The 132,949-nt window shown below is 32.6% G+C and overlaps 2 protein-coding genes across 2 annotated transcripts; both read left to right on the top strand.

Annotated features, from left to right (window-relative positions):
- The first annotated feature begins 72,277 nt into the window (after nt 1-72,277).
- On the top strand, nt 72,278-105,224 carry LOC143229368 (uncharacterized). The gene is made up of 6 exons (XM_076461602.1): nt 72,278-72,696; nt 90,062-90,131; nt 97,532-97,572; nt 98,314-98,341; nt 103,515-103,613; nt 105,090-105,224. The coding sequence occupies exons 1-6, from the start codon at nt 72,360-72,362 to the stop codon at nt 105,103-105,105; spliced, it is 591 nt and encodes a 196-aa protein (XP_076317717.1). The 5' UTR covers nt 72,278-72,359; the 3' UTR covers nt 105,106-105,224.
- LOC143229367 (uncharacterized) lies at nt 105,110-132,260 on the top strand. The gene is made up of 9 exons (XM_076461601.1): nt 105,110-105,297; nt 110,548-111,366; nt 112,157-112,288; nt 115,259-115,318; nt 116,379-116,522; nt 117,181-117,279; nt 123,003-123,145; nt 125,592-125,773; nt 131,645-132,260. The coding sequence occupies exons 2-9, from the start codon at nt 110,576-110,578 to the stop codon at nt 131,840-131,842; spliced, it is 1,749 nt and encodes a 582-aa protein (XP_076317716.1). The 5' UTR covers nt 105,110-105,297; nt 110,548-110,575; the 3' UTR covers nt 131,843-132,260.
- The last annotated feature ends 689 nt before the right edge of the window (nt 132,261-132,949 follow it).

Raw genomic sequence — 132,949 nt, 5'->3', positions numbered from 1 at the left:
TTCCTACAATTTTTATACATCACAACTATATTATCAAAAACACGAAACTATACTAAGGTTTAAAAGTGGCCCGGCATGGCCAAGCGTGTTAAGGCGTGCAACTTGTAATCTGAGGGTCGCGGGTTCGCTCGCCCTTTCAGCCGTGGGGGCGTTATAATGTGACGGTCAATCCAACTATTCGTTGGTAAAAGAGTAGCCCAAGAGTTGGCGGTGGGTGGTGATGACTAGCTGCCTTCCCTCTAGTCTTACACTGCTAAATTAGGGACGACTAGCACAGATAGCCCTCGAGTAGCTTTGTGCGAAATTCAAAAACAACGACAAACTGTTGGCTTACAATTATCAGATCGAATAGTGGAACTTGACCATAAGTCTCATCAATCATCTATGCCCCCTCGTTGGACTCAGAAGATAGATCGATGTGGCTTTGCTATAAGAGAAAAAAAACAAACACACTTCTCTAAGCTTCTAAAGTGCAGGACTTTGCATGGATTGTTGATCAAGCGCTCGACTCGCAATCTGTGGGTCGTGAGTTCGAATACCTGTCACACAGAACATGCTCGCTATTTCAGCTGTAGGGAGCGTTATAATGTTACGACTAATTTTACTGTTTGCTGATAAAAAAGTAACTCAAGTATAGTTGCCTTCAGTTTAGTCTGTCATTGCGTTATGGGCTGCCAGTGCAATTAACCTTCATGCAGTCTTGCGCTAAATTCCAACGAAACTAAAAGTGCAATGCACGTTTATATAGTAATGGGACGCTCATCACTGTGATTCACGTGACCCAAGAGTTTAAGGAATTGTCTGAATGACCTTAAGAATATTATGTACATTTTAAGAATTTTTTTAAATTTGTGATTTTTCTGTTGCTTTAAACTTAACAGCTTTACAGTGTTATTGTTATGTCATTATTTTAAATGTTCATAGTTTTTTAAACTGGATTTTCACACATTTAACAAACTGTAATTGAAAGCTTTGTTTTTACTAAGTATCAAATTTCAGGAGTACAACGTAACTTGTAATGTAATTGCCATTTTAGGTCACCTAGTCAGAATATACTCTCGCAAATGTGCAGAGAATAAATGGATCTCACTGTGTTAGAAAAGGCTGGATTTTGGAATATTTTCCTCGCTTGCTTTCCCAAGCAATTTCACTCCGAAAAGCAGCTGTCTTTCCAACTCTCGTTGGTAAGTTAGTTTTCGAGCTATTTATTTACCTACAAAGGTTTAGAATAAGATTGCACAGAAAGTATAAATTTTGTATTTTTGAATTTAAGACATGTTTCTTTATTTCGTTCTTGAAACGTTCTTTGTATGTTGGGTATGAAGCACTAGAACTGACGTTAAATGTATTACAATTATATTTGCAATTTTCACAACTACAAGATTCGTAGATACCGCTGATAATAAAAATAGCAAGTAGTTTTTGAATAATCTGTTGTAAGAATGGAAGCATTAAGCGTGCGATGTAGTGATTCTGGTATTTTAGTGGGCGAAATGGAATTTCATAGTGTAATTTGGATATTAAACGATAAATGGCTGTAAAATTACGTAATGCAACGTCTTAACCCCAAAATTTAGTAACATAAATTAATCTAATTATTTTTCTTTCTTTTTATCATATCCTAGCAAAGTGAGATGTATATATTTTCTTTATATCGGCCATATAAGTATATAGTAAATTAGATATTTTGAATCTAGAAATTACTTTGACCTGACTGGCAAAATTCTTCACAGACGTAAAGCTTTGTTTTTATTTTGCTTTTAAACAAATATATTTTATTTCTGTGAAGGAACTTACGGTTATTAATCAAACCTTGGTTATTCAAATAATTTTATTTCAATTTTAGATATACAGAAGTATGGAATGTCCTGTTTCCTTGAATAAATAATAGATTTAATGTTCCTGAGACTTGTTTCAAGTCTCCGTCAGGATAAACACCATAGACATATTTAAAATGATGGTGTGTACCACCCTCTGCATTGATCTTTCCAGTTTTATGCCGAGTACTTTTGTATAATTTTTCTGTTGTTGTTTACGTATTTTATCTAGGTGGCAAGTTTGCTGAGTGAGAATTCATTGTTGTTTGATCTGTAAACCAGTGGAATGAAACTTAAACATTGGGAATGTTACGGGATCTCACTTGTTTACCTTTTAAAATAACACATCCAAATTTTGCAGTTTAGTTCCTCGTGATTATTTATCTCTGATATCAATAAAAATTCATTATCACTCAACTGAGGCATGTTCTATTTAAAAGGAGATTGTTTGTTCTAAAGCAACTCTACATTGGGCTAACTGCTAGGTTCACTGCGAATAATCAAATCTTGGGCTTTAGCGTTGTAAATCCGTAGATTTATCCGCTGTTCTACTAGAGGACAAACGATCGTTAGTTTCGTTTATGAAGCGAGTTCTATAAATGTGTCAGAACCAGTGTATGTTTCAGAAAATTTAAAATTAACATTGTGTAAACAATAACAAAAATTACATGGGAAATAATTATGAAACTCCGATATGTTTAAATATGCATAAACTTTTTCACTTTTTCCGCAATAACTTATTAAGACCATAATTTTTATTAAAAGTTCTCATATTACTCTGGACTATGCAAGGATAATTAAATTTATTTAAGTTGTAGCAATGTCCCGAAACTTTAATAAACATATTTCCTTGCTGTTGTTTTTTAATCTGATTAAGAATGTACTTACAGTAATAGTTAAAGTAGAACTATGTATTACCTCACTCTGGTATGTCAAATGTTTTTTGCTGGTTTTTTGTTACTGATATGAAATCTTATGAAAGAATCCTAACACTGACACCTGACCGAATAGTTACTTTCATAAAATGAGTTATACGCTTGAACTTATTGCAGTACATGTTTATTGATTAATTTACGCGTGTTTTAATGACTTGATTTTTTTATTATTATACGTAGTTGTTTTGAAGCTGGCTACAAGTTTTCTTGATGATGGTGAAATTGAAGTCAAAACCAGAAAAAATAAGTCGTTGCAAAATTCATTTTTCCTTGACTATAGCTTCATTTTTTTAGTATAAATAGTTGTTATAGGTTATATTGATTTAACTGCTTATTTCTTTCATTTGGAATATTTAACTTTTGCACTACACCCTCCATGGTCGTTTCGAAATCCAAATATCAGTTGTGGAAAACGAGATCTAAAAATAATCTTTGATTGAAGTTAAGCACAAAACTATACAAGAAGCTATCTGTGCTCTGCCCATCACGGATATCGAAACTCGTTTTTTAGCACTGTAAGTCCGCAGACATACCGCTGTGCCGCCTGGGGGGCTAAAATTAACCTACCCTAAATATATATAAAGCTTGTAAGGTCTATATTAGTGTGTAATCAAAGTTTGACTCTTGTTATTTATTGACTTAGATATATTAAGTAGAACTTGTATCTTCTATTTAATAGAATATTCAACTCAGCATTCGGTAATTTACAAAGCTTTTTACTTAACTCGTTTGTTTTTTAATTTCGCACAAAGCTACTCGAGGGCTATCTGTGCTAGCCGTCCCTAATTTAGCAGTGTAAGACTAGAGGGAAGGCAGCTAGTCATCACTACCCACCGCCAACTCTTGGGCTACTCTTTTATCAACGAATTGTGGGATTGACCGTCACATTATAACGCCCCCACGGCTGAAAGGGCGAGCATGTTTGGTTCGACCGGGATTTGAACCCGCGACCCTCGGATTACGAGTTGAACGCCTTAACTTATCTGGCCATGCTGGGCGAGAACTTGACTCAGTTGTAAAAAATAATTTAATAATTTTCAAGTTGTGTTCAAGTTCGTTTGCACATGAAGATACTGAATTGTATCAATAATATATACGTGCTAATCAAGCTTATTTAAAGGCAAACCTTCAAAACACTCTAAGTGTATTTCACTGTCCTGCGAAGTCTTGTATGTTGATTTTTACAATTTCAAACCTTTATCAACTTCCCTTTTTCGCAAGAAAGACAAATAAGTTTAATTATGTTTTGTTTTATCAAACAGACTCTGTTTTGCCCCCCTCTTTACAGCGCATTTTGAACTTCTTAATCATTTCTGTATATGCACGTAGTATCGGTAGTTATTGTTGCTTGAACAATAATGTTTTCATTGCTTTTGGACTACGTTTTATTTTCTATAAAGAATTTAAAACCACAGTATGATTTATATCTGTTGATTTTCAGTAACAAATGTTATAACTAATAGATATTGTTATATGTTAAAACACTCACATTCATTAAGAGTATTACGTATGTGTCACATAATTCCATTTTGGACATATTTCCCAAAAAGGGGACCGAAGGCTGCCTAGAGAGGTTACCTGTTTGAACCACTTGCACTACAGATGTCTGAAAGTCACTCAGTATACATTAAAATGTCGTCACATAAAGGATGCTTAATTGTTGAAAATTGTATTGTCGTGGATTCAGTTAAACATGCGCATGCCATGAATCACAAGAAGAATTATCCACTCTGTAGACTACAATTTATATGGTAGAATTATTAGTTATTACAGTTTCAAGACAATAAAACTATAAAATTTAGTGTAACCAGATACATAGTGCTATTAGTTATAGTATGGAAACTCTGCTGATTATTTTGTGGTTACGAACTCAGTTACACTGACCGAATCTGTACCAAGAGGGTTCATTCGGCCTACCTCTATATTATTATTTTCTTTCATGTTTCACTCTTACTCGACACTTTTAATATTTTGATAAAGTTTTAATATTTGATTGCCTAACTAAAAGTTGAAAATGTGTAATCGTTTCTACTTTGAAGTAATTTTGAATTGATAGACTAGAGAGGTGGCCAGTAGTCAACAACACATCTACCGCCAACTCTTGAACAAATATTAATTTTTTAAATGACAGTATAATTAATTCAAATACAATAATAATAATAAATATTTATGTTAACAATAAGTAACAATACTGTGTTATTAATCCTTACCATAAGAATCTGATTTATAAATAACTTTCACAAAAATTGAAAATTATTACGATTTACTTAATTAATTCATATAATTCATACCATAACAGAACAGTGCATGAAAATTACTAATATAAATAGCACATAAACCACAACTGCTATCTCTATCATAATCGAGCCGGCATGATGAACCTTGGTATTAAAGGAAGGGCTGTGTTGGTACTGGAAATGAGAGACGTAACGAGGTTGACATATGTAACATATTCTTTTAATTTTTACTCATACATTTCTAGAATTTACAGTGGATTATAGATCCATGAAGGCATGAAATACTCATATGTTGCATGCCACCTAGTGATGTAAATCAGCAGTTGTTAGCTCTGATGGAAATTCTTAATGGATTTCACATTTGTTGTTTTCCATCGACTTTTTTCAGTGTCTGAAATAGAAATCTAAGAAGAGATGGAATTAGTACAATTTTTCTATTGCTATTTCACAATCAAATTTTTTTTTGATAAATAAAGATCTGATTATTATTAAAAATGCAAACTCGTATTGTTTAAAAAATTTGAAGGTGTTTATTTTTATAACTTGTACAGCACGTTAACTACAGACAGATACAAACATTTTATCAGATAATACAAACCTAATATTATCTGAATACCGTCATATGACGGTCAACGCTAAATAATATTTCTTCTGAAAATTAAATAAATGTTTTATTACGTATTTTCTAAACATTATTATACAATAACAGTTTGTATATGGATATTGCTTATTCTTTTCTCATATTTTAGGAAAACAACTTTTCGATTATATCCTCTTTGGTTACAATTTTGACTTCTGTACATATTTATATTATGTTCAAATTTTCTTGTAGGTAAAGGGTTAAAAATTGTTAATGTTTTAAAATCTCTTTTACCTGAGTTGGAAAACGTGAATAATAATGTATTGTGGTTCCATCTATTGGGTTGAAAAGATATTTAAGCTTGCTGTAAATATGATAGTAAATATAATATTAAAAAATTGACATAAAATCCTGAGTCGACTGGAATTTGAACACCACATTTCCATACAATAGTGAAGGTCTATAACCACTGCAACACTCAATTTTAGCAATTAATTAAAATCTCTTATTTAAACCATTATACTAGTCTGGTTTTCTTCATGATATTGTATGGTCTTGTTTTAAATCTATTGAGTTAATAAGTTAAAAAAAGTTTAAAAGAAATTACACTCTACTTCCGCTTGAGACTAGTCACTGAGACAATTTGAACGTTACTAGCAAAACGAGCATGACTAAGTGGTTAGGGCGATCGACTCGTAATCTGAGGATTACGGTTCGAATCCCCGTCACACCGAACATGCTCGCCCTTTCAGCCACTGGGGCGTTATAAATGAGACGTTCAATTCCGCTTTTCGTTTGTAAAAGAGTATTCCAAGAATTGACGGTCTGTGGTAATGGCCATCTGCTTTTTCCCTCAAGTCTTACACTGCTAAATTAGGGACAGTTAGCGCAAATAACTCTCGTGTAGCTTTGCGCGAAATTAAAAAAAACACAACAAAAACGATCAGAGAATGGCTTTTATATAGATAGCTATTCATTCATTTCTTGTTATTTTATAATGAAAGTGCAGTAATATTATTTTGAAAACAAATAAAAATTGAACACAAACCAGTAAACCTGCTGATTATGCTTTAAAGAAATTATAGTGTCAGCATGATAGTTATTACATATTTATGTCGAATTGTCAGTCTGAAGATCCATAACTCATCACCATCCTGTTGCTGCTCATTTACGTAAGTCCTGCAGTTTACGATCGATGGTCAAATCCTACTATTTGATTAGAATAGCCTAATAGATGTCAGTTATTCATGTATACCGTCCCTCTAGTTTATGAACTCAAAATTAGGGATAACCTTTGTGTAACTTTGTCCGAATATCCGAAACAAACAAAAAGATGTTTGCAATAGCATCTGCATTACAAACGGATACAGCATGTCATTACCAGTTTATTCTTTATACAAATATAAAGGCTATGAAAGTCAAATAAAATGAAGTATTTTAATGTAGATATTTGACACGCATAGTATTCATTTACATATCTGTACCCATACTGCTCCTTCCACAAATTCAAGAATTTGATCGAGAGTTACGTATGATACTGAAATTTTATAATAAAGCCAATCTCCGCTCTTTCAGCATTCAGCTGGATTTTGAAACTGTCAGATAAAGGTTGGTAGTAACTACTTTTCAGATTGTATTAAATGTCAGGTTCTTTCAGAAAAAGTCACAAATAGGAGACTTTTTCAATTTCAGTCGTGTTTTAAAGGTCTGCTAGAGAAAGGTGGATAATACAGACTGTATATTTGATATTCCTTTTTTATTTATTTTATCTAAGTGTTTAATCAGTAGGTATGTAGGCTGTCTTGAGTTAACTGATTGTAAATATTGCTGGAAACGTTTGTAACATATTTGAATATTAAGTCAGTTCTGTGTCTGATACGAAGACCCGCGTTTTCACAAACCTGTGATGAGATCGAGAAACCATTATTTGTTTGTTGTTGTTTTATTTTGTATGCGTAATAAATATACCTTCTAAATCAAAACATATAACATTCTGTATTATATACGTTTTTTACGTGCTAGGTGTCGCAGTTTTACTTGGTTTACTCTTTTTGGACATACCAGAATAAAATAATGTTGCTGTGAGTTGATGTCGGATACATGAAAAAACTGCCATAAAAGACAAAGTTACTTTCAGTCTATTACATGAAATATCTAGTAAAGCTTTTTTGCGTCGAAATATTCATACCTGAGAGAACTTAAATATTGAATATTATATTATATATCATGTCATAAGTTCCCAAAGGTTGATTATTCTTGTTCTTTCTTAAGTACTGAAGTTTGTGAGGATCAAACCGAGAACAAACGCACCTTACACTACTCATGCTTTGTTACTTAAACCACCAGGAACTGGGAAGCAGACACAGGCTTCACTTCTTAATGCAAAGTATAATTTTGTAAAAGGTTAGCGCTTAACTAAGCCACATCACAGTAAATAAGACGTTGCATTGCATCTTGTGTCTCCTATAAAAGAGTTAATAAATATTCATCATGTAATTAGAATTTTGAAAAATATTTTTCCAAGAAAGCCATTTAGGGAATGCTTATAGTGTGCTCGCATTAGAATATTTTAAAATCAGCGATCACAATTAAATACTGGTTTATAATAAGAAATATAAATTGTGTTAAAAACTAAAAGGTTCAGGAAAATTCAGAATGTGGTCACAATTTCAAATAAATTGAATGGGCTTAGAAACACCCAGGATTTTACTAAAATTAAAAATTATTTTAAAACTAAGAGATAATTCAGAAACATTCTAAATATCATTACGACTAAACATAAGTTTAATGTTGGTACAGCTCGAGAACAATAATAGTACGGTCACATAGAAATACTGTATAAATATTATAAAATTTGGCTATGTTCCAAAGGTGACTTGTCTGTTTGTTTCAGATCTGTACACAAAACATAACTAAGATTATCTGTGCTAGCCTCTCTAATTTTGAACTTATAGACTAGAAAAAAAAAAGGGTGGCTAGTTTATGGCACTTATTGTAAAATATTGGACCATAACTGAATAATGATTTGACGATCACTATTATAATGCATCCCAGTTTCAAAAGTACAATGCATGATTTTGCAGCAACGAGAAGCAAACCACTGCCCATCGAATTTACAGTTCCACGCACTAACCACTTTACATATTCAGACGAAATAGGCTGAATTGTGAATTTTAATGGTAATGGTTTGCTTGAGATCTAAGAATTTCTGGTAATTACACCCGGAAACTATTTTCTATTCATGTAGTTACTGTAGAAGCTAAATTTATGTTTGTAAGTGTCACCAACATTTGATAAATGCAGATGTGTGACACATCCATATGTTGAATAATTAGTGCATAGGAGGATCCGTGTTTAAACTAGGACATATATAAGTGATCAATGATTTTACAACTGCGTCCCGCAAACTTTCAAGTTCTGCTTTATCAAGAATAACAAGTTTTAAACGGCAGGTATTGACAAAATGGATACAGAATTTTTTCACGCATTATATTGCTTAAGAAAAGGAATATTTAAAAAAAATATAATCAACCATTCACGTTTGAATAAATCTAAGGATAGAACAAAGTTTGTGTTACGTCATGGTGTATAAAAAATTAGTAGGCTATTTACATATATATGTATGTAAAATTCTTTAGTATTACAAACAAAAAATATTAAAGGAAGACACTCACGATATTTATCTTGCTACCATATTCGTACAATAAGAAAATCCTAAACTTGTATGATTCAGTGTAATGGGGAATTCTGAGACAATCAAATAAAATTCATCCACTTCTTTGCAACATCCTTAGTTATTTGAACAACTATATAAAACCTGTAGCTAAATGTTTCAATAAATATTCGCATATTTCTTTCACGAGATAGATATATGGAAACCTTCCACATGGTAAACCCTGAATAATATTTCAATGTCATACGAATATACAACACTCATTAGAACTGGCCTTAAGTGAAACCCGATTTACCTCACCCCTTGTATCCCAGGTTGTGTGAAATGAGATAATTTATTCTTAGTTTGATCAATTTTATACCAAAAGTGCAGTAGACTGAAGGAAGATATATAGAATCCTAATTCCACATAAATGAAAATTGACTAAGCTTGAGAGAGTCAAACATAGTAGAATGTTACCAATGAGCTAATGTTCTTGTCATTGAAGGGCATCACAATTAAAAAGTATAAATCCCTAGTAATTCATATTTCATCAGGACTACATGCAGAGCATTTGGCGCAATGAAATAGTTATTAAAAAGCAAAGCTTTATATTTTTATGTGCATACTGCTATATTCGTACAGTGAAAGCCCAGAAACCTTGTCCATAAAATTCGAGTTTCGGCCACCAAAATATACTGCGAATTATTTCAAAATATAGGGCTTGGTTTTGTTAAATAAAATAACTTAGATTTCAACAAAAATGATAAAAGTGAAGTCACTTTAGAAGAACCTATTTATTAAATATTTTATAATTTGGAGAAATTTGAATAACGATGTTACAATAAATGTTCAAACAATTTTCTAGAACTTCTGCATTTATTTATATATGTATAAAAATTATTAAGTATTCGTATAATACATACGAATAAAAATAATATGATTAAATTAAATTCAAAGTAAAAACACTCGGATCAAACAGTTTTTAAATAATAGTAAACTTGTAGTATTTATAGCATAATTATTAAAGCTCACATTGTGTGAATACTTGTAATTTAGTTTTATACAGCCTTAACAAATGATACCATTTATTTTATATTTGAATATAAGTTATCAAAACGTTACAAAGAAAGAATATTTTTGCAGTAACTAATTGCACTTTGCACAGAATCATAACTTTAAAGTATTTAGAGAAGCCATAGTACGTATTTAAACTCAAATAAACACAAAAATGTTTAACTTTACATTAAACTCTGTGGTGTTTACTAATTATTCATACAACAAACACTAGTTAGAAAAACATTTTATATCTTTCAGCCTTTTTTTTATTTACAAGAGTTGACGTGGCTTGTTGTTTAAGGCAATCTAATATTAACGGGTTTGAAACTCATCACTCAAAATGCTCGCCTTTTCAGCCCGATTAGTCTCACTATTTATTGGTAAAGAATAGCTCAGAAGGTGGCGGCGGGCGGTGTTGACTAGCTACCTTTCCTTTAGCCTATTGCTTAAAAATGTGTGAGGGCTAGTGCAGATAGTTCTTTAGTAGCTCTGCGCAAAATTTAAGAAAACAAAAAAATATATTTATAATTGTTTATTTGTTAAACTTTCCAGTTTATGCCAAAGAAGTGTTAAAAAAAGCAATCCTCAGAAAATCCACCGTAGGCAATGCTTGCAAACTGACATTGGATGCAGAGATGACAAGTAAGATATCAAACTGATGATAGATATAACAATTTGTTTGAGATAAGCGTCACCTGGCCACAAAATACTTTTGTAATAGAAATTTATCTATGTATGATGACACTCAAACTAGATCATTGCTATGTAATAATTACGTTCTTATACCGACTGGTCTCTTTATTAAGAATCTTCCCACCCAATCCGTGATGACATATATAAGAAAACCCACTTGTAGAGAAAAATATACATATAAAAACGGCTGGTGTGGATAGAAAAAGATCTATGTAGAGAAGCGAACAACGTTTCGACCTTCTTCCATCATTGCCAGGTTCACAAAGAAAGAAAGAGGTAACTGACCGATAGCTGACCACATGTTTGAAGGCGGTTGTGTAATTCAGTGTAGGAATGTAGAGGGCGTGCTTAGATGTTTGATTATGTTTATTAATATAAGTATAAAGGTGTTCCTTTGTATTGGTTTATTTTGGGCTTGAGTTGTTGTATAAGTAAGGCTTCTTTAATTTTGTGTTTGTTTATGTTTGTTTCTTTATTTAGTATTTGGGTGTTTTCTATGGCTATCTTGTGTTTATTTGACTTTCAGTGTTCGAAAACGTTTGAAGGTGACTTTTTATGTTCTTTGAATCTGGTTTCCATTTTTATAATTGTTTCTCCAATATAGAAGCCGTGGCAGTTACCACATTGTATTTTATAAATAATGTTGGTATTGTATTTGTCAGTGTAGTTTTTACATAGTATAGACCTTAGTTTTGTGCCTGGTTTTTGAATAAATTTGGTATTAAGTGGAATGTCGTATTTTGTTACTAGTTTTTGCCAAATGTTGGTTATTCTTTCTGCTGATGTCGGGAATATATGGTATGCAGCAGTATATGGTTTCGTGATTTTTTAATTCGTGGGATATATTTACTTTTGTTGGTTGATTTTACTTTCTGTCTAGGTGTGTGTGTATAATGTTTTGTACGATTTGTGGAGGAAACTTGTTAATGTTGATGAAGTATTGTTTTTTGTCTAATTCATCGTTAGTTTTATCTGGTGAGTGTAGTTTTATGGTTGTGTTTATTTGGTTTCTTAGTATGTTGAGTTTTTGTTTTGTTTCATGTGCTGAGTCCCAAGGAATGTATAGTCCAGTATGGGTGATTTTTCGGTGGATTTATCTTTTAAATTGTGTGTCAGTTCTTGTAATTTTGAGGTTAAGAAATGATATTTGATTGCTTTCTTCCTGTTCACATGTGAAGTTAATGTTGGGATGTATAGAGTTAATTTGATTGAAAAAATTAAGCGTGTGTTCTGTATATATTGGCTAAAAATGGCTGCAGAGGATTATTGTAGTGAATGCAAAGTTAAAGTGTAATATTACCGAAGCTGTGACTTGAGCCAAAGTATTCGAATTACCAAAATAAAAATAAATTTTACTCTTTTAAAAGCATCCAGAGTACACCTGAACGTTGCTGGCTAGGTGTACTCTGGATGCTTTTAAGAGAGTAAAATAACTGAGTAATCTACAACAAGAATGTTTCTTCCTCAATTCACCACTTAACACCTTACAGTGTTAGACACTGTAAATATAGTCATGCACATCGTGTTATTATTTTAAGTGTATGATTAGCATAAAGTAGGTTAAACACAACTAACTAGATCCGTAACACGCTTCATCGTCAGTTTTTTTATTGTTTGTTTTCTAGAAACGGCTAAAAGTTTTGCTTTTCTGTTGTCATTTGAAATAAACAGTTTGTGGACTGGTGTTGAGCAACTATATGACTTTTTGAAATCTTTTTTTGTTTATATAATGTTACTAAAAATCTCAAACACTACCACTGTAAAGTGAATATCTTGGAACAACTTCTGACGATTCACTTACAAAACCATTTAATCATATTTCCCCCTTTAGTTTGTTGAATCAGGTTTACTAGTGGCAGAGGTCTTCTCTTTCAAATATCAAAGTTTATTGACTTTAATATAAAAGATATTTTTGAACAGCAGTCAAAAAAATTGTGTATAAAGACGATTCTTCTGTCATTTGGTAGGTTTAGAGAAAAGCCACATTAGCTTATTTGCTATGACTACTGCGGAGAATCGAACTCAAGATTATAGTGTTGTAAGTTCGTAAACTTACTATTGTGTCATCGGGATACTCTGCTATTTCTTCACTTACGACCATGCTTTTAAAAGTCGGAGAGATGTTTGCTTCTGTTATCGTCATTTCAGACTAACTACGATACACAAGCATCTCAAAATTTATGAAAATCAAAGTTTTTTTTGTAACATCACATGGTTAGATCCTCTTATACTTGTTCTAGTAAAGTCTAAAAGTGTTCACATTTCACTGGATTTGATTTGATGCACTACATGAAAGGGTTTATTGTTTTTATTGCAGCCTTTTTTTCTTTTATGTCGATTAATTCCTTCCATGTATTAAACATATAGCATTTCCTTTTACAGTTTCTAGCTCTTTGGCAACCAAGATTTTGTTGGAAAGGTTGAAGGAACAAGATAATAATTGAATAGGTTGGGTTATTTTTGGTTTTCCCGACTGGATCCAACAAGCTAGAGCACTTACCCTAATACTTAAAGGCACATCGCCACCAAACAGATGAAAAGTTTGTTAAAGATAATCTTATAAAATGCAGTTAAATTGTAACAAGTATGTTTTAAAAATTGAAAATTTTATGTTAGTAATAGTTGTTTTACTACATTTTGTACAGGAACGGTTCTTTTCTGTTATATTTATTTGTAGTAAAAACAAGTCTGGTATTCAAAAAAACTATTTTAAACCATTTTTTGTTTGCATAACTCATGTCTTTGTTTATAAAATAGTATTTTAAAATGTGTTGTCATAAAAACTCATTTCAAAATGAAAATGATATTCTCTAAACTTCTCATACCAATAACGAGCGTAGCGAAGGACATTGTTACTAAATTACATTTCAATATCAACTAGTTAATATAAACATTTTTATTTAATAAATCCCGTTTTATATCAAGGATGAATTACGTTTAAGTACTGTTGGATCTGAGTCAATTTATTAAAATACGTAAATTCAAGAAAATTTGTTGTTTTTTTTCAGCAATATAAAGTGATCGATATGGCTACTAGTGTATTGTGAGCTCATCAGTAGTAGTGCCAAAAGGTTATTGTTATCATTGCAAGTAAAACCAAGAAAAATGCTTTTAGCTAGGATAGTGTATTTAGACTTGCATAAAGTGAAGGCAGGAGAGAGTTTTAATTTTCCAACAATCTTATTCAGCAATTCAGTCAGATAGTCAGAGTGACAAATTTGTGGTTTTCTGAACTTTTTGTTTTCGCTCTACCAACGATCGCAAGTGCTTTGGTGGTTTTTCACTCTGTAGTTTGTTTGTTTATCACTCTACGCTGCGTGTAAAGTGTTTACAAAGTTTTGTTTGCATGTTGTTCACAGTGTGTTTGAGATTTTAATTTGTACTGCATATATTGTATACTATTCTTACAATAAGCACCCTGACTTACGTAAGATTACTCTTGTATAGTAGTGTAGTGTAAGATTTAAATTATTTATTTATATATAACAAATTATATATCTAGTTATACCTTTCACATACATTTAAGACACGTATCAGATCTGCTGTGGCCCAACATGTCACGGTGGTAATGGCGCTTGACTCGCAATCTGAGGGTCAGAGACTCTATTTTCCGTCCAACTAAATACGCTGGTCTTTTCATACGTGGGGGCGTCATAATGTGACAGTCAATCTCATTATTTGTCGGTAAAAGAGTAGCCCAAGAACAGACCCTGAAGTAGTGATAACTAGCTGCCTTCACTCTAGTCTTACCCTGTTAAATTCGGGAAGGCTAATGCTGATAGCCCTCGTGTTACTTTGAGCGAAATTCAAAACAACCATATTAGCTGTATGATTATAATGACAGTTGTTAAAATAAATATATATTTTAATTTCTATGTATATGTGATAAGGAAATATCATACTTAACGATCAATTGTTGTCATCCAACATTGTAGACATTGAATGGTTTTGGCGGCACTCTGTTCAATTTCGCTCTTTTGTGGCTATTTTTTTCCCAAACAGCATCTTATGTTTTATTGAATAGAGAGAGAGTCATATTTGTAAATGTTACAACGAAAACCTTAGTATTTTATTATTTTGTTTATTAAATCTTTGTTTAAAAATTATTTTCATCTGGAACTATAATCCAGGGGCCTAATTTTTTTATTTCTTTACTTCCATGTATAAATATTTTCTAGTCTTTCTACATTAGGTTAACAAACATATGTATCATATGTAGAGTGATTTTCATAAATACCACAGTGAACATTTGTCATCGTCACCTACTTCACCGTCGTTTTGACTGTATTGACGGCATATCGTATCATATTCTAGACAATCTTCCTCCGGATGACTTGTCTAGAACGAGGCTGCTTCAGCATCCGAAGAAACAGATGAGGCCATAACAGAAAGGTTAATCTCCGTTTAGAAACATCTTAAACATATTCAAGAATTATTTAAAGATAAGTTGATAACAATCGACGGAAAGCAAAACATGAGGAAAGTGTTTGAAACTGTTGAGAATGCCATTTTCCAACCTTTTCCATTCTATAATGTTAGTAAACGCTGCCAATAATAAAGTCTAAAAACCAATATTTTTTCATCGTACGTTCTAAATTAGAAACTTTCAGTCACCATTTAGTAAATATTACATACCATAGTAAAATAAACTGGATATCATTACGTATTATATTGATAAATCCTTGCTTTCATCGTATTATAAATCAGTATATGTTATACTTATGTAACTTCAAAATCTAATATGTTAAAATTATTCATATAAAACAGTTTACTGATTAGCTTTTCAATCTTTCTCAATATTCTAATAATCAGATAAAGTACGTACACGTAACTTTGTTTGGTACGAACCTACTACCTCTCGCTGATGGCTAAAGTTGTCAGTGAAAGGTAATGTGACTATGTGAAAAAATAAAAATAAATATAATTGTTTTGAAGCACTTTAATGCAGTAGCTTCATTTGTATTAAACAAAAACATTTTTTATGCAAATAGATTATCAACTGAATAGATATTTGTATGTAAATAGTTTAGAGAGAGATATCCAGTCGTTTTCATTATTTTGATTATCGTCATTGACAAACGCATTAAGTGAATGTCATGAAAATTAATGTCATTGGAAAGTTTTTTAAATATTACATTTTTATGAACATGATGGTATATCTGATTAAATATATTGAATACCAAAAGTACTCTTTATGTAATAAGTAAGATTCTCATGCAGCTTTCTTAACTCCGTTTTTGTTCTACGTAAGACAAGTATCTTAATAATCGTGCTTTCCATCACAGATATTAGACATTACTCTCACACGTATCATGTTCCTGAAGGAAATGTACTTTATTTTTTAACAACATAGCTATACGTGTCATAAAATATATTATTCTAAGAACATCTTAATTAACTTTGCTTATTATCAACGCGTAGCCTACCCTCATCATTTTCTTGGTCTGATAGTGAGCTAAATTCATAATCAGATACAGTAATTTCTTTTTCGTATCCTGTTCTTGTTATAGCGTATTAGCGTCAGGTTACAAACAGAGAGATTCCTAAAATATAGCTTAAGAATTCTAAAGAACATAATAACATACTTTTTTGATAAAAATGGTCCGAGATAATAAAGTTAAATGAGATTGGGTTTTGAAGTAAACAAACAAACTCTGTCACAGAATTATAAAAATAATATTATGATATTAATACACGGGTAATTAGATTTGTAACGTTATGTATTAAAACTTATATCGAAATTGAAATATTTTTTACCGTTACACAATAAAATAAGAATGAATATTTTGTTACAATAAAAATAAATATCTCATTCTAATGAAAAATATTTCGCTTCTAGCAGAAAATTTGACCGTGCGAGTTGTAAAATTTGGGATGTTTGGATACATTAGGAGCCACTTTGTTCACCAGTCATAGAGCTTGATCCTACGAGTTATATACCTTGGAATGTTTGGATACATTAGAGCCACTATTTCCATCAGCAATAAAGTTTGATACTACGAATTATATGTGCTTGGAATGTTTAGATGTTTTAGTTAGTTGTTACTCTCAATAGTCATAAAATTGTATCCCAAAAGTTATGTATGTTTTTTAGCCAAATGTGTGTTTTTTAATATTTCTTTTTAATTGTGTACTAATGTATAACTTTCTTTCAAATTTTGTTTAATTGATAGAATAGTTATTCCTGAAAAAAATAGCTTATGCACAATAGTAATATCAATATTTACAATTATTAACATTTCTATAATACATGATTATAGTACAAAACATTAGTCCTACACAACTCAAAACTTATAGTGTCATTGGTAATTAAAACTTTGTATTTCAATTGTTCACTTGTTTGGGTTTTAAAATTCGAAGCTTTTGAACAAAGGTTTGTGAAGTAAGCCGATCTCTTGATTCTAGATACTGCTTTCCAGAAAGTGAAGAAGTATTTGGAATAATTGTAATAAAATAATTTAGTTCAAGGGAACAAGAAGCGTGGAAGGAATTAGCTGTAGATGATGAAACCAACTAAATTTGTGCTTCCCCTCCTGCGTTTTAATGACCGATATGATGTCTTCATCGGCATGCGTTGAAGTTTGTTCAAAATCAGTTTATTAGTTTTCAGAAAGATAAACGTTTTTTCTCATACACAAAAAAGAAAGCTTAACATGTGGTGGCGCTAAGAAATAATAACTCTTTACAAACAAATAAATCAAAGGATTTCGAACTTCATGATGCCAGAGTATCAAGTACATTTTTACTCGATTATTAATATAAACACCGAACAAAAGAAGTATTATAGAAATATAGAAGAAATAAAACTTACAATTAGAAGTAACTAGATTAAATCATAAGAAGAATACTAACCGTATCCATGATAATTGTACTCTTTTAATATGATGCCATGTGTTCAATATACAGAAATGAAAAGTATCTACATCTTCAAGTATTATCTCTATTAATATTGGAAAAAAAAACCCAGTAACGACAAATGTCAGATAAATTTAATCACCGTGTTAAAATTGTGTTTGGTATACGTAACATCACTTATCGCTTGTGTACACAGTGTGAGCTGTTATGTATTATGCTTTATTCTGAATAAGTCTCCAATTTATTGAGTTACGTACGTTACGAACTTCTACTTTAAATAACCGGAATTTTAATTTGTGTTTCATAGTTAACTAATTGTTAGGGCCTGGCATGGCTTAGCGCGTTAAGGCGTGCGCTTCGTAATCTGAGGGTCGCGGGTTCGCGCCAGAGTCGCGCCAAAGATGCTCGCCCTATCAGCCGTGGTGGCGTTGTAATGTTACGGTCAATCCCACTATTCGTTGGTAAAAGAGTAGCCCAATAGTTGGCGGTGGGTGGTGATGACTAACTGCCTTCCCTCTTGTCTTACACTGCTAAATCAGGGAAGCTAACGAGTAGCTTTGTGCAAAATTCAAAACAAACTAACGCTGCAGTTGAACAGTTTGTAACTAAGTGTGTGTATAGATAGTGCATGGACAATGCCCTGAAAGAGGCCTGAGTGATTGCGGGTTACTCTGGCTCTCGTGTACAATATATAATTATACTTGACAGTTGCAAAGCCAAAATTTGAAAGAAGGAGGAAGTAGTCGACGAAACCTGACCCTCCTAGATATATAAACACCAATACCCAAATACCTATAAGAGAGAGAGAGATCGAACAGTTTGTAATGTTCGAAATCTCTAACGTTCCTGGTCAAATTCCGTAGTTTTCTGGTTAATAGACGTTAATCACAATTATAGCTTCCTACCTCTGTAGCATTCTCTGTGACATTCTCTACCTCTGTGACTATAGCTGTCCAATAATATTATTTTCTTCCATCTCTCGGCTAGCTGCTTTTTATAAGAATCACGCGTGTTTGTGGAAATTTCGCGCGCTCTCGTCATACAAGTATTGTTGATTTTTACGCACACGGATGTTTACAATTTTCGAGAACAGGCAGGATTTGCGCAATAAACAGTTAGGAATTTACGTCACAGGCAAAAAAGAAAACTATATATAAAGAAATGTAGGCATTAAAATAAATATACACAGATTGTAAATCTTTTACAGGGTGGACTATCGAATATCAGCTGAATCCGCATTTGATAATGTAAAGTAACAGAAACTTTACATATCTGATACATTCTTTTTACTTACATTTGATAATTCTCGTTATTATTGTTACATAAACTATCATTTCATAAGTAGTACATGGTTACTTCACTTAGGTTACTTGTTTTAAAGTCACTTGGACAAATAGTCCTCCTAATACACTCACTGGACACTACATTAGGATGGTTACATACACATTTATATAACATTACTTGTATTTAGATATATTAAACAGACTATGTTTAGAAAAACCTAATGAACAATAACACTCTCCGAAACATAATTACGATAAAAAATAGAGAAAAGAAGTTGGAAGAGCACGGATAAATAATGTTGATAAAACGTTACAGAGAAGTTATATCATATAACTTAGTCAGTGCCATTTAGATTTATTGACCAAAGGAAGTTCAACAGTCATAATCATCCATCGCCTACGCGTCTACTCTTAACTGAATAGGGATTGATTGTTACAGTTATAAATATCAAACTGAAATTATAATACGTGTTCACGATCATATTACAACTGAAACTATAGAACGTGTTCATCATCATATTACAACTTGTCCCTTCACCTTCTGTTCCATAGCACGGTAAGCTAATCAAGTAGTATGAAACAGGTATTTTAGAAATTATGTTCTTAAATGACTTTTAACTTTCATTAGAAATGGATTTATTATATCTATTGCCAAACTTTTTTGTTTTACACCTTAATTAAAAGTAACATTTGCTAGTAATAGAAATATACTACAATACAAAGCTAAAAAGTTTCTGGAATGATTTTTACATGGTAATTGATGGATTGACGTATAGACATTAATAAGAGTATATGTTTGGTTTGTTCTAAATTTCGCGCATAGCTACTCGAGGCCTATTTGCGCTAGCCGTCCCTAATATAGCAGTGTAAGACTAGAGGTAAGGCAGCTAGTCATCACTACCGCCAACTCTTGGGCTACTCTTTTACCAACGAATAGTGGAATTGACCGTCAAATTATAACGCTCCCACTGCTGAAAGGGCAAGCATGTGTGAAGTGACGGAGATTCGAACCCGCGACCCTCGGATAATGAGTCGAGTGCCTTAACCTCGTGGCTATGCCGGGCGTAATAATGAATTTGCCATGACGAGGATTCGAACCTTACTTATTGCAGCTACAACGCAATGTTCTAACCACTAGACAATCACGACACATGTAATATGTAAGAATATAGGAACATAGTAAAATTTCAAGTAGCAGTTAAATAACCGTGTGTACTATACCAGATATACGTAACAATAATGGCACATATCAAACAAAATTTACATTTCTTTGTCTATAAAATGATTTAAAGAAATTATTACTAAACATTATTGCAATATAAGGCTTGTTTTAAAAAAAGACTATTCTTGTTTATTTACGATGAGGGACACCAGGCATCGCTTCTCAATACAGTAATTGTTAAGTGTACTACATTTCTCCAAACATTCCGTTAGCTTCATGGTATATACACATAACCAAGTTAAGTTAAATACAGGTGTTACATTACGAATACAATTAAATACAGCTGTCTTAAGAACATCTTACAACTGTCTGATAGTATTGTCAACACAAATCATTCTTAAGAGACCAGAAACATTAAAGTCACAGAGGCTAAGTTAGGACTATGTGCTGGAAAGTGAAGAACTGTCCATTTAATAAAATACGTCATATGGAATTAATCTTACTCGCGCTTGCAATTTTTTAATTCTTTTGTAATCTATTTTGAAATGAACAGATAATGACATGCAGAATCATTCGTTGGGCGTAATTTAGTCATATCCAACACATAGAAACTAAGATTTTCGAAAGTTTCTTTTCGAGCAGCCTTCCTTCTTATCATATGCGTTTTTTACTATCTTTAGTAATATAGAAAGTCTAAATAAAAGTCTGTTTCTATGCAGTATTGGCATGAACAAGTGGTCAGCAAATCACCGAAATTGTTTCATTGCCGTTAACATCATGTCTTTATTTTCTGTTGTAGTTTCTATTTTTTTGCACGAGGGATTATTCCAGTAGCGTCACATGTTTATATAGCAAAAGGTCAATATCTGAAAAAAAAATCTTTCTTGGCCGAGTGGATTACATCTATATGTTATAGCCAACGAAAGCATACGAGGTATTTTGAAAAATTGGAACCTATATTCCCTTTCAGTCTAATTTGTATTTTCACCGTGCATAGCTTGTCAGAGATGACCCGGCATGGCCAGGTGGGTTAAGGCGTGCGACTCGTAATCTGAGGGTCGAGGGCTCGAATCCCCGTCGCAACAAACATGCTCGCCTTTTCAGTCGTGGGGGCGTTATAATGTGGCGATCAATCCCACTATTCGTTGGTTAAAGAGTAGCCCAAGAGTTGGCGGTGGGTGGGGATGACTAGCTGCCTTCCCTCAGGTCTTACACTGCTAAATTAGGGACGGCTAGCGCAGATAGCCCTCGAGTAGCTTTGCGCAAAATTCAAAAAACAAACAAACAAAACTTGTCAGAGACATATAGAAACAAAGCAAGTGATTTGTTTTTAAGACAGCAAGAGGAATATTAGATAAGCATGATTTGAAGGAAGCTGGAAACTACCTTTTACTTTAGGACTGATATTAATTTACCACTCTTATTTGACAGTGACCTTTTGCACATTGCTTCTATTGAAAATAACTTAAACATTCCATTTTGAGTAACTAAGCGAAATGAAATCTTCATATTTGTAGAAAATATAAAACTTTTTCAAATTTGAAAAGAAGCAACCTTATATTAAATTACTATCCAGCAATGATTTGAATCTATGCAAATCGGTCATCACTGATAAAATATTACATCAATATTTATAAATGTAGGATCTGTCAATACGTTTATTCTCCTGATTTATCAGATTTACACATAATACCAAATGTAACATGGATAACTCAGATACTTCTCGTTTTCCTATATTTTGAATTATTCTTTTTGGATAATTAAGTACAAAAGTATTTACGGAACATTTCTTGTTCATGTAGATGTAACCAAAACAGTCTCTGAAGCTTAAGTTGCATGCACTGCACTATCTTACCAGGCTATAATATCAGTTTGAACTACCTTAAGCATACACAAGACAATTTAATATCCTTTCAGTCTTTATACTTTTGAACATCAAAATAATGCTATCAAATTTCTTCTGGCGTTGGCCACAGTTAATATAAATGTAGTTTAATTTTTAATCAAAAATACAGTTAATTCAGACATGAGATCTTTTCATCAGCACAGCAGGTCTGGTATGATGATTACCACAAGAATCATGAGTGCTGCGGAAGAGATGGCTCACTAGTTGTAGTCAAGAACGTTGGCTGCCTAAAGTATTATGTTGAGGGTACGGACTCATCTCTTACATTTCAAGACTAATGTGGTTTTAATGACGACGCTTTGTCGTAAGTTTTATTGTTTTTGACAATTTCAAGACTTATATCCGACTATTAAGTTTCCGACGTCTTCAGATGGGTCAGTGGTAAGTCTACGAACTACAATGCTGTGAACATAGAAGATAATCCAATATGGAGTTGTGGTAAAAAACAAATTTCCAATATTAATATATTTCCGTATTTTGTTGAAAGTCTTCGTATTTATAGTTCTACATGTATATCCGTAATTTCTGGAAATATTCTTAATGTTAATCCTGAACTAGCCATTGGATTACTTTCTACATCAGTTCAAAATCATCCATCTCTTTTCTACAAATTGAGCGCTTGTATTTTCTTTGGGTTACATGCATTTTTTCCTCTTTTTGTATACGAACGCCTTCTGAAGTGTCGTGAAAGGAGTCCAAATTATCAAGACGAAACGTTACAAATTTAATGTACTTTCGTGACAAAATAAATACAGACATTAAGAGCGACATTCAGGTAAAATAAATAAATAAATTGGTCATTATTGATTCACTTATCTACGGTTGCCATAACCTATGATTTTTACATCTTTGCATAGCTCAATCTATAAGTGGAAGTTCAGGAAGTGCCAATGTATTCCATATATGAACTAGCTTATTTAAAAAAAAAAAATCTGCTTGTTAATGTCAGAGGCTGAGACATCGTATGACAAAATATGTTATTCGAATTAATACTAGTTTTGCCATCTGGTTAATGTAAAAAAAAACACAATTTTTTAATAATAGTATTGCTTACTATTGAATGACAAAAGGAAAACAACAAAAACATAGCGTTCTTCTAAATTCTTAGATCACTTGAGATAACCTTAACATAACCATATTGCTTTAAAATTGAAAAGTATGTTTGGAAATTTGGTATAGGAGCAAATATTCTGCTTTGTTCAAACAATGAGATGGATTGGGCAAATGTAAATAAATAAAAATGTCTTTAATAGTATTGTCAGCATTGCGTATTCATGACATTGACAAAGCTCTCGCAGAACTGTTAAATCAAACATTAAGCTGTTTCTTTTGTACAATTAATAAAATTGTTATGATGTGTACGCTTTTACAAGTTGGAAAAGAATACACGTTTATACAAATAGCGTTTCGATCACTATCTGTATTGTATCTAAAATTACCTGAAAAACTCTCTCTCTCGGGATTTTGGTAATCATATGTACCCTGGAGGGTCAGGTGCGCTTTGACCTCTTCCTTCTTCCTTTACTTGCCTGATCATGCAGTGCATCTGAAAAATTCTGGATTCGTTTGGTTTGGTTTGAATTTCGCACAAAGCTACTCGAGGGCTATCTGTGCTAGCCGTCCCTAATTTAGCAGTGTAAGACTAGAGAGAAGACAACTAGTCATCACCACCTACCGCCAAGTCTTAGGCTACTCTTTTACCAACGAATAGTGGGATTGACCGTCACATTATAACATTCCCACGGCTGAAAGGGCGAGCATGTTTGGTGCGAGAGGGATTCGAACCCGCGACCCTCAGATTACGAGTCGAACGCCTTAACCCACCTGGCCATGCCGGGTCGTTTTATACTTCAAAGTGCATGTTCTTACCATAGAGAGCCAATGTAACTAAAGTCATAATTGTTTCTACATATTTTTCACTCAGTTTCTATTATAATAAAGTTTACTTGAGTGACTGGATTTTGTTCTGCAGTAATTCATTCGTGTTATTTATTTTGTTCAGATGTAAATATCTAGAGTTTGAATGCTTTAAATTAAAACAAGCTTTTAAGTATACGTAAGATCATCTTGTGTGTGTCTGTGCGTGTGTACACCATAAAGTCAAACTGTACCACATTACATTTAATGTGATATAACATATATGTAATGTTTAAACATTTTACAGAACGTGACATCCTGTTTTTAAAGTAAAATTAGTGTATGACGCAGATATCAGGTTTGATTAATTTTATGTGAAATTAGTTCTCTAGGTAGAGTGTACATTAAACTAAAATATAGATATATACACGTGTAAAATATGAAGCATGCTATTGATGATAAGCGTGAAATAACTTGTTTAATGCTTCTGAAATATGATATAAATTTTAAACCGTGTGTTGTGTAACACGAGAAGACACCCGATTAACATTTAGAAGACCGTTTGACAAAATATAATAAAAGTGCTACAATTTTACTTCAATCAAAACGATTTTCTATCAACTTTAATAACTCTGAGATAAGGTAGAATAGGGATATGATAAATATATATAGTTTGAATGTTTTATGAAAAACAAGCATCTATATAGATTGTGAAGTAACATATGAATATTCCTCAAGTAGACTTATTTATGAGATATTAAGTTTTAAGTAATTAAATGCATTGTTGATTTAAGTGAAACTGTAAAGTTGGCCATAACAATAAAACTAATGTTAACAACAAAAGAGACTGATATAGTAGTTTTTATTTCCTTAATGCGATATGTGTGATACATATCTAGAGTATGAATGTTTTATTAATAACGTGATACAAAATAATAAGTCTGTGCTTAAAATGTTGTTTATGATAAATATTTATATATTAAAACCTTATGTTAACATGATAAAACGGTTCGGACTACATAATGTAAACTAAGTTATATGTAAACCTTGAGGTACGATTTGCAAAGTATTTAATGTGTAATATATAAAATATTAATTATTCGTAATTCAGAATGTTTTATTTGTTTAAGTAAAACAATAAAACTGACCCTGGTTTATAACAGCTAATACTGTGTTTCAAGCTATAGCAGTATGGCATGACACAGGTTAATGTATACACTTATATATCAGCGTTATTGAGTAACATATAAGTAAGATATTTGCTTATGTGTTTTGTTAGTACACATAATTTTGTACAGATATGTAGTTTTAATGAGAATAGAAATTGGTATACCAGACTACTAGTGTTAAAACGTACCGAGCTTATACATGCTGATGTCGTAAACACAATAACAAAAACAACTGAAACATATCCTATTTACAGCCGAGTTTTGAAATGACTTAAAAACTTTACGAATATTAATGGAAAAATTGGTCATTACAGTATTCATGTAGATTTATGACAATGCCTCGGTTAGTGTATAAAAATGATGTTGTTTACCCAATATCTTGTTCTAGTTGTAGATAGTAATATGTCAGAGAGGCAGGCATATTCAAACAAGAACCACAAAACTAAGGTCAGAATTATCGTAAAATACGTCAATCAAGCACTAGCAGCTTAGGTAGAAGTCTTATTATAAGAAAAGTTTTTTCTTTTTTTTTTCGTAACTTCACATCTGATACCACAAGATAAAAACAAGAGATGTTTAGAATTAATCCATTGACCCATAAATTATTTGTATGAATGGAATACATGTTTTATGTGTTTCTAGACAGATAAAGTAAATCACGTTTAGTCATTAGTAATCTTCATTTGAATTAAATGTGTAATTTCATAAGACATTTTAACATTTTAACTTATTTTTGCTTTTTAACTCCTTAACTGCGATCTCTTGTTTGAAGTTCTGTTGAGTAATAACTGTTTATGTTAATAACCAATGTTAAGCTGTTCGAAAGAAATGTGGCTGACAAAAACAACAATGGAAAATAACATATATTTTAGTCTTTTGATTTAACACTTATATTTACGTGCTCAATCACTTGTATTGTAACTTATAAGCCTAAGCTTGCAGCACATATTCACCAGAAGAATGACAGGAATGTGTTTATAAGTAGTGTTAAGATCATTGTTGTAAATGTGGATTGATCCTTGTGAAGACGTAGTTTGAAATACTTGTTAAGATTAATTATGAGTTGTAAATTAAAAACGTAAAGCAAGAAGAACATTAATAAGATTTTCATAAGGTATGAAAACACTCACATGTAAGTCAATTAATATAAAAGAAAACAGTACATGAACAATTCTGGCAACAAATAAAATATATCTCCTCCAAGCAACTAAGTGCTGGTTAGATCTCATATCCTTTAATAAAACATTCTCTAGTGGAATAGAAGTGTCAACACACTGGGTTTTAACGAGATGACACTAAGTATTCATTTTCAAAAATAAATTAAGACCTGTGACTTTTGCAACTTCATTCGCCTTTTGCTTAGTATGTTATACACTGACTTATATCAGTTTTCATTTGTGAGACAAGTGGAACGCATAAATCATGTTTAAAACCTATTAAGGTAACAAAATGTATTCTTACTGAATGAACATCAGTAGTACTATACAAGATATTGTGTGTATTATAAGCTAACAAGTAGTTTCTCCTTTGTTTATATATGTAGTTTTGTATATATAATATACATACAGTCCATGTTGTTAAAATCTGCTGTATAAACAAAATTTCACCTTCACTTTGTATTACTAACCAATCAAATTGCAAGATACAATATTGCAGTTTTGTAAGTATTATTACTATTCATGGTTAATAAGAAATGGGATTGTACTTCTTGTAGACTAACAGTATCAGGGTACAAACGACAAGACAGACATTATTGTAGTTAAGTACGATGGATGTATCTTTCTCTACTCTCCTTTAACATTTTTGTATAATTTTAGCAAAATCAAAGTATGTTGGAACCACCTCAGTTAGATGGAACTTTTTAAACAAAGTCAGTTGTCTGGAACGTTTTACAGATTCTCATTAAAAGAAGTGGGAAAATCAAAGTCGCTATGACAGAACTAACTGTATGTGTAACGGGGGGAAGGACTATCCATTATAACAACTCAGCTGCAGTCATCAGAGTACGTTCTTTAAAATTACTGTCACACGTAATTGTCATTTGGCAATATTATAGTACTTGAACTTTCGTGAAAGGACATGACATATAACTTCCTAATATATATATATATATGTATATATATGGCAGTGATAGTATTTTGAACAATAACAAGATCACCTGCCTGGTTTGTGCTGTTTCGGATGTTATAATATTAAAGTGTTAATGTTTCAAACCTGTTACGAAGTAAAACAGAATAAACTGATGCTAGGAAGGTAAACAGTATCGAGAAAAGCTAAACATACTTTCGTTGTATTAGCCGAACAACTGTATGTTGTACATTGAAAACTTAAGTTGCTATCAGAATATGGAGTTTGTACACAAACGAAAAACAAGGTAAGCAGTTGTATTTTAAAACATCATTTTTAACAGGAAAGTGCATTATTCATCTTTGCTTATGTTTACTTATTTATGTATTGTATTTCGTAATGAACATGTTGTTAATCAATATTGTATTGAAATGTTTGGCCCCGTTTAAGGCAGTTGCTCTAGTACCAATTAAAATACAACACATTTTAGAGTCACGTAAAGCGTTAGTGGAATATTTTTAAAGTCATGTCCGAGCAAACAACTTGCATTCATGTTCATTGATACAATACAACTTATAAACAAGCACACTGCACAGAAAATTCAAGGATAACTGAAATGCATAATATTTTAATGTGACGAAGAAAACTGTCCTTATAAAATAACATCAATTACTCTTCTCAACTGAAGCATTTAATGATCCATCATGGTCTAAAATTCAAATTACTAGTCATTCAGCTTAAATTTGAAGATGTACAACTAATAAAGTAAACTACAATTCATGACATTTATTTCACTTTAACATGGGATAATGTCACCACAAACAGCAAAGAACACTGAAAACTGATTTTGCATGTTTAAAGTCAGAAAACTGGTAAGACTCTAAAGTATTCCAGACCATTCTTCTCAGAAATCTATTTTTTAACATCTTTAGTGTCTGATCTAAGCTTAAGGGATATGATGCATCTTGAATGAATATCCTTAACCTACTCAATAAGAAAAAAGTCTGGTGACGGTGCAGTCTTTCCCCAGTTTATTACAGCTGAGCAAGTCTCTAACATTCATTAATTTGTGGCCAATTACACAAGCATAGCAACACAAAGAGATGAAAAATGTGGTTTATATACTATATGGCATTAATGGCATCATTCCACTAAATGTACAGGTCAGTACTTTAATTCATGCTTATCTCTCTTCACCCCACAGTTCCACTAATGCCATTCTCGTCTGCTTACTGTTTGAAAATGGAGTTAGATCAGACTGCATGATTCAGACTCTCCAATTTATCGTGTACTATCACGCGATACCTGTGTAACACAACCACCCTAGTAGCTTAGCTGTAACAATGAAGGTTTATAACGCTGTAAACAGGGTTTTGATACAAATGTTTGGCACAATACAGTTAGTGCATTGAATAGCTTTGTGCTTAACAGCAAACAAAGGAGTCCATGAAACGAATATCACTCCAAATGTTTTTTTGTCTATTGCATTTGTTCCTTGATGCCTTTGCAGGTGAATTTTTTGTCTTCCTATGAGTGGAATGCAGTTCATCTTGCATTTGTGATACATAACAGCATTGTAAAATCTATTTCTAATAACCTACACTCTGACTTTGCATTCACTTGTGGCTGAAAACATCTGATAAATTTTCAGAATAGTTGTCCTAATTAGGATCAACAAATGACGATTGTCTACTTTGGATATGAATTCACATTCTGCCAATAGCTCTTTTAAACATTTGTAGCTAGTTCAAAATATACTATTGTGATTGTTTAACTTCTATTTACCGATATATCTTCCCACCAATGACAAATCCTTATATCTCATTAGAGATTCTACCAGTGTCATGAACTATTTAAACCACATTAAATAAGCCGTGTGATGCATCTCAATGTGATAGCTAAGCCAGTAGTGTAGCAGATAATCGTAAAATATTTCAGGTTGTGACAAAATCACAAACATTTCAGAAACTATAGGTTAAGATGTCAAGCTACAACAATAGAACACAGTATGGGGACTACTAAAATTTATAGCGAACTCCCTGCCCCAAACCCGAATTTTATCAGAACAAAATGTGTCAAAATCTAGGAAAATAACATACTTCATTTCAATATTTCTGGACTATTCGTCGATGTGATTTGAACCACATTACCAAAACGACAATCATTTGCTTGAATTACATGTATGTTAAAATACTTATAGTAGAGTACATATTGTTTCCACAGAACATTAAACTTGATAATTTTCGTGAAACTAAGGTAGTTCTATTTATATTGTGAATTACTCTTCGTAACCGAAAATCAAAGCAGTTACATAAGTTACATTAATAACACATATATATCATTGTTATCTATATACCTAAATATGAACAATTGCACACATTTACAAATTTAAACTTTATTTATACTTCATTACGGATTTTCAATAATTCAGCTACACAGATTTTGAAAGTAATATTAATCTTTTTTATATGACATAAGGATTGCTTTACAAATCGAGAAAGAAAAACTCATCCAAAATACATTTGGTTCATCTACACAACTTCTTGTTGCCATAGTGATGAATAAATAATGTTCAAAAAAATAACGTCAAAGTCTAGGCACAAACAAATACCATCTAGAAATGACACGTCTTTCGGTCTTTTAACCGTTTATATAAAAGCGGTGTGTTTCTCGTGGGTTCTAGAACGATTGATAAGACTCTCAGATCGCGATTGGTTCAGAGAAATCCATAGCCAGTAGTTGTAAACATTTTAAGCATAATAGAACGTAACATGATTTCAGTGAAAATGATTTTTCCATTTGAAAAGGTATATGAAGTTTTGTGAAAAATCTGTACATGATGGAGAAAAATGGATATCAGTTTCAGATTCAGCGTACAGGAATTACTGTAGTACATGTAAAAATTTCGAAACAATAAAATCATTGCAGGCCTGTTTGATTGATCATAGGCTCTTGTAAGCATGAAATTAAGCTGGCGGTTCCATTTAAATAATAACAATGTTTCAGCAGCCGTAAATTACATAATATATTTAAGTTATTCATATGGTTGAGTGTGGTTAAATTTCTCATACGTCTTCATACAACATGAATAAACAGTTTAGTTGATGAATTCCTAGTGTCTGTCAAAATAGTAGCTTAATATATTTCTTTCACGTAAAAAAACATGATTTACCAATTGTTTCATTCACCACGTATCTATAAAAATGCCATCTTCCTGCATTTATTATAAGACTATGTTATGTTAAACATATGACAGTTACTATATAGCATCCTTATTGCTGTTTGCTAATTAATAACAAAAGGAATAAATTGAATAAATCTCCTTATTTTAAAATGCAATTCAGTAAAATAAGATTTTCGGATTTTGCTCATTAAAACTATTTAGGTTGTAGCAACACGTTAACAAGTTATTTATGCAAAATAATATAACTGCTGACATGAAGTTCTTTGCATTTTAATTATTTGTATCTAATAAGCAACAAATGCAAAGCCTTCAAACAGTTTATTAAAACACAAAATAAGTCAGTTTTGGTAGTCTACAAATGCACAAACTACAAAAAGAGTATAGATTATTATGTATTTGTTAGTTAAAGACATTAAATCTGAAAAAAACACATCAAATATCTTTCAGTTTGAGAAATAATAAATATTTTTAATTAAATTTTCAATATTTTATAAATCATATAGAAACGTTTATCCATTGTTCGTACACAGCAACAGTAAAGCAAAGTCAATTTAGCAAATAAAGTTGTGTAAAAATGTCATACTTTAAACCTGATGGACTTAAAAACGGAAAATAATACATCAAAAACCTGAAACATTTTTGAATAATCGAAAACAATAAAATTATACTTACAAAAATATTTGACATTCCTGTTTAGACAGTGAAAATTAAAACGGTGTACAGTATCACTGATATCCCTCAAACCTTTCTTTTTTGAAGGGTTTTCCTGACATTCTTTAACTAGTCTCTCTTTCAGTATGTTACCCTGTCATTTTAAAATATTTTTCACTTTGAGTATTTTTCGTATCTTTATTACATGTTATTTCTTTCCATAGGTTATTTGACATTTGCACAGTAGTATGCCTGTGGACTTTTATCGCTAGAAACTGGCTTTCGATACCTGTGGAAGACAGAGCACAAATAACTATTTGTGTAGCTTTGTGCTAAACAACAGCCAATCCTTGACATTTTTTTACACCTTCCCTCTCTCCAAGGACTTTCTAGAATATTTTTGTAGTGTTTCCAGAAGCTTAAATTTCGTCTAAGAATATTCTGGTAGAAGAAAAAGATAGAAAATGTTTTATGCCAATAAAACTGAATTACTTTACTCTTACTGAATTGTGGAAAAAATGAGATTGGATGAAATATAAAATACAGTGAAAACAATATTAATTTTCCAAAACTAAGGATGGTGTCTTTACTGAGACTTTAAGAGACCTGTATGAAGAAAAAGAAAAATTGTTCCAAGCTGGGAAAACTTAGCACTATATACACCAAACAATATCTTTGATTTTTACCACGCTTGAGTGGTAATTTGATTGGTAAGTACAATAAAAAAATAATGGACCTTTTATCCTAGAGGCTCTATCAGTCGCCTGCCACATCAATAGAAAATATAGTTATTTGCCTTTATATAGTGTGTGTTTGTATGTGTGTTTTCTTATAGCAAAGCTTCATTGGGCTATCTGCTAAGTCCACTGAGGGGAATCGAACCCTTGATTTTAGCGTTGTAAATACGAACTTTTATAGTGTGTTGAACTTAACAGAAATATTTCCCACGAAAAAGTGCAGGTAAATAAATGATCGAGAACAAAATTTAACTAAGGTGAAAGGAGCTTAGCCACTTCCTTGAACAATGTTCTACAGGTAAAACTGATATACATTTATAGGCATGAATTTTTAAATTTTTCAAGTAAATTAAGAGCCAGATGAAGAGAGCTTTTATGCTGTCCCGTCAAATCAATTGCACGAATAATAGAGTTTAGTGTTAATTATTCTTTCTTGTTCCTTTATATAATCTTTTTTGTTGAATGAAACGTTATTATTTGAAAAGACATTATAACTCTTGGGACTACAGTGCAAGCTGAAATATATTCTAAAGTAAATGAAAACTTTCTGGCTTTATATTTGTCATTGAGAATGGGTTTCATTGATTCAATAATTATGTTTCATTTATTAGCAGTTGTTCACTGTTCTGAAAAGTAGCAATCATGCTAACAATGGTTGGGCATAAACTTTCTGTTATGTAAATTTGACATTCACACTGTGAAAGTTAACATGCTTGTTTGTTCTGGTTTTCATACTCTTAATGGTTCTGTCAACAAGAAATTTTGGAAAATCATTACTAACAGAAACAAAACTTACTTTGATACTTCGATATTCGGCTTTTTTATCTGAAGAAATATTTCAAATGAACTTATGTAGACTGCTTATTGTAAGGGGTAATGAGCTTATATATCTGCTGTTTCATGAGTTGGAATCTCTTATGAATACTTCTCTGAACTTTTGTCATTAAAAGTCAGGTTTTCTTATGGTGATCACAACACAAACATCCTATTGTGTAGCTTTGTGGTTTTTTCTTTAACAATAAACAAAACAAATCACGAGTTGGATGAGAGATTTTAACAGAAAATTCTATACTGCATGCATGATGTTTCAAAGAAATTTTCTTCGTTTATTATATAGCTCAACTGACGAATTCTGGCATTGATGAACAGCTGCTAAAACCGTAACTTACGGAAGACAAAAAATAAATAAGAAATGCCATTTTTAACATTGTGATTTAGAACTTCAAATGGGTAACTATGAGAAATGTGGAAAAAAAATAATATTTTGTTTACCATGAAGTGCTCAAGACGTAAACAATGGCCTGAACGGATCATTTCGAACAGATTATAACAAACACAATTTTACCTCTGTTGTATTAAAATTATGTCATTTGCCAATCGTTTTGTCACTTATCACTATGTAGCTTTGCTATACTATCTAAGTTGCATTGTATGAAGCGCAACCAATAATACTAATAATAACAGAAGAACAGGTCTGCATTGAAGTGCGGCTTTAAGTATCAGAGATAAAGTCAATCCATACATATACTTATGGATCTGAATAAACGGAGGCTGACAAGTATTTAGAATTAGCATAGTTGTGGTGTATTTCTGATAAAGAACTTTTATGAAACCTGTTGCATTCTTCGCATAATAATCAGCTTACAATTATTAGTTGTTCCGAAACCTTGTCCTTGATGTACAAGAAAGTGTTTTGGTTCGACTTGCGTTCTGATGCAACGTGATTTTTATTACAAAACCCAACCTATAGTTTTTAACGCTTTTTTAGCTTTTGGCTTTAAACTTTGAATTTTAGAATCTTATACTGTATGCACAATTTATGCTTCATAGAAAATTTATTTTATTATGAATCATAATTAACAGTTATATTATTGATGATAGGCTTTTTGGGGAGTGGATTGTAAGAGAGATAATATGGATATGAAATGGCACTTTTAGACACATCTGATTTGGAATTCATAATGAACAAAATAAGAGAAATGGCAAAGAAAACATTGCAGTTTACGAGCAGTTTACTAAGGTCTATTTGTTTCTAAAGTTTCGTAAGTTTAACCTTTAAACGGCGGCCGTCATCAATTAATTCTGCTATCTACAACATTTCCGCTGTTTAAGGTTTAGACCATAAATTTTAAAGTCTTATACTGTATATATAAATAGTGTTGTAGATAAACGTTTGATAATCAACCTCATCAAAAACTTGAAAGACGATAATTAGGGAACAAATATACGATAGATAGGAGAACTTACGAAATGATAGTTATCTGTGGAAATCAAGGAAAACAGTAAATAGCGGTAGAGATGATAAGTCAAGTAGAAATACTTTAAACTATAATTCGATATAGAAATTACAAAAAAAAACAGGTGTAAAAACTTAACAAACGATTCTTATATCGTTTGTCTGGTGTGGAATTCATAATAGACAATACAAGAGAAATGGGGAAAAATTACTTACAGTTTATAAGCTTTTCATCACAAAACCAAGATCTATTCTTTTCCAACGTTTCGCCAGTTTTCGATGTTTAAACCACAAATTTTAAAGTCTTATATTACATACATAAATAGTACTTTTGGATAAAGTTTTGATGATCAACGTCATTAAAGTATACCATGTATATTGAGCAGTTTTTATCGCCTTTTTATTAATGCCTTCAAGACCAGAGTTATACTTTTTGATCTTACATGCTAAGAATATCGCTCTTTTTGCAATCCATTAGAGTTAATGTCAGAATTAATTATGATGCCCATAACTAAGTTAGCTCATTCTTGAATGTGATAAAATATATTTGTGTTTTTTTGTTATTTTTCTTTGGCAAACATCTTACTTGGGAGACATAAATGATGGCTCTGTTAACCTCATATCAAACTATCTGGTCCTAATAAAAAAAAAAGTATATGAAAATACCACCTACCCGCTGATTCTCATCCTGGCCCGGCATGGCCAAGAGTGTTAAGGCGTGCGACTCGTAATCTGATGATCGCGGGTTCGCATCCCGGTCGCGCCAAAAATGCTCGCCTTTTCAGCCGTGGGGGCGTTATAATGTGACGTTCAATCCCAGTATTCGTTGATAAAAGAGTAGCCCAAGAGTTGGCGGTGGGTGGTGATGACTAGCTGCCTTCCCTCTAGCCTTACACTAATAAATTAGGGACGGCTAGCACAGATAGCCTTCGAGTAGCTTTGTGCGAAATTCCAAAACAAAACAAAACAAACTGATTCTCATCCAATTAATAAACTTTAACATCCGGTCAACAATGTTGTCTCAGAAAAAAAATTATTTACTTATCGACCTACTTTTCAGGCCTGTGCGACCGTTTCAAAAATTGTTACCCAGTTTATCTTTATTTAACCTGTATGTTATGTATCTTCAACGTCATGAGCCGGATCATAAATATTTCACTCTAACGGATAACCTCAGATACTTTTATACTGAGGAATGATGGATTTATTACCGGACCTATTATAAAACTTATTGTTATTGAAATACTTTTTCCATTTCCTACTCTTCACCAGTGATAAGTGTCCTTGCTGTCAATAAACTTTCACAACGTTCACAGAGACATCATTTTCTTCAGAGCTTCTTACATATCACGTATAACCTCAATACTCCAGTTTTTATTTTTTCTTGGACGAAAAGAGGTCACAGCCCTCTGATGCTCTGCTATTTTCTAGGCTGGAATGAAATGGGAAGAAAACAAACACTTTAATCTCTCATTGTTTATTTTGACTGACGAGTTTTAGTACTTATTGAAAGGCTTCTTGGTTAGCTGGATGCGAAAGGTGGATTTAAAATATTATTTTTACACATCTTGGATCTGGGATCTATAATGGAAAAAAATAAGAATGTGAAGAAACAATAACAAAGAAGCGAACAAACAACACTTACAGTTTACCAGTCAGTGCATGATTTCAGAAAACACCATTTTTAACAGTTTGTAATGAACACTTTGTTACCTACGCTGCATCTAAACTGGGCTATATACCAATCGTTACTTGTTACTTCTGTTTTACCAACCTTGTTTTCTACTAGAAGTTGCACTGGATATAACATTATCTCAATCTGTACAAATTTTAAAAATTGAAAAAAGTTGGACCCTTGTATCGCGATTGTGTGCACATACTAATGAATTTGCATAAGCAGAGGCTGAGAACTGAAGAGAATTAGCGGGGTCTTTATGCGGAGTTAAAAAAAAAAAGACTTCTTAATAAAATGCAATATTTTTAGCACGAATATTCATTAATAATCATCTATTAGAAGTACGAGAACGCCATATAAGATTCAAAAAGAAATTGACTTTGGGTGCTTCAGCTGGACGTGAATTCTGAGTTCACGTGACTTTTATCACAAAATCCAGTCCTATTGGTTCCAATACTTTGCCATCTGCCGACGTTGAAATCATAATTGCAACAATAAATATCATTCTAGAGGAGATTTAATATCTCAACTGATAAGTTTTGACGTGTACAAAAGCATTATTGGGCAGTTATTTATATAAAATGCTGCTTACACAACACTGATTCTGAATCCGAAATAGATAAATTAATAGTTATATTAATTATAATTAGTTTTAAACTACAACATATACCTAAATATATGCTATGGGTAGTTTGTTGTTAAAAAAAATCATTAACAGTGTCTAGTCTTTGGAACAAACTATATATATACATACGTACTGTCATTAAGTGCTGATGGTAAATACGTCACGATTGGATATCAATATTTGTCATGATTAGTAGCTAAAGTGATCACTTAAGTTTCCACGCATCTAGAGTTTAGTTGAATATTTGTGTATGTGTGTGCCCATGGCTTAGCGTTTTTACTTTTTTAACCAAACAGCCTAATGAAGAATAAGAATACCTCTTACAACACTGTTTGTTATTGTTGGCTCTAATACATTGGGGAAACAAAAACAATCGTAATTCAGGAACTTAAAAGACATAAACTACAACAACAGAAGAATTCCATGCAATATAATGGAAAAACGCTAGAGCAGTAGGAAGTGAATTACATATGAGAAACAGATAGATACAAGAAACTAGATTAAACTATCTGATAACACAATTAGACATATTAACAAATTCTGGATATCCTTCTTTTCAATAACAGCCTTCACTGTGACAAATTTCAGTGCAACAAACTAAACACTTTAACCACCTTAGTGTCAAGACCAAAATTTATTATTGTCGATTTTAATGTTACAACTTATTTATTCAGCTGTGATATTTAAATGTAAGAGTTACCGAGTGTATTTTTCTTATAGCAAAGACACATTGGGCTATCTGCTGAGCCCATTGAGAGGAATCAAACCCCTGATTTTAGCGTTGTAAATCCCTGGACATACCGCTGTACTAGCGGGGGGCAAGAGTTACCCATACACAATAAATAAAAATCGCTGAACAACAGATTATTCAGGAACATGATATATTATATTAAATGTGTTTGTGTAGAAAAAAAAGAAAGAAGGTAAATAAAATAATAAACCTCATTTCATACATCTTACTATTCCTAAACAACAAAATTTAGGTGAATGATAGAACAAAAAAAAGAGCTTTAGTAAACTGAAATACTATGTGAGGCTGAAAGAAATATAGGGAAATATAAATCGACTTTATGAAACTGTAACTGAATACATCAAGTGTAAAGAAAGACAATATTTAAAACAGAAAGGCATCAAAGCTCTAAAACAAACATCTATTCTGGACCTCAACCAAACACTAACAGGAAACCTGAGGTAGACTTTCTTTTCATCGACGGGTGGCAAGTGCGCAGACAGAATTAAACTTAGATTACTAACCAATATAAGAGATATCACACATAAAAGGTGTAATGAATCTTGAAAAATATATTCAAAACTCGAGTGTTTTCAAATAACTGACTATTCTTCTTCAGTTAAAGAGGACCCGGCATGGCCAGATGGTTAAGGCGCTCAAGTCGTAATATAAAGGTCGCGGATTCGAATTCCCATCACACCAAACATGCTCGCTCTTTCAGCTGTGGGGAAGTTATAATGTGACAGTCAATCCCACTATTCGTTGGTACAAGAGTAGCCCAAGAGTTGGCGGTGGGTGGTGATGACTATCTGCCTTCCCTCTAGTTTTAAACTGCTAAATTAGGGACGGCTATCGCAGATAGCCATCGAGTAGCTTTGCGCGAAATTCAAAACAAACCAAACCAGTTACAGAGTTGTCGAGTATAGTCAACTATTCGAAAGCGCTCGAGCTTGGGTCTTTTCTTGAAAGTCTTTGTTAACCAACAACTAGCTCAAGCAGTTGCAAAGTCTTAACGTTCATGACTGGTGTATCTTTAAAGACTCATTCTCCTATATTGCTATGTTTTACAAGTCAACCATAAAATCTCGTTTTCTTTCTAAAATCAGGAACCGACTATTTAAAAGAATTCTAAATGTACAAGTTATAAGGTGGTATAACAATGGCAGACTTTAAAGCATTGTGACTGATTTAATTTAAAAAAAATATATCCATTATGACTAGTATGTATATAATGTGACTAGATTAGTGTTTAACACAAACTAATTACTTGTTTAATAAGCATTGAGACGTCACATATACACCAGTTACGTTATTGACATAAACTATAAATACGACTTCTCTCACACCATAACATTAATGAACCATTACCACACATAATTAGACACAGAAGACATTAAATGAAAACATTATTGATGTAAGACTGTTCGATACATATAGCTAAATGAAGAAAATTTAATCACAAGCTGAGGGTCTAACTATATGCTTTTAAATCTGCTTACCAGGTACACATAGTGAGTGATAAGTTTTATTGTACTTTTTAGTCAATATGATAAAGTGGAAAATTTGATACGTATCTGCAGGTTGAATTTGTTTATACGTCTTCAATGGGTGGCTTCTCTGTAGAGGCTTACAGTGGGATCCTAATGGAGGAAATGATAAATGAAAAAAAAAATCTGTAACCTGCCTAATTTATGCAGGGCTGAATCGTGATTTTGTCTTGTGCAAATGTACATATCTACAAGATGAAAGATCTTTAAATAAGCTAAGCTTTAAAAATCCAGAGATAAAATTCCACCTAAGTATACGTGATATATAATAAAAATAAACTGATTCTCTTATCCACACTTTGAAAACATTGCTACGTTTTCAACTAGCCTAAAATAAAGTGAAACCCACTCAACAACGCCCTTCGTATAAAAATGCATAAATAGTATAATATTGTGACTTAATATTCTGTCTTGTTTACAGTTCTAAACAAGGAAAAGTAAAAGTTAAAAGCTGACCACTAAAATATATATGTCTCAACACTTTTCATCTATTTCACTCTTTCACCCAGAAATATTGATATATTTAAATAATTAAATTTTTGTCATTATTTCTAAGAAATTAATTAATTATATATATTTGTGGAAATTATAAAGTCGTTACATAAGATGAGGACAATTTTACATGTTTTTAGAAAATAACTGTAATAATCTGAATTTTGGAAATTTCCAATTCAGTTCCTGTGTTATCATGATTTTCTTGTGATATAAAATTTCTAGTAATCTTCCCCCCTTCTTCATTTATCCCGCTTGTATCATGGATTATTGACAAAGGTATAATTACGCACAGAAGGAACACCGATCAATACGGACATCACAGCTCGTGTAGCCTGTGTGCTGTCTGCATCAGCTGGTAGTCTGCCTGCCCTTAGCACAAGACTGCACAAACTTTGATGTGGTACGTAAAAGAAGAAGTGGCTTAAACCCGCGTGTTTTGTGTGTGGTATCAGCACGTGTTTTGCTTCTTGTAAAAATATTTTAAATTATAACTTATCAAGTAAGTTAGTTTTGTTTCCTATATCACAAATGATGTCAGCATGTTTGCTTTCACTTTTATATAAAACTTCATCCTTTTGATTAGAATGATAAATAATATTTTTAACTCTTATAGGATGAAAACCAGTGTCATAACTTATATTTTTCCTATGAACATAAGAGGATTGCTTGTAATTTAAAATAACAAATCATTCATTCCAATATTTAACTGTTATTTTGGGTATACTGCTATTTATTTCATTAATAACGCTTTTTTCCGATACAGTAAACTTGTCTTGTGGTTCAGTTTATCATAACGATCGACCAAAAATAATATTATTTTAGACCAATGTTACTTAAACAAATGAATATGTACTCAAATAATAATAATAATGAAAATCTAAGAATGATATATCGTTTTGGAAGCTCCATACAAATTATTTGTACATGGAAAGCTGTATATTCATTTTCTCATGTAATTAATAGTTTTATTAACAAAAAATTATAAACTGTGGAATATAAGTCGCTAATTTGACTTTTCGTTTGTTTTTAAATTTCGCTCAAAGCTACAAGAGAACTATCTGCGTTAGCTCTCCTTAATTTAGCAGTCCAAGACTAGAGGTAAAGCAGCTAGTCCTAACTAACTACCGCTAACTTTTGGTCTACTCTTTTACCAATTTTATAGATTGACTATAACATTATAACGCCCCCACGACTGAAAGGAAGTACATGTTTGGTGTGACAGGGATTCTAACACTATAACGCCCCCACGACTGAAAGGAAGTACATGTTTGGTGTGACAGGGATTCTAACACGCGACTTTCACATTACGAATCTAGCGCCTTAACCACCTGGCCATGCCGGTTCTGACTTTTGGTTATTAAGGTGTATCGTTTTTATAAACCAACATTATAAAGAGTGGAATATATGTTTCTGACTTAGAACATAATTACCAACGTGTATTATTTACATTAGTCAATAGATTATGCAGGTTGATAATATGAACGTTTGCTTTTTTATTTTATTTCTTGCATCGAACGTAACTGTAATGATAAATTTATGTTCTAGTAACTGAACTGATATTTTGTTACTAACGTGCATTATTACCGTAACGTTAAACTATAGGTGGCTGACTTAATATACATATATTGTTGATAATTTGTTTTCTTAACATCAGTCAACATTATACGTTCCACACTCAACACTTTGTTTTTAACTTATACTGTGTGATTCACTAAACTTTCAGTATTATTAACATCAATCAACATTACTGTTTCTCGAGTTAATATATACTTAGTTATTTAAATTTTTATGAGTTACTTCAACAAACATTCTGAACAGACAAACAAAATTGAATCACTTGAAAATGTATTTCACTAACTTGTATTTTTTGCCACCCAACAACATAAGTTGTGCTTCGTGTAAGGAATGGTATATTGTTTTGCATATTACTCATGTTTAAAGTGTCTAATTGTTCAAGTTATAAAAGATATCTATGAAATCATTTTCAATGAAGATGACAAACAAATTCAGATAAAGATTCATTTATTCTATCCGACATTTCAGGGTCTATGAACGTCACAAGTTACGATATTGTAGAAATCGAATTGAATATAAAAATATAACAGTATAACAGAGAGGTGCACAATGAAGCGTACTAAAAATATTGTTGAACAGGTTGAAGTCGCTGGTCGTAAAAGTAGACCTAAAAACAACAAACAAGCAACAATATTTTTATTAGCAGTTACAGTAAATTTTGTATTTAGAACGGATACGACGTTTCTGTCTTTGTATCAGCGTTGCTTTCCAAGACGAAGATCCTTGATTATATTCCTCAGTTTTACCTCAACACGTAGATGTCATTTGTCACTATACTTTGTGCTGATGGATCCTTATCTGTTATAAACTCTACACTTTACGTGCTACTGCTGAATAGTCAGTGTTCTAAGTTGATCTATATTCTTTTATTTTCTAATGCCGTTAAGTACAAGGGATATCCTAGTTTTTAATAGGTTAACATAAGAAAAACTTGCTTCTCACTATTATCAAAATAAATTAGTCAAACTTAAATTTTCTTCGTAATGTTTGAAGCCGAATGTGGCCTAGTGATTATCGTGTATGCGAATATTTATGGTTCATGTCCCATTGCCGCAAAAACATGCCCTGAACTTCGGAGCCGTAAGTGCATTGTAAGAGTGATGATCAAATGCTATTATTTGGTCAGTTAATAGTCGCTCATGGATGTTGTTAATTATGATGGTTGCTTACCATCTAGTCTATTAATTCAAAATTAGGACAGGTAGCCCTTGTGTAACTCTAAACAAATAAATCAACAAAACATGTTTATTATTAGAAAGATCTAACAGCGAACAAAGATTATAATAATAATAAAAGACTATACTTGTTCATATTTAAATGTAAAGAAAAACAAACATAGTCGAAAGCTAACAAAGTACAATGTCTCCTGAAGGACAATAAGCAATGTATTTTTAATAACTTTGAAGGAATCAATAATCTCGAATTCTACCAATACGCTATTTTTTATATTTTCATTCTACAGCATTCTCAGCAGGATGTATTGAGGAAAGAAATATTTGGATGGATAGTAGAATAATAGTTTATGATGTATTCTGTTTGTATTCCAATTAAACTGAAAGTACATTATTCATCATCCTCCCTCTATTGGTTAAAAAATAAAGACTATTAATAAAATTAACTTCAAGTTGTTTAGGGGCCCGGCATGGACAAGCGTGTTAAGGCGTTCGACTCGTAATCCGAAGGTCGCGGGTTCGAATCCCGGTAGCACCAAAACATGCTCGCCCTTTCAGTCGTGGGGGCGTTATTATAAGACGGTCAATCCCACTATTCGTTGGTAATCGAACCCCCTGATTTTAGCGTTGTAAATCCGTAAACTTACTGTCGTACTAGCGGGGGACTTTTCAGTATGTGTATGTATGTATGTGTGCGTGTGAATGTGTTTCCTTATAGCAAAGCCCCATCGGACTATCTGCTGAGGGCCCGGCATGGCCAGGTGGGTTAAGGCACTCGACTCGCAATCTGAGGATCGCGGGTTCGAATCCCCGTCACACCAAACATGCTCGCCCTTTCAGCCGTGGGGGCGTTATAATGTTATGGTCAATCCCACTATTCGTTGGTAAAAGAGTAGCCCAAGAGTTGGCGGTGGGTGGTGATGACTAGCTGCCTTCCCTCTAGTCTTACACTGCTAAATTAGGGACGGCTAGCACAGATAGCCCTCGAGTGGCTTTGCGCGAAATTCAGAAACAAACTAAGTTGTTTATAGGCACCGACGACACGTTACGTTCAGTATCAGAACTCAACAAACCGGCTGACCTACATCATACATAGTCATATGTAATCATTTATCTGTACATTGAGAGCTCAATTATTCAGTGAAAAACATAATGACGGATTGGGGCCATTTGTTTTTTATTTAATAGTCACAATGCTTCTGAAAACTTTTTTCATGTCCAGTTTCATTAGCAGCAGTAGACTCGTGTTACATTACGAAGTTACGGAATTTAAGAAGTTGGTCAAGCTGTATTACTCTTGCGTAATATAGCAGAAGTGTTCATGTTTAGGTAGGTCCTACACTAGCCACCCACTTCACAGCGGCAAGTAAGCTTTGTTGAGCCTTTCTTACCATCTCTATCGACAGAACTGACGAAAAGAAGCGGAGAAAACGACTTTATAGACCCCGAGGAGCCAGATTTTGTAAGGCGCAATGTAAGTGGTTACTACCGTATTTTATGTGGGATTTTTGAAGGGGTGTTGGCTGTATTTCTTCACGTTTTGGAAACTGTAGCGCAAATTCAGCCACGCAGGTGAGTAATGCAGACTCCAGATTTCGCAAGGAGTTCAGATCTCTAACCAAAGTTTGTAAAAGAAAGCACAAGAAAGCTTTGTGTGGGAATCTACATGTCTCTCTGACTCACAGACAAGATGTGAAATCGACATTTGTTAAATTTTATATATGTTGTTAATGTATGATCATTTACAAGTTTGTTTGTTTGTTTTTTGAATTTCGCGCAAAGCTACTCGAGGGCTATCTTTGCTAGCCGTCCCTAATTTAGCAGTGTAAGACAAGAGGGAATGCAGCTAGTCATCACCACCAACCACCAACTCTTGGGCTACTCTTTTACCAACGAATAGTAGGACTGACCGTCACATTACAACGACCCGCGGCTGAAAGGGCGAGCATGTTTGGTGCGACGGGGATTCGAATTCGCGACCCTCAGATTACGAGTCGAACGCCTTAACTCACTTGGCCATATCGGGCCTCATTTACAAGATCAGTGAGAAAAGGAACGGTTGGATATAAAAATATGATGTTTGAAACTTACTTCTAGTAATATATAATGTATTACTATTATGGAAAAATAATTTTGGAAGAGTTGTTTCGTGCAAAGAGATATAGGTTAAGAAGGATATGATCACCTAATGGCTCAGTGGTGAGCTTGAGAGCTTATAACCCTAAAATTTGAAACCCATGTGGATCAGCGTAGATTTTTGCACTAAAAATGTAACAAAATCGTAAAGAATACAAATTATTTTTTATCAAATTATTTAATACATTTCCTCATTCTTGTACTTGTACGTGTAATGGTTTTGTTCACTGTTGATAACTCAAGTCTGCGATGGTTTTATTGTCTTGAAATTTTTACATGTTCTACAGTAACTCTGGTATGCTGAATTCAAAAACAATATCAATTTTTTTCCCCATCAAGTACAGATTTTTCACAAAATTTATCACGTGTTTTAATACAAGTGAACCATTTTCATTGAAAGCGAGTCATACTCTGTTATGCTTGAAATGTTGACAACCACTGGCTATAAGGTTATCTAGAGTCTAGACCAATCGTGATGTGAGAGTCTTGTCGATCGTTCCAGAACCCAAGTATAATAATAAATATGTCCATTATGGTAAACAAAATAATAATTTTATTTAAATAAGAGTTTGTTTTTTTTCTTCCCGATGTGTAAAAAAATCCTTACGTGGTAGAAAAAAAAATTAATATTTTTAAAATCTGTGTTGATGAATTATGGAGAAACCGCTTTTGAAACTCAAAAAAAACTTTTATAAAGTTTAAATTCATAGGCCCATGTAACTACACAACAACGACAGTATGAATGCTGTTAGAAGGAAGGCTATTTTGTGATGATTTCGTATCTTTTTTCATTAGTAAGATAATATTTAAAACGAATCTCAGCTTTCGTAAGATTTAATTCTAAGGTTATTACTTTAATTTTTTTTTAAGATTGACTTGACCGTCAATGAAATAAAATCTTCTTCAGTAGAAGAAAATGAGTAAAGATGAGAACATGTGATACTATTTTGAATGAAACAACCTTATGATAAATAAAGTGTTTAGTTTGTCAATGCTATAATATAAAACTAACCATTTCAGGCATAAAAACTGTTCAAAAATATAAAAGAAGAAGAAAGATTTATAATAGCTAGAAGGCAGTTTAAACATAAATAGTGAATTTTAATTTTCTTCTTGTGTTGTATTTCTATTTCATACAAGTTTTTGTACATGTAATTCTTTTCTATGCTCTGTTACTTTTTCTGCTTTAATAAGTCCTCTTCTTCCCGTTTTATTGCAATTATTGGTTTTTCAACACCTGATTTCCTTGAGTAGCTTTTCTGTTGCTTTTATTTCATGGTGTTTTATAAAGATTGGTTTTAACAGTCTTGTTTACTTTTCTGTGGTTTTCTGTTATTTTTTATTGTAGAACTAGTATATCTATGTATATGTTTTTATTGTTTTCTGTTCTTTTTATTATTTTCGTGTTTTATTATATTTTCCAATCTAAGTTTCATTCCATATTTCTCAGTTTTAGTTTCGAAACTTTTTCATAGCCTTCCATATTATCTTACTATGCTTTATTCTGCTCAACTTTGATATTTTCTTTGTTTTATTGTGTGTAACTTTTGCCACCGGATTGATTAGTTTGTTACAATTGCGCGGACAAAGACTTCCTACTGATGTGACATACCTGTTTGTTTTTTTTAAATTGTATCAAACATACATATTTTGTTTCATCTTTGTTTCAAAACTGTTAAACTAAACCATATATGCAAAGGTGACATCAGAATGAATGCTTACAAGTTTTACAGTGACATGTGATTGGAAATTAAATATTCTTTCACAAAATGTGTTTTGAAATTACACTCAGAGCTCTTTAACCATAAATCTGAGTCTTGTAAACTTAAAGGCTTGAAAAACATTTAAATTAGCATTTAATTAATTATTTTTTACATAATTTTGTCAATAAGAATCTATATATATAGATTACAAAACCTTTTAGGTCATTACTAATTTATTGGTCATCGTTCTCACTGTTAACATCCAGGTATCGGCTGATCTTAGAAGACTCTCAATGTCTGGCCTGATTAGTACTTAGAAGAGTGACCATCTGGGAATACCAGATGATGTTGGCACAATTACTTTCTTGAGGCCTACTATAGCCAGGTGGGTAGGGCGCTCTACTCGCAATCTATATATCATAGGTTCGAATCCTATCTCACCAAATATGCACGTCCTTTCAGCCGTGGGGGCGATATAATGTAACAGTAAGTCCCACTATTTGCTGGTGAAAAGAGTAGTCCAAGAGCTGGTGGTAGGTGGTAATAATTAACTGCCTTCCCTTATTCTTTCATTGCTAACTAGGGATGGCTAACATAGATAGTCTTCGCGTAGTTTTTCGCGAAATTCATAACACGCAAACCAAAGTAATTTATCATCTGCACAATAATATAAAAAATAATTTATTCTTCTAAAATGGATTTGTAATAAGTTTATAACTTCAAATGTTACGGATAAAGCTATATTTTACAAGACTGTCACTGACCTTTTTATCTTGTGCTAGGCGGTAAGCATTAAATGGCCAGCTGGAATAATCTTGGCAAAATATTTTTCCACAATAGTGCTGTTGTCTAGGCAACAGTAATTCTATACATGTATGCTCGATTAGCATTAGTATGATTGATTATCATTATGTGTCACTTTGATCTTTTCATGACGGAGTTAGTCTGAATTATACTCCAGTATTATATGATACAAAGAACATCAGTTATGTGTAGAAGAATTGATCAATAACTCACTATTATAATTGGCTTTTAAAGGTTTTATTTTACTATATGCATCAATACTATTTGAGATAGGCAAGAATAAACCCATTATCTCAGGATAAATTCTTATAATTTCTTTCATACAAACGTTTATAACAAAAACAAAGGTGTAAACTTATCGTGATGAATGAGGCTAGGTCATTTAAAACATAAAAATTGGTACAATAAACCCTGTAATTACTTTTAATAATGCTACAAAATGTGCTAACTGTGCTGTGCATCTGTGGAAATTGGACCTAGAATTTTAGAATTATAAACACTCAACTTTATTGCTGGGACATCCAGTGAAAGAACCATTTTTTTTTTGTATGAATGGATACTTAAAGCCATTAAAGTTTTGGAATGTTCTTCTGTTCTCATGTTATATTTACTTCAAATTTATCTTAGGTTGATTTTAAAACAAGTAGAGTTTTCTATTTTTTATTTGATTTTAAAATAAAAACCAACAAAAACAAAGTTTGTCAAAGTAATTGATTTCAAGTGGAATAAGCGATTTACACATTCATTCCCAAGGCCATATTTGTGGAATTTCGCTTTAGCCGAACATACTTTTTTATACTGAAAAGTATTTTTTGCCAAATTTATGGTTATTAGGTATAACTATGGTTTTTGTCAATTTCAAAGTGACATGGATCTCTATGAAAATCCATTTATTTCTAAGATCATGTCATTTACATTGTGTTTCTTTTAACAAGAGGTATATTTTATTTTTGTAATAAATAACTGAGTTAAGCAATAATAAACAACAAAATCATTATTTTCAACAAGGATGTACAATTCAAATGTTTGTTTTGTAATATATATATATACACACACACACTCATATAATCACTTTTTTGTATTATGAACAAGTAACTATTTTTCTCCCTAAACATTATTTTAAAACTATAACAAAAGCTTCAGAATAAGCCTTGCGAAACAGACTCAAATAGCCCTCACAAATTTAAAGTACTGTGAATTACGACTGTGTGACAGGATTAAACAACATAACGTACGTCAGTCATATGTAAGTGACGCGGTACATTACCGTCAAATCACGTCACTCATGTATGAGAAACGCTAGAGCGAAAGTCTAAAACACTACTGAATACCAGAACTGTATGACGATTTTTTTTCTGTGGAAGATAAAGCCCGGCATGGCCTAGCGCGTAAGGCGTGCGACTCGTAATTCGCGGGTTCGCGCCCGCGTCGCGCTAAACATGCTCGCCCTCCCAGCCGTGGGGGCGTATAATGTGACGGTCAATCCCACTTTTCGTTGGTAAAAGAGTAGCCCAAGAGTTGGCGGTGGGTGGTGATGACTAGCTGCCTTCCCTCTAGTCTTAGACTGCTAAATTAGGGACGGCTAGCACAGATAGCCCTCGAGTAGCTTTGTGCGAAATTCCAAACAAACAAACAAATCTCTGGAAGATTTACATGGTTTCAGCTGTTAGAAATGAGAACTATATTTCGTTTAGCTTTACACGTAGTTGGTGATGCGTCAAATAAAGTAGTTCTTTATTGTATTAAAATTGGATAATTTGATATTAAAGAACGAGATAACAGCAAATAATTTCTTTACTGTAAAACCTTTATGACTATGGTTAACGTTTTAGCCGGTGAACATAAACTGTTATTAAGAATTCAGTGTATATACAAAACGAAACCATCTGTGATGTATATAAAACTAGCTAGTGAATACAAATATAAAAAAAAATATCAACATTCAAAAAACAACTAACGCCTACGCAATAATAGCAATAAGAGGAGATGCATCTTCCAGGGTAATTATTACGCTATCACTCATTCACTCGCTTCATGAAATTCGTAGGCTGACGTGGAATAGTTTTACTCCAAGTTATTATGAACGAACAGGTTGTCGCATTCTGTAAGCTACAGCCAGAGTGATCGAAAGACAACCATTCTAGTTTCTTCAGAAATCTTAGCGATTTCTAGTATTTCTTCTGCGTGCATGTACCATGCAAAGTAACTTCTGCTTTTCAGTGTTTGTTATGGAAGAGAGGTTCGTTTGATTAGCGGAGGAAAAAAGTGCGGCACTATTTTTTAAATTAGGCGATGAATAAAATATTGGTGAAAAAGCGCAACCTACACATGTGTGCATGATGTTGAGATACATTGTTAGATAAAAAACTGTAAACACTTCTACTGAACTAGTACTAGAACGGGTAAAACATTTGTCGTAAATATAAGAACCAGTGTTGTGATGAGAAAAAGTTGTTAGTGTATACTATTAAATGTTACACATTAATCATAAATAAATATATATATATATATACACGTTAATTCTTTCCCTTGCAATAATGTTATGAGCACGTTACCAAAGACGGAGTAATGGTATTAGAAAAATATTCTGGAGCGCCTAGAAGACAGATTAAATTCTTCAAAAAGGAAAAATCATATTACAACAAATAATAAATGTGCATAATGAAGAAAAATAATAATAATTATTTTTGTTTGTTTCAGAATTTTGTGCACAGTTACATATGAGATACCTGTGAAGGTTGAGCCCTAATTTTTTAACTGATACTTTAGATCGAAGGCAACTTGCTATACATTTCACTGTTAAATTTTGTATGACGGAATACCTGAATTTGCGTGTCGCTCTTTTAACACACTCCCACCCCAAAGTGCGGATTGCAATTTTGTGGAAACTGGCAGCAAACCATAAAAATTAATATATATTAAAATATTGCGATAAATTATTACGATCTAGAAAGCAATGAATATGTTTTGAATATTATACGTAGGCTGTAGTAACATATTTTCCTTTATTATTGAACGCTAGTATTTTCTAGCATGTATATTAAAAACAGGTATTTATCTCAGAACGTTTACTTCTTACAAAAATTGCCTTGAACTTTTAAATTCGTTTATATATCAATCACAACTTTAAAAGATGGGTTTGCTGCAAACGAGAGTTTGGTTTGAATTTTGCACAAAGCCTACATGAAGGCTATCTGCGCTAGTGTTCCGTAATTTAGCGATGAGCGACTAGAGGGAAGGCCGCTGGTCATCATCACCAACCGTCAACTCTTAGGCTACTCTTTCACTAACAAACAGTGGGATTGATCATACATTATAACGCCTTCACGGGTGAAAGAGCGACATGTTTGGTGTAACGGGGCCTCTAACACACGACCCTCATATTGGGAGTCAATCATTCTAATCAATCACTATGCCTACAAACAAAACATTTTTCTCGAAACACTATATGTTCCGTTAGACTTACAGCTGTTATTATTAAACTGACAGCATTACCCATTTAGTAATTCATAAACACGTGAAACTTAAGACTATTCTCAAACTCAGTATTAGAAGTTTTCAAGAATGAAGAAGGTGGAATGTTTAATAGGTTCTGTAATTGAACGTTATATTTTAATTATAAAAATAGTTTTAAGAGCCTGTATGACTTAGAGAAATTGAGCACGTTGTGTTAATGTCCCCCTTGGAATCCCAGAAATGACGTTTTCAAATTATGTTTTTCGTCCGTCTTATAATATAACCGGACCAAACATAATGTGTATGTGTGTCTTCGTACGGCAGAGCCATATTAAACTATCTGCTGTGTTCACAGAGGGAAATCCAAACCGCAGTTTAAGCGTTGTAAATCCGTAGACTTACTGCACACCAAACTTGGCACATGTGGTGAGTTAAAATGGGTTGGTGTCTTAAGTAGGTTCGTTCTGTATATAGACAGTCCTTGGGATAGCTATATATAATATGTAGTTAACGATAATGGAGGAACTTGACTGATATACTGTAACCTCTGTGGGTCAAAGGTACCCTTTGAACCTCTCAGGGGAACGCAGGTATCATATTAATTTTCATAAGATGTGACAAAAGACATGAGCGAAAATTATAAATTGCTCTTCAATTTATAAAGAATAAATACGTAAGTTACTCGACGTTTCGTTAAGAAAAGCCCTTGTAAACGGAATAAGTAATGAAATATAATGGTGAATGAGGCTGCAGTAAATAATTCATTATTTTTTATTTCGTTAAAAACTATAAACACATTAAATCAAATTATTTAAAAAATAAATGAAGCAAAAGAAGCGATTAATAAGGAGAAATTCAGATGAAGAAATATTTCGTTAAACTAAATATTTCGTTTTTTTTATTCATTACAAAACACGTTTTGAAAGCTTATTGCTATGAAGTTAGGTATAAGGAAACATCGGATGAACCTGAGAAAGTGTGAGAAAACAACCAATTTTTTGTCAGTCTCTAAGGGATAAGGAGATTACAGTACTCTTAAGTCATTAGAAAATAATTAGAGCGAGCTAGTATGGCGGCTGTCTTTCATATAATTCTTTCTAAAATTATGCCTACACAGCTGATTGTACGATAACTCTCTAGTTTATTTGCTGCCTTACCTTATTTTAGAACGTAAGAACATTTGCCAACTTCCAAGGGATTGGGATACAGCTTGAATGTAGGAATAAGTTGCACAATGTGGTCAAACAGCTCCTGAGAGCTCTTTCAAAGGAGGATAACTTGTATGCCAGTTGTTTATGGGTGTAATAAATTCGGTTTTATAATTGTCTTTGTCACTTTGCCTACTTCATCATTTTTAGCTGGAAATCTTAGTGTGTATGTGTTTTATTACAGTATATTCTCAGGGACCGTATGAAACCAATGGCTGTTTATATCTGGTTCATCCTATGGTTTAAATGTGTTTTTCGATTGTTTCTTGAATACTTCTGCTACTTTTTTGTTTATGTACACTATTTTATTTTCGAGTTTTAGTGTAAGATACATTTTGTAGGAATTTTTGACTGTATGTGTAGTGTTCCAAATGTGTTCAGAACCAATTTGGATCTGTATCTTCATTCATTTGTGAGCAGTGAGAATGATATTTATATTATTTTGACTGTTTTATTTCGTTTCCTATTTTGTTTTTAATGAGCTTATCTGTGTTTTGACGCGTGGGTTTTTAGTGTTTATATATAATCTTCTTAAGCGGCAGCTTATTATTCGTGTGCTAGATTACCATGTATTGTGTGTGGTAATTGTTTGGTTTTTCGGTATAGACTAAATGCAGCTTTAGTAAGGCAATCAGTGATAGTTTGAATTTCTGGAAATTAATTTCATAAGTGGCGCCACTGTTCAAAAAGCAAAGTGTATATTTACGTGGTTATATAACTGACATTATTTGTGATTTTCTTATCTTCTGAAGTTGATGAAACATGTTCAATCCAAACATGTAGATAATTAGCTTTTTATGCAATAAATCACTGTGCATTTTAAAACTTTGGATTCAACTTTCTTTTTCATTATAGCAAAAGTTTATAGTGTTTCTTATAAGTTTGTTATTAAAAACTGAAATTTAAATTACGTACTTAATAAATACTGAAATAAAAAAACTTTTCAGAAGCACAGCGGTATATTTCCGGACTGACAATGCTAGAAACTGGGTATCGATACTCGTAGCATTATGCTTAACTACACACAAACGAATTGAACAAAAATACTTAGTTGGAAGAAAAAGAGTTCTAAACTAACAAAATAAATTTATTCAAAGCTAGTTTTTTTTTTGCTCTTTGAGTGATTTGTAAGTACCATACCTATAACAAAAGCGATGTAGTTTCTCACTAAACCCTTTGAAATGACTAACACTGCTACCTTAGATGTTCATTTAAAACACGTTTTTCTTACTTTTTGTACTATTAATGTATTTCTTCTCTATTAGGATGTTTTATTAAATATCAAAATAACATTTTGTTCTGATGTATTTAACCCTTTTAGTATCCATTTCTGCTTAAAGTTATTTGTCATTTGGAAATTCGCACAAAGCTACTTGAGGGCTATCTGTGCTAGCCGTTCCGTTCAAACTTTATAGCATTTCTTCAGATCAATCATTAACGGTTTGTTTTAAACCTTAATTGGTGACGCTACCTGTAAGAGGTTTATTAGACTTCAACACATAGAGAAGCTTTAAGCTAGTACCTATTGTTTCTTTGAACTGTCTTCAATGACTATTTTACAAAAATAAGTTTTGTTTCAGAATTCGCATTCATCTACAAATTATTGCTGTTTACCTAATTGGCCTTCAGTCATAAGCGTCACAGAATTTAAAAAAACTATAAATTGCTTGATAAACAAAAAGGTTTTTTTTCGTTTTTGAATTTCGCGCAAAGCTACTCGAGGGCTATCTTTGATAGCCGTCCCTACTTTTGCAGTGTAAGACTAGAGGGAAGACAGCTAGTCATCACCACCCACCGCCAACTCTTGGGCTACTCTTTTACCAACGAATAGTGGGATTGACCGTCACACTATAACGTCCCAACGGCTGAAAGGGTATGTTTGATGCGACCGGGATTCGAACCCGCGATCCTCAGATTACGAGTCGAATGCCTTAACACACTTGGCCATGCTGTGCCCCTGCTTAAATATTGCTTAGTATATTTTAGCGGCCATTTGAATATATTTGGTCTATTTTTTAATGATATATCGATTTTATGTTAATTATAGTTACACACAAGTTTTTTTGTTGATGTGAAGAGCTGTACCAATTTTCATGAGTTAATAGTAGATACTCTTATATATTTGTACATTATGTTTTATCTAACAGTAAATGGAAAGTTGCAATAATTATACATTTTAATTGTGCAACACCACCCACTTGACAGTTTATTGTTTTAAAATACATTTCATAAGCTTTGGATAATGTTATACCAATAAAATGATTTTTTTATCAACTATTATTATTTCCTACCGACCATGGGTTCGATTTCCTTCGGTTGACTCAGCGGATAGCTCGATGTAGCTTTGCAATAAGAAAACACACACGCCCTACCGAACAAGTGATTTTCTTTATAAATATAATAGTTCTGTATGTTGCATATATATGTGCATGCAACTGCTTTGCAGGATATGAATGAACCTTCACTAGAACTGATATGGAGATCTATTAGGTTCATGCAGGAATACATACCAATTTTCAGTTTCGTATTTTGCATTTTTACCACTACTTCATCTACTATAAATTGATCTTCACCACATTTGGCATGGAGGTTCATCGGTCACCTGGTTGATAAATTGATCTTCACCACATTTGGCATGGAGGTTCATCGGTCACCTGGTTGATACATACTGGTCTTCACCACATTTGGCATGGAGGTTCATCGGTCACCTGGTTGATACATACTGGTCTTCACCACATTTGGCATGGAGGTTCATCGGTCACCTGGTTGATACATACTGGTCTTCACCACATTTGGCATGTAGGTTCATCGGTCACCTGGTTGATACATACTGGTCTTCACCACATTTGGCATGGAGGTTCATCGGTCACCTGGTTGATACATACTGGTCTTCAGTTTTACTTTTTGACGTTTTATGAGAGTTTTTTACCAGTACTTTCCCCCTTTGTTTGTTTGTTTGGAATTAAGCACAAAGCTACAGAAAGAGGTATAAGTGCTCTGTCCAGCACGGGTATCAAAACACGGTATCTAACGGTGTGAGTCAGCAGACATACCGCTGTACCGCTTGGGGCATTTTTTTCCCTTTTGATGGATTTTCAACAAATTTAGCATGGATGTTTATTTTGTCCATGCGGAGATACATGCAAACTTGAGTTTTCCAATTCTATATTTTGCAGTTTTTATGAGTGTTTTTACGTTTTTTACAATTAGTTAAAAGGGAAGCAAGTTTTCATGCCCAAAGTTAACATTTTATCAATCACGAATTTATATAACTTCTGTCCAGGGGAAGGGTAATCCAGGTGGTATAGAAATATATTTCGACTGCTTTGATATAGTATACATAAAAAAAATATAATTACAGGTTTTTTGTTTACAAAAAATAAAAATACTAATGTTTCAAATAATACACTATAAAATGAAATGTTTAACATTACATCGAAATCACATAGATAATGCATTTGTGTAAGTTTCTAAATGTTATCTTTGATTTAAAATTACAAAGTAAGTTGAATAGTCTGGCAAGCTGAGAAAGTGATTTATTATACCAAGCAGGAAATTTTTGTCTTTTAACAACATTGTTGGAAGGTCATACAGAAATGCAGGTTATTTTTAGTTTTAATTTGTGTAATGTTACGACCGCTAAATATTTCATAAACAATGTTCGTAGTTACAACTAATTTTTTAATACATGTTAAGGAGAAATTAAACTGTATTGAAATATGTTTAAACCGATATTACATCTTTCTTCTGTCCTAACCGGAACTACTGGTTGGATTATCTTATTGGGGATATAAGTATTTTGGACTCAAAAAAGTTGTGCTGTGCTACGAAACACGACTCCTACTGTTTGCTATGGGTGCGTTATAAGGGTAAGAGTTCATCCCGTTATTCGGTTAAGAGTAGCTGCTAAAGATGACTGGTGTTATCTCCTGGTTGTCTTCCCTGTAGCCCGCAGTTCAAACATAGGGATAGCTATGCCTAAACTACAAGGGTCTCTCATCTGGCAGTTTAGTCCATTGTGTTTTAAGTGACAAATAAAATCAGACTATCTTCTTCTAGCTTTATAAGGCATCGTGATATTGAATATTTCTTCAGTTCAGCTAAAAACAAAGTAAGAGACAAAAAGCTGTTTACATAACGTTAGAAATATTGTCCAAATAATTGTACAGCTTAAACATTCTAACAAAGTTTTCTAAATTATACATTATTAAATAAAGTCTCTGAGCTAAATAATAACAACAAATACCTTAAGATTAAATTATATTCTGTAAACTTTATAAATAGTTTATTTGCTTTAACTGGTTGTAAACAGTTAAACTGGAAAATTATCTCAAGTGTTTATAACGTTCTACTTTTGGTTTACGGACTTATGATGCTAAAATTCAAGGTTTGATTTCCTTTAGTCATAAAGAGCAGATAATTCAATGTGTGGCTCTGTGCTAAAACAGACAAACAAGTAAATATTTAGGTATAGAATTAGTGAAGGCACTATGATGTTTTGCTTCGTTTTTGTTACATTCGAATATTGTATTCGTACGAACTTTCTAAGAGCGGTGTCGATATATATGAATATATCAACCACTGTTTCTAAAATATATTTTTGGTTTCTCCTGTTTCAATTAAATTTATAAAATAATTTTAAAAATATATTTCTGATTTATTCGCATTTATAGCAGTTATGATGTATGAAGTTGACTAAAACATGCCATTATTCAAAGTAAACTCATTGCGTAAGAAAACTATATTTTACTCTAACTTTTAGAGTTAAACAAATTTGCAACTAGGAAGTAAAATATAGAATGAAACCTTTTTGTAAATGAAACTAAGTATGTTGTTGGTAGAAGAATGCAGAATACTAATTATACCGATTTTTATTTTTGGGTGGAAATAGAACTCTTTATAGATATTATTTTCCTTGAACATAAAATGAATGTTTGTAGAAGACTAAGAACCAAATCATGATTTAATATAATCACCAATGAAACCTATTTATATATAACATTTTTTCTTTGAAAATATAATTTTATTACGTGAAGACGTTGTTATTGTTTGGACTACTTTTTGTAGGCCCGGCATGGCCAGGTGGGTTTAGGCGTGCGACTCGTAATCTGAGGGTCACGGGTTCGCATCCCCGTCGCGCCAAACATGGATGCCCTTTCAGCCGTGGGGGCGTTATAATATTACGGTCAATCCCATTATTCGCTGGTAAAAGAGTAGCCCAAGAGTTGGCGGTGGGTGGTGATGACTAGCTGTCTTCCCTCTAGTCTTACACTGCAAAACTAGGGACGGCTAGCAAAGATAGCCCTCGAGTAGCTTTCTGTGAAATTCAACAACGAAAAAAAAAACTTTTTGTTTATCAAGAAATTTATAGTTTTTTAAATTCTGTGACGCTTATGACTGAAGGCCAATTAGGTAAACAGCAATAATTTGTAGATGAATGCGAATTCTGAAACAAAACTTATTTTTGTAAAATAGTCATTGAAGACAGTTCAAAGAAACAATAGGTACTAGCTTAAAGCTTCTCTATGTGTTGAAGTCTAATAAACCTCTTACAGGTAGCGTCACCAATTAAGGTTTAAAACAAACCGTTAATGATTGATCTGAAGAAATGCTATAAAGTTTGACGCATCGATATACCACTGGCAATACTACCAGTTGGAAACGCCTTATTTCCATTGACTAAATGAACCTGATGTAGTTCAGCAAAATATTTTAAAAAATCTCACATAAATTTAAATCACATACAAATAACAGATGCAGATGTTTAACAAATAAATTGTGTAGGGTATTACTTTTATCTGGTAAGAAAAAAGAACTATTTTATTTGATAATAATGATAGACTTTTATTGTTATTTGCTACTTAACTTTGCATTGTTGGTAATGTACAAGACTGTTTTTAATAAATCACTTAAATAATTGATACACGGTCTAATAAATGGTGTTGCTTGCAGGTATGTTTACTTTGATGATAAAATTTTCTAGATAAAATCATCTAATTTCAAAAATAGTTTAGATTAACTGATTTCTGAAGTGGAAGAAGAGAAATCTGGGGAATCATTCAGAAGAAGCTATGTTATTAACTTATTGTCATGGCAACAATCATAGCGCAACTGGTATGTCATAGTTAATCAATCATACGGTACGTCTTCTGTTGGAAAAATAAATATATTTGGCTCTAAAGGCTGAAAATTGTTCAAGCAAGATTCACATGAGATTTTAAAAACTTTCGGTGCAGTGTTAAAACATAAGAAAACATGAGAAATAAAGTTTTATCGAACATTAATAACTTTATATTATTTACTAAATGCTATTTCTCGTGACTAGAGGGAAGATAGCTAAGCATTATCACCAACTGTTGGTTACTCTTTTACTAACGAATAATAGCGCCCCCATGGCTGAAAGGGCGAGCATGTTTGGTGTATTATTATGCCTCATATATTATACGTATAACTTTTAGACAAAAAAGTGAGAGAAATATCTTTTAATTTTTGGCCTTATCATCGAAACAAATAATCTTAAACATCGTTAATGGTAAGAGGACAGTGTTTTTACACTTTAATTGAGCTTTAAGCAATCGCCACCAATACGTTACTTCTGGTGTATTCTAAATAAATTAATAGATATATTTAATAAATTAAGACCCTTCATCGAGCGTTTATTCTTTACTGAACCTGTCACGAATACCCTTGATTAAAGTGAACAAAATATTTAGGACTTTAGAAGCATACACGACAAACACAAATGTCACTCGATTCTTCTCTATTAATTGTGTACAATATCATTACGTAGTATTTATTTAAATATTTTAAAGACAAAATTTGTTAATTGTCAAAACAATCTCAGATATTAATTAATTATACATCTCATTATTGATTTGTTTGTTTGTGAATGTCGTGCACTTCTACTCCAGGGCTACCAGCGCGAACTGTTTTTAATTTTGAAGTAATAGATTAGGGATGATCGCTGTGGTGGAGAACGTTGGTTGTTTAAATATTGTTTAGGTGGAGCACTTTTTACTTGTTTCCATTTGTTTCGGGCATTGATGTTTCAATGAATAAGTATATGAGAATCGTTAGGTTTTAAGACTGTATGTCTCTCTTAAAGTGTTTAATACCAGTTGGTAGGTTGTGCTTTTGACTATAAATATTTCTTATTTCCATTTTTCTGGCACAACAGATATTTTTTAAATTTTTTTCTAAGTGCAACCATAGTAGACCAATTGTATTATAGGGTCTTCATAATGTTTGTATTAATATGATTGGAAGAAAATATTGTTTAATTAATCTTCTTACTTTTGCATTCATTGTATCAATGACGAACTACATGGCTAGATGTAATATTGGTATGGATATGGTATAGTTTGTGGGTTTGAAACTGCTATCTACGCACTTTAATAATCTGAACCAACAAAATCTTTCTTCTTTAGAACAAATTGTATTGATCATTAGTTATCACAAACTTTTAATAAAAGCGTCAGAGAAAGGAAAAGGTTTGTAGCTCTCGTATATAAAAAGCACAAATTATCTATAGTATAACAGCACATAAATGACAGTACGTTTGTTTGTTTTTGAATTTCGCACAAAGCTACTCGAGGGCTATCTTCGCTAGCCGTCCCTAATTTGGCAGAGTAAGACTAGAGGGAAGGCAACTAGTCATCACCACCCACCACCAACTCTTGGGCTACCATTTTACTAACGAATAGTGGGATTGACCGTTAAATTATAACGCTCCCACGACTGAAAGGGCAACCATGTTTGGTACGATGGGGATTCGAACCCGCGACCCTCAGATTACGAGTCGAACGCCTTAAACCACCTGGCCATGACAGTACGTAGGAGGTCAGAGAACGGCGCCAACCGTGCGGTATCTCTACTTTGAGGCCAGTAAGTCACTTTACTTCATATCTACGAGTGATGCCGCCAGATGGCACATTGCTAAGACGCAGTTTGTTTGGAAACAAGCACAAACCTATATAATGGGCTATCCGTGCTTTGCCCGCTCCGGGTATCGAAACCCAGTTTTTAGTGGTGTGAGCCCATAGGCATACCGCTGTGCCAATGGGAGCAACAACAAAATAAATGAGAAAACACGTGTAGGAATGATTTCAGTATTTTATTAAATATGATTTGTACTATTTTACTTTCGCAGTAGGGGTTTTAATTTTAAAAATGGTGTTTTTGACAAAGCAATTTTAACACTAATGGACAAATATTTTAATATCTGTTTTTATATCTTATAACTTTTATTATTATTTCTTTCGTTTTTAAATAAGATGTCACTGAGTGTTAAGACATTTATTTTTTTATATGCTGAACGTCCACTGCTAGTGCAGTAAGTCTGCGGATTTACAACGCTGAAATCAGAGGCTCGATTTCCTTGGTGGACTTAGTTGATAGCCCAATTTGGTTTTGCTACAAGAAAACACAAAAACACATATATGCTGAGCAGCTTGTAGGGGATAAACGACTTTAGTGCAGTCACAAGCTAAGTTTCTCCCCAGACAGATTGTACTTCACTTCCTAGTGGGTAATGTACAAATTCTCCAACTATCGATTCTCTAATCCACTGATAATGTATTTAGCGTTCGTATCACAGACTTCACTTTTTAACGGAAAGTACAGTAACCATTTAATCTGATCTTTCTTCAATCAGTCCTTACATTTTCAACTTGATGAGTTTCATTAAACACTTGTTCTTCAGAATGATCTGAATGTTGTATTTAATGTTTTAATTTTATTAAAATCAAACTTACAAAGTTTTACCTGTGATTAAAATAGGTGAAGTAATTATTCAAGTGCGTTTTTTAAGTCACACAGCACTACACATAATACAAATAACCAATTACAAATACAGGCATTGTCAAATTGAAAATACGCACGGATAAATAATTATGCATACCGATTGAATTATTATAAAAATATTCACACAAATCCATACGATGGCTAATGCAGATGTCCATCAGAGTTGGCGGTGAGTGCCTTTTGACTGACTGTAGTCTAACAACTCAAGACTACAGTCAATTAAAAGGCACTCACCGTCAACTCTTGGGCTATTTGTTTGTTTGTTTTGAATTTCGCGCAAGGCTACACGAGGGTTATCTGCGCTAGTCGTTCCTAATTTAGTGGTGTAAAATTAATGGAAAGGCAACTAGTTATCACCATCCACCACTAACTCTTGATCTACTTTTTACCTGCTAACGAATAGTGGTATTGACCGTTACATTATATCGCCTCCACAACTGAAAGGGCGATCATGTTTGGTTTAACGGATATTCCAACCCGCGACTCCCGGATTACGAGTTGAGCATCCTAACCACCTGACTATGACGGGTCAATTCTTGGGGTATGATGACGGACTAGTGGGATTTAACTGTCACTCTTCTCACCTTCCCTCCCAGAGAAAAATGAGACATTATGTGACTCTCGATTATGTAGTCTTGTGCACCGAACACTGCCAATAAGGAATATGATCTTCTGTTATATAAAACATTTTCTGATGGAACGTTGATCACTGAATAGTGGTACTGGCACCTTTTGTGATTAATGTTGTTGTTGTTGAATGATACTCTACATAGCGATAATTACAAACTTCACAGTTTACTATATTTCAAAGAAAAATAATAAATAAAATCAGTAATACTCCAAAAGTTACAAAGAAGCTAGTAATGATAAAGAAAGAAGCGAAACTGAAAGATGAACTTTTCTTGTGAGGTTTTTGACTAGTTGTTAACATTAACGACATCAAACCGTCAGCGAACAAAGTATATCATTTGTAACAAAAATACAGTATAAATGTTACTTAGAACTACACGAGAAATAAGTAATTTTTACAATAAATGTGTATTTCTAATAGCAGAACAAATTTTAACTAGGTTTTTTCTTCTTCCTACAATTTATGCCTATACCGTCAGTAAAATCTTTTCAGAAGTTAAATACAAAACGCAGCGAAAAGCAGGAGCAAACAGAAACTAATTTTTATCTTCATACTTGCATTTGAAAACATATTTCTTATGAAAATTAAAAATAAGAATTATAAACCTTCCAATATAGAGAAATATCTAAATTATAGCTTTCACTTCCAGTGGATGACTTTTACAATTAGGCTTAACAAACTACTATCTGGTGAATTGAATGCCAGAGAAAAGCATTGTCAGTGGTTTGAGCTAGTATAGAAATATATTTTATAATTTTAATGCATTCTTAAGCGTACCCACCGTCACACTAGACAAAGAAATAAAGTGTGTTGCAAGAAATATGAAAAGCACCCTATCATTTATGATCTCCACTGTCACTATAAGTAGTGAAAGAAACTAATAAAAAACAAGCATTCCTTAAGTTATATATACACATATATTCATATTGTGATTTACATGCTTCTCATATATTAGTAATTGCTTCATTTTGCTATTTTAGCCTATTCTTATACTCCTTGCAGACACATTTGATGTAATAAACTTCGAGAAAAAATCAAACATTTTTCAGATTAGTAAGATATCTATTGTTATTGTTGTTGTAACACGTAGCTACACGATGGTGTATCTGAGCTCTGTCCACCGCAATATTTCGAACCCCGAATTTTAATGTTATAAGAAACTTACCACTGAAGCTGAATGGGGTTGATGATGAAAGAGACCAAGTTAACAAAGGTTAATATTACAGTTTTATAGGTTTTAATAAAGGTGATTTTTAACTTAGGGAAGAGTCTCTTTGATTATTCACAGAACAGTGGCTTTCTTTTCAGAGTAACACTTCTGAATTTGGTAATGGAAATTCTTCATTTTTAGAGGTGAACTGCTTTTGTTATTTCAGTGTGTTGTGATATTAAACTGGTGTCAATGTTCTTTAATGTGATGACGTACAGGTCTCAAATCAAGGATTATCTAACCAAAAAACCCATCAAAATTGTACTTGTGACATTCCAAACTTTTCTTCCTGAATTATAATCATTTAACGATGTAAGTAACAAATCACAACTTTTGATAAGCACATAGTACATATTAAACAATAAGTACATGTTCTAGAAAAAACATACAAATACACAAGAGAAAAGTATTAAATTTTATACTTATGGCAAAGATTCTAAGCCTGTCTTCCGCCGTTCATAATCTTAAGCTACTTACCAGAGTAAACGAAACAAGTTAAAGGCTCCTTACTACCCACTACATGTACAAAGAAGATGACTGTCACTCGTAAAATGCACCCACAGTTTTAATATCTAGATATCTAGAGCATTGTCACAAGACAAACCTGCATCCTGATAGAAGAAAAGTAAAATAATGAAAGATGAATAAAGCAGTTAGAAGTAAAACGATTGATGTGTATAATAAAAATACAGAATAAAACGTGGCTTGAAAATGGAATACAGGTGCAAAGATAAAAGTGTTAACATAAATATAAATTGAATCTTAGTAACACGCAAAAGTTATATAACGTTATTGAAAAAAAACACATAGTATACTCGAATTAAAAATTCGATTGATAATATTCTAAATTAATTTTATTAGTTTAGATTAGAATAAAAAGGGTTGAAGCTACGCAGAAAACGTACAAGAGGTAGATTACGGTAGCAATAAAAACCACACTAATTTATTGGGGAAATAAAAAAGATTTTGCCCAACTTAAAACGTTTCAACGAAATAAAGGATAAATGCTAATTTAGTCTAACTAAACCATTTTTGTAAGCAATTAACGAAAACAAAACTCAATGTACAGTTTCAGTTGCTTATTTGGGTGGAACTTAATCTCAAAGTCATCGAAAATTATTTTTTAAAACTCTTTCTAACTGATGGAAAATCGAGAATTCTAGACAACATGAAGATATTAATAAGTCATTAAGAAAACAATTTGAAGTTTAAGATTTGGCGTAATTAATAAAAACGTCGAATTCATGTGGCTTGCATGAAGTTATAATGAAGCGTTGATTAACGCACAATAAAGACCTCAAGATATGGTAGGTGTTGTTAACTTATATGAGGCAAATAGTTATAAATATAGACATTTTTGTATTAGTTGATAAAGAGTGAAGAGTTTGTCTGAATAAAAAATAGTTAAATTGGATATTGATGTACGCAATGTAAACAATTTTAAACTTTGAAAATAATAATAAAAATAGCTAATTAAGTAAGAAATGTTGAGTTAATAGAACAATTTATGTATTTGACAAATGCTGCGACAAGAGAGATAATGTTAACACCTATGGTGAAATGATGATGAACTCTGAATACACTTTTTAAGATAAATAATTTTTACCTCTGAACTTTACAATTTGCTGCCATACTTGAGAAAAAAGACGAATTTAACAGCATGCGTGTCGCCCATCGGATGTAAAATGAATTATCTACAAGAGGATATTTTTCGAGATTCATATAACAGCTCAATTTTCTATAAGAGGTCAAAAGGACCTAGCAAAATGTGAGGGTTTAGAGGCCTGTGTCTCATTTCTATTGATGTTATGATAAAGCATGTCTAAAAAAGAAGAATAACAAATGTTAAATGGACTAAATGATAATCATCGAATGAATCTAATCACAAACAGATTATGTCTGAAGTTACTGGAGAGAATATGTTGTAGAGCAGTAAAGATTATTCACTTATTTGAAAACGCAATGCAACGCAATTGGCTATCAGATTGAGGGACTTAAAAGTCCCAAACTTAATGGTGAACGTATTTACAATATGGCTGGTATGGATATTAAAGTTTAATTAAAATAAAGTACAGAACAATGTTTCGACTTTCTTCGGTAACAAAGAGGTCAATGGGAGGGAGACTATAAGCAAAGAAGAATGCATTCTATTACGGTAGCATATCTATTGGAATACACCTTTCTAGGTGGTGTAACGCAATCAAGACAATAAGAACGGTTTGCCTTAATGTAATAACTCCTACCTTTTAGCGAATAATAAATAGTGAGAATTTTTTATTACATCTAGAGCAATCTGTGTCTCCTTATGATTTTTAGTAACAACATGAAAGTTGGCGTATATTTACTTCTTCTTCAGAACTGTTAGGTACACCTTATGTTTCGTCTCGAGTCTTGTAAAAACTCGTATACTGGTCGTATCTATCTTCCACTACTTTGGTTTACTCGGCTGAGGAATACATCGTAATAATAATCTGCTAGTTGCGTTAAATAGCAACTGCAGTAACTGTGCCATTTTATTCTCTAGATGAACATATGCGATACATTGGTAACATAACACGTATAAAAGAACGACTAGAGACCTTTTGGCTTATCTAGGTATTCCTATCCACTAAATTAAACATTAAAAAACCTCAAAGCCAGCCATTATCATTCAAATAGTTAATAAACATTTCCTTAACATTTTTAAATTAACTGCATAAATCATATTTAAAGGTAACCTGTTTCAAAAGTCATACAATTCTCATAATTAAATACTAAAAAAAAAGTCATGCATCAACGCTTTTGATTCACTTTAAAATATTAAATATCTCAATTGGATCTCTTCAAACGCTTCTTTTTATAAAAAGAAAACAAGCTCAGAGATCTTAAACTATCCTTGTATGACAAAGAACCTTTTTCACTACAGGTATCACCCTAATTGTCATACTCTGAACCATTTCCGACAACTTACTGTCTTCTCTAAAGTAAAAATCCCAAGGATGAATACAGTGCTCCAAATGTGGTTTAACCAATGACCTACACCTTGATTTTGTAACCTATCTAAACTTCTCTTTAATATTTCTGTAAATTCAACCGTACATTCTATTAGCTTTTCCACTAGCAACAGCACATTTCCTGTATAGCTAAAGATGAACCAAAACGTCAACATTTTTCTTTTCCTTAACACCATTAATATTATTTCCATCAAAATTATATTAATCACTTAAGTTGTGATACCCCATATGAATTTCCTTGCATTTATTATTATTAAAAGTCATCTGACATTTACATCAAACTCATTAAATAATCCAAAGCTCTTTATAAAATAGTGACATCCTCCTCAACACCAAACACTTTGATGTCACTAGCAAATTTCCATATTGACCAGTTCTTCATCTTTGTTATTGATGTAAATAAAAAAGAACAAAAATCCTACAACTCTGCCATGAGGTACTCCAAGCGTGACATTAATCCAATATGACTGATCTCAATTTGTAACAGCTATCCAGGTTTTTATCCAATATCCTAACCTATCTACCACACTTAAAGAAATAACTTTGCAACAAGCTTTTGATGTGACACCTTTTCAAACGCTTTTGAAAATTCAGATTCACCAAATCCACACCCGTAACCGTTATGTATATGTAAGTAGTAAACACTTCAAAGAAGTTAAAAGATCAGTAAGACAGGATTTCCCTCGTAAAACCATGTTGATTATTCAATAAAATTATAAACTTTGTTAAATGAAGTTAAAAAGTGTCTTTTAATAAACTATCCACAACTTTTCCCAGAACTAATGTAAAACTGATGGGTCTATAATTACTGGGACAAATTTTAGCACCTTTCTCGAAAAGGGAAGTAACATCAGCCAATTTCCAATTTTTTAGCATCTGCTCACTATTTAAGGACTTAGAACAAAAATAGCAGTAAGTGGCTCACATATTCAATCTCTAATCTCCTACAAAACCCTTGGGTAAATATTATGGGCTTTAGGGGATTTAAAATTCTTTAAATTTGTTAGTGTTTTCTTAAGTTCATAGGGCCGTTAATATTTTCTCATGTAATAAAGATCTTAAGTTAGAATTGAATTATTTAAAATATATAACAATTGATAAAGTTTATGAGTCTGATATTGTAAATAGGATCTGTAAAACAATATTATCATAAATTAAAAATTTATGAATGTACCGACAGTAAGGGCCCGGCATGGCCATGTGTGTTAAGGCGTTAGACTCGTAATTTGAGGGTCGCGAGTTCGAATCCCGGTCGCACCAAATATGCACGCCCTTTCAGCCGTGGGGGCGTTATAATGTACGGTCAATCCCACTATTCGTTGGTAAAAGAGTAGCCCAAGAGTTGGCGGTGGGTGATGATGACAAGCTGCCTTCCCTCTAGTCTTACACTGCAAAATTAGGAACGGCTAGCACAGATAGCTCTCGAGTAGCTTTGTGCGAAAATTCAAAACAAACAAACAAACCCTTCGGTGGGCTCACCAGATAGTCCGATGTAGCTTTGCTACAAGAAAATACACACACGCACATACACGCAAGATAGTGTAGCTGTTTACATTAAGTTATCACTTAAATGACCAGGCCGATCAAAGACAAAATAAACATTTTTTTAAGTTACTGCAAGAATATTTCAGGCAAAAGTTATTTTAATAATAAAGAGCTATATTATAATCTGTCGATCAATGTCACATCCAGCCAGTACCAAGACAGCACTTAGGAAATTATACTGAACGCCAGTTTTATTTGTAGAAGGGGAAAAGAAGGTTACACACTTGATACAGGTTAACCTCCCACTTAATAGATAGGTGAACTAAAACAGATGTACAGCGTTTTGTTCAAGAACATTTCGCGAGAAAGGCTTGAGCACGAGTGTGAAAAACAAAAAAAAATCATCAAGCCACGCAATGTTTAGTTTTAGTAAAACAATATACGTTAAAGGTTAATAAGTTATGTGGTAAAAGTGACTACTATTCTATGTATGTACATTGTATATACGTATGAGAATAAAAACATAATCTGTGAATAAGCTTAGTATTAAGGTTTATGGATGGTATCAATAACTTAGGTGAAATCATTTTTCAACTCAGATCTGTTAGTAAGTGTTATAAGTTCCATTAAAAACCATATGTAAAACGACAGTTGTTTCCAGAAGACGCCATCACGATATATGCGAGAGTTTAAAAGTTCTAGAAAAACAAATAACATTTTATGAATGAAAAGATACTTTAAAAATGTATAATAAAACAAACATTTGTGAGTTAGGTGAATACGCTGAATAATCAATTAATACGCTAAATTAATTTTGTCGAAAAGCCACACGTCATCCACAGACTTAAAGTAATTTCAGTTGTCAGTGGTGAGCAAAAAATATATAGATAGAAACCTAACAATGTAAACGTGATGGTGGTATACGTATTTATAACCTTACTTTTAACGTTTATAGGTTAAGTCTGTGCCTTAACTACTACAGTAGTAAGAAACTGTAAATACTGATGAATTTGTCTACAACCTTTAGAATTTGCATATACAAAACTGGAGCAAACAAATTAATATATTCGTTGGCAATACTAACTCTAAGGTAAAACCATATTACTATGCTACTTAATAAATGTGTATTTTTTGGATAGATATGTTACAAGATCAAAGCATCTCTTCTGGCATTCTAAAGAACAACGAGCTAACAAATATTTTGTAATGAAGTATCGACCTACTAAGTTTCGGTATTAGCGAACCTGACGTGCATGTACGTGCACTTTAGGGGCTGCAGTTAATTAATGGAAGCTTTTGTGTGAACGGTAATGTCTTGCTAGTTATTTGCATGATTTCTATGTGTGGAAGTGATTAATGCTGGAAGCAAGACTGTTTGGTGATGATATATGTGTAGTTTTAACATAATAAGGGGTCATTTTAACTGTTGAGGCGTATTTGTAATAGCTTTATTGTTTTTTTCCTTCAAGTTTTTGTGTGTTAGTAAGTAAAAGACAGACTTGAGTATTCTCAGCGTTCCCTGCAGAGAAGTAGAAAGTGAAGTTTTTATAATGTCAAACTTACGACTCACAAGATGCATATCTTTCTTAGCTGACGTCAAAAATAGAGATTAGGTCAACAGCTGAAATTGTATTTGTTTTGATTGCGTTAATATACTTCAACTGTTTTTTTTTTGTAATAAGTTAATATGACCATTTTATCCAAAGGGCAAATAGAGCAATTGCCCAGGGCTCACCGCCGTCAAAGATCCACCGCGCGTTGCGAGTAAAATAATAAATAATAAAGTAAGAAGTGCATAATAAAATGATAATAATAAACCACTTTTTAAAGTATGTTTCTTCTTTTTTATTTCATTAATTGTTTTCTCGTTATTAACTTCAGTTTATCAAATTTTGTGGAACTTTTTTAAAAGCAGGAAAAGCATTAGTTGATATATATATCTCGCTTGAGTGCAGCAGTGTACTGGATATTGTTTATTAGATATTATAATTTGTTGAAAGTTAAAATATTTATTTGCTACGCTTTAAGATTCGGTTACTTTAAATATTTGTTTTTGGGTTTTATTAGGTAAATTATTAAAAAAAAAAGTAATAATTATACCTATACACTTTATTGTTTTTTTTTTCTTATATTCATTTTATAAATGTGCCAACAGCTGTCAAGTGAAAGCAATAGAATTAGCTGCAAAGGTAATGAGCCTCAGAAGTTTGGAAGTATTCTAAGTATCATGGAAAGCAATGAAAGGACGAGTTTTTATGACTGTTCGTTCGTTTGTTTGTTATGCATTTTGCGCAAAGCTACACGAGGGTTATCTGTGTTAGCCGCCTATAATTTAGCAGTGAAAGACTAAAAGGAAGGCAGATAGTCATCGTCATCCACCGTGAATACTTGGACTACTTTTTTACCAACAAATAACTACATTGACAGTCACATTATAACGCACCCACGGCTGAATGGGCAAGTGTAGCTTTGTGCTTAACAAAAAACAAGCACAAAACAAAACTTATGGCACCTCATATTTGATAATGAGAAGTAATTCGATCTGGTTGCAAAACAGTTTTAAAGATATTTTTTTCAGAATAATTTTAAGGTGTGGTTTCAAGAGAGAACCATAAGTTGCATCATTTTTTGACAGAATAAATTTTAGTGTCAGTGCTGGATCTGAACAGTAAAAACACCGTATTTGAAAGGGAAAAGAAATAGCCTTAGTATAGAAGTTTCAAAGGCACCGTATCTAACAAAAGACAATTAATATATAACCACAAAACGAAGCTATGAGATACTCCGTTCTTAGCAGAAGAAAGCTAAAGTTATACAGTCTCAAGTCAGAGAAACTCTGTATTTAGTAATAGAATATTAATGCTTGCTATGGAAATAGAGATATAATATTAAGACTTGGTCTGGAGATAGAGATATAATATTAATGCCTGGTCTGAAGCTAGAGATATAATTTGATGTAATTACTTAAGATTCAAAGATAAATAGCCGCTATTGCCAAGTAGTTAGAGCACTCGACTCGCAGTCTGAGGTCGTGTATCTGTGTCCGAAATTCAAAAACAATTGTTTGTTTGTTTTGGAATTTCGCACAAAGCTACTCGAGGGCTATCTGTGCTAGCCGTCCCTAATTTAGCAGTGTAAGACTAGAGGGAAGGCAGCTAGTCATCACCACCCACCGCCAACTCTTGGGCTACTCTTTTACCAACGAAAAGTGGGATTGACAGTCACATTATAACGCCCCCACGGATGGGAGGGCGAGCATGTTTGGCGCGACTCGGGCGCGAACCCGCGACCCTCAGATTACGAAGCCTTAACGCGCTAGGCCATGCCAGGCCCTTCAAAAACAAACGAAGATAAATATTCATTTAAAAATGGAGGTCTAGTAATTAATAAAAATATATAAAATATGAGTAGATTCGTAGGTTCTAAGGAGTAAGTTTCTTCTAGAGAAGTGTGAATATATATATATACATTATTGGTGTCATTTACATTGTATGCTATACAATTCTTTAATTATTCGTTTATTTCAATATTTTAATTATCTCGGCGTCTGACGATTAAATCTTCCTTGATTTAATCTCGTATTATTTATAAGTTATTCTTTCCCCCAAAAAAGAAGATCTAATATTTTTTAACGTAGCACCATCGCTGTGTTTTCTAATAATCTTTTATAAAATATAACTTCAATGGGAATTAAATAAAACTTTAAAATATTCAAGTGGAACTCGAGTAAAAGAGATAAAAAAGATAAAAACCAACCACTTTTGGTCATTCCGGGGGGGGGGCATCATAATAAATACCAGAAGAGCGACCAAATGTAGTTAGTTTTAAAACCTATTCTGTGCACGAAATCGATTCAATGTTCAGGAAAAAGTGACTTAACTGTTTTTTACTTGTTGAAGAATTAATTCCTTTGGAAAGTCAGTTTAAATTTTTTTATTTGTGTTAAAACCAACATTAACATTATTTTTATAAGTCTAATTAAATTTTGCTTCTACACACAATATAACTGATCTTTTCATCCCTTGTGTTTAAAATAATTCCTAATGAATGTTAAAATTTATTTGTTGTTGTTAAGCGTCAAATTACAGAGAGAGTTATCTGTCTTGTTTCCACTATGGGTATTGAACTTCTAATAACAGCTGAGGTACCAGGATTTGACTATAATAAAATAGGTTTTGTGTTAAATTCATTCAGGATACATTTTGCCTCCTCTGAGTAACAATAGGTTTTCAAGAGTCTGAGGATCTATTGATGTGAATGAAAAACATTAAGCCCCTTCCTATAACTTTAGTACAGTGATTGAAAAATAGTGTCGTAGTAAAAAACGATAACATCTTCTCCTGTCCACATAATCTTTATCGGCTTATTGTTTGTTTTGAAGTAAAATTAATTCAGCATCTTTGACCGCTCCTATAAAAAGATTTATACCTCCCAGGGAGGTGACGGTTTCTACTTTGTGAAACACTGTAATATATAATCTGTTATATAGATTTGTGTTTAAAAGCTTATAACCCTAATAATTATTTTGTTTTTACTATTTATATGTGTGTTACAATAATTATTTTGCTTTATTTTTAGACTTCCGAAAAAGTAATTGAAATTTGTCAGCAAACCCAATATTTCTTGTAGAGAAGAAATGGATGGAAAATAATTTATTTAACACACACACATACATATATGTATAAGCATTTCGACAGTTGTGTACGTGTGTATTACATTTCTGATGTATTGTTGTCGTTGGCAAGAGTGAAACTACATAAGACATCGATGAATTCTTATATGAGGCGACAAAACCCGTTCTTTCAATATCAACAAATCTTTCAGGGAGAAAAAGACAAGGTGCTAACTTAGTTTGGTTGCAAATACTGACACCTGTCATAAGAGTATATACACATATAAATATAAATATAAGCGAGAAGCAACGGATATGGCATGATGACGAATTTGGCTAGGACTGAACTTCAAATGTGTTCTTCTTAAAGGATATCCATTTAACTAGTAACCAAAACATGAAAGCTTCTGTCAGTGATAAAGCTCAAGAGGAGGAACCAAAAAAGATAAAAAAGAGAAAACATCAAAATATAATAGAGCAAAGAAAAAAATTAAAACTTGTAGACGAAAATCAGGGTGAATACGTTTCTAACGAAAATGTTGCTGACGAAAATTATACTTATACGGAAGAGAAAAAACAGCAATCGGAAGAAGGATTGAGAAAATTCCCTGATACTGATGAATTTATAAGAAGAATTGAAGAAGCAGAGGCTGCTCTCAAGAGCCTTTCTGGAAATATTGATGAAATTCAAGACGATGAGGCAGATGAAAATCCAATGTTTGAAAACTTGTTTGAAAAGAAAGACGAATCTAAAGAAAATACGAAAAAGAGTCATCGGAATAGTTCGTGGAAAGAAGTTATTTCCTTAAGTTCTTCAAATTCTTGTTGTAGTAGCGAGCGATCAAGTACACGTCCCAAAACAACATATACAACAGGATTTAAAGAAATTAGAGGCAGAGAAGTAAATTCTGTTGTTAAGGTCAATAATGTTTATCTTTTGAGCTCAAATTCAGATTTCCTTCAAACACCAACACTTCTATCTTTCGAAGATCCTCATATTTCTCTTCAAAATTCGCTTTTAAAGAGTGGACAAGAAAACGTTACTGATGTAGAAAGTTTTTTACAAACTGACTCCATTCATTCGTACACTGGGGATTCACTGATGAAAAAAGAAGACTTTGGTTATTTGCTGTTTAATGACGAAAAACTTAATTTTCAAAGTAAGGAAACTTGTATCTTCGAGAAGCGTAAAAACGAAAGTCATTACTTCAAAGGCGAACAAGCTTTTACAAAGTCTGGCAGCAAAATATTCAATTCGAAAATTATATCCAGTTCTTCAGATCAGCTTGATGAAGAGAACAGTTTGAATTTAGCACATGACAACAATAGCCATCAACATCGGGACACAGGAGCAGAACATTTCTCTAGTAATTCGTTTGGGGCAAACATCTCAACACAATGTATTTCAAATAAACAAAATATGGCTGACACTGACTTGGAACATGAACAAAAATCTGCTGATGATGTAGAGTTTTTTCAAAAATACAGTAGGTTCCTGGAGACAACCGAATTGAATAAACCAAGTAATGAAAACAATAACGAAAGCTACTTGCTCCCTCTTCCTGAAGACCACTGTTCTCTACTAACTAATGAAGAAGACAGTCATTTTCCCAGATCGAGAATTACATGTTCTTCAACAATTGGCTCTATATCTTCTAAGTTAACCCAAGCAAAATTTTATTGTTCTTCATCTCAAAAAATAACATTCCATCCTGTTTCAACGGATGATCCCGTATCTTTAGATAATCATCCAAAAGGTAGGTGATCTGTATTAGAAACTAACCACCTATACGTTTTATAATAATAAATACATATGTAATAATAAAATATGTTATACATATAGTATATTTTAGGTATGCACGAGGATATTGCAAGCATGGTTAAATGAATACCTAAATATATTTTGTAATTGTACAAAAATTTCTATTTTAACATTTTATGTACGGACTTAATTCCTATTCGTTATTTTACCTAACTATTTTGAGATTTAATGTTTAAACTACAACTTTAGAAAAATGAAACATTTTACCTGTGGAGTAACTGAATAATTTTAAATTCCGGCATGGCTTGGTGGTTGAGGCACTCAACTCGTAATCTGAGAGTTGCGGGTTTAAATCCCCATTACACCAAACATGCTCGTTCTTTCAGCCGTGGGGTTGTTATAATGTGTCGGTCAGTCCTACTATTCGTTGGTAAAAGAGTATACCAAGAGTTGGCAGTGGGTGCTTACGACTAATGCCTTTCCTCTAGTCTTACACTGCAAAATTAGGAATGGCTAGCGCAGATAGCCCTCGTGTAGCTTTGCGCGAAATTCAAAACAAATAAATAAATAATTTTAAATAATACATTTATTTTGGTAGCCTTCTCACCAACAGAGACTATTAAATTTGACTGAATGTCGTTATTTTTGTACTTTTTACGAAATATTGTTTTAAATAAACATAGCTTTTATTTGTATAGCACTCTACGATTCCATCTTACTATCCTGTGCCTGTCAATAGTAAAGCATATGTGATTTACAGTTGGAATTTAACCATTACTTTACCCAGTGGCACACCGGTATGTCTACCGACTTACAACGCTAGAAATCGAGTTTTGATACCCTTTGTGAGCATAACGCAGATAGCCGATTATATAGCTTTGTGTTTTGTTCGACAACAACTCCATTATAACTTTTTAAGGTTCTCACATTTACGTTTAAGTGTAAACTGTTAGTTTTAATATATTTAATCACTTTCTATTAGAACGATGTTTTGTTGTTAAAGGTAATACACTATTTTATTCATATTTTAAGTTTTGTTTTAGGCTTAATTAACTTAACGTGGATTGACTATTCTTATATTGGCCACTAATGTTAAGTGAAAGCTTTATTTAGAGACAACTGTTTGAGTAACACATATACTATTCACATATATAATTGTACATTTATACAACATAAGTGTCTGTTTATCCACGTGTGTAAACAAGTGTTGCACACGTGTCTTTTTGTCTTGTGTCACAAGTTATTGGGGAAAATTGGCTAAGCAAATTTCGATGAAAGTCGATAGATGAACTAAAATGGAACCCGTAAGATTGAGTAGAAATGTAAAAAAATCTGATAAACTGTTGAAGTAATTCAAGTGATGCAATGGCTATCACAGAGCTTTTATCTCAACTCAGTTTTATCTGGGATTTGATAGATAAAAACTTGACAAATCAAAAGTTACTTCCAAAGAAACTTTATGGAGTGTATTATAGATATTTGGAGTAAAATCCCATAGTCACTTGGATTAACTGTCTGCAGTTTTTAAAGCAAAAAAGAGGACACACAAAACTGTTTACTCAACTGAAGCATTTCTTCTGAGTTTTTGTTCCACTAAATATGAAGATTTACCTTCCATTGTTTTTGAAAGTAGCCTAAAATCTAATTTTTGATTTTATCTTAACACTTTTTTACAATACTGTAGTTTAATATGTAAATCAAGAGAATTCTCTATCTCATTAAACTGATGTATTTTTAAACTGCATTTATTACGTAAGTCGAACTTCTCTAAATAAACAAATATACTCTGAAGTTCATGGATGAGGACATTTTGAAACACAACCTATAACCCAGTTATAGATTCGCATATTTTTAACGTCTAGATGAAATAAAACATTTTTTTTTAAATCTAGCTACAATAAAATATAAGTCATGTGCATGAGTTTTAATTCTAGTTACTAAATCAGATTTACATACGTTTTATTTCTCACGTCTTCTCAGAAAGGTTTTTCTCCAACTGAACCAAAATACTTTCATTATGTTTTTGATAAATTTCAGGACGTGTTTTTTGTTTTGTTTTTTACAATAGTAGGTATCGACTCACGATTTGTTTGTATCAATAATTTATATCTGATTTTGTTTTCAAAACGTGTTTATTATGAAAATAATTACTATTGATTATATAATCCTAACAGTAGTGAGCTCCAAAGAGTCGTTCTGTGAACTTGTTACGAGATAAAAGTACTGCTATGAATGTCATTATTGTATTGGTAATTTTAATTTATATGTTTATTTAGGGAAGAAAGAACAATAAACGTTTACATCACTAATAAGGGGAAGAAAAATTTTGAAATGACGATGAATTATTTACAAACAGGATACCATAATGTGAAATAAATTTTATTATTATTACATTTTTGTGCCACCTCCTCTCCCAGTGACACAGCGGTATGTCTGCGGTCTTGCAACGCTAGGAACCGGGTTTCAACATTAATGGCGAGCATAGCTCATTGCGTATCTCTGTGTTTGATTACAAATTAATTATTTTAAAACAGATCCACATTTAGCTATTTGCAGTTTCCATCGCATGAAATCGAACTCCAACTTTTAACGTTGCAAATACGTATACTTACCGTTCTTCCACCGAGGACTTGTAATTAATTAGAGAAAATGAGAAAACTGAATACGTAAAGTCAAGTTTGACCTTGTCGTCGAATTAATTCGAATGGTTGTTATTAGTCAATCAGAGTGTATGAAAACCATTATAGAAACGATAAAAAATATTATTGTATTATAATTGTACACAAAATAAAATATTTTTACACTATGTATTACAAGTTGTTCATTATTCGGAAAAATACTATAAAAGGGTCAACATTTTAAGAAACGGATAGGGCAAAGAGCTAATGACTAGATTTTGAAGCTAGTTATTTCAATATGATTTAGTTATTGCCAATATGTTTTATAAACGTTTCGTGGATTTCAGCTCAAATTGTTAAGGTTTACCTGGATATTTTGTTACTTTTTAAATAAGCATCGTGCGAATAAATGAGAGTCAAATGGTTTCCCGCACTTACTAAATATAAAAAAATCATCACATATGTAACAGTAGTTGATAATGATGAGTCGTCGCTGTGCCTAACTCTTCCACTTTAAGTGTGAGACATTACGGATATTTATTGATTATTTCTAATGAATCTAACTGGAAGTTGTACTGCTTAATCAGAAGAAGGAGAGTGAATAAATTACAAATGTAAGTTCGTAAAAGGTAGTATCGATTTTTGGAGGTGGTGTGCACGCTCTGTTAAGTGCACCATGTTTACTTAGAGAAGCGGTATGTACGTGTAAACTGGTATATTTCCCAAGTTACACAATACACTTTGAACAGTTAATGTGCAGAAGAGGCACATCTATGGATCTGTTTGAACAACAAAATTCCTGACACAACTTGTGTTCTGATCCGTAATATTAGACTTCAGTTCATCACGTGGTTTAACACATGATATTTCTAGCTTTTTTTCATACCTACTCTCTTCATTGTAAACGTTAAGTTCAGCTTGCATATTAATCCATGTATTTATTTCGTATTTACAATTTTCTTATCTGCTTGAAAAGTTTTTCTTTGTTACAATTTTAAATTAAACTGAATAAATTAAAAATACTTAGAGATTCTAAAAACACTGTTAGCGTTGTAGTCTAGTTTACTTCTTTAAATATATTTTAATTCTCTATTATATTCTACGCTAATACCTTGTTTGAATCAGTTTAAGTCTTTGAGATTATAAATATTAAACATTCTACCCAAAATGGTTTTCTTTGTTGTTAAGCGCAAAGGTAGACAGTGGGCTATCTGTGCTCTCCTTACTGTGAGTATCTAAAACAAATATTTTAACGTTATAATCCTTCAAGCTTACTTCTGTTCCAGCGGGAAACTTACATATGGATTTCTCAAAGCTTCTGTAGAAGATAATTAATCTTCGTCACATTAGACATTTAGGTTCAAATACTAAAATCCTAGACTCAGAAGGTCTGGCTCTTGTTACAATAAGAAAAACAACAATGATAACCAAACCTTTTATTGTCATACCTGTGTGCTTCATTTAAGTCAACAACCACGTTTTGTAAAAATATTATTTGTATTAATTAATGGCAAAAACTACTAAGGTTATCTGCTGCCGTCCCTAATTTCGACCAACTAATCGTGTGGAAAGCAGCCAGTCACCAGAACCTATCATCCACCATTCACTCTAAGAGATAGACTGTCACTATTATAACGCATATTTAGCTCAAAGTGTGGGAAATATTTTATAGTATCGCAGTATTTGATTGTACAAAGCTACAGAATGGGTCATCTGTGCTCCGACCACCACGGATATAGAAACGTGTTTTCTTAGCATTATAAGTCCACAGACATATCGCTGTGCCATTGGGGTTGGGGGTGCGCAGAATTTGGACATAGCACACCAACCCAAACAAACATTTTAGGAGTTGACTGCAATTATTGCTCGAACTTCTTTATTTAGTAACATGAATTATTCTATTTATCTGTATAAATGTAGAAAACGGGTTTTATTTTGCGCATTAGAAAAAACTTCTGTCTTTGTCACCGAATATACATGATACCAATAGCTGACTTAAACTATACAATATAGTACCTCAACTTCATGCTAAATTTCATACAAGTTCTGACTTTTTTTTACATTGTACTTGAATCGCTCGTATAATCCTTCATTTTACTCAATCACTTTAATTATATTTCTTCTTAGTTATGCTATAAAAAAGTCACCCGCTGGTGCAGTGGTAAGTTTACGAATTTACAACGCTAAAATCAGAGGTTTGATTCCCCTCGGTAGACTCAGGAGGTAGTCCGATGTAACTTTCCTATTATAAAACACACATACGCTATAAGGAATCGAAGAATAAAATTGAAACACAAGTATTATAGAATTAAGTAGACTAAATATATGCATTTATGAGCTTGCTCATTCATCTCTTAAGTAATGTCCAATTTTAGGTTCAGAAAAAGAGAAATGATTTCAAACGCTTTTAATGTTACTTAATCGATAATGTACAATTATTATTAATTACTTTCTGCCAACGAGCCACAAGCTTCTGAATGCCACTTCTAAATATTTCTTGGGGTTTGGAGATAAAGAATGTAGAGTGGGTAGTTTTGACATCTTCATGTGTTCCAAGCTTTTTTCCATCAAAATAGTTCTGCAAGCTTCGGAATAGATGACAATCAGATGGGACAAGGTGTGGAGAACAAGGAGAATGTGGAAGTTTTTCCTGGTTTAGCTCTTCAATCTTTACAGATGTGATCCTTGCTGTATGGGGTAGTGCATTATGCTAATGTATCACAACACCTATGCGATTGATCAAAGCAAGCTTCTTTACTTTCAGTGCAACATTCAAGCGCTCTAACTGTTAACCACAGAAGTCTGATGTAATCGTTACAATGAGTGGCAGAAACTCAAAGTGGATTACACCAAAAATATCCCACCAAACGATTAACGAAACTTTCCTAGAGTGGAGGTAATTTTGGGCTGTGCTTTAGCCAGTTTATCTGCACTGAGCCATTGCCTGCGGCGCTTAACACTTTTACAAAATATCAATTTTTCATCTAACCTGTCCAAAAAAAGGTGAATTACGTTCACGAGTGTGCAGAGAAGTGCAAATGTCCATTCTTGCTCTATGGTTGGCTTCTGTCAAATCATGGAGGACCCATTTTCCAAGTTTTGACACCTCTTCCAGCTGTTACAGATGACGGTGGACTGTTGAATTGAGCCGCTGTGGTGATAGTTCTTCAACTGTTACACCACAATCTTCATCAAGTGCAGCCAGTAGCAAGTTATCATTAAACTCAAAAGGACGACCTGAATGTGGCACATCACTTAAGCTGTAGTCACCTAATCGTAGCTTCTAGGTGAAACCACCTACGACATTTTCTTTCATTGAGAGACTCCGCACCATAAACACCTTGAATGTTTCGTTCAGTTTTGCACTATTGACAGAAATAATGATACACTTTCTGTATTAAATTTTCTGACATTAATTATAGAATGACCTGATAGATTACAAATTTTATAAGTAGTATTTAAAAATTTACGAAGAGCTTTAAAATACTATGAAAATTCCACAGTTATAAAGTTTTACAAATATATTATTCCAAATGTCTTTATTCCGTTGAATGCCTTAGAACTATACAATTTCAATATAACAGAACTATGATAAACTCCCATTAAATAAAAACAAACTAATTTGTATATAATTTCAAAAGTCAAGTGAGATTCTGTATTGAAACACAGAAATGACTTAAATCTCAAATAAAATGAAATACGTTGAAGTCCAAAGTTACTAGTGCCATAAACGTATGGGTAGATAGTTTTATCTTTTGATTATCGACTGTCTTCGGTGGATCAGCGATAAATTTTAGGGCTTATAACACTAAAACTTGGGTTTCGATACCAGCGATAGGCAAAGCATAGATACCTCACTGTGAGGATTTGTGGTTAGTAGCAAACAATGATGGGGTTTATCTCTAAAGTATAGCCTAATGTTTTAAGAGAGTAAAGATCATTTCACTTTTCTGGTAATTTTACTTGACTAGATGTTTACAATAAAATAAGTAATTTTACAATAAATACAAGTAATAACATACTATATGACAGTATAAGACTCATTACTATTGTCTTTGTAGATAGAGAACATGAGGTGAATTTCGAGGGAGCTTTGTTTTTTCGTTTCAAATTATACCCAGCAGAAACCTACGAACTATACCAGAATTCTAAAATATGTAATGTTTGTCGTTAGACTCATGATCATATAATGTAATACATATTCGAATTAATTGCAATATATTTATAATACCTATCAATTAGAAGGATTATATTTCTTGTTGGTTGAAACCATGTAGAGTCATATGTAGAATTTTCGATATTAACTTCCACTAGCAAGTTAGTAGCGGTGACTCTAAAATCAATTCGTTATTTCATTTTCACATTGATTATCCACGCATAACCCCTAATGGAATTACCAAGTTATTAAGTCTCCAATTTAATGTTTAATTACGGTAATCTGCATAAGCCTAGCGTAGTAGGTTGCTATGGTGGCTCTAATGAACGTCACAATGCTTTTAGCTGTACCATGTGTATGTTTGTGAACATATACATTTGTATGTGTCGGTGCATTATTGCCAGGAACCGCGCTTGTCCAACGAAATCTATGTATCCATAACACAGGGAAAAGATTAACCCTGGTTGGTTGCCTTGCAGTCCTTCAATATAGGGATGTTGAAACTTAGATATTTCATCTCTTTGTTCAGTTGTGCAGAGTTAGTTGTTGTTTGTAGTTGGAGTAGAGGTTTAAAAGCTTTCACGTAAGTTTTAAGTTGCACTTTCTTACGTTATGAATCATTACTGGTCTCCCGAATTACGAAGACTCAGAATGTTAATGGAGGCCAGTGTTCAAGTACTGGCTGCAGATGGAGGTAAGTTGGTAGTAGCTTTGAGATTAACGGAAATGATGCTTGTAACGTTACTAGAACGGGAAGACCTGACCACTGATTCATTTGGAGGTATTTAGAATAATTTATAGACACTACACTAATAGGAATAAAAGAGATACGAATTTACTTCATGCTGAACTAATCTTTAGAATCACTTTGGGTTTGGTTTGGTTTGAATTTCGCGCATAGCTACACAAAGGCTATCTGCGATATCTGTCCTAATTAAGAAGTGTAAGGCTAGAGGAAAAGCAACTAGTCATCCTCACCCACCGCCAGCTCTTGGGCTACTCTTTTACCAATGAATAGTTGTAAAACATTATAACGCCCCCACGGCTGAAAGGGAGAACATGTTTCGTGTGACAGGGATTTGAGTCCACGATCCTCAGATTACAAGTCGAGTGCCTTAACCACCTGGCCATGCCGGGCCAGCACTTGATCGTCGTCAGAATAACTGGTTGCTGACTCTCTGTATGGGCATTTTTTGTGTAGAAAAAAAATAGTTCTATATTTTTATATTAATTTCTAAAAGTTATTGACAAAAGACAATGGAACAGGAAGTTTATATATGAACTATAAAAATAAAACAAATTCATTTTCGTGTGAAAACTTGCGTTGCTAAATATTGTTCAAGAGCGGGTAAGATAATTTCGTGCCATACGATATGTTTCATTGCAGCTATTTGCTATGATGTAGTAGCCACTGTTTCATTAGAATTATGAATTATTATGTAGTTGTTAAAAATAATTTGTAAACATTTATTTATACGATATTTTATGTTTAAATCAACGTATAATCTCTGTTTGTTGAGTACGTTTAATAAGAGAACATTGATTTAAAATGAGTATCACCCTGAAATTTTAGTAGCAAACATTATAGGGACAGAGAAGAAATGGAAAGGCAGAATTGGTAATGATTCTATATCTCTTCCCGACAAACTATATATTTCATGATATTGTATATAATAAAACGCTAACTATTTACAGCTGTAAAGAATGGAAGGAGAAATGAAATTGTTAATCTAAGATATTACTAGGACTTAATTAGTTACAGCATGTTATGTCACCTTATTGTCCCTGTAATGTCCTTTTGTATGTTAATAGTGAAATTTCAAAATGGGGATCAGTATCATTAGACGGCACTCTATGCAACAAATATAATTTCTATATCGTTCACCCTTCGTGCGCTTAAAAATATGTTGATAATAAATAAAGTTGGCACAATTATAGTAAATTGGTCGGTTCGCAGTCAGATTTTACTCTCTGTTGATGTCTCAACATTGCAAGATTTCTAGAAGAAAAGTCTTCAATTGGCATTCACTTACTGTTGGAAGTAATTTTTGGTCAGTGAATGATTGTGCCCCTATATGCATCAGCATGTGTGCTTGCGTGTTCTGAAATTTGCGAAAAGCTGCAAGAGGGCTATCTGCACTACCCTCGCTAATTTAGCAGTATATGATTAGAGAAAAGAGAGCTAGTCATCACAAACTCTTGGGCTATTCTTCTACAAACGAACAGTAGGATTGGCCATCACTTTTTAACGCTCCCAAGCTGAAAGGGTGAGCATGTTTGGTGTGACGGGGATTTCAACACGCGACCCTTAGATTGCGAGTCGAGCACCTAACCACCTGGCCATGTCGAGCTTGCATTAGCGTTTATTGTGTATATATATTGAGACCAAACTTCTAAGCTGCTACTCATCGCAAGCATAACCATAGATCGTTACTGAAGTCCCTGAAAATGGATTGTTCCTATTAAATAGTGATAACAATTAGGATATATCCATACGCTCTTACCCAATCAGTATCTGTATGCAACATTAAATACGTATTAATATTTAGACTGCGGCGTAATACTGATTCCTTGTTAGCCTCAGTATTGTTGTTTATGGACATTAGGTTTTAATTGTAGAGCGTAAAATTATTTTGAGAGTAAGACATTATCTTATCAATAAAGTCGCTTATTAGAACAATTTCTTTTAATAGTAGGGTTAATACCTGTTTTTGTTCTCACCGGAAAGTACAATGAATAATCAACATACACCCTACTTCAGAAATATTTATTGGTATTTCAAACTTAAACGGTACCTTATGCAATACCTGGACTAAATAATGATATTAGGAAACTTAATGTTCGTGTATAGTATTTTGAAACGCTGACCAGAGAGAAGAAATCAGTCAGAAACTCTTATTAGCTTTCTACTTATTAGCCATTGACCGAGTGTCAAAATACTGTCAGTTTTATAAGGCAGTCTTTGTATTTGTTTTTGAATTTCGTGAAAAGCTACACGAGGGCTACCTGTGTTAACCATTTCAAATAAGAAAAATATCTTAAGTGTTTATATGAATCGTTAGATCAAGGAAATAATGTGTATCAGGTTTTGCTTTTTCAGATACTTTGCCATAAGTGAACATGTTTTCATTTAACGTGATGAAGTCCAAACATGTCGTTATAACATTAATTTATAGTTTTCCATGGAAGGTTTGTTTGCTTATTGTTCTCTTCATCTGACATATCGAAATCCCATTTTTAGCATTCTGAACGCCCAATGAGCCACTAGAATATTTATCAATGGATAAGACTTGAAGACAACGTGTCAAGAAGAAAAAATAGAGAAAGAAAGTGAATTCATTCTTCCTTTTATGAATACATGTTATCTCGTTAGGTTTAATTTAAATATACGGTAAACCACTCACAGGTAAAAACTGCGAAAAAATAATATATAACTTATTTAAATTAACTTATGTATTAAAAATCTCTTAATAATTTAAGTTAAGTAGCATTAGCTATATTGCGTTTATTGTAAAATAATTCATGTGTATCCTTAGGGAATATGGCTAAATGGAAAATGTCATTTTCAATTAGTAATTACTAATTCCTTCGGGATTAAAGCTGCTTAAAGTTGAAGCGCGCTTCAAATTGTGCCTGTAAGGGATTTTTAACATGATTATGTCTCCATAAAGGAAGCTGATTTCAGGCTACGCCTGAGTGATTAAGTTAGTAAATGCTTTTTTGTACTATGTGTTACGCATTAATCTCTTTGAATTAAATATGTCTGAGTAACAAAATAAGATACGGATTCAGTCGCATGTACTGTACACCTTCCTAACTGTTTTGCGCTTTAAAAGTATAATATGATTGGTGCAATTAAGTGAACTATGTGGCTGGCATTAAGCCTTCTTTGAAAAAGATAGTTACCCAAATATCGTTAAAACATTTTAACGTTTTCAGTTACTTTCGAGTCGGTAATTGTTTCACAATAACATATTCGAAAAATTACAAGTTAATATCAGCAAAATTTTGAAAAATTCAAACCTTAAAGGTTTTAAGGCGTCACACACATGCTTTGTTTGTTTGTTTTTTGAATTTCGCCCAACGCTACACGAGGGCTATCTGCGCTAGCCGTTCTTAATCTAGCAGTATGAGACTAGTCATAACCACTCACCACCAACTCTTTTGACTACTCTTTTACCAACGAATAGTGGGATTGACCGTTACATTATAACGTACCCATGGCTGAAGTGGCTAGCATGTTTGGTGTGAAGGGGATTCGCACACACATGAAAACAATAAAAAAGTGAACTAATTTGCTGCAGCATCTTTAGATAAGGTGTTACGTTGCATTATTTTTCTACGTTTTATTTTCTTCATCTATAGTATAAAATAGTCTTTTCTCTTGCAAATGTATTTTTCAACTTTCAGCACCTTGATCTTCTGAGCAGAGGAAGGAAAGAGGGTTCTCATGTTCTTCTGTGCTCTAATGAAATGGCCTTACACAATAGAATAGATATCTCATTAATCATTTGGTGTGTTTGATAGTGTCACTTATTTTGAAATGATACATAACAGTTGCGTACGGTTTGAAACCAGAAAATAAAAGTACATTATAAAAAAAGTTTTTGTACGTGCTTATCAGGCCTACTGGTAGGGCACTTCGGGTCTCTGGATTGAATCTAGTTACCAAACACGCTCGCCCTTTCAGCTGTGTAGGAATAATGTAATGGGCAAACCCACTATTTGTTGGTAAAAAGTAACCCAAGATGCTCCAGTGGGTGGTGTTGATTAGCTTGCTTTTATTTTAATCTATTGCTTTAAAATTATTGAAGGTAAGCACAAATAGCCCTCTAGTAGCTTTAAGCGAAATTAAACAAAGAAACAAAGGTATTTGAAATTTTTATGACCCCCAAAAAAAAAAAACAACCAACAACAACAAAGTAGCAAAAGAACTAACCTTGGTTACTGATGTGTACGAATACATGTTATGACTTACTTATTAATATCGTTAATTTCTGTTTCTTGTAAAATAATTGTATTAGTTGAATGTTTTGTATTTATAAAATCTTTACGGAACGTAAGAATGGATGAACGTTTCTGAGTAAGTGCAATGATAACAAAAACAAAATTCATGTAATACTTTTGTAATTAAGTAGCATTCATCAAGTTTCTTGTACTTGTAGTTAGTAGTAGTATCAAAACAAGTTATAAATGCCTCGAAGTTCTGACCACAAAGTTTATTATTATTATTAATATATCCACCGTATTTCTCTTAACTTTATAATTTAGTTACTTCTGTATTCGAAAATTAGTCTTATTTTATGGTATGTAGTGTCTTTGTATTTTTCCTGATGATAGTTTGGTTGAAAAAGAAGTTTCTGGAAATATTTGTTTGTTTGTAATTGAACACAAAGCTGCATGATGGACTATCTTTAGTCTGCCCATCACGTGTATCGAAACCCAGTTTTTAGCGTTTTGTGTTAAGTCCACAAACATAATGGTTATGCTACTAGGGGGCGTTCCGGAAGTACAAAATTTCATAATTTTCTTCTGTTATATCTTTTGTAATAAATAATACACCGTGTGCATCTAATCTATTTCAGCTTTATTGGTGTTGAACATGTTTTACTTATTAATTATTTCACATCAGTACTATGAAATTAGGAGAAACCAAAACAATTTCCAAAAATCACCACTCCCGAATGGTTTTAAATTACTGTAACAAATGTTAACTTTCTCTACAATTTTTGTTCAACACAGGGATTTACGTAATTAACTAAACCTTTTGTAAACTAAAAGTAACAAGAAAGCTTACTTTCCAAAATAAACTGGATTTTAATTTCTTCCTGCATTAAGCTTCTGAAGATTTAAGTGCTATTAATTTGTAGTCTCGAATTTTAAAAGAAAAGCTAGCTTTTGAAGCTCAATACATCTTCTAAGTACACAGGTTGTCTGTTTGTTTGTTTGTTTTTGAATTTCGCACAAAGCTACTCGAGGGCTATCTGTGCTAGCTGTCCCTAATTTAGCAGCGTAAGACTAGATGAAAGGCAGCTAGTCATCACCATCCACCGCCAACTGTTGGGTTACTCCTTTACCAACGAATAGTGGGATTGACCGTCACATTATAACGCCCTACGGCTGAAAGGGCGAGCATGTTTGGCGCGACCGGGATGCGAACCAGCAACCTTCAGATTACCAAACGTTGTCATATTTGTGAGAAAATAATTCACCTAATTAGTCACATACACTTATGTAAATATCAACGATCAGGATAAGAAGTCCCAAGTGGTACCTGCTTTCCCAGAATACTTATATATTTGTTTTTTTTCAAATTTGCGCAAAACTACTCCAGCGGTATCTGTGTTAGCCATTTTTAGTTTTAAAGTAACAGACTAGAGCAGTGGTTCTTAACCTTTTTCAGTGTTTGCACCCCTTTCAAATCAGTAATCATTTCTCGCACCCCCTGGAAACTTAAATATAAAAATATAAAGCATACTCTTATGTAAAAATATAGATTTGCTTTAATTATTCATGGGCATCCTTGCACCCCTTGGGAATCATCTTCGCACCCCCTAGGGGTGCGGGCACCCCTGGTTAAGAACCCCTGGACTAGAGGAAAGGCAACTAATCAACGTCAGCTCTGGGACTTTTCTTTGCTAATTAAAAGCGAATTTGTAAGGACGAGCATATCGGTGATGAGTTCCATATTTATGACACACAGTCGAGCGTCCTAACCTTTAGACTTTGTCGGGCCTCTCTCCAGAATGTTGTTGAATGTAAAGCAGGATTGAAAGCATGAAGGCCAGTTTTCAATGTTATATTTGAAGTAGAAAAGAAAAAAAAGAAGAGAGAAAGAGAGAGGTATCACAATAATATTCATACAGGAATTAACCTTAAAGTGGATTTTTTCATTCTGAGACTCATGAGCGTAATTTTCCAATAGAAACACAATTTTTCTTTAAAGAGACAAAGAAATGAATAAAACTAAATGTTTGTCGACTTTGATAAATTCTGACGATACATTTATTTTGTGTTTGATCTAAAAATGTATGTTCATACTTTTTATTGCTGTGTCAAACTGTTATATTTTTCTAATATGTACAAATTCTGAGTACCTATAAATTTACCCTTTAAACAAAATAGAGAATAAATGTGAATGGATGGCTAACTTTTCTCCAGAAGAGGTTTTTGAACATATCAACCTCTGAAGTACTTCTGAAAACTTACGCTCCACAAAAACTAAGAAACTAGTACTGTCATGTTACATTTTGCATGTTCAACACCAAGATACTTGCTTACTTAAAATACTTCCAAAGAAAAAAAAACTATTGCATTTGATTGTTTTACTTATAGGAACCATTGTTTAAGGTATTCATTGAATTTGATTTATCTGCTTGCAGATCCTAACTGAAAAAAAAATGGCGGCTCTGAAAAATATTTCAGTAGCTTTGGTTACAATTTATTCTGTTGCGTTTATTTAGCACTTATGAATTCCAATACAAACTCAATTCTTTTTCTGAAAGAGTCTTCAGTATCGTCTAAGTGTGATACTTCTGCTTCATATCCATACAAGGCTTTGTTGACTCGACGATATATTGATTCAATGAATGTAAAGTTTAGATTAATCCTCATGGCATATCTGTAATTTATGCCTGTCTACCATTCTTTGTAATGTGTGTTAGATAGATAAACTTGAAGGAAATTTAACATTAATTTCGCAATCAGCTGTACATATTTTGATGTTTAAACTATTTGTTCTTAATTTTCATACATCCAGTTGAAATTAAAATTTCTCCAAACTCAAGAACTCTGTTATTAGATGCAGCTCGCTTTCTGATTGCGTTATACTGACGTCCTTGTAACTGTGACCCTCAACAGAACTGCTTAATCCGATTCTCCACTTCTTAAACTAACTCATAAAACATTATTTTACATTTCAATCTATTTTAGCTAGTAAATTCTTACTTTTCTAGACTCATTCACAACTAAAGCAGATAAATAGAACAATTTTAAAGATTATTTTTTAACAAATGTTTAAGAAATCAGTAAAACTAAATTCCATTTCATTTCACGTGATACTTAGGTCATGAATTTTGTCATGATTTTCGGTCAGTTAACACGTATTTCCAATATAATAAACCTTTAAAGCGATTAAACTATTTTTTATTTAAGTTGATTTCATAAGTTTTATTGAAAAATTTCCATGGTCTTTCAAATCATTGATGAAGCTTGTTGAGCAAAACACTGACCAAGTGTTTCTATTTCTTTGACAATTAATTGAGCCTTTTTTTCTTCGTAATATTTTATACTGTTTAACGCATAGGGTTGAGTATGTTAAATTGATACGATTTTGATTGTGCTAATCTGCAAGACACGTGACATCCACGACCGATGTAAATTCGCCGTGTACGGCATGTATCAGAAATAACTTTAAATATCGTTTGTCGTTTTTTAGGTAATATTATGCCATTGACGCGTGATCGCTTTTGGAAAAGGTTTGTAACAGTCCCTTCCCTCACAAAATAGTCATACACTAAAATAATAAAAATTGAAGAATATTCTTTGTACTTAATGACATCTGAAAACAAAGGAAAGTGGATCAAATTGGGGTACCAGATTGTTCAGAAAGTTATCTACAACCATTTTACCACAGTCGTGTAACAAGTGAGAATCCAAGAGCACAAAAGGTCAGTGGTATGCGTTTGTTTATGTGTCCCATACATCATTGCGCTATATAATCAAGAAGGATTAGTATTCATCAATATAAGACTTTCAGTCATACTTCCCAATCAACTATTGAATGTGTCATAAAATGAGTACTCATTCTATCCCAAGATATAGCACCCAAGTTGACAAAGACCATGCCTATGAATTTCTGTATGATCAAACTATTGAAACTGCCACAAAGAAACTGTCACCCCAGTAGACAGATGACTTATGGGAACTGTGCAGGAACAAATAGTATTATTTGAACATGAAAATATTATTAAGAAGTTTTATATAATAGAAACTACATTGCAGAACTATTATCAAGATTCATGAACGTCATGAACGTATTCATACCTTATATCATCTATTTCAAAATAGTGCTAGTTTCGAAAGTGGGTTATTTGTTAGCTGTTGTAAAGTTATTTCAGTAGTGTTTTAGAAATAGAGATAATCCACAAACGTAACGCCGATATAATAAAATATTTTTTCCAGTAAAAATTAGTGTATTTATCTTCATATACAATATTTTTGTGTCAAAGATATTGAGCACAGGCTCCAGGTCTGTGTGCCAATCTGTGAATGTGAAGTTCTGTCGTTTACATCCCATTACCACGAAAAATAAAAAAAATAAAAGTTCGCTGCTCTTTGGCTCTGTGGGTGCGTTATAAGAGTGACCATTTAATATCTGTGTTTGAAAAAAACAAAGATAGCTCAAGCACTGAAGGTGGAGTGAACACTAGTTTATTACTAGAAAAGTATGGACGGTTAAAGCAGAAAGGCAAAATTTAAAAACAAAAGTACTTCACTGTGCGTTATATGTCTGCTTTATTTTGTTGTATTTTTTTCCTAAAAAATGGAACAAAAGTGGATAAACCCTAACTCTATGAAATCTACTAAATCTTTGAAACAATAAGTGGAAAATTGAAACAATTGGTAAAATATGATAGTCAGGTGCTTAGCCTAAAATTATAGGACTGATGCATAAGAAATAATACAGAGAATTTGTGAGGACAACTTAATAAGACTTTGAGTGTGCATATATATATATATATATATATATATAAACAACATAAGTTCATTAATTTATCTTTTTTGTAGCATAAATAAGAAGTCTTTTGATTTTTATGCACAAGCAAATACGGCCTTTATATTTGAAACATATTGCATCTTAAAAGTTGGGTATTGTTCAGAATTATTTGTTTGGTTGTCCAATTTTGTACAAAGCGAATTGAGGGTCACCTGTGCTGAACGTTTTAAATTTTGAAGTACTAGACTAAAGAGAAGGCTAGTCAACACCATCTACTGTTAATTCTAAGAATACTCTTTATAAAGAATAGTGGTGTGTTATTCTTGTTAAGCACGAACAAGTATTTGTATATATTGTACGGAAGGAATAATCTCAATATATATTTGAGAGGTATGTATTAAATTGATTCTATATTACACTTTCTTTAAAGTTTTGATAGTTAAACTTTGTCTAAAGCTCTGAGGCGAAATTAGGTGGTATTGATGTGTTGACGTAAAATGCGGAAAAGTCGTGAAAGGACTTTGAAAAGTAATCAGTGTAAAGCGCAATATGTGCAAATTTAAAGACAAGTTTCCACGAAACGATGTATAATCTTTTGTGAGACTACAATGTCTAAATTACTGTCATGTCACAGACGAATTTAATTAAGAAATTATTAATTCTTTTAATCTACAGATTCTTCTAAAAAACTAAATAACACAAGAATATTTAAAGTTTAAACAAAAATGCATTTGACATATTGAAACCGGCTATTGTGTATGTTTGTATTTAGTAATTGTATGCATGATTTATCTTCCGTACTTTTTATCTAAAGATATCACTTATAATGAACATTATTAACGTATATTTGTTTTTGTTTCTTTTGCAGAGAATCAAGGTAATCGTTCAGAACATGACATTGTGGAGCATGCGGTAGAGCCATTGTCACAACAGTACAGGTAAAAATATATTTAAATAAAAAACAAGATTACATTTTACATTTTCAACAAAGTAATTAAGTTTAGTTTATATGTTGTAAACAGTAGTATAGGATGTTATTTTGGTGTCCTTTCTCTAACATCTCCTGTATTTTAAGTAGTTACAATATTAAATTATCAACCTTTAACGTATAATTTTTCTTATTATAAAATTAGATCTTAACCTTATCCTTTGCCACATATGAAAACAATTAGAACGTTCTAAGTTACAATGTAGATACTCAAATTTATCATTTGAATATGCAGCGCAATTAAAAAAATGAGAACATTACCTGCCTGAATGTATAGTGTCAACTGTAAAGTTTTGTGGAGGAGAAATAATGGTTTGGGGCTATTTTTCATGGTTTTGACTAGCCTCTTTAGTTCCAGTGAAGGAAAATCTTAATGCTACATCATACAATGACATTCTAGAAAATTGTGTGCTTTAAGCTTTGTGGCAACAGTTTGGGGAAGGCTATTTTTTTGTTTGAGCATGAAAATGCCCCTGTGCACAAAGCGAGGTCCATAAAGACATGGTTTGCCGAGGTTGATGTGGAAGAATGATCAGGGTTTTTTACAACATAGTCTGTATCATTGACTTCCCGAACAACCTCAGACGTACCATGGTACCTAGCTTTGAGTGGATGTCCCATAGTGGGTAACAATACTAAAATCATATCACTAGAACGTAACTTACGCTTGTCAGCTTTACGGTCATAAACATTTTTCATTTTAGTTTAGGATGACTTCCAGTTTTCCCAAACCAATTTACAACGCACAAGACTCTAGACCCAAACTTGGAAACGTAATTCAATAAGTGTCTTTCTTTTGGGTCATTTTCCAGCCATTGTTCCGATCAAAATAAGCCTTTCTGTCGTGGGCAAATTCCATATGTTTGATTATCTTTCTTGCGATAACATCGACAGTTTTGGCGATAAGTCTCTGGTACTGCTTTCTAGCCATCCCAGTGGCACAGCGGTATGTCTGTAAACTTAAAACGCTAGAATCCGGATTTCGATATCCGTGGTGAGCAGAAAACAGGTGGCCCATCGTATAGTTTTGCTTAATTACAAAGAAACGAAAAACAAACTAATTCGCATGGTTTACCCCTTTTTCTCATAACTTGCAATCTTCTAGAAAGAGAGCTGCATAAGGTTTTTGCACTTTACCAGTTAAAATACTTTGTAATAATAATAAGCATTTTCCGATGGACCATTCGTGTTTCGACAACTTTCTCAAAATGTAAAAGAAATGTTTATCAACTTTATTTTCATTGTATAGTGGTACTTTAACATTCGATTAAGTTCATAATTGTCATTTTGCCTTGGTTGATCGAAGTTGATTGTAACTTCCATATCTTTTAGCTTAATTTATTTTTCGGCTTCATTGCGTGCTTTCTCCGCCTCGAGACGTTTATTTTCTCTTTCAGTTTTGATTTGAGCTTGTTTGAACTCAATGTTTTTCACTTCTAGCGAAACCTCTCTAACTTATCTTTATCACTAAACTCCGACTGCTCAATGGGGACACTAAAATATTCCCCTAACAGTTCCTCAGACATAATCATCGACTAGTATTTCCTTAATAAGCTTTTCAGTTATGTTTTTCTTTTGATTAATTATATTCTAGTTCTAAAACTTTGGCAACTTCGAGTAATTCACCTTTGTTATATTTTTCTAGTTGTTTGAGTGAAGGTGATTCAAGAAATCTTAACTATAAAGCATAATTAGATCTTGTTGGCACTAATAAATATAACTTGAATTATGATTTGAATATTAACTTAGATCGAATTATAAGCTACATTTCCAAATATGAATTTATCTTAAACAAACATTGATGTTCAAATAGATTTATAACTGTGAATCTCGCACATTATCCTTGAATGTATCTTTACTATTTTTAATTCTAAATTTCGAAGCTGTAACAGATTTAATATATAACCCATTTGCATTTCGTTTGTTTTTTTCAACCGATCAAATATTATTTCAACACTAGAAGATTTGTTTATTTTTATTTGTGTTTTTGAATTTCGCACAAAGCTACCCGAGGGCTATCTGCGCTAGCAGTCCAATTTAGCAGTGTAAGGCTAGAGGGAAGGCAGCTAGTCATCATCACCCACCGCCAACTCTTGGGCTACTCTTTTACCAACGAAACGTGGGATTCATCGTCACATTATAAGGCCTTCACGGCTGAAAGGGCGAGCATGTTTGGTGCGACGGGTATTCGAATCCGCGACCCTCAGATTACGTGTCGAACGCCTTAACCCACCTGGCCATGCCATGCCGTTACACTAAAAGGAATATCTATCTTTTTCTTTTGTGTCTAATTTAAAAGAATGCAATTGAAGTTCATTTTGAATTATAATTATCGATACTGGTTTATTGATATTAATTATAATTACATATAAATGATGCATATCATGGATGTTTCTTTACAAATCTAGTGAAATAGTGAAATTTATTTTACTTTTCAGTAACCGTTTATTTTCGTGATAATGTGAAAGAAATAACCTGCTATCTTCCTTTTGTGACATCAAAATTCCTAGTTTTATGATACAACATTTATATGTTAATACTTAATTATGTTTACTAATAAGTTAGCGTATTAAGTTCTTTTTCATCTAAGCTATTGTAACAGAGGTTAGTATAAAACTCAAGAACCCCCTTCCTCAACACACACATTATTAGTGTTATTATTATTATCATTGGTATTATCAGTATTAGTGTTAGGTGATAAGTAGAAAAAAACACTGCCAAATTTAATCAATAAATAGTGGGATTTTTATTAAATACGATATTGTTTAGTAACCATCTTTTATTAGCTAGTTCATATAAACATAAATATATCAAACCCATTCCATTTGTTTTAAGCTTGGAGTTTTAAAGTAATAAATAGGCTTATATTGTTCAATAAAAGATGTGTAGGTAAGATCTACATTTGAATCCAATTTAACAGTGTTTTCAAAGAATGAAGCTAGCAAGAAATTAGCATATGGTACCAGCTTATAATTGAAGAAATAAATTTAATAACACTTAAGGAAAAACCTTAATGAAAACGGTGTTTAACACTATATTAAGTTTTGTTGTCATGCCACGGCCCAAAAAAGCGCAGAGAATTGTCAGTAGGATAGGGAGTTTACAAAAACAATTGCGTGATGTTGGTTGGACTCTCCGACATATTGCTACGTACTTGAAATACTTCCCAAACACTGCCAAGTACACCCTAGATCGTGAGACTAAGACAGGTAAATTTGAAAATAGGAAAGGAAGAACACCTAAACTTAATGATACCGATGTTAAGTATATTCGTTTATGTAACCATCGGAACGGAAGGAAGAGTGCTACTAATCTCAAGCACATGATAAACAACTATGTACCAAATGATAGAAAATTGTCCAGATGTACAATATCAAGAAGACACAATAAGAATGGAATATTTTGGCGTTATAATGTCACGGTCAATCCCACTATTCGTTGATAAAAGAGTAGCCCAAGAGTTGGCGGTGGGTGGTGATGACTAGCTGCCTTCCCTCTAGTCTTACACTATTAAATTAGGGACGACTAACGCAGATGGCCCTCGTGTAGCTTTGCTCGAATTTCAAAAACAAACTAACATATGTCTTGGCCTCACATTCGGTAATGTGTTTATTACATAAATATTTTTTTACAACACCTTAATGTTCATTATATGTTTTGGCATTGATATTTTTCTTGAGTATAAAATGATTTCTCAGTGAATATTCCCACTTATACTTCGCATAAGCAAACTCTTTAAACACGAATATTTTTATTTACCATTCTAATGTATGTCATTCAGAACCATGGTTTATATTAACAAATAATCATTTGTATAATTGTTTTTGTTTTGTTTTAAGAAAGCAATATTAAAAAAAAAACATGTACCATATTTGATATTTTTCTCTTAGTTCACAGACACTGTTAAGCCAGCTTCAACTTTAAATTCATTATTTCTATAACGTAAATCCCCATTAACCAGTTTTGTTCAGCACGTTATTTTACTTCACTCTCTAGAGCTCTTTCACAACCTGCCTCAGTCATTATTAGTACATTTCCAGACGAGTCTCAAAACGTATATGTTTTCTAAATTAAGATTACTCTTTCTAGTGTTACTTTTACCTTCGCCAATATTCCTTACATTTTTAATTACACTGATAGCATATAATACGTAAAATTCTATAATAAGAATAGAATACTTGAATCAAACTGAGAGGGATATTAAATTTGGTATTTCCTGTGATAATCTAAACGTTGTTATTGGTAAGAATTAGTGGGCGTATAACACAACCCAATTGCAAGTTCTTTTATCATATTTTTTTAATAAATAAAAACATGAAAAAACAACAAATGCTTCTTAATCATTTCAAATGTATACTCTATCAGAATTCAGCACAGTTAAAATTAACCGTGAGGACGTCATAACATGAGAGTAAATCCCACTTCATTGGTTAAAGAATAGCTAAAGAATTAGCGATGAGTCGTGTTGACGAGCTGATTTCCTTCTAGCTTGTTACTGCTAAATTCGGGATAGCTAGCGAGATAGCCATCGAGTAACTTTGAGCGAAATTCAAAACAAACCAAACAATTTTTCGTATGAAAAATAAATTGTTGTTTGTTTTTTTTTTAATTTTGCGTAAAGCTTCACGAAGGTTACCTGAGCTAGCCGTCCCTAATCTAGCAGTGTAAGACCAGAGAGAAGGCAGCAAGTCATCACCACCCACCTTCCACTCCTGGACTACTCTTTTATTAACAAATATTGGGATTGGTCGTAATTTTATAACGCCGCCGGCTGAAAGGGTGAGCATATTGGGGGGGCCGGGGACTCGAATTCTCGACCCTCAGATAACGAGTCCAGCGCCATAACCACTTGACCCATGACAATAAAATAAGATCTGAATTATTATCTTCTTATTAATACTTAATGAAACAAGTCTGGATAAAATCCTAAATAATATTCTTCATCTTTTGTATCAAGTTCTTACTAACAATAGTATAATTATTAGTTAGATCATATTTATTTTCGGAAGTTACTACGATGTCTGTAAGATTTTGTTTCTACTAGCACAGCTTCCAGTTCTGTTTAATTTGATTTCTAAGTCAATGGTTATGCCTGATCAAATGAAACTTTATTAGAAAGTGTCAAAAAAGAAGGAATTGTAAGTAAAGATATCATGGTTTGTGTTCTTCTAGAATATTTCTAAATTCTTATATTTAGTATTTTTATTGTTCTTCATATGTTGTTCTAAAAATGTCATGTATTCAACCATGCTAATTAGTTAACGTTATCTGTTTTAATGGTTTACTATCGTAGAATTCTACTCAAAACTTTCACAATATGTACTTAAACTGCAATCATAATATAGATTTACAATACGCACTAGGGAAGGGGGAAAATGCAAAACAATTTTTATTATATCATAAAAATATCAGTAATAAAAAAGGAAGCGTCGTTATTAGAAACATTTTCTGCTTAACGGCCTAATTTATGAGTTGTTTTTAGTTCATTGTAACTTTGAATAAAACAAGCATGGTTAATCACTTGTTACACCATCAGAATAAAATACATAAGACACGTTAAAATAATAGTGTCATGATAACTGAAAAATTCATCAATGTGCAATTTTATCTAGCTCTAAAAAATCTCTCCCTCAAAGCACCCGAAACACCTTACATACCAACTTCTATGATGAGCTATCACCTTTTAACTATTGTTTATTACATTATATTACATCACGTAAAGATGACATCACTTTGGAAGAGCTCGGATTTTCTGTCTTGACCGTTTCTATTATTCATAGTTTTATTTTCACGTAGCTTCTTCACTTTTTTTTTTTTTTTGTTGGAACGTGAAATTTCGCTTAACTTTGTCGTGTGGCTTCACTAATTTGTACGTATTTATCATGTTGAATCTCTGGCTTCGAAGTCACCATTACATAAACGCTGAAAGTACTGTAACTATCCTTACGTTTGTAGACATTTTGGTGGTTAAGCATTGAGTGAATTGTTTGGATGAGAGCCAATCACAGTGAAAACCCTGCTTCATTATTTCAATATCTCGTAAGAAACTGACAAACTTTGGTTTTGTTTTTCCTCTAACTATTTATTTAAACTTTCAGTTTAGCACACACTCTATTTAATATAATTTTTTATCTACGGAAGGTAGATGTATTTTAGTCTTTGAAAAAAATATTTTCATGTTTTGTGAGAAAGTTTTGTGTAACTACAAATAATTTAGTAGTTTTTAAATTCAAAGTTACGTAATAGCTCATCTCTGATTTATCCATCATGGTAAATTTACCCTATTTTTAGCGACATAAGCTAACAAAATTGCTGCCGAACAAATACTTTAGGACCCAGCATGGTCATGTGGTTAGGGGCGTTTGACTCGCAATCTGAGGGTTGCGAATTCGAATCTCCGTCGCACTAAACATGGCCACCCTTTCAGCCTTGGGAGCGTTATAATGTTTCGTTCAATCACACTATTCGTTGATAAAAGAATAGTCCTAGAGTTTGCGGTGGGTGGCGATGACTAGCTGCTTTCTCTTTAGTCTGACACTGCAAAATTAGGGACAACTAACGCAGATGGCCCTCGTGTAGCTTTGCGCGAATTTAAAAACAAACACAAATATTTTGCGTATTTGTTTAAGTTCAGTTGGTCACTTTCGCTAAACATCAATTAACATTATAGTGACTCAATGTTCTACGTTTTAAAAATTTGTTAGTTTTTCCTAATTTGAATAACATAACTTATAATTTTGTCCAGTGATGCGGGAAAGGCCGAGCGGTTCATTCAAACCACTCTTTCTTGGTACAGCAGAATTTATTTCTTTTGAAACTATTATAACTCTGTATAACTGAAATCGTTCGCTTCGTCACAAGTAAGATAACTAACAAATGAGCCAAGTAAATCAAATATAAGTCTTAAAACACTCTCGCTATAGAGGTTGCTTCTGGCCTACATCCCTCGATTCGTTCGACAAAAGCCAAGCAAAAATTTTAGATTAGGGAGCTTGACTCATAATCTGAGGGTCGTAGATTCTAATTCCCGTCACATCAAACACGCTTTCCCTTTCAGCCGTGGAGGTACGATAATTCTACAGTCAATCCCACTATTCATTGATAAATTAGAGATGGCTAGCTCAGATAGTTCTCGTGTAGCATTGTAGTAGATTATCGGTAAGTATGGCTTATACTATTAAAAGATGGCTTTCGATGGCTGCGACAGGAACAGCACAGTTAGCCAGTTTTGTAGGTTTGCGCTTAGTAATAAATTAAATGGCCTTTAAATATATTCAAAGTTAAATATGTTTATACTTACATCTAAGTGATTTAAATATAATCCAGTAAAATACTTGTTTTTCTTTTCAGTCTCTCCAACTCTTCTGAAAAAGAAACAATCTATACAGAAGGTACGAAAGCTCTAAGTAAAATATTATTTGTGTCATTTGTTGTAATTAATTTGTATTGATCTATATTTCACTACATACATTCTCATTAATATAAACTATTTTTCATTCCTACTTTTCTTTACGATAAAGGGTAAAACATTAAGTTTCTAAAATTATTATAATAATGCTGATTAACTAGAATTATATGTTATTGGTTTGCAACAAGACAATAGTTTAATAGTAGAAATATTAAATTATTAACCATTTTTATAATATTTTTCCGCATTTGTCGGTGTTTAAAGATAATTATCCAAACAACATGTGTACTTTATTCTGAGGGTTAAACTGAAAAGATCAGTACTAGTTTTATTACTTAAAATGGTAGCTATTACTTCTCACTCTCGAAGACCTCTTGTTAGTAACATATTTTACACTTTCTGGTTCTTTTCTTCTGTTTCATTAAGAGCAACTTTTTCTCATAAATGACTGCACGCATATACTTATTTATTTCACGTGCGATACAAGTGGATATAATAAGTAAGATATGGTATACTTGACGTATTCCTTTATTTTTCTGATCTCTCGTGTGTTTTTTTTAATTATAGAATATCCAATTATAATAGGAAGAGGGTGTCGGGTTTTGCTAACTTTCATTTAGGTATTAAAATAGCATAATTGTTATGTTAAATAAATAAATATATGCAGTGAATACGTAGTACATACAAGATGTGTTTATTAAAAATAAAACTTCTATTCTTTCAGCAATATCAAGGAAGGATTCGACCGTTAAGTAAGCATATAGTTTTTTTTTAAACCATTAAATATTTTGTAAAGGTTTGAATGTAATTTTTACTTTCATTTACGTTATATGAAATGAAGACTGTTGCTAGTTACGGAGTAAGATGTTCTGTGTTTCATCATTTAAACGTCGATTTAAGGCAGTTTTTAAAGTGACATTCTTAAATAATTATTTACAAACTAATGCTCTACAAATCTGTCAGGGTTTCTCTTGCTAGCACATAATAATTGATTCATTTACTGTTTAAATAATATTCTTAGTAGTTAAATATTAAAGAATAAAGACAAGTATGAAACACATATAAAATTAAGTATGATAATGTATTAAATTAATTTACACAGAATTTTGTGGAACATATTTTATGATGTAGCAAACTAGTATTCTTTAAATCAATAACATCTAGAAAGATATCCAATTAGCTTGGCATGGCCAAGCGTGTTAAGGCGTGCGATTCGTAATCTGAAGGTCGCGGGTACGCATCCCCGTTGCTCCAAACATGCTCGCCCTTTCAGCCGTGGGGGCGTTATAATGTTACGGTCAATTCCACTATTCGTTGGTAAAAGAGTAGCCCAAGAGTTGGCGGTGGGTGGTGATGATTAGCTGCCTTCCCTCTAGTCTTACACTGCTAAATTAGGGACGGCTAGCACAGATAGCCCTCGAGTAGTTTTGTGCGAAAATTAAAAAACAACAAACAAAGAGCTCGAACTCTTACTTTAAATTTGAGTTTTTGGTTTTGTTCAACATGCATATACTAATGTTTAAATACTTTGTGCAAATGCTATATAGGTAAGCATTAAATATAAATGGATAAGGTCAGTGTAAGTTTCTTATGTACAGAAATATACATATATCTGATCTGATGTCAAGTGCTACATAGATGTAGAAACACGTAAAATGCATCAGGTTTATCTGTTTTGCCATCTAGTGAGCAGGATGTGAACTGATTATGTGCAACACAAATATTTTTATATCCTTAAGCCGAATAACTCACTGGAAGTTGAGTTTTTATTATTTCTGTGTGTATGGTGCTTCGTTGTAATTTAATGTCCAATAACTAAAAAATAAAATAAAATTACAAGTAACTAGAATCGTTTTTGCTTTTGTTGAACATGCATAAAGTAAGTTTAAAATATTTTATGTAAATGGTATATGTAAATGTTAAATGTAAATAGATATCGTCCGTGTAAGTTTCGTATGAATAGATATATTATAAATATATATATTTGATTTGATGTCAGGCACTACATATAGAGACATTTAAAATGAATGTGAAGTTTATGCTCAGCATGGGCATGTGGTTCGGGCGCTCTACTCGTAATTTGATAGTCGCGAGTTCGATTTCCCGTTACACCAAACATGTTCGCCCTTTTAGCAGTGCGGTCGTTATAATGTGAGGGTCAAACCCACTATTCGCTGGTAAAAGAGTAGCCCAAGAGTTGGCAGTGAATGGAGATGACTAGCTGCCTTTCCTCTAGTCTTACACTGCTAAATTAGGGACGGATAGCGCAGATAACTCTCGTGTAGCTTTGCGCGAAATTCAAAACAAACAACCATATGAGTTTTATTTGCTCTTTTATCTAGTGAGCAGGAATGGACCTATTTGTGTGCATCACAAATATTTTTACACCCTTACGTCCAATAAATCACTGGAAGTTGACCCTATAGTATTTCTGTGTATATGTAATTTAACATTGAATAATTCAGCAAACACGTCACCATACAGAAAAGATATAAGAAATAAAGACTGTCACAATTGACATATAAAGTTGGACATCCAGTGAAATATTATTTTATTCGTTTTAAAACTTACGTTTCATTTGCATATAAATATTACACTTATAAATGAAATTTAATCTATATATATTTCCCCTTTAGGCACTTGTGAAAATATTTATTATGTCTTAAATATAAGAATAGAAAAGCTTTCATTCTATTCCACTGATATCTGTTAGCCTAGCAGTATCTTTTGAAACAACATTCAGACTAGTGAGTAAAGGACCAGAGTGTTGTAGCTGTAAAACCACTAGATTTTATGATATGACTGTTTTAACTCAATGATTCCATTCTCTTTATGATTGCTTAAACTATTTAACACCTTTATGTTATTTTGATTACCCCAAGATTTCAGTTTTGCTAAATAAAGATTTTAGAGTTCATCATCTATGTTTTCTGTGGTGTAATATTTTGTATATCCTAAAGTTTACACTTTTTTCTTTATTTCTTGATTCCTCTTTATGAACCACTGAATTTCATGCATTTTTAATGCTTGAATTTTTCTTGTGAAATATTTTATTTGACCATCTTTATGTTCTTTGATTCATTGTGGTGAAACCCTGGTATTATCTTCATAATTTACTTCTTTCTTCTGCATATTAAACATTCCTCTTTCTTTAATAACCTCCGCAAGGCGAATCGCATACTGACGATAAGGTTAGTGATTTATTCCAACTTTGTCACTAGCTAATTCTACAACTCAGCTGGTCTAGGATCATGGTTAGCAATTTTGCGGCTCAGTTCTAGTCATCAGTTTTTAACGGGATTACAGTTTCGAGACTTTGCTGGTCATGGTAATCTAATAAGCACGCTGTGGGCAGCGGCATTGTCTATCTTGGAACGCAAAGTTACTGCCAAATCTTGCCCTATCTTATGACAGAAATATCAACTCCACGTAATAGCTGTAAGAAACATCATTCACGTTTTTTTAGAAAATATGAAACACAATTTTCCATAATGATGAGCAGCTGCTCAAAAATGTACTGCACCACCTCCTGTGGAAAAGATCGTCTTCCCTTTTCTGTTCTCCAAGTAAACGCAAACATAAATCCTAATATCAGTTTTTAAAAGCCAGAAACAGAATCATTTAAAAAGATAACATGTTGCTAGTAGCATCAATAACATCAATATAGAACAGTATGCAAACATTCTGGCCAAGAGTGTAAGTAAATATTTAGAGAAGTTGATTAAAATATTATATAACAATAGGAAAATACTAATAAAGTACATTGGAGAACAGAACATAATATAGTATAATTTAGTTTCGTTTCCTCTTTTTTTTTTTACTTGGTATTTCATTTTAGTTTTGATCGTTATTAATATAGTATATATTTTTTCGTTTTTGCTTTGCTTTCCTGACTAGTTGCAAAAATTGCATTTAAAGAAATATCTACCATCTGTTACGTTATTGCGTACAGATTGGAATCTTTGATAGTTATTATTATTATTATTTTTGTGGCAAATAAGCTATAGTTAACGTATCTAAGATATTTGTTGTTGGTCAAATGTTACATTCGAGGATACAATGGTCGAACTCACGTGAACGGTAGTAGAGCTTCACATCGTAGATAAGAAACCCTATAAATAATGAATGTGTATAGTTCAGGCCATACCAACTGTACCTAAAGCAAAAATGTTTGTATTCTATTCATTTTATCTTGTGTTTAGTTATGTTTACTTTAATGCATAGCTACATAATGGGCTAACTCTGCTGAGTCCACAGCGTTAATCAAACCAATAATTTTGGTGTATAGGTCTTCAAGTCTACTACTGAGTTACTGGAGGACATTTTTTCTTATGATTCCACCAGAACAACTGAAATTACTTCTCAATTCAAAAAGTTGAACGAACAAGGAAATCTTGCTGAGTGGTTGAAGTCTCTAGCTATTAAGCATGGGAAGTTTAAAGCTGTAAATACTAAAGCTATAGGAAATTGTTGACTGCTTTCTACTAAATTGTAATCGTGTAAAACAGTTTGGATAACTCATGCAGGAAATACTGACCACTTGTACACTAGAAACCTATCTTTATGATAACTGTATGTTGAAAAGCTGATTTAAACTATTTTAATTATATTGTTAAAAATTTTATGCAAATTCTCGTAATTAACGATAAATGTAAAATTAAATATCTCTAGGATTCTCTCCTATAAACACTGAATTTTATTTTCTTATCTGCTATACAAATTGCATGTACGATGTCTTTCTGCATAATTCAAGTAAGATTCAAGCTCTGCGCCACTACGATATTAGTTTAAGTCTATTCTTATTTCAGCGTATTGTTACATATTATAATTTTTCTCGGACTAGTCTTGATTTGTTATTTTACGTACGTTAGGTATAACAATTTCAAATAACCGGAGATTCTAATTTGAATTTAGAAGTTAATTAAATGTTAATATGTATCAAATTTATGATATTTGCAAACAATATTTCTTTCTTCACACAAATATTTTTTAATATACAAAATGAAACAATACAACTTATAATAAGATTATTAAAAGTTGTTAGTACAAATAATTATTTAAATACACAAATCTTACAAACTCACAAATAATATTCAGTCTTCTATCTGGCCTTTAACTTAATATTTTATTGATGATCCCGGTCCATGATACGCAATTTACTTTTATGTTGATACACAGATATATTTCGCTTGACAGAAATGCTAGCTAACTCTATTCTTCACACGTGAATTTTTCTCATATTCTCAAGAAATATTAACGTCCGAAGTTAATTCACTGAAGTTGAACGGTTTGTAATGTTCGAAATCTATAAACGTTCGTGGTCAAATTCTGTAGTTTTCGGAATAATAAGCGTTAATCATAATTATAGCTTCTAAGCTTATAATATACTGACTGTAGCTAACAAACAAATATAATAACCGTCTCTCGGCGTATTGTGATGGCTTGCTTTTATGTATTCACGCGAAACTCTAGAACGCTAACAAATTTTGAAATATACGCTAGCGTTTTCGTAAAACAAATATTGTTGATTCTTAATCTGAAGAATCTTCTACAGATTTAGAGGACAGGTGGAACTTACTCAATACACATCCAAATATATATATGTTACATGTATAATACTCAAACTAACGTAGGTATTAAAATAAATGCATAACGATAAATCCGTTACATCATGATCTGTTGAAGAAATAATACACCAGAGATACAAAGGCAGAAAGTGAATGAAGAACCAGGACTGTCAAGTTCATTGAGAGCTTGTTTTGTAATATTTACAGTCACATACTTTGAAAGCGTAATATAATTCACACTTGAGAATTTTGCTTCACTAAAACAATCGATTATTTTGTTATTACTTTATTTTTACTTCTATTTTGTTCATAGTTTTTCAAATTCAATTAAAACCTTTAATTTTATTCCATATTTCAGTATTCCTGGATGTCCAATTGCCATTGAAGAAGGATTATTACTAAATACAAGAGGAAAGGGATCTTTAATGATGAAGACCCCCTACACTGAAAGATGGGGGTAAAATATAATGCTTTTCTCCAGGTTACAAACAACATATTTTAATCTTCCATATTAAAAAGATAAAAAATTTAAAACTAGAATATGCATTTTGTGCAAATGTATCTCTGATTCTTGCTGCACTACTAGTAAAATTCCTTTACCATATATCTATTTTGTAGTCTTATGTGCCGTTTACATTTTTATTGGCTTCATTAAATACGTTACTTTCCAAAGGAATCTAAATGGAATATGAATCTTTGAGTTATTCGTGTGTTTTGTATTTATATATATAGAAAAAACGTGTTTTACAATTTTGAATCATAGAACTCGCAAAGCAAAATAAATATTTTTGTTAAGTTTTACAATTTTGGCGGGAATGTTATTTTGTTAATATTTGATCATAAAACGCTAAGACAAAAATAAATAAGTAAAAGAGAGAAAATTTCTGGATTTCAATTTTGACGTATCATATTTTTATGTTTCAAAAGTAATAATGTTGGATGTATGACTTTCGTGATAGCTGTATAACAATCAAACATAAGCAACCCCAATACCTCGAAGTTGTTTGTAGTGTCTAACATATTTTAAAGTAATGAGAATCTTGTGATATTAAAGCACAAAATACAAAGATTTCCTAAGTATGCCTAAAACATGTTGATATCTCAATAACGTGTGAAAAATAAGCAATGTCGAGGTATATCAGTAAATTAGGCACAAATAGCATTATGAATATCAGTAAGTTAAACTTATCATATTGTTGTTATATCAACACATTGAGTGAAATATACACTAAGGTACCATTAAGAAAAGAAATAAACTTTTTCATGTGCAACGTTTAAGAAAATTATAACAATAATAACGTCAGATTAAAGTTTACCGCATGAGGTTAACCTGTATTATACCTCATAATTAAGCGCGTTAATTTAACTGCGATAATAACATTGTGAACAAAGAGACATCATTTTATATTATAATCAGCAAGAAAGAAAAGTTTATCCATTGTTTACTTATTTATTTGTTATTTAGCACAAAACTATACAATGTGCTATGTCAACCACAGGTATCGAAATTTTGTTTGTTGCGTTGTAAGTTTTCACACTTAATTTCAGTTACTAGAAGCTGTATCCATTGTATTATATGTATTTAGTGTAAAGGTGTAGGTAAAACAGTTCCTGATTTGACTGTACTTTATATTTAATATTTCTTTCGAAACGGCTGATAAATTTTAAACAGATGTTAAAACTTAACAAACAGTGATTTTTATATGTTTACCAAAGCTACGCTAACAAATTGGCCAGCAAACAAGTTGTCAACACTTTTTTTACATACAACTGAAACAGAAATACTCCATATCTTCATCAATTATATACATGTATCTCTGTGTTTATTCCTTCCATAGTAACAATTTCAACAATACGTTTTTCACGGTTACCATAGAAATACTTAAAACGCAAAGTCAGAGTTAAACTATTAATATTTAGTATTAATTTGCAGACTCAAGCTCGCTTGATCCACGCAAAGACTTGAAAGCGACGAGGGTGTTTGACGAACCTTGTTCTTCAAGTCACACGGCGAGAAAATTTGAAAAATTTGATAAAAAGTACAGTGATGTGAGCTTTCACCTTGGACATGGCTATTTGAAACCAAATTATTTCGACGTGGAAAAGAAGGAAAAGTCGGTAAAACAAGAAAGAAGTTTCAGGTGAATTTCCATTTTATCTTTGTAACAGTAATGTTTGGGAAGTGCAGTTGACTTATTATTTTTTTGTAAAACCTCTACTTTAAACGATATCTCTAAAATGTCTACAACAAAATATTATTATATCAGTTTTTCGTATCTCCGACAAAATTTATATTTGCTTTCTCAGCAAATATAATGATAAATATTGCATGTGGATAAACATTGTTAACGAAATGATTTTGTTATAAGTTACAGGTTTTACAATAAGGTTCTTGAATATTTGAGGTGATAAATTAGCTGTATCTATTAACATGTAAACTGGTCAGAAACTACAATTACAAACATTTAAATTGTGTGGACCTAATTTTGCCACATCTATCAACAAACAAACTGTTCAGACATTATTTTGCAATGTATTTCAAATTTTAAACTGTTAAGCCTATTTTAGCTATATTTTTTATCAAATAAACTGCACAAGTTAAGTATTTAGCCATACATATTAATATATAAAGTATGTCGGTGTAATTTGTTGCCAAGCCTGTCACATTTAAATTGTGCATGTCTAAGTTTTGTTATCGATTTCTCTAATATATTAACATTATCAATACATTTGTGTGATTTTTTTATTCTCATCACATTGAATTGAGTCTAGGCAGAAATACTTATTATTACTATTATTATTAAATACTACTTATTATCCAAATTTTTCCGAATAACATTTCGTGATCAAGCATAGTTATCAATACATGATCGTTTATGACAAAAACAAATGTTTTGAGGTGTTATATTTCGTACCTTTTTCGATATTGGGCATTTTAAATTAAAATATGTAGGGTGAAACTAAAGTCAACTGTTGTAAGCTTCTGTTAATCGTGCATCAGTTGTTGTTTTTTTTATAAATAGAAATTAGCCAAAATTTCGTATTCAACTTTGAGGATAAAACATTATACGAATTTCTCCACCCACGTGTCAGTTTTAGACTCTAGACTGCACAAAACGAAAAAGAGAACTATTTTAAAACCCTTGAAACTGCTTTTTTGACTGAAGGGGTTCATGGGTTTTTATCAAAAGCGTTTTTTTTAAACTGTTGTTTATACTGTGGTTTATTCTCATTTATAGGCACGTGTTTGGATTCGTATAACGTGTGATTTGCAAAATATCGAAATGCGAAACCCACAATCACCTAAAAAGGGAAAACGTCCTTTATCGTCCATAAATAATTGTCTCTTGGTGTTTAAAGACAAATGACATTGTTACTAGTCCGGTTGATTTATCTTTAAAAGAGAGCTTAAACTTTAGACTATCACGTTTAAGAACAAAATATTATAATAAAGCTAACATTATAACAAAATTTTAAACTTTTCGCTATTTTTAACGTACAAAAATATAACAAAACTCAAGTGCCAGTGAAATTCAACCATTCCCGTTTACTAACAGATATATAATAAAACCTCATTCTATCTACTTTCAGTTATTTAGTACCTGTTAATTGAGACATAAAATAAAACTTTCATTCTATCCACTTTCAGTACTTTGCACCTGCTAATTGAGATATAAAATAAAATTGTAATTCTATCTATTTTCAGTTCTTCTGTCCCTAGTAACTGACAATTATAAAATAAAACTGCCATTAAATCTACTTTTCCGTGTACTAAAAGATATAAAATAAAACTTTCATTCTATCTAGTTTTAGTACTTTGCACCCGCTAATTGAGGTATAAAAGAAAATTGCAAATCTATTTAATTTCAGCATTTTTATCCCTACCGATTGACAATTGTAAAATAAAATTGCCGTTGAATCTACTTTCTACGCTTCTATATGAATTAATTAATATATATAAAATAAAACTGTCACTCCATCTATTTTCACTACTTTTGCTTCTGTTCATTTATAGATGTAAAATAAAACTGCCATTCCATTTACTTTCAATACTTAAAATAAAACTATAATTCTATTTGAAATTTCGACACTTTTACTCTGCTAATTATCCGATACTTCATTCGGACAGAATTCCGAGGTGGTAAAAGAAAAGCTTCATCCAACGCATTCACTTTAATACATATATTAAAAGAAATAGAGTGACATGTACACTGTTTTTCCGCCTGATAATATTACGACACATTTATGAACGTTTAGAAACACGAAGCAACAAATGAATTTCATTGATAGTAATGTCAGAGAAAGTTTAAGAACATTGACATATTTAATAAGATGGAATACTATTATCTCAGGTGATTACTTTGTCATAGTTAGTAGAGTTAAAGATGAGCATTTCACAATTTCTGAGTTACTAATAATGACGAAACTGAAGTAAACATTAGACCTGCGAACACTGATAATCAAGATGCAAACATTTTTCTTATTATATCAATACTTCCTGATATTTAAATAGCAACAATGAATTTATAACTTTTGCATAAGTTTGATAAATAAACAGGAGACTCAAAAATTTCCTTCCTGAGTGCTAACAATCTGCTTGGCCCGGCACGACCAGGTGGGTTAAGGCGTTCGACTCATAATTTGAGGGTCGCGTGTTCGAATCCCCGTCGCACCAAACATGCTCGCCCTTTCAGCCGTGGGAACGTTATAATGTGACGGTCAATCCCTCTATTCGTTGGTAAAAGAGCAGCCCAAGAGTTGGCGGTGGGTGGTGATAACTAGCAGTCTTCCCTCTAGTCTTACACTGCTAAATTAGGGACGGCTAGTGCAGATAGCCCTCGTGTAGCTTTGCGCGAAATTAAAAAACAAACAAACAAACACAACCTGTTGGATATAGAGAAAGCAACTCGATTGGAGGCTGGTCGTTCCAAATGACAAATTTTTGCTTTATTTATACAAACTATATACAAATAGAAGAAAGCAGAAATCAAAACTACAATGAGAACGAAATTATAAATTGCAAGTTAGCCAACATTTAATATATCTCCCTGTTTTTAAGGTAAGACAACGTTTCGAGTTGTACACCGATACATTTGTAAATGGCTTTATTAACTTTCTACTTAGCCTTACAAACATATACACTATTGAAAGTTGGATATTCGGGTTGGAGTCTGACCTCACAATTTTGTTGTACACAATAAGCTGAGCTATTCACAATCAGTAAAACCCACGTGCTATTTTCCTGTACACGTACTTCCTGCAGAATAGTTGGTTAATTAAGGTCTGTTAACTGTAGGTTCTGTTATAGGTTATGGATCTTTTTTTTTCTGAACTCTGACTGAGTTCATTGACAAGGAAAAAAAAGCGATACGTGAAAACGTAAGACAAAAATCTCTATTTGCAAAAGTAGATAAACACAAGACATTTAATAAATCAAAAGCAATTGTTTGCAATGAGTGTGTTGAACTACTAGGAAAATAGTGAATAACGTTTAATAAATTTATCTTACCATTCCAGTGTGAAACTTCACTGTAAACTAAAATAGATGGAAATAATGTTAAATTAAACATTAAAACAAAAACACTATCATAACATTAAAGTGAAACAAAGGGAAAAATGCAAGTTAAATTTGACAAAATATGAGTATAAATTTGTGAAAAATCTAAAGGAATATGCTTCTGTCAGAGGAAAGTCTGGATTTATATACAGTACAATAACGATACACAATGGCCAGTTTTTTTACACATGACATGACCTTCGTCCACTGTGATTCAAGTGCCAGGTTAGGGTGTGGCAGCCCGCAGCCACTATCCAATTTGTCGACAGAAAAAACAACAACATTTATTTCAAAATGTCATGACAGTTATCTTTTCTGTAATAAAATACGTTTATTGGCTAGTTAGTGGATCTGAATGCTTATTACATTAAAGTCGGGAAAGTTCAGTTGTTTACTTGAGAAGTCTGAAAAAAACAGCTCAATTATTAACGTAGTAATAAACAATACTGCATAACCTTTTATAGCCTTGTTAAAATGGAAAGATTTTTAACAGTTTTCCCTGTCTTTCCATAAGAACTGGACACGTTATTTTTTGTTCCTCGTAGAATTCTACAAGCAGAGCTCGGTTACAGTTTTATCTTTAAATATCTCTTTGATCGTTCTGACCGAAATGTAACCATCATATATCAATGGAACTATACGTATCATAACTCTCAATGCACGAAATACATCTTCACGAAGTTAGGTAGGTTTTTAATAAACATTACAAGTCTGTTTTACAGAAAAACTCCGATTTTTCAATAAAATATTTTACTCAAGATTTGTTTGTGAATTTTCTAAGCCTCTACTCAACCACTCTAAGTAAAATGTGATTTTCAATTAAAAAAAACTCCTTTCATCACCTTACAGTTTTCATATTTAATTTCTATAGCTTCTGAGAGCTCGTTAATGATCATACAAAGTTTTCCAGTAATATTTTCTTCTCGATGTGTTATTTTCTCTCTTGTCCCTCGCTGGTACAGTGGTAAGTCGATGGATTCACAACGCTAAAGGCCGGAGGTTTGGTTTTCCTCAGTGGACTCAGCTGATAGCCTGACGTGGCTTTGCTATAAGAAAAATCACACGCACATTTTCTCTATCCTAATACTAACTGTATCTATTGATATTTTCTCTGTTATAGTGAACTAAATAAATTTATCTTATATCTGTTAGACAAAAGTTTTCCCCTAAGTATGTGACGTTTTTATACAGTAAATATTTATTTATATTTTAGCAAAGTTGAACCAGAAAGAGAAATTTCAGCACACGAAAGAAGGGGCGTTAGCCATCCCGCCCACGTATTATTTATTTAGTAAAAAAGTTAACCGTATTGAATTTTGAAACACTTGTATTAGTTATTAACATATCTTAATGATATCTCACATTTTGTTTTTGATTAGTAAAGTCGTCACTGCTTTTTACTGTATTAAACTGCAGGAATAAAGTATTGGGAAATGAGATACAATTAGGTATTCAAATACGCAGGTTTGTTATTTTTAGATATTCGGATATGAAGAGTATGTTGTGTTTCAAAGTTTCAGATAAGTGAACAACATTATGTTTCAAGTTTTCAGAAAATACCAGGTTATACTGTTTTAAGTATTCATAGAGGAGAAGTGTTATATTTGGAAACAGACTAAGTTTTGGAGAAATTATGTTTTCTATTCCGTAATTAAAACGTATACCTTTATCAGTAGGTTTCTTGTTGAGATGTATGTGAGGTTTGTTGTGTCGTTGTAAAACCTATATTTATTTATTTCATAGCTGTGGTTTGTAATTTCTTCTATCTGCCTTACTCTTGGATTATTTTGAAATAACCTACAAGTATTTATACCATTCATTTTGTTTCACACAGAATTATTGCTCAAACTTCACCCAAAGAGATGTCGTTTCTTTCTGACCAACAAGTTCCAGAACAAACAGAACCTGTAGATTTCAGTACCAGGACAGATGTCATGGCAACAGATTTACCGACCACAAAACCATCTTTATCACAAATATCCTCCCAATACCGGTCACAAAACCCTTCAGGATTGCCTTTGTTTTGCTCAACATCTGAAGCTCTTTCCTCCCCAACTTCTTCTAAATGCTCATTTTCTGGAAAAGACTGTTCACGTTCCCCATCTGTGGCAGATAGTGTTAAAGATAGAAGATCGTACATCAATGAAACGACGCCGAGTCAGAGATCTACAGCTGTGTTTTCCTGTGAAAGAATGACCTCAAATTATGATTGCGGCGGTAGCAGTCCTAAAGCACGTAATGTAATTAGTGACATCATGGATGAGAACAGGATAAATCAGAATAGCTTTTCAAGTTATCTAAGTTCTTACGACCAACCAATCTCCGAGTTAATGATGGAAACCTGGGCTTCTGCTCCTGTGACAACCTCGGAAACTTTATCGACGCAACCAGTTTCGTCGTTCACAACCCCCAGCTTTCACTCATCATGTTTTGGTTTTGCAGCCCGTTCCTTACCTACATCTCCCACCAGTAGAGTGGATGCGTCAACTAATGGAACGTTGTACTCGCATCCTGGTAGAACACCGTCCAGATCGCTTCCAACTTCGCCTAATCATTCAACAGAAGTTTGTACGTGTAGAAACAGCCAAAACAGAGACCATAAGTGGGCTCATGAACCATTTTTAGTAAACATCCACTTGTTTGATCAAAAAGCGTAAGTTACAAATTAGGATTTCTTTGACAGAAACTATTTAGGGTTTTAGAAGTTGATTCTTGTGTTCAAACAAAAGCCGTTAGTTACCGTAATGCGGAAAATACAAGCATTTATTAACCAAAAACTCAATACTTAAACTTTTTTCTTTGTAAAATGTGAGGTATATAATACTTTGTGTTGAAATAGCGTCTAAGAAATAATGAATATTTATTCTAAAATAAAATATATTACAAAATGTCTTGAGTTAAAAACAAGATCGTATGATTGTTTGGTTTTGAATTTCGCGCAAAGCTACACGAGGGCTATCTGCGCTAGCCGTCCCTAATTTTGCAGTGTAAGACTAGAGGGAAAGCAGCTAGTCTTCACCACCTGCCGCCAACTCTTGGGCTACTCTTTTACCAAAGAATAGTAGGATTGACCACTACATTATAACGCCCCCAAGGCTGAAAGGGCGAGCATGTTTGGTGCGACCGGGATTCAAACCCGCAACCTTTAGATTACGAGTCGAACGCCTTAACCCACCTGGTCATGCCAGGCCTAGACCTTATGAAGATGTAACTTTATTTTATTGAAGTATGGTAACTATCATTTAATATATGCTGTATTGTTTGGGTTACTTACATTATCTAATACATACGTTTGTATGGTTAGAAAGAATTTCAAAAATATTAAGAGAAACATAAGATGTACAACTCAGACGATAATTTTTTGTGTTAAATGATTACGGGTTAAAAAGAAATGTGTATTATAAAAATTGTGTTTAGTATTTCAATTTTCAATGTGTTTATAGAGGACCCACCCCATACAAAATAGCCAAAACAGTTCCACCCAGGCGGCAGGATGGAAAGGAACTGATTCAATGTCCAGTACCTGGATGTCGGGGGGTTGGCCATGTTTCTGGAAAATATACTACTCACCGAAGGTATGTAAAAGTTTCTATGCTAATGTCTAAGAATGGTTCATGTAATTTCATTGAAAATTATTTTTAGCATATGTATTTGTATACTGTACGTTAGTATTTTAATATTTTAACTGCTTTTGACGATAATAATAATAATAATAATAATAATATATATATATATATATTCATAATATATACAAGAAAAGTTGAATAGAGACTGATTGGGCCCGTCATGGCCAGGTGGGTTAAGGCTTTCAAGTCGTAATCCAAGAGTCGCGGATTAGAATCCTCTTTGCACCAAACATGCTCGCCCTTTCAGTCGTGGGGCATTATAATGTGACAGTCAAGCCCACTATTCGTTGGTAAAAGAGTAGCCCAAGAGTTGGCGGTGAGTGGTGATGACTAGCTGCCTTCTCTCTATTCTTACACTGCTAAATTAGAGACAGCTAGAGCAGATAGCCCTTGTGTAGCTTTGCGCGAAATTAAAAAACAACAACAAAGTGTCTGAATCATGACTTTGAAAACAAAACTTGTAAATTAGGCTTAATAAATTAAGATCATGTTATATTTTTATTTCATACCTTATTTGTTTTTTTAGTAGTAGCAAAACCAAATTGGGCTATCTGCTGTGTCCACCGAGGGGGAGAGAACCCCTGAATTTAGAGTTGTAAATCCATAGACTTTCCCCTGTACCAGCAAGGAATATTCAAACCTTAAACCTGCTCTTTAAATTAAATTAATAAATCCTAATCTAATTAAGAATCGCGTGTAAAGTTAACTCTCTTATGTGCCCAGTCAACATATATACATAATTTGTTATTACAAGAAATTTGTATTTTGAAAGATATTTTATTTTCGCTATTTAATATTATAGACTATGGCATCAGAATGAAGATTTTAATCAATGCAGAATATATAAATATTATTTGGAAAACTTATAATAATTATAATTTAGTTTTAATAAATAAAACTGGTTTCAATATCTGAATTATAAATGATTTTTATCTTTAGTATGAATAAATTTCAAATGAGTTGAGTTTTGAGTAAAAAAATAACTGGCCCCTCAAATTGATACCGGCTTCATCGATAGCGATAGAAGAGAGTTCTTTTACTGATGTTCTCAATGGCTTTCTGGCTGTATACTGTATTATTAATTATACATGTTTTGCTTTTCTTGGCTACACTATGTGATATTTTGTTTTCCAACATTCTGTTTCTCTTTGAATGTTGACGAAGTCTTTCCACGGTTACAGTTTTCGTCTTACCAATACAGAAAAGGTTGATATCCTACTAGCAAGATGTACAGAAAATAGGGGTATCGCTTAAACATTTGTCAGCTTGCTCCTTTAACTTCACCCCTATTTGTAGTGGTTTTACCATGCAGTTAATTTGCTTTCTATCATCTACCTGAGGAAAACCAATTTGAATTTTACACAGTTATGACAACAAGTCTGTTCCACATATTATTGTGGTGGTACTGTTTGTTTTTGATTCATTGTTCATTACTTTCAGCATTCCAGGGTAGAGTTTAATTTGTGGGTTCCAGCTTCACCTTTGTGCTGCTTATGGAAGGCTTGAATACTCTAACAACCCTATGAAGAATGTTGTTTCTCAACGAGATAATGAATGCCCAACCAGCTAGCTGTGGTTTAGGAACCAACTGTGGCTGTGGTGACAGGAGGCTGTCCACCATGATCTTCAAACAGAATCTGCTCAAACTTTACATTTTCTGTCTATATAAATGTCCAAGAATACCAGAGACACCTAATGTTATTCTGTATGGAGCGCCTGAGACCTGATAGTAACCAATTATCTCAGTAGTGGCGGTATGGCATTTTTTCAACTACGACACTCTTCTGAGGCCTCTTTTAAGCTATATCTCAATTAAAAAGGACAGTGGTACGGTTATATAATAGTCTTTATAATGTAACAAAGCCCCAGAAAATAATTTTGCTTGTAAGCACAATTGTCGTCTTGTGATCTTGTTTGGGCTTTTCACGTATAATATGGCCGTTTTGGAGTGGTTGAAGTACATCCTGTACCAGTTTCAAACGCGGCATCGTATCTTTTCAACCAATCTAATTTCACAGCACTCGTAGTGACCATCATTAGTGCATAATCCAGGACATAGCTTATACGATTTTGATAGAGCATAAGCACGTGACGTTCATTAGTTTTTATTTCCTGATGAAATATTCGGTCCCTTCATATCTTTGGTAAATGACAATAGCTTATTGACACCAAATACTCAATATTTCTTATGAATAAATACGTTTGAAAATTTAACAAGTGAGCTACAATCAAATTCATGAAATTATTCAAACATTTATATGCTAATAATTAGGCTGATTATTGTCTTCTGAAATAATGTCCGATGAGGAAGAAATAGCGATATTCTTTGGAATTAGGAAAAGCTTTATTTTTTATTCTCTTCTGCTTTCTACATAGGATTTCTGTGTACAAAACTGTTATTTGTGACACTTCAATTTTCGTGTTTTTTTTGTGAATCTGTTGAACTACGAAATTAAAACTTCAATGAAATATGTTAGAAGTTTTCAACACTATGGTTAGTAAATTAAGCTCCCATGTCTTAATTACATGTCAGTGTATGCATTTAAATGGGATAATCAAAAAGCTGTCGGGATTTAAAGTTGAATGCTACTCGTCTTAAGCCACTGTTTTAGAGACATTTTCTAATAGCTAAACCTTGAGTCCCATATTTTTATAAGCCAATTGAAAGTGTGGGTATTTGATTATGTTACTTATGATTCAAATGTTGAACGTGATAAGACGGTAAATTGCAATCAAATTAAGTAACATTTTGTGTTTTTTTTATTTTTGGTGAGGGGGAAATAACGAACAAAGTAACTTTTTAATCCAAAACCACGAAATTTGGTGTCCAAAAATGTAAGCGTTTACACAGTAATGTTATTTTTGTACGTTACCTCTCTTTGCGTTAGGTGGAAGATGCATTTTTTATTATTTACACAGTCTTTCAGGGTGTCCTCTTGCCAACAAAGACCAATTAAAAAGTCAGCGTCACGAATTAAGGTAAGATACTGCACTAGATTTCTATTTAGAATTAAACACTCGGTTTGAATTCATTTTTTATAACCAGTCTAAAAATCAAACGGAATGGAAACAAGATACACTGCTGTTTTGATGCTTCATAGTAAACGGAAATCCGAAGCATACGTTTTCAGACGTAACACACTTAGGAAACTACTTTATATCACTCAAACAACATAGTTTAGTAATAATCATTAGTAAAACAATTTTTTCGATCAAGTAGCTTTGAGATCAGTATGATTTAAAACGTAAGTTACTCTCAATATAACACATTTAAATGTGTTATAAGATACGAAGTTCTCGTCATTTAATAGAAGATTTTTAAAATAGTTAATTCCACCTCATCTGAGTGTAAAAAAGCACTATTTTAAAATTTTTAAAGTAGGAATTATTTTACATATTCGATCGTTAAAGGTTTTGCTTCACATAAGTAAACTTAACGATTTGATATATATATTTAAGAAGTGTTTTATCCTTTTATACATTTTTGGATGGTAAAATGTAATTAAAAACTACTCACAAAATAAAATGCACCTATTTAATTAATTAGTTTTAGTACACTTTATCTACTCGTTCTATTTGTATTTATCTTTTATCATTTGACGATAAAAGTGAAATTTAGAAATACAAAAGTTTTCTTCCTTTCAATGTATCAGCTTATAAAAAATAATCAGCGTAAATAATTACTTTTTATTTAAACTTTTTCTACAGTCTAATATGCTAACTTATAATTATGCTTAAAGTAGCTCTGTTGTTCAAATAAATTCAAATATCTCAGCATCTCTAACAAAACCTTTCATAAGAATAATCTTCAATTATTCAAAAATCCCTATATCAATGGTGAAACATTTCATTAGATTAATCTAGAGCTACTCAAAGAACCTCTTACCTTTGGAAAACATTTTATAAGAAGAATCTTCAGATAATTTTTGCCTTGACGTAATGTGTCAGTTTTATCATTGTTGTGAATCAGCCATTACGAATCAGACTAAAGTCTCACCAGTGCTAACATATATTCATATTTTCGTTTATTGATTTTTAGCTGCCCGACTTATGGATGTGATGGCTCTGGTCATGTGACAGGGAATTACTCTACTCATCGTAGTCTGTCAGGTTGTCCACGTGTCAATCGCTCCAGCAAAGTTTCTTTGTTGAGAGAAGAAAAGACCCATGACAACATATACCGGTAAGATGTTTGATTAACTGTTCTTGATGTTAAAATTTATTTTATTTTTGCACGATTTCATTTATATGAATATTTTAGCCATTGCTGATTCGATTCTAGGAGATAATAATTTTGTTCGAATAATTTGTTTTGAATATGTTTCAGACTCGTTAGAGTGTACCTGAGTTATTTTTCTTCTGTAAAGTTAACAATTATTTTATACATTAAGCAACTCTCTATGAAAACTAGTGAAATATTGAGTTATAATCAAAACTTGTGAAAAAAAAACGTGTCTGCAATATGTAAAACGTCAGAACTAAGCAGATCAAAGAGGATTAATTGATCACTGTAGGTCTTAGTAAGTATAGTTTGATAAATAGATTTACCATATTTATTGTTTGATTATACCAACGTAATTATTCTGTTCTACAGAAATAACTGTGTAAAAAATATGATTGGTGCTCATGAACAAACCTTAGTGAATATATAAAACGTATTCTTTATTGATTTAATATATATTTGTCTTTTCTTTTAATTGTGTTTATGGTAGTGAGTGTTACTACGTGTCATTTTAAAAGTTTTAGTTAAGAAGAACTTTATCATAAGGTAATCGATATATTGTATTTATTTTACCTAGTTTATTTTCCAATATTAAAAGTAATTTTTTTCTGAGAATCAGAGTGTCAGGTTGTTGCTCGACTCTTAGTAAAGATGTAGTCAAGTGTCATCCCGAACCTTTAAATTCAAGTAGAAGAATAATTAAACCACAAGGAAGTAGGTAAGTTGGTGTTTCAATATCTATATAAAAACACTTAAAATAGCTTTAATAAAATCTTTATGTGAGAGTAAAATAAAAAGAAATTTTAGCATACAATCAAGCTTTCGATTGATATGTATAAAATTAGACAACAAGCAATTATGTCACAGAGAGCAATGTATTACTACGCGTGTTTGATATTATGGTGTTAATATAATTGGTAGAAAACTTCTGAACTGCATAATAAAGTACATATATATACGAAAATCTACATCAACATTCGTAACAATTTATATACATACCCCATATCCACATCGGTCGAGCGTGACCCAGTGATTAATGTGCAGAACTGTGGAGCCAAAGTTCTATAGTTGTCGTTTCACTATCGCCAAAAGTGTAAACCAAAAACTTCTCTCTAAACAAAAATAGACTAAGAGTTGACGGTTGGTTTTGTTTACTACATATTTTTCTTCTAGAGTGTCACTTCCAAGCGTTGAAATAACAAACACGGCTAGCTCTCGCTTTCAGTAGCTTTGAGAGAAATCTAATTAAGAAACAAACATGTGTATATAAAGTGTTCAAAAAATTAAAGGAACAAGTACGTTTTCTCATATAATTTATCTCAATGATCCAAGTGTGATAATATTTTTATACTTTAAGGTAATTTGCTTCATTTCAGTTCCATCTGTATCCATTTTTTAATGTGTGATGAACGGTAAAACATGGAGAAATAAAATTTTTAAAAATGACCAATATCACCAAAACTGATACCCAATATGAAACAATACTTTAAACAGTTTACATATGTTTATTTAAGAAATGTTTGAAACATTCAATATCTAGTGTGACTTCCACGGGCTGTGACACACTCCTGACACCGATTTGGCACACTTTGAATCAGTCTATCGATGTTATCTTGGGGTATGGCAACCCACTCATCTACCAGGGCTTGTCGGAGTTCCTGTACATTCTGAGGAGGGTGCTGGGGCTCACTAACACACCTCGAAAACATATTCCAACAATGTTCAATCGGATTTAAATCTGGAGATCTGGCGGGCCACTCAAAAGTCTCTATTCCTTTCTCGTCAAGGATGTTCATACACAGTCTGGCGACATGGGCTCGTGCGTTAACCTACATAAGAATGAATCCATCGCCGACAGCACTGGCAAAAGGCCTCACAATGGGTTCCAGAATTTCTTCTCTATATCGTTGTGCGTTCAGAGTACCATTGTCGAGTATGAGTAAGTCCGTGCAGCCACCCAAGCATATGCCTGTCCAGACCATTACAGAATCTCCTCCAAAATTCTATGAATACAAAAATACAGGTTATTCTATTTCAGTAATGCTTTAAAAATATATCATTAACTGAGCATCTATGGATTGTTGAAAAATAAAGTTTGTTAAAAAACTATGAACACAAACGTTTTCACATAACTTTACTGACTAGTTTATATACTTTACACTACAATCTTGTGTCAGATTGAATACTTTTTACCTATTATATCACTTAATGTAAGGATCCAAACACGAGGATTGCATAAAGTCACTAATTTCCTACTTAAAATACGTATGAGACCCCTGTAGGAATTGGATTAATTGTGAAATTAACAGAAATTTCTTTTTAACTTTTGATTGTGGCTCACAAGCAATTTGATTGATAAATAGTTTTTTGAAAATGTGTTATAAACCGATAAGATCTATGTTACCATTACTGCTAATTCTAGGGGAAACCACTCAACAATTTTCATTACAATGAGGTAACATTTAAATTTTTCTCATCCAATGATTTCATATACATATATTATGATTTCTGTGGCAATTTATTAGTAAACTTTAATTATACAAAGATCATTCGTTAAAATATTATGTTTCCTGAAATATTTGGCATAATTCCTTGATATCACTATCGTAATATTATAATATAAAACATAAATAATAACGTCGTAACATTCTAATATAGAATATCTGAGAAAGCATAAGCACTGGCAATAACTCCATTATAACCATTCAGTTTAAATAGATTTTTGTTTCAATAAGTGTTAATTGTGTTGGCTTTTTAAGTGACATAATTTATTGTCTTATTTTACTATGACGAATTGTTTCTGTTTTTCCAGTCTTTAACTATTATTATTTCATTTACTGGCACATTGCCTAATCTTCTTTACTGTGTTCGGTACCAAATAATCATTGCATCTTTTACCATGACTATTTTAACTTTTTATTCTATTAGTTTTCTATGTTTATTTAATATATAATATTTAGGTCTATTCTACTTTTTATTTTATCTTAGAGAAAAGCCACGTTATCTGCTGTGTCCACCAAAGGGAATCGAACTCCAATATAAGAATTATGAATTCGTAAACTTACCGCTGTCCTACCAAAGGACATTTTTTTCTTACTTAAGTGTTTTTGCATTTGAGTGTTTGTGTGTGTTTTCTTATAGCAAAGCCACAAAGGGCTATCTGCTCAGCCCACCGAGGGGAATCGAACCCCTGATTTTAGCGTTGTAAATCCGGAGACATACCGCTGTACTAGCGGGGGGCGTTTTGCATTTGATAATATAGATTATTACAGTTTAGTTTGTCATAACTAAGTCTATTCTAGTTTTGAATAGTTATTTTTGCGTTAGGTAACACAGATTACCATTTTCTTTCTACCATAACTATAATTGCTTTTAGTATTTCTTCTTTGTTTTTGTTAACATACATTATTATTGTTTGTACTACTGTACCGTCTACCTTGTTTTCATTTATGTGTATATGTTTGTCAATATGTAAAATAATTACCTGTGCTACCATAGATAGTACTATTGTTTGTTTTTATTTGCGAGTGGCAGTTCGGTAACAAGTTCACTATTATGTTTTTCCACAACTTAGTCTGCTTTTTTATTTTTCTACAATCTGAGGTACTCGTCCTTTGTCATGGTTATGGATTTCAAAAAAGTGGGAGGTAGATACTATGATAAATAACACAAAAATCTTGATTTTCACACATCTTGTTCCCCGCTAGTACAGCGGTAAGTCTCCAGATTTACAACGCTAAAATCAGGCGTTTGATTCCCCTAGGTGGGCTCAGCAGATAGCGGTATGTGACTTTGCTATAAGAAAACACACATTTCACACAATTTATTTATAACATAATATATTACAATATTCATTGTTATTTCGTCCAAGGTTCTGTATAAGCTTCAAGAACTCACCATGCATATACTTGAAACATAGTGTACTCTGTGTGATGGTCAGGGTGACTTTATACGAATATGTGGTGCCAAACGTGATAGCGATAGGGGGAGCTATATGTTACTCGCTTTCAACATAAGCTCTTAATGTTCTTTTACGCCGTTCCACGTTATTAATTAATTGCTGTTTACTGGTATTACAATGTCTTACAAGCTGAAGTTGTAAGGTCACGGATCAAAGTTGAAAGTGAGTATAACACATGAAATGGTTCTTCATGTCAGTCTTATGGTGGCTGTTGTAGTATAAACTTCATCTAAGTTTGTGTATCATTACAATGGTTGTAGCCATTTGTTTTATTCCTTTTCTCCTTAGGGAGTGCCACACTCACTAAGATATATAAGATAATTGTGTGTTTCCCCCCCCCTCACTGTGCATATTTTGTATTATAGAATATTTGATAAAGTATTTTATTCGGTGTAAGAATGTGGCACCATTTATAAATGTAGTTAACGTTAACTTATGTAAAAGATAATAAGGGATCGATAATATCATTAATGGGTAAAGAGGATTGAAAGCTTCCGACTAACATTCTCCTTTCTTCAAACTATCATCCTGTAAAGTTTGGCTGAGATTGAGCCGGCGACATAGGAGTAGCTATATAAAAAAGAAACAGAGGGACACAGTTTTATTGCGCTTGATGTATATATATATATATATATATGTATATGTTGGCAAAATATTTTATTATTGTTTACTATACTATCAAATGTCAGTTTCAGAAAGACAAGTATTAGGTTGTCCAGTCTGCATGTGTCTTTCCTATAGCAAAGCCGCATCGGGCTATCTGCCTAGCCCACCGAGGGGGAATCGAACCTCTGATTTTAGCGTTGAAAATTCGTAGACTTAACGCTTTACTAGCAGGAAGTATTGTGTCCAGAAATAAAGGTCGATTTTGAATGCGAAGTTTGGAAAAGTATAAACTAGTGTTGTAAAACATGCTTCAATCAAAGTAAGCACCATTTGCTTTAACACAATTTTGCCAATGTGTAACAATGTTGTTTATATTCCTACCGCAGAAGTCGGAGTTTTTATGGTGAATGAACTCTCTGAAAGCTTCTTTTGCAGTTGTCTGGTTTTGAAAGTGTTCAAACAGTTGTCAAAGTGCTTGAAAAAATAGAAATGCGTAGGAGAAAGGTCTGGGAAATAAGGTGGATGAGACAGAACCTCGATTCCCAATTCGTCCAATTTCTGGAGCGTCATGCTTGACAGGTCTCATAAATCTGATTTTGTTGATCTTCAGTCAGCTCATGGGGAATCAACCCACTTATCCAACTATTTTGTCTTTCCAATCACACTCAAGTGATTGGCAGTGCTTGATTTGCTTGTGCCTAGCTTTTCTGCAAGCTCACATACTGTTGTGCGAGTGTCTGTGTCAACTGCTTCCCTTAATGTGTTTTCATCTTAAGATGTCTTCCTTCCACGATCTTCGTGGTCTTCAAGATTTTCATCTCCACGTCGAAACCTTTGGAAACAACGCTTAACTCTACGTTCAGTAATTGGTCCATGGCCGAATACCTGGTTGATTTTACGTGTAGTTTCGTAGCTTTTCGACCAAGTTTGAAGTCGTAGAGGAAAGTCAGACGAAAGTCCTTCTTGTCCGTGCTGCCTTGGGAGTTGCGAAACTTAGTTTTGGTAGAGTTGGAACAGCAGACAATTAAAACACCTTGTAAGCGACAAACGTTAAATTAAACGAACAAACCAACGATAAGTTACTTAATATTCAGCTTCTGAATGTCAACATGAGAATTGCAACATTTATTTCTTGACAACCTAATATTTACATATAATTTTAATGTTGCGTTCTAGAATTTTATTGGTGTGTGTGTTTTGTTTTGGTTTAATTAAATGTATAGAAAGTAGAAAAAATGTACATTAACATGCTACTTTGTTTAAGGTATTTACATTTTCTTTTTAGTAATGTCTTTTAGTATTTATATAAGACTTCGACGTACTTAAATTTTGCTATTGTTATTATTACCTAGAAACACTGTTATCGTCGTCCTTTAGATAAAGTGAAATTTGTTTCAGTTAGCAGCTAAAGTCGGAACTTGCAACATTTATTCTAATATTTCATCTGATTTACTTTTTTTTAAAGCATTTACAGGAAGTGTTTCTTTGTTGTTGTTTTTTAATAATTACATTCAACATAACATGGTACTTTCGAAATTCTTCAAACGTTTTAATAGTCGACATCATTGAAACATAATATATTTAAGGTAAAATATTCGTTGTTTCAAAGTTTAAGTCTGAGGGCATGCCTTTTCAGTTGCACAGCGATATATTTGTGGACTTACAACGCTATAATCCGGGTTTCAATACCTGTAGTCGGTAGTGTACAGAGTACATTGTGTAGCTTTATGCGTAAATACAGACAAATCAAACTGAAGTCTTATAATGCTAAAAATCTGGTTTCGATACACGTAGTAGGCAGGCACAAATTACGCATTGTGTAGCTTTGTTCGTAACTACATATACTAAATATTAAACTTTTTCCAATCTTTCAGTTGTCCCACTCCTGGCTGTGATAGTAGCGGTCACGCGACTGGAACTTTTCTTACTCACCGAAGTTTATCAGGGTGTCCTCGTGCAGTCCACCGTGGGAAGAGACCACATCTTCCTCATGAGTCTTGGATATCACCACCAGGAGGTATTAGAGTTTGTATCACCAGAAACTAGTGTTTAAATCTTCTATTTGATAAGCATGTTTGTCTAAAATCCATGTCATTGATATTAATCTCCAGTAGTTTCATTAAGCACTAGGTGAGCTGAATGCTCACAAGAACATGATAAAAAAGTATTTTAATATTTTGAAATATTTTTCTGATTGTACTTTTCTGAACATTCAGCATATGTTTATACTGACTTAAATAAAACATACACCCATTGTTTTAAAATATCACTAGACATAAATACAAACACATATTTGTAACTGATAAGTCACTAATGTAAAGGAAGGAGGCTGAAAAAGGCATTTCATAGTGTAAAGATTGAAAGATAAGTTCTTGGAATTTAAGTTTTATTTAGGGTCAATTAATACTATCTTAACTTTCTCACAGATATTACAACTGCTTTAGAGATATTTTGTAAATACTAAGGTACCTTGGAAAAATTTTCTTAAACTGTGCAATTATATAGTAAACTATTGTTACTAGTTTAGACTTACCTTTTACTGCCTTGTATTATTCGTTAATTTTAAAATGTTAACTTCTGTTATAATGACTGAATTGAATAACAATTAGGCCCTTTCACTTTTAAACAAAATACCTGAATTCTCTGCCTTAAAAGAAAAGCAAAAACATTTTAAGCATCCGGCTTAACTAGTCAAGCCCATCTTTTATTTTAAATAATGTGTTTAAATATATTAATATTTGTCTTCATGTTTTTATTATTCTAATTAATTTCAAATTATTACAGGAATACAGTAGTAAACTTAGATTAATTTGTTTAAATTGTGCAATTATTCGTATTAACTTCGATCAGAGCAAGCTACGTGCGTAAAGGAAAACTAAAATTCAGAGTGGTATTGGTAATGTCTATAGCTCATCAAATACATCCTTCTTACATTTTCATTTATGAGAATTAGAGCTAATTGGTTCATCAGCTCAGTGCTTTCGCTTTTAACGACGTTTCCTCCATATAACAGTAATATCTCACGAGCTTAAGCAAGCTTACGAGATATAGATTAGTCCGAACTGCATGTACAAAGTTAACAATGCAAAATAACATTTATAATGAAAGTATAATAATAAGAATAAGATAAAAATAATAAAAAGTAGATATAATAAACAGTTCAGTTTGTTGTGGAGTCTGAAATGAGAAGCCTTCAATCACATAGAGCTGATGTTTCTTCACTCTGTATAGTTCATAGCAGCGATTTATTATTGATTGTAAGAAAATGTGTTTGAAAAAATAATAAAAAGTAGATGTAACAAACAGTATAACAAATGATATTAATGGAAGTAACTATAATAATTCATACTGTGTATCTCACTCACATATGATAAACGCACTACCATTGAGCCTACATTATGTCGACCACACTTCTAGAGATAGCCTGTCATCCTCATTTCATGTATATATATATGTATCAGAATGTTGATGCTAGGTTGGATTTGCATTTAGTTCTTTTGTTGCTTCTTTTGTTCCACTCCTTTATATTGAAAATGCAAGTATCTCTTACTAACATCGGGAGTTTGGCGTAAGTACATTAGAATAATAATAAATAATTAAGTAAAGTAAAACGAACTAGCTAATAACTAAATAACAAACGAACGCAGAAGTAGGCTGTTACCGATCCATTGCTTCTCTGTAACCAATGGTAAGAAACTAGGGACGACACCAAGCTACCTGAGTCTGCATATTGACAAATGTGCTGCAACACGGCTTCCCAGTTAGGTGGAAAATAGTCTATGCTAAAAACTCCCAAAATATTAACATAAGTATACGCTTATATTACTCATTAAAATTAACAAGTAAGTCGTTGTAAAATAACGTTATCAGGATTGGGCTGATATCAACAGTTACAGCTACTGTTTAAGGCGCGGTAAGATAATGTAATTAGTTTCAGGAATTCATGATTGCATAACGTTTATTCTAGCTGACACATGGTCTTTATTATCTAATTAACAATGAATAACGTAATAGTCAAATGTTTATGTATTGAGCAGTACATAAATATGTGAATTACAGAATCACTGTTTGAAAACATACATACGAGAAGAACATTTGTACGTGTTCCAAAATCTAAGATCCACAAACCAAATTAAATAAAATAGAAACAGTTAAGAAATCTTGCAAAATCAACATTATTAAGACAATAGGTTGTTACAAAATTGCATTTTTTTTTTTTTATTATTTAAGTCGGCAAAAGTCGTGGTTTGTATATGCAAAAGAAATGTCAGATCTTTTGTTTTCAATACTAACTACATATCACTAAACTATTTGTTCCCAATGCTTACAGCTATCTTAAAGTAAATTTGAGTAATTCCATTTACATTACTGTTGTATGTTTGAATAAGTTTTATTGTTTTTAAACAATGAATGATGAAATATGTAATATTCATTAATATAATTCAACAATGACTCTCTTTAAGGGTCAGCCCTCAGTGATGTGGGAATGTCGAGAGGAAATGACATAACTCAAGAAAACGAAAGTCAACGAGAATTGGGAAAAAAGTTTAACATCCACCTGTACAATGCTAAAGTGGAGTCTGAAATGAGAAGCCTTCAATCACATATATCCTATTTAGAAAAGAAAATTCGAATGGTCGAGATGGTACGACGACTAGTTTCTCTGTCTGAGCTTTTCAGTTATAAGTATTATAAAACTAACATTTAAGAGAAAACTTCGCTTAGCAAGAGATTTCAAGCTGAGTTTAAATTTGAAGAGCTAAACGTATTTTAATTACATCAAATTTATTAATTTCTCTATTTTACGGAAGTATTACTTAGTGAACAGAGTTAAAGTTACGATGTGATTGTGTTTATTATATTTTTTTGTAATCAGTAGGAAATATCACAAGCTTCTAAAGATAGATCATTAATGATATATTCGAGGAAAATACTGATAGCCTTAAAAGCGTTTAGTTCCCTGAAAAGTACGACATTCTATGAATAAAGAGAATGAATGGGTGAGGCAGTAGAGTTATAAAGATATACTTATCTTTCTTAATGTGACTGAATATTAAACTTGAAATTATATTATACTTCTAACAACAAGATCGTTTAATAATCTGTTCATATTTCTTTTGTAATTAAAAACTGTTTATTATTTTATATGTGTACATATACACACTTTTTGATCTTCAAAGTATAAAGGTATATGAAGGCTTCTAGGTAAAGATTCATTTAATTCATGTGACTGTTGAAAAGACTGTAGTAAGGAACACACTTGCATGTGTAGTTTAACACTCCTACGAAAAGTGGGGCCTAATAGGCCCCAGAGCAACTTGAAAGGTTATTAATATTAGGCTAATAAATTTGTATTTAAATGAAATTGCCATTTCATTTGATTCATTTCAAATGAATTTCCCACTTTTCGTAGGAGTGTTAAAAATGTCTGTACCATGATCTGCTGAGAACTACAGTTTTGGGACTTACTAGTACTAATTATAGCTGATGTGGCTTCACTCTATATAGTTCATAGCTGCGATTTATTATTGATTGTAAGAAAATGTGTTTGAAATTTATAATCTGACTCAGAACTGTTTACTAGTTTGCTAATAAGAAAATTGTTTTCCAGAAAGAAAAAATCCGAAAATGTGTTTAATATTCTCCATAATTATTAACTGTATTTATTAATATGTTAATACTCAGTGTTCTACTATTTATCAAGACTTACTAATAATATGTCCAACAGGTTCCCTAAATGCTATGGATTGTTATATTTTTAAAACGGAAACAAAAATACACAGTTGAAGAGATATAACCTAACTTCATGCACAGATAGTAGTCGTTTATTATTTATCTGCTGTCCGGCTTCTTGTTTCAGTTTTAACTGATTGTTGGACCTGAAGATAGTCTTTACCAACAAAACAGTTACACAGCACAAGATAAAAATAGGGAAATGACCATATTTGTGTGAATTACTCCATCTTGTAATAATTTAAAGCCTTACTAAGGTATCCTACAATCCGCTAAGTTACGTACTTCAGCCACTAGTCTACAAACAATTTTAACCATCTAAAGCCAGTTTGTATCGGCTTCTGTAACGCATTTCTTAAAAAGCAATCTTCCTCAAAGTTCACAGAGAAAAGATTACACGGCTAATGAGACTTAACAGCAAAGATTGTATGTGTAATTTTTATCTAAGGAAAAGGATTTGAATATGTTACGATCTTACGACATCCAGTCAACAAGGATATCATAAGTAAATACAGACACCTGCACATTTTTAGAAGGTCGAACACAAGATATGTTCTAAAATAATTATTGAAAGTTAAAATTAACAGTTACTTCAGCTATAACACCAGCCAATATTCAATGGTTTCTCCAAGCTACCAACATTGTTCATTAATTTATTAATATTTGTTGTTCTCCCCATTTATCAACATTGTTTATTAACCTGATAATACTCAATTTTCTTCCAACTTATCAGCATTGCTTATTAATTTGGAAATGCTAAATATTATCCTAACTTATTAACATTGTTTATCAATCTACTGGTATTTAATGTTCTCTAGTTTTAACAATACTTCTTACCAACAATGTATATAAATCTACTAACATTCAGTGTTTTTCCCCACTAACTGATATTATTTATTAATTGGTTATTATTCATTATTCATTTATTAACATTAAAAATTTATTTATGATTTTTTCTTTTCTTCAACAAAAATAAAATAAATAACAAGTAAATTGCTAGCCAGTGGTCTAACCTGTTTTAAGTTATTAGTAGTGAGTAAAGAATTTTGCATCAAATTAAACAAACAGTATTCAGTATTCTGCTATCGTATTAAATAACCTTCCCCAATTTAACAACAGTATTTAGTTACTAAGCTTATAACATTCAGCGTGTTTTACTTTATTTGAAAATGCAATATGTCATTATTTACAAAACGCATAAAAAGTGTTGATTGGTTTTAAATTCCACGCAGCTTATCAATACACGAAACCTGAATGTACTTAAAGCGTCCAATGATTCAAATCCAACAATAAAACTGATCACAGACAAAGTCTAAAATGACGAATAAAAGAGCACTAGCCGCCTATACAGACAACTAGTTATAATGATGTTCTGTCGCCTCACCTAACACATTGTTAAAAAGAATGTATTTCTCTGTAAATAAACAGGACACTTTTAACCGAACAAGTGTATATTACTTTTCTAATGGTCTGGGTCCTCTTTCTTAAATATATTATTTCAACTTATTAGGTAAGTTAATTACAATTTTCTTTCTTTTCTTCAATACATTATGATATAGAATAAATCTGTTTTTATTCATGTGCTAAAAACGTTCTTCTGAAAACGAAGACAAAATGTTGAGCTTAAAATGAGCTGTTTTCTGTGAAAAACAAAACTGCATTAATATCAGACTTTGTCTTTCTGTCTCACAACAATAAGAGCTATATTATTATAACGATTACCTATTTTTCTGGGAAAAAGAAATGGAGTCAATGAAATGAAAGGGAAGATTTGTTTTCAATCTTGCACAAAGATACTCAAACTCGAAAGCTGTCTGGTCGCGTAAGCATTCCCTAATTTAAACGTGATAAACTAGAGAGAAGACAACTAGTCAGCACCATCCATCGCCAATCTTTGGGCTACGGTTTTATCAACTAATAGTGAAAAATGGCTGTCGTATTAAAACGCTTTCACGACTTAAATAGTAGAGATTCGGATCCGCGACTGCCAGATTACGAGTCACACGACCTGACTACTCGACTTGTGTCTCTCGAGGAAAATCGAATCTCGAAGTTTAGTGTTCTAATTCCGTAGACTTACCGCTGTCCTACCAGAGGACTGTATATCAAGATATAAATATGTGTTCTAACAGTCTGTTTTCTCCAAAGACAAAATGCACAAACTGTATTAACTTCTTAAATGCCAATATTCGCTCACAAACAACGAAGTTGCTTTTTAGTTCTTATACAAAATATGTTTACCAAAAGTTCAATGCAGTTATTATTTGTACAACAAGTAATTACTTTACATTCCATAAGATCCAAATAGTACTATTTTGAAAGGTCAAGACGTTCAAATATAAATATATATGTATATGCTGAGGACTGATAGCTCTTTAAGAAAAATATATCTCGTGTTGCCATTCTAATTGAGCTCATTCTAATGATTTACTTACGCAATATAATTTGCCTTAACAATTTATCTTGCAACAGAAGGGCAGCGATGTCATTCTTAAACCATGAATCACAACAAATACGCAACAGACTCTCAACCGTTCTTGATCCATGTAAGCAGACTAAAGATACAAAATCTTATTGAGGTTATTTCGTGAGGCTAGATAGGTATGTCGTCGGATGAAACTATTATGATTTTTCTTTCTTCGGCCATTTTTCTCGAAAAACATACGGTGTGGCTGTTAACTTTTGGTTTGTGAGTATCCATCAGTTTGAAATCCTTGTTTATCGTTTTTAATCGTATTTGAAACTATATCCACTTTCACTATAATTAATATTTAGGTTAGAGGGTTCTTTTTCATATCTACAGGATTTATTTTGAGTATGAAGGCGTCACTTAGAACGTCGTATAAAAGCTCTAGAATGTCATGAATGCTCTATTGAGTTTTATCATTCCTAGGATAAATATTGAAGGCTCTCTGTTTCGAAGTATTGTCTATTTTAACTATACATTATTTAATAGGCTCATTGTACGACGATTACGAAATGGTCTTAAAATATTTATCCATTCATAAGTTCGTCTGTCAAAGAAGTAATTGAGAATCAAATATACAAGAGCCAAGTATGTCGATTGTGGTACTTCGCCTCTACATTAACATACGCCAATCTTTTTTATAGATTTCTATATTTTTAACTGCATATGGAATCTTTTAATAGGATGCATTTGTTAAAATACAGACGAAAAGTAGTATACAAGACTTTATACTGATTTAAAGAAACGATAAGTATTTAATTTAAAAAATATTGCTGAATAACTAAAAATAAAATTATCTTAGAGATTATTAATTATAGTGAGCTGTTTTGTACATAATTTGATTTTAAAAAACAAAAGTGTAAATATTTGATTTACCGAGTGCTATAATTACTACAAATCATAGCATAGCTAGATGAATGACAGACAGTCCAAACAATTAGACTGAAAATGAGAATCGAGAGGAGAATGAAACCGAAGAAACGCACATGAACGAGTAAATATTAACCAAAGTAGTTTATTATAATAAATGAATGAAATTAATACAAAAATTAAAGAAACTGTAAGTAATCATGAAGAGAATACCAACGAATTTAGATGAATGTAGAAAATATTGCTGTTATATATTATTTTAATACGATTTGCAAAACTGATGCCTTCCCAGTAGTGTGGGCCTTGAATGGCCAAGCGTGTTAAGGCGTGCGACTCGTAGTCTGAGGGTCGTGGGTTCGCATCCCCGTCGCGCCAAACATGCTTGCCCTTTCAGCCGTGGGGGCGTTATAATGTTACGGTCAATCCCACCATTCGTTGGTAAAAGAGTAGCCCAAGAGTTGGCGGTGGGTGGTGATGACTATCTGCCTTCCCTCTACTAAATTAGGGACGGCTAGCACAGATAGCCCTCGAGTAGCTTTGTGCGAAATTCAAAAACATACAAACAAATACATTCCTATCTGATCTCGAAAATATTTCATCCAAGATATATAACCTAAAATTACCAGTTAGGTTTTCGAAATTGTTATCAAAGTTCTAATATATATGCATGTTTTTAATTATGTTAAAAGTTGGCATTTATTGTATGGATACAACATAGAAATTTAGAATTATGTGATTAACACAAAGGGCTTAAAAGTAAGTACTCTAGAATGTCGAAGTCACAGTTTACTTGCACCTTTACTATGACAGTTTGTTTGTCTGCAATTAAGCCCAAAGCAACACAAAAATGCTATCCGTGTTCTTCCCACTGTGAGTATTGAAACCCGTTTTCTAGCATTGTAAGAACTTAGGCATGTCGCTGTATCACTAGGGAACGAAAGATTTTGGTTTGGTTTGAATTTTGACCAAAGCTTCTCGAGGGGTATTTGCGCTAGCCGTCCCAATTCAGCAGTGTAAGACTAGAGGGAAGACAGCTAGTCATCACCACTCACATTCAACTCTTGGGCTATTCTTTTACCAATGAATAGCGAGATTGACCGTCATATTATAACGCCCCCTTGGCTGAAAGGGCGAGCATGTTTGGCGTGATGGCGATTCGAACCCGCGACCTTCGGATTACGAGTCGAGTGCCTTAAACACCTGGCTATGCTGGGCCCATGGGGAGCGACCGCAACCTTTATTTGTAACTTGATAATATTATAACTGTGCTCAAATTGATAAATGACGGTAATAAACCAATCATAACTAAATCTTCATGCTGACCATGCAGCATTTACAAAATAAGTTACTGTCATTGTGTTTTATAATGCTCAAAATAATGACTCAATCAAAAAAGCTTATTTATTGAACATTGATACAACAATAAACCTAATTTTGATCTTTCAGGATAATCAAGACCCGGATGAGAAATCAATCTACTTGACGAAATATTACGAATCCCTTCGCAACAATTTTATGTCATTGTTGAATCGTGTTCGTCTGTCAAACGTTTCCGACAGATCAACTGTAGAACACAAAGAATGTAAGCGAAACTGGGCCAAAGAAAATATTCAGACTTCTCAAAACTCAAACGTAACAAGATAATTATATGCTTAACCAAGTTAGAAGTAATGAATTCTTCTGAGCTCAGTAGTGAGTACCTTATGTTGAAACACAAGATGATTTCGATTTTATTACAGAGCTGTCTTTTATATAAAATAATAAGTGAGTTTCATTAATATATATTTAAAAATAGTAAAGAGAAGTTATACGATATTGTAATATGTTATTTTATACGAGCGTATTTATAAAATTAAGCTCCAAGTTTATTTATTTTACAATAAAATATTAAGATTGTGATTCAACCTATTTTGTTTCAGTATCATGCCCTGTTTGTCTTCTTGTTTCTTTTTTGTTAGGCCCGTTGTGGCCAAGCGCGTTAAGGCGTGCGACTCCTAATCTGAGGGTCGCGGGTTCGCATCCCCGTCGCGCCAAACATGCTCGCCCTTTCAGCCTTGGAGGCGTTATAAGTTACGGTCAATCCCACTATTCGTTGGTAAAAGAGTAGCCCAAGAGTTGGCGGTGGGTGGTGATGACTATCTGCCTTCCCTCTACTAAATTAGGGACGGCTAGCACAGATAGCCCTCGAGTAGCTTTGTGCGAAATTCAAAACAAACAAACAAACATTCTTTTTTGTTGACTCTAAGGGGACGTGAATTAATTTCGTAAAATAATAATTATCTAATGTATTTCAAAGTTATTTCATTGTAATAGTTACGTATTTATTTAATTTTATACAAATCATAATGCTCCACCATTCTTCATCGAATATTTGTTGTTCGAATTATTGTGTTATTGAAACTGTTCAGAAAAAGATTGAGAAAAACTAGTGTTAAAACTTTGAACAGTCTAAGGTAAATGCGACTTATAAATTTCAAAACGTTAAGATTAGAAAATAAACAATATTATATGCACTTCATATAAATCCGCAACCTCTTTATTTACTCAACCTTATTAAACAATTGCATATACACAGCTTATTCAGAGTTTTGAAAAATAGTTCTTTGATTTCTAGACATTTCTGTGCCATGTAAGATCAATTTATTTGTTAGACTTCGGAACTTCAGTCTTAAAATTCAGTATTAATTTGTATGAGCTGAACAACACTGCGAGTGGGTTTAACATAAAACACAGTGTAAAGCAGCCCACTAT

The sequence above is a fragment of the Tachypleus tridentatus genome, chromosome 10 (genome assembly GCF_004210375.1).
Source record: "Tachypleus tridentatus isolate NWPU-2018 chromosome 10, ASM421037v1, whole genome shotgun sequence".
NCBI lineage: Eukaryota > Metazoa > Arthropoda > Merostomata > Xiphosura > Limulidae > Tachypleus > Tachypleus tridentatus.
Note: the sequence above shows the minus strand (reverse complement) of the source record. Positions and strands in the feature narration are given on the sequence as shown.

Bases quoted from the DNA above. Each gene is read 5' to 3' on its own strand.
- LOC143229368 (XM_076461602.1), top strand. From the start codon at position 72,360: ATGGCTGACACTGACTTGGAACATGAACAAAAATCTGCTGATGATGTA. The intron at 97,573-98,313 runs GTACGAAAGCTC...CTATTCTTTCAG, and splicing joins AGAAACAATCTATACAGAAG to CAATATCAAGGAAGGATTCG. The intron at 98,342-103,514 runs GTAAGCATATAG...TCCATATTTCAG, and splicing joins AGGAAGGATTCGACCGTTAA to TATTCCTGGATGTCCAATTG.
- LOC143229367 (XM_076461601.1), top strand. From the start codon at position 110,576: ATGTCGTTTCTTTCTGACCAACAAGTTCCAGAACAAACAGAACCTGTA. The intron at 112,289-115,258 runs GTATGTAAAAGT...TTATTTACACAG, and splicing joins AAATATACTACTCACCGAAG to TCTTTCAGGGTGTCCTCTTG. The intron at 125,774-131,644 runs GTACGACGACTA...TTGATCTTTCAG, and splicing joins AAATTCGAATGGTCGAGATG to GATAATCAAGACCCGGATGA.